This window comes from Microtus pennsylvanicus, chromosome 15 (genome assembly GCF_037038515.1).
Source record: "Microtus pennsylvanicus isolate mMicPen1 chromosome 15, mMicPen1.hap1, whole genome shotgun sequence".
Lineage (NCBI taxonomy): Eukaryota > Metazoa > Chordata > Mammalia > Rodentia > Cricetidae > Microtus > Microtus pennsylvanicus.
This window is the reverse complement of record NC_134593.1, coordinates 64,254,986-64,399,164: the sequence shown is the minus strand read 5'-3', so window position 1 is coordinate 64,399,164 and position 144,179 is coordinate 64,254,986.

The window sequence follows — 144,179 nt, the reverse complement described above, 5'->3', positions numbered from 1 at the left end:
TGAATTGTGGTCTATACTTATATTCTGAAAACTGAGGAGTCAGAGGTAAGTGAATTTCTGGTGTGATTGGGGATAGTCTGCCTACATAATGAATTTTGCCTGTTAGAGCTAGCTACACAGTGAGACTGGTTCAAAAACAAAAAAGAAGCAAAGATATATGTACGTGTGTGTTTGTGTTTGTGTGTGTGTGAGTGAGTGTGTGGAGACAAGTCATGCCTCCTTGACCTAAAAGTGCAAAATGTTTTATGACAAATAATCTTGTAAATGTAGGGAGATATCTGTTCTAAGAAAACAATGGTAGAATCACCACTAAGAACACAGATATAGGTTATATGATATGTTTATTATGTAACTGTTTATACATACATTTAGAAAAAAATTAAGGCTACATACAAGAGCATGTAGAAACAGAGCCCTCACAATTTCTGAGATAAGAGTAATTTGGTACTGTAATACTTGAAGAAAATGTGTTTGTAAGTATCAAATGGCACACTATTTGCCTTTGGATTTCATAGAATTAACATAATGCAATGTATTCTTTAATAATAAAACCTCAAATCTAAAATCGATAAGTAGATGGTATGTTAAAAAGCTACACAAAAAACAGCAAATATCAAGGACATTGAAGACAGTAGAAACTAGATACAGAGCAACTAGGAATCAGTGATTCTAAAGAAAAAGAAGGTTGAAGAATATAAACTTTTCAATCAGTGTGTACAGAATGACTGCAAGGTAACTTACCATCTCAACCTTTATGTGCAGAAAAAAATTTGGAAGTAGGCCAAATACAAGTCTTTTTTTAAATGTATATTTATTTGACGTGATTGGTGTTTTAGCTGCACGTCTGACTTATGAGGGTGTCAGATCCCCAGAAGTGGAGTTACAGAGAGCTGTGAGCTTCTGTATGGGTTCTGGGAACTGAACATGGGTCCTCTGGAAAAACAGCCAGTGCTCTTAACAGCTAAGACATCTCTCTAATCCCACTGCTCTTTTGAAATTAATGATGAGATTGCGTATTTTTGGTTTTTATCCAGTTTGTTTCACATAGTTGTTTATATAATTTTAAAATAAATAATCTAGGTAGCCAATAAAGTTTAAAAGTAGCCAATAAAATTTTGAAGCAGCCCTATTCCCTTTCGCTATGTCTTTGAATCATAGGCAAGGACATTTTGGAGTTTTGTAGTCAAAACTTCAGAGTATACAGCATGTAGGGTAACTGTGGAAACCAAGAAAGTATGAAGGGAACATGGCATAAAGGAGGGTTGGGACTTGATAGGTGAAGAGGAGGATACTGGTGATGGAAAAAAAAGTGTGGAAGATGCTTTAATAAATAGGGGAGAGGGAAGACAAATAATACCAAGACTAGGTGAAAACATCCTCAAGTACTCTTGTGATTTTATATTTAATTAGAATTATACATTATATATACACACATATCTATATGGGGGTCTGTGTGCATGCACATGCATGCATACATGTGAGCATGTATGTCTGTTTAGGAAATTATGCTCCTTGGGCTAACAATGATCACAACAGGAACCAAAAACCCACACCCCCAGTACCAGGAATGAAGAACCTATTTTTGAATACTTGATCAATGTAAGCCATGTGACCACCATAACAGTGTTAACCATTGCCGTGGTTCTTAATTGCCTCTCAGTTATAGATGATAAGTCCCTATTGCTGAATATATAGAATGCCGAGTGCTGAGTGTTGAGTTATAGAAGTTGGATCTAACCTGGAAGGCTCGTTTCTGCTCTCAGTTTGCATTATACCATGCTGTGCAAGCTGTCAAGGGAGGTAAGCAAGTAAACGTCCTGCCATAATGTGATACCTTTGAGTCACAGCAGTGACCAGCGTGGAAAGATATATGTGAAGATACAATAAGTAACACTCACACTTTGGAGGTCTAATTTGGCCTTAGAGCTTACTTAAAATTTGTAAAATCATGCCTGGCAATAGAAACAAAGCTTTGCAGGGAGAGTGGGGACATGGACATCATAAAATATTCCACTACTACCACTTTGTTAGACTTCATGGTTCCTAACTACATTCTGAATCATATCCTTATACATACAGATAAATATAGCTAAAAGAATTGCATGTGGTAATCTGCTGAGAAACCATCATTTTATCACCCCTGTTACTGAGAATCTCTTTACTATGAACCCACATTTAAAGCTTTCTCCTTCACAAATTTTCTGATTTTTTGCATTATAAAATGTGACTTTCTTAGTCTTCCTAATCCCCATGTATTTCCAAGATAAAAGTTTTAGAAAGAAAGAAGAGTAGACAGCTAAACATATTCAGAGTAAGCATCTGGAGGAATAGATATCCAAAGAAAATTTATTCTCATTTTTAGTCCTGTCCAGTGGTATATAAGTACGCAGTCTTTTTAATAATCAGAATCTGAAACCACAATTACATAGTATTTTATATCACAGTGAAAATGATAAAAACACTTCCTATAGTTGGAGAAGAAAACTCACTTGATTACAGAATACTTGGCTATTAGTTGTTTGCACAGTTAGAGGTGTTACCATGAGACAGTGTAAACAGAACTTGAAAGTCCCTTTGCTCTTGACATCTGTTACAGTCACTGTTATTAATATTGTAAGCATTTTAACAGCAGGAATGGGTCAGACTTTCATTTCATATTGCACCAAATAATTTAGGAAATGATTAATGAGATTTTTAATTATAGATTGAGTTTCCTCTTAAAACAATCTGTGCCATTGCAGCTGGAAAAGATCAAGCTTTAATATAGAGGGGAGTCTCTGCAGTAGAGCCAAGCATGTGCATTTCGGCAGCCTGGGTGTGTTCGGTGCCTGTCTCACCTTCACACATGGCTGCACATGGCTGTTTCTTAGAGCTCAGTCCTAATGAGGTTGTGCTCACACTTCCACTCTCCATATGTGACTGTTAGCTTCATTCTAGCAGACTGTTACATAATGGTTTGGGAAGCTCGGGCTCTCACCCCAAGGGTCTCTCCATTTATTTACCAAGGAGAGTTGGAAACACACACACACACACACACACACACACACACACACACCCACTACCACCACCACCACAACCACTACCACTACCACCACCACCACCACCACCACCACCACCACCACCACCACCACAAAGAACCACCACCACAACAAGGAAAATAAAAATTCATTATAAAATAAAAATAGCTGATGATTTCTTGAGAGTAGAGGAAGAGGATTTAATCTTTAAAATCAATTTGATCACATTCTTCAAAACTACACACTTATCCATTTGACTTGACTACTTTTCCTTTTTATAATGGTAGTTACTTCAGAAAGGTGACATGGAGGAAATAACTCTTAGGTAGAATTGTGAAACCTTAATTTTATCTCCTTCTCTTTCCCAAAGTAGATTATGACCTCAGCCTGGCATCTCATTCATCTACGTGAATTATCTTTATCAGGAAAGTTTTAGAGCTGCATTAGATAATTGCCCACAAGTCAAGATGCACATACCACTATTACTCTATATGCCTGATATCAGAGTACCACTTGAAGATGATGCTGCCAGCTGGGAATGAGACATGATGTATCTTAAAACCTTGAACTGTGTTTCAGGCAGATGGTTGTTAGTTGTCAGGATATCTTGTTGAGCAAAAAATGTACTCCCCTGGCCTAACAGGTGCTTCTGTTTGTCGCCACAGTTTTACAGTTTTGTTGCTCACAGGAAAGTACATATCATTGCCATCAAGCCAGAGGGAGAAACATGGGATGCTGGTGTTGATGAATTTGCTCACTAACTATATTTCTCCAGTTTATCTCTGCCGACTTCTGCCCTAGGCCTTCAATGAATACATTCATTCCTGTCAAGTTTTAAAAATTATTTCTCCTCATAGACAAGGACTCATTTTCAGTTTTATAACACAGAATAAAGGTTGAGAGTAAGAAGTAGTCCTACTTAAAATGACTTCTTTAATTTTACTCAATGAAATATTTTTTTGGGGGGGGTTTTCGAGACAGGGTTTCTTGTGGTTTTGGAGCCTGTCCTGGAACTAGCTCTTGTAGACCATGTTGGTCTCGAACTCACAGAGATCCACCTACCTCTGCCTCCCGAGTGCTGGGATTAAAGGCGTGCGCCACCACTGCCCGGCTCAATGAAATATTTTTGAATTGAAAGATTGGTATGAAACTTTCTGCTGATTCCACAAACACACATGCATACACACACACACACACACACACACACACACACACACACACCACACATGATTATGCACACATGATATGCACTTATATTTGTATATAGGCTATGTTCACAGAGAGACACACAGGCATATACACAGACTCATACATATATGCACACGCATGTATACACACACAAATGCACAGACATGGACACACATATAAGCATGATTGTGAACATACATCTGGGAAAGCTCCTATTGGCTAATTCAATGAAGAAAACTACAGTAAACTAAACTCCACAATAGGAAATGCAGTGTTTGTTTTAACAAATACCCCCAGAAAAGAACTGAGTTTTAAAAAAAGCTCTTCTTGAGGAATTAAATTATTATACTTCTCCAAGACAAACAGAAGTTACTTTACACTTTATTTCGACACAATAATTATCTTGAGAGAGACAGAGTAGAACGTTTTTATTTATAAATGAACAGACATCTGTTCCTTTTGTGAGAAATGCCCAAAATTAATGGTCCATAGACTAGTAGCATTTTATATTGACAAATATTTCAATTTATTGTATTGACATGCATGCATTTATATATCTGGACATGCACAGATACACTCAGTATTACTGGTCTTCTGTTATATTTCTTATTTATCCTCCATGTATTCTTCTTGCTGAAAATATGTGACTTATGATCATAAGTGGATTTATAATACTACTCTTTTGAGTTTTAAAAACTTCCAAAGACAAACATATAGTCATCCTCCTGGATATTAACCTTTATCAGGCAAGGAAAGGAGACAGAGACAGAGATCCACATTGGAGCACCGGACAGAAATCTCAAGGTCCAAATCAGGAACAGAAGGAGAGAGCACGAGCAAGGAACTCAGGACCGCGAGGGGTGCACCCACACACTGAGAGAATGGGGATGTTCTACTGGGAACTCACCAAGGCCAGCTGGCCTGGGTCTGAAAAAGCATGGGATAAAACCGGAATTGCTGAACATAGCGGACAATGAGGACTGCTGAGAAGTCAAGAACAATGGCACTGGTTTTTGATCCTACTGCCCACACTGGCTTTGTGGGAGCCTAGGCAGTTTGGATGTTCACCTTACTAGACCTGGAAGGAGGTGGGAGATCGTTGGACTTCCCACAGAGCAGGGAACCCAGTCTGCTCTTCAGGCTGGTGAGAGAGGGGGAGTTGATTGGCGGAGGGGGAGGGACATGGGAGGCAGGGGCGGGAAAGAGACAGAAATCTTTAATAAATAAATACATAAATTAAAAAAAATCTTTCTAATTAATATGTAATTAAAACTGATTCTGTTACAAAAAATATATTTATTTTAAGACTCATGGGGCTTTTAATTTACATATTGTGCACATTTAAGAAAAATTAAAAATGATGAATGCGACAACACCCAACTTGGTAAAAAAAAAAAAGTGTCCCCATTCAACTGGAGAAACATCCAGAACAGATTTCTGCTTCGGTCATCATGTATGTTGATGTTGAAATGTGCTATGGTTTCCATACGTTAGGAAGGAAATAACTTACAAAAGATAAAATGCCAAGTTTTCAGGACACAAAATCTCCAAAGAACAGTAAGGCCTTTGTCTTCACCTATTCTCCACACCAATTCTTCCACACAAACTGAGCAGGAAGGGATTCATGAGCTCTGTCTTAAACAGAAGCAAACATTAATACAAGAATGCTGAGATGACTCTTTCTAAATATAGGGAACAAATAAAAATAGCTGAAATTTCATGTTACTATCATTCTGTGGCTGGAGGGAAGCATGATAGAAAAATAAAAATAAATAAAAAGCGTAAATGGAAGAATGGTTTTATTGTTCTTAGTGTGTTTGAGTCTTTATACAGAAACTCTAAAATAATTGGTCATCTACTTTAGACATAACAATTAAGTAAGACTTAATCACAATCAAGAGTAAACTATAGTAAAATAATGTTCTAAAAGACAGTATATAACAGGTCTTTCTTTGGACCACCATCTCCTGAAAAATGACACAGAGACATTTTATTAACTATAAAAGTTTGGTCTTAGCTTAGGCTTTCTCCCAATTAGCACTAAGAATTAAATTAATCAGTTTATATTAGTCTATATTCTGCCACATGATTTGCTACCTCCCCCCAGTGCTGTCTATTTAAATTTCTCTGAGTCTTGCTCGCAAATTCTCCCCCTGAGATTTTTTTCCCTGAGTTCCTCTCTCTCCCTGGAAGTCTCTGCCTAGCTATTGACTATTCAGCTTTTTAATTAAACCATTCAGAAGGTGTCTGAGACAGGTGAGGTAAAACAGAGATATCTCCACTCTGTACACAGGATTACACAACAAAAATATTCATTCCAGCGAAGGAGGCACGGAGGGTAATGGCAGGTCTTTTACAGTTGTCTCTTCCTCAAAACCTGGTCCCCAGTCTCATGCGGAAGTTTCCACCAGACCACCGGTGGTAGCCTCTCTTTGTAGTCAGAGGCTGCTCATTTATTTCCCAGCTTCCAAGATCCAAATTAATCACACAGAAACGTAACTATATTATTTGCAATACTTTTCTCCAATAGCTTAAGCATATTTCTAGCTAATTCTGACATCTTAAATTAACCCATTTCTATTGTTTTATATTTTACCATGAGGCTGGTGGTTTACCAACAAGGTTCCAGCTGGCAGCTCATGTCTTTCTCCTTTGGTGGTTACATAATTTCTCCCTGACTCAGCCTACTTTTCTCCTCTATCTCTGTTTGGAATTCCTCCCTTGCTCTATTCTGCCCTGTAATAGACCCAAAGCAACTTCTATATTAACCAACGGTATTCACAGCATATATAGGGGAATCCCACATCATCCCTTTTCCCCCTCCTCTCTCTCCAGCTGATGACACAGACCTTCTGATCCAAATTTCCTGTGGTGGACTTCGAGAAGGATGCCTAAGCATTAACATCTGAAGAGTTGCTTTAGTTGCTGTCTACTGTTGTCATATCTGCTGCATAAGGAGAATAAGTTAACAAAATAAGGTTAACAAAATCACCCCACCAATTAGTGCATATATGTACATTTAGGAGGGATCCAATAGGCATTTTATATATGCCAAAATTTTTTTAAATGAGTAGTCAAAGGCCATAACCTCTGCCCTTAATGCATCAATTTATTAGGACAATGAGAGGAAGAAAGGGGAGTAATATACCATTACCCATTCTGGGTTATTCCCTTATTGGTGGAAGCAGACTGATCCATGGATAGACGTACATCTTTTACAGGGACCCATATTGGCATTGTGGCAGTCTGAGAAAAATCACAAGCATACCCTCTCCCACGGGTTACTAGGAAGGCTGCAGGTGACCTTTGGAGCAACATAGGTTTTCTTCATCTCTGCAGTGGCAAGGGGTGTGCTTCTTGGCAGGGATGCCCAGTACTTGTAAGCTGGGCTGAGCATCTTGTCATCAAAATTGAGGAAGTTCATATGGAAAAGGACCTCTGTTAAGGCCAGGTGAGGATCTCTTTTAGCGTCTGGCAAGATAGTCCTGACCAACAGCTCCTTAAGAACTCTGTTGATCCTCTCCACAGTGACTTGTCCCTGTGGATTGTAAGGTATGCCAGTGGTATGGGAAATCTTCCAAGAGCCCAGAAAGTCATTGTACATTTGAGAGGCATAGGCAGGGCCATTATCAGTCTTAAGTGCCCAAGGTACCCCAATAACTACCATGGCAGACTTAAAGGCCATGATAACATTGACAGTTTTCTCTCCAGAAAGAGTGAGGGTACGAAGAGTCAAAGAGTTCAAGTTCCTGTTTGGGTGCCACATATCGCTGTGTCCTAAAGTCTTCCTTGGGGAAGAGGGTGAAAAGTTGTTATGTCAATGGAGACAGAAGCCAAAAATCAGGTGGGAGGTTTTACAGCAGACACATTTATTTAACTGCAAGGAACAACTTATACACCCTCCCAGCACCCAGGCATTCTGATCCATGCTCGTCTCTCATTGGCTAGGAACGATCAGGACCTCTGACAGGGTCTGTTGCTACGCACTCAGGAAACACTGCTTAGTCACTCTTTATTGGCTAGGCACAGACTCGACCTTTGACAGCTCCATGCAGACAGACTCCAGGTTGGCTCCTTTTGGTCAATAGACAAGAGACTTATCATCATTTTTTTTTTTTTTGAGCCTGTCTTGGAACTAACTTTTGTAGACCAGGCTGGCCGTGAATTCAAAGAGATCTGCCTGCCTCTGCCTCCTGAGTGCTGGGTTTAAAGGCCTGTGCCAGCACCACCTGGCTGAGAATAATCTGACATGTTTTCAGACTGAGTGTGAGAACTAGAGGATCACAAATTGAATTGTGCTGTACATTAGAAGTGCATTGTAAGATTAGTGGCCATTTGACACCTCTCTGAAATCAAGGATGTCTTTGATATTTCAGTATATATATCATGAAATAGGGGTGCAGAGAAATCTGGGTCTAAACCATGTGAATAGGTTTCTGTGCTTATGTGAGTTGACAGCTTTTCCCACATCTTCTTATTTACAGTAAAGAGGATAAACCAATAGTCCTACAAGGGATTCACTGCCCCTTATTGTCTCCACAACAGTTAACCTCACTAAAACATAGAGAAATTACTCAAACTTGTTATTAAAAATCAGCATAAACAACACATTTCCTCCAGGGTAAAATGTGCCACAGTGAAACACTCTAAAAATTAATTCAATTAACCAGTGGTTTAATGGGTTTAAAACAAAAATTAGAGAAATGGAAGAAAGGGTAAGACTATTGGCAAAACACAGTAGGGAGTGTCATAGAGTGTAAAAACTGCCGTGGAACAGATTGCCATTATGATTAGCGACAGCATTTCACTCTCCTTTAAATATAACTCCCTGGAAACTGCTCTGAAAGAAGGGGAGCCACAGCTGTTGGGGCGTGCAGCTGGTGAGAATGACAGGGACCAGAACCAGTTATATGCAAACATTAAAAATTAAAGTTGCTAAGTCTGTAACACCTGGATTAAGCCACAAGCAAAAATTATTTTAAAGAAAATAAAATATAGAATGTTAAGAATATTTTCTAAAAATGACTACATTAGGCAAAATGGATTTAATATATCCATAAAATGATTTGCCCAGGCTTCAAAGTATGTTACAAAAAACTACAACTGCAAAAAGGGCTAATTTATTCATTAGTATTATGAGCTCCATAATTAGATTTATTTTCAATTATGGCATCAGTCTACATTATTTTACATTATATAGAACAAATGGCCTTGTGGTCTAAGAAAATACCATCACTTTTAAATACAGAGAAATGTTTGAAAGAAGCAAAAGTAAAGCTAAAAGCTTTTTTAATTTAAATTTTAATTTATCTTTTAACTCATGAGTATATGTATATCTGTGTGTGGGTTTATGCGTGTGGGTGGTGGGTGTTCATGGTTGCCACAAGGAAGTGTCAAGTCCTCTGTTGCCTAGAGATACAAGTAATTGTGAACTGTTGGTCATGTGTTCTGGGAAACAATTTTCAGACATCTACAAAGACAGCAACAATTCAAAACTACTGAGCCATCTCTTCCACTTTGCTTCAAAATTTAGTGACTTTCCTTTTCAGCCAGGGACTGGAATAGATGGATAGATGGAATGTAGAAATGATAGATAAGTTAGCATATTTGTTTCAGAGTATATCTTTCATTAAACCATATATTAAAGATCGTGTGATGAATAATGCTATTGTAGTTCTCACATGAAAATTTCTCTTTTCTGAACACTTGATAAAATGAGTTTCTTCAGTACTCAGAATTATATTAAATTGACATCTAGGAATAATGTTTACACACTCTATTCCTGACTTCTCAATATCAGGCTAAGCTCTTTGGGAATAATCTTATTCCAAACTGTTTTTTTTATTGTTATTTTTTTATTTTATTGATTTTTATCGAGCTCTACACTTTTCTCTGCTCCCCTCCCTGCCTCTTCCCTCCTCTTCAACCCTCACCCAAGATCCCTATGCTCCCAATTTACTCAGGAGATCTTGTCTTTTTCTACCTTGGTCCATAATGGTCAGTTATTAAGGAATAAGGAAGCCATAAACTTTTGCCTCAGAACTGCAACCAAAATCTCAGAAATACTTCATACTACCTTCTTTTTCTCTCATCTTTCCATGTTATCAAATATTAACATCTTCAAGAGAATATTCTTTCAGAGAAGGCAGAAAACAGATCTTCCAGTTTATTAGCTGCACAATTGAACAAGTGGAATCACCTTCTAGATAAATTTTCCTAGGGTGGCTGTTAGAATCTTTGTCAGAACAAATTACTAGTATGTCTGAGAGTTGGTTCAGTTCAGACTGAGGCTTAAGTGAGCTAACTAAATTGAGCCTGAGCATGACAGCTGCTTGCCATTGAATTTATAGTGAGTTGGCGAGGAAGAATTTGAAGGCTCTTTGACCTCATTCATTCCCATCATTTGTTCCCAACACAAGTCTGTGCTACTCATGAGGTCAGATGATGTCCTCTTTCTCTCAAGAATTGATCAGTCTTCTAAAATTTGATGGACTCCATCAGGAAAGGGATGCATTTAAAGAGAGTCAAATATCTGACAGGAATCCATATAGACAACCAAAATTTTTTAAAAATCACTTCCAGTTTACATCTTTCTCACAAATAGTCTGCTTTAATAACATGCCAATGAAAAAAAACCTTTATTAATTAATTGGAAAATTATATATTTTTATATACAAAATTTACATCAATTTGGTTTAATAAATATTTCTTAGTTGGTGGTTGATAAACTCTACAAAGTTAAGATTTGCCATATTTGAGATATAAATATTGGTTTTTCGAGACAGGGTTTCTCTGTAGCTTTGGTGCCCATCCCAGAACTAGCTCTTGTAGACCAGGCTGGCCTCGAATTCCCAGAGATCTGCCTGCCTCTGCCTCCCGAGTGCTGTGATTAAAGGCGTGTGCCACCACCGCCCGGCCAGTTGTTATATTTTTAATAGTTAATCCTTTATAAAACTTAACTGTTTCCAATAACCAATATACTGGCATCATTGTTTGGAAGAAAACAGTATACACAAATCAGATAAAGTTTTTTTGAGAAAATCGATTGTGAACAAAGTGTCAGAACTTTACATACCAGTAGGAAAGTTAACCTCTACCATGTCTGAAATCAGCTGGCTTTATACTATGTTGGAATATTTTACACATCTGACCAGACAAATTTTTAATTGATCTTCTATGAAGCTCCAGTGTTATATGATAATCTCTCATTATTTTACATAGTAATACATATTTTTCTATACTAGTAGTCATTTCATACCACAAAGATTTTCTCCTAAAGCAGAGATAATATCTTTCTTTTTCTCTGAAGAAGAAATTGGAAATTTTAAATGCAAAATATGTAATTTATTCATTACCCATTATTTACTCATTAATTCCTGATGTATGGAATTTCTGTGCTTGCAGAGTTTCCATTCATTCCACAAGAAAGTACAGACAGTAATGATGTGGAAATCAATTTCTCAGTATCCAAGGGTGAAATAGTAGATACAAAAGTAGAAGAGTTTGACCAAGATTTTGGGTGCTTTCACAAGCAGTGGGTGAGAAAACCTTCCCTGGGAGAATGCTGGAAGCAATAAGTTTGAAAACATGGGACACTGCCAGGAATTTCCCAGGAAAGTTAGGAACATATCTGACATCTGTAAGAAACAAAATTCCTATCAAATATTTGGCACATTTCTAGGTATGTTTGCATGTCGCTTCTGTTTCTGAAAGATCCTTTGCATATTTGCTTGCTTATTTATTTGCCTTAGAGTGACATGAATAGATTATCCATGAGCTATGTTTCACTGTTCTGATGACAAGAATCCAAATCCTTTTTTGACACCACATATCCCTTCTCCAACAGAGCACTCACTTGTTCCACCTGAAAAAAAAATGGAGAAAATAGAGTTTAGGTGTAATAGAGCTTAAAATCAACTTAACAAAATTGAATTTCTCTGAAATTGAGAAGACACCTCACTTTTTCTATAGCCTTCAGGTAAACACTTACAAAGAGCTATTTCAATAATCATTTAAGCACACAAGGACAGTTGTTCAGGTGGTCTCAGAAAGGATGAAAAATTGCCTATGTCATCTGCTGGAACAGATACTAAATTGCCTTGGCCAAAAGAAACTTCTTATATATCTAGAAGGCATTTATTTTCTCACTTGAGGTGTTGGGAAAACAATAGCCTAACCTTCCAGTGACAAGAAAATACATCAATGAAAACACAGCATTGCTTTAATCTTTTATTATATCCTCTGTTACTAGTGGCCTAAACTTTCTGTGACAGATGATACATCAATAGAGATGCAACCTCGCTTTGATATTCTCTTATATCCTCTGTCACTCTATCTCATGCTTATCATGAATGTCTGTCATGAATTTGATCACTTTATCTTTCTTTTTTTGTCTTTTATTCGTTTATCTATTTATTTTTCAGGGCTATCTTTTGTAGTCTAGGCTAGACTAGAAAAGTCTGTAGCTACAGACAATGACCTTGGATTTCTGATATTCTTGGCATTTTCCTGAATTTTATATGAGCAAACTTGTGTTCTCATACTTAGTATATGCAGCTCTGGAGTTGAAAATAGAGTTTGGTACTTGGTCAGCAAGTCTACTGCCAACTGAATTGTATTCCTAGCTTTTGTAATGTTTTTGAAGTTTATTTTTATCTATAAATATGTGTGTCTATAAGTATCAGTGATTATATGTTCTAGTTTATACAACCACATGTTTTGGCAAGGTGATAGTACCAGACATTGGGTTCATTTTATGCAACAGGAGCTGGCTTTGAATCCAATAAATATGTGGTTCAGACTTCCCTTATTCCTGTCAGTGTTGGAGCAATGAGTATATCTCACAAGGCCAACTTTTATTGTAAATCAAAACTTTGGCAATTGGATAAGACCTTTGCTGATCTATTCCCCTGAAGCCTATATAGAATCTTCTAGCACTATGAGTTAAAATGGATAAAGTTTCTATGTGAAATTTTGTTCATGTCTTGTAACTCCAGTATGTGGTATCTTCAGTAGTAAAGTCTTCATCATATTATGATGGCTTGTGGCCTGGTTATTCTTTGTTTTACTTCTAGTATCCACTTTTGAGAAAGTACACACTGTGTTTGTCTTTCTGTGTTTCACATGGTTCACCCTGGAAAGGGGAAATAGAGGAGATCTCTTGGGTTAACCAAGGGTTGGAGAGTAGTAAAGGTTAAGGGATGGAGCATGAGAACATGAGGGAACAGAATGGTTGTTGTGGAATGTCCTTCTGTATATTTGATGCTTTTATGGATTTATGAATAAAATTGTTTGGGTCAATGGCTTAGCAAAGTAAAGCCAGGCTAGAAATCAGAACAGAGATAGAGATAGAGAGTAGACAGAGTCAGAGAGATGCCATGTAGCTGCAGAAAGAGAAACAACGCTGCTGTTGGAAACATTCCAGTAGCCACAGCCTTGAATACCATAGAAATGGGTTACTTTAAGATTCAAGAGTTGGTTAATAAGAAGCCTGAGCATTAGTTCAAACAGTGCTGCAATTAATATAGTTTCTGTATGATTATTTGGATCTGGGCAGCCAGGAAATGAACAAGCAGTTTCCATAAAAGCAAGGAAGAGATATTTCTATAGAGGGAGACATTATGAGGTTAGGGAGAAACCTTGTTCTATGGAAATTCCCAGGAATCCACAAGGATGATTCTAGATAAGACTTCTAGCAATTGTAATGAGGTTGCCTAAACTGGCCTTCCCCTGTTATCAGATTGATGGCTACCCTAACTGTCATCATAAAACTTTCATCTAGTAACTGATGGAAGCAAAGGCATAGATCCACATCCAAGGAGCAGGCACAGTTCCAAGAGTGCAGTCGAAGAGAGGGAGGAGTTATTATATGAGCAAGCAGAGGTCAAGATCATGACCTCAGTCCTATCTCCATCCCCTAGCAATCACTGCTAGCACGCCTTACTAGATTTCTGAGTTCTATGGGCACTGCAAATTAAACATGCATATCTAGAGATTCTATGCTAGCAGGCACATATGACATAATGTGAAATCTTTCTTTCTGGGTCTGAATTATTTTGCTCAGAATGATTATCACCAATTCCATCTATTTTCCTGTGGATATAATAGTATTATTTTATACATTGTTTAATAAGATTCCATTGTTTGTATAAACCACAGTTTTATTATCTTTTTATAGACATCTAGCCTGTTTCTATTTCCTAACTCTTCATATCTATTCATAATAATGAATAGAAAAAGAATGAATGTACACAGACAAGTATCCCAAAAGTAAGATTAGAGTCCTTCTAAATATTCCCATAAATGGTAGAGTTGAATCATGTGTTATATCCATTAGTAGCATTTTTAGTACCTCTGTGCAAAATGAGAAAAAAGAATCTTCACAATTTTATATATCTGATAGAGGGTTAATGCCCATAATACATGAAGTGCTGAAAAAGTTAACATCAAGAAAATCAACAGCCCAAATACAAATTGTGGGCAAGGAACAAAACAGAGAGTTCTCAAAGTAATAACTACAAATTAATAAAAAAATTACTCAACATCATTCATTATAATGGGAATGAATATCAAAAATTCTTTACCATTTCATCTTGCATGTGTCAGAATAGCTAAGGTCAAAAAATAAATGACAGCAAGCAGTTATGTGGATGTGAGGAAAGGGGAACATATTTTTAAATGTGTGTTAGATGGAAAGTAAATTTTTAGTTTATATAAATATGTGTAATTAACGTAAGGGTTTGGCCTTAAAAATATATATGGAATACTATTCTTTTATAAATTATAAACACTTTTATAAACTATAAATTCATTTGATAATACTTATCACATTGTTATTAAAAGACATATAAATATATAATACCATATTTGCCTTCAAAAGATTATTATTATTAAAGCGTTTGGATATACAAATAAAATAGTGATAGAATTTATATTGTAAATATTTGGAGAGGGACGGGGAGTCTAGATGTCAAAAATTGATAGAATTGTGGAATTGCATGTGGTAGATATCTCTGTAAACATTCTTTTACAGAAAAAAAAATCACTTCTAATCATAAACACCTGGATTTTACTGAAAACAATGGGAAAAATTTCATCGTCTAGACCCGTGAAATTAATATTACTGTTTATATCACTTCTGTAGAGATATTTATTAGCATTAGTAGATAGGTCAATGGCAAATGTACTTGCAGAGGAGACATACATCCTAAACATTTAGTGTAGCACCTACATGGTGGAAGGAGAGAACCCATTTCTGTAGGTTGTCCTATGACTTCCACACATGTATTGCAGTATGCACATGCTTGCACATACACACACAAACACACAAACATATATGAAAATTTATATTTACTGGTATATGCTCTTTTTCTTTTTAAAAAATAAAACAGGATTTCTTTATATAGCCTGGTCCACCCCAAGGCCATGTACTGAAGCATAGAAAATCTATCATTTCCATATCATCAATAAGCTGCATAGTATGAGTTGGGGCATGAAGATTACATCATATCCAGATTGGCAATTCATTAGCACTTATCCCTATCCTCTGGCTTCTACATCCTTTCTGCCTCCTCTTCTGCCTTGTCACTAGTGGTAGCAGAGTTAATACAAATATTCTGTTTAGGGTCCAGTCTCAGTCCCTCATTCTCAGCACTTAAGTCTGCTATGCATGTTTTCTACTCACGACAGTCCACTGCCAAAGGAAGCCTCTCTGACTAATGTTGAGATTAGACTGGATCAATGGGTATGACATAAATATAAATAGAAGGCAATTTGACAGTATGGCCAGTAAGCAGAATAACAAGAGCAGGCTCTTCATTGTAGAGTATGACCTCAAGTCAATGGCTGTTTTACAGAATTATAGACCAGGCTTAAAATAGTTTCCTGTGGAGTAGGCTTCAAAATGAATCAGCAAACTGTTGGTCATCCGGTAACAGTCTCAGCACCATTGCACCAGTAAATGAAGCTTGCTTGGCAGGTTGGTACTGAAGCATGCAGGGTCTAGTATATTATAAGAACATTCAGTATTTTATTTCCCAGCTGCCTAAATAGTATCTTAAGGTACTGTGAATGCTAGCCATGAGGGAGGAGATACTTTTTGTTCTGAAGATAAAGCGTGTACTGTCTATAGTAATAGGGTCTTACCAGGTAGCTATGATGAAGGTAACATCCTGTGTTGTTACAAAGTCCTCTGCAGCCTCAATGGCCAATGCCCTGCATTGTACAGTGATTTTCGTTGAATAACCCATGTCTTCTGGAAGCAGCATGCCCACCTATGCAGGCAAATTACATTCCAATCCTTTTTAAAAGCTGTGTTGTGAAGATTACATACTAACTAGCAGGTTGCCATAAGGTTTACAAAAAAAATGGGGGGGGGGGGTTAAAAGGGGGAAAATAATTCCAAACTGCCAAAGCTGTCGCCCAGGATAGCAAGAGGAAGTCACAGGAAAAATATTTTCAAGGTTTGTAAATTTTAATTAGTGAAAACTTTTATGTTTTGTGGGCACTTAAGAAAAAATGTATACTCACACTTTGCTTCCCATGATCTTGCATCCCAATATAGGTTGTTTTTACCAGTTCCTTTTTTAGTCAAATAAGGATTAATTTCTGTTATGCAGGTAAGAGGGAGAATATGCAGTAGAGGGATCATGACTCTGTTATATCACAGGTGAGTTTTCACTTATTTTTATTTTCCATTATTATATTGTATCATTCTTGTGCTTACAAAAGTGGGTCCTGAACATGGAAGCATCAGGCTTGCATCCCAGTGAGGAAGGCAGAATAAAGGTTAAGGTTTATATTCAAATGGCACAAATTAGCTCTCACCAACATCTCAGCTTTAATAATCTATACACAAGACATAAATCATATATTAATAAATGAAAATACATAAATGCATATTTAATTTTTTCCATATAGAGTTTAGAAATAAGAGCTGAATGGATTATTGCCAAAATTTGGAAATTAATAAAACCTTATTAATCAGAATAAAAATTAATGGGAATAAATAAATTAGGAGGATAAAATAGTAAATGAAGTATTTTATAATATCTATAATGATAAATAGGCTTATAGAGTAGAAGCAAATTTTAAGGGTAATATTGTAAGTATTACTTATAATTAAGTTACTGAAAGTGAAACATCAAGACTCTTCATACTTTTAATAATTTCATCTTAAGAAAATAGCAGGAATTAAATTATATTCATTTTTCAGCATAATAAAATTTATTTTAAGTATTTTAAAATATATTCATTTACATTATGTGTTTTAAATGTTCATATGTGAGCAAAATTGGAGACTAAATATGGGTGATTCGCAGATTAGAAGGGAAAGTGGTAGAATTTCAAGGGAAATTCTGTGAAAAGTTATTTTCATCTTACTTGAGTATTTAAAATTACAAAATCGATAGCAGATAAGGCATGGCACTCTACACTATCCCACTGCTTCTAAAGACTAGGTTTGGATTTTTAAAGAGGCTTTAGTTTCCTCATAAAGCTGAGAAGAAAGCCCAGTGATTTCTCATTTTCTTTCTCCCTTCACTCACATAGCTTTTCCTCCAGCAACACTGCAAATCTAATCAGCATGTACGGTTACCACAGACAAACTCAGAGACTCACATCCCTGTCCACTGCTGACCTTGGACTTACTTTGCTTCCTGTACACATTTAAATAAGCAGGAACTTACGGTGAAGAAATTCTCCTCATGAATACAAAAAATGTAAATACTATATTATCCTCTCCAGTCTAATACCGCATAATCCCTCATCTTAATATGACAAAATTTTGCAAAACAAAAGAATGTTTATCTCAAAATTAATTAATTTGCAAGAACAAGCTTTCACAACATATTTAAGTGAATATACAAGAATGTTCTATATATACACATTTTTCACAGTAAGCACATAAAATAAGTTTAATTAGGAAAGAATGTAGTCATTTCCATAAACAATAAAATTCTTTGGACAAAGAATTACTTTTTAATCATCTAGCTAGACACTGACTTTTTCTGAATTACTCATTTTCAAATTTTGGGGCACTGAACCCTTTTGTAAAATATCTGTACAGATATCTCTACTATAGTAAAAGTTAGAGGACAGTCTGAATTGAAAAGGAAGTCTTCAGAACACTTTTACTTATCTCTCAGACCAATTCTTTTAAGGCTTCTCATACAAGCAATACTAAAAGAACTTATGAAAATAAAATAAATTAGTGCACTTCAAGTGTAACATGGGACGTGAAACACAAAAGGAAATGTTCTATATTGTTGATCGTCTGAGAATGATGGATTAAGAATAATAATGACATGCTATCAGAATTAGTCTTTTTAAAGTTCTCCACTGCAATGTATTTCAGAACACTCTAAGCTAGAGGGAATCAAACTGTGAAACTGAGCTGTTTGCTTGTGTCTCCATATCTTCAAACTTATTATATTGTACTGCCACTATATGTATTAATCTTTGGATTCAAATTTCATTCTTTGGTTTTTTAACAAGTTATTATTTGGTATTTAAATACACTGTGATTAATACACATATATAAAAGTGATATTTTTTACATTTCTGTCATTGAACAGTTCAGATGCAATAGGGCAGTTTAGAAGTCCTTACTACAATCTTTGTCAATTATGAATTTGTTTTTAATACTTCTGAAGTCTGTCTTAATAAATATTTAAAAGCCTTCACTTAAAATGAAATCTTTGTTTAAATATCATCATAGACAGAATTAATTTCTGAGAAGCTTATTTATTCCTTAAATTTTATGTGGCTTTCTTACACATTCACAGATATATTCATGCTACACACACATACACACACATTCATAAAATACATATATGTGCACATAGTATGTAAATATATATGAAAATATTTTATATCTCTTTTTACTGTTGAAAATAGATTTTTTCTCATATAATAATATTCCACAGTTTCTTCTCTTCCATGTCATTCCAGCTCTCCCCACACCTTTCTAATCCCCAAGATCCACCCCACTCCATTTCCTTTCAGAAAAGAATAGTCCTCCAAAGGGGAAAAAAAAAACATACGACAAAACAAGATGCAACAAAACAAGATGAGAGCCCTCATATTGATTCTGTACAGGGCGAGTCAACAGAAGGGAAAGAGTCCCAAGAGCAGGGAAAAGAGTCAGGGCTACGCCTGCTCCCGCTGTTAGGAGTTCCATAGGAAAACCAAGCTAACGGCTATGGTGTATACAAAGTGGACCTGATGAGGTCCCAAATAGCCCCTGTACTTGCTACTTTAGTCTATGTGAGCTCATTTAAGCCCTACTGAGTTGATTCAGTGGGTCATGTTCTCCTTGTGTCTTTCATTCTCTCTGACTCCTGGAATCTTTCCTCCCCAATTTAAGCAGGATTCCCCAGGCTCCGAAGGCAGGGAACTGGTAGAGATCTCCAATTTAGACTCTTTCAGAGGATGTTATGTATTTTGTTGCCTTTTTTTTTTTTTTCACGTTGCTTTCTTTTTTTTTATTGATAAAAGAAGAACAAAGAAAAAAAAAAACAAATTTCCACCTCCTCCCAGCCTCCCCCCCCTCCCCCTCCTCCCACTCTTCTCCCTCTCCTCCCACTCTTCTCCCCCTCCTCCCACCCCTCTCCCCCTCCCCCCACTCCTCTCCCCCTTTCTCTCCAGTCCAAAGAGCAGTCAGGGTTCCCTGCCCTGTGGTAAGTCCCAGGTCCTCCCCCCTCCGTCCATATCTAGGAAGGTGAACATCCAAACTGGCTAGGCTCCCACCAAGCCAGCAGATTGCGTAGGATCAAAACTGCGTGCCATTGTCCTTGGCGTCTCATCAGCCCTCATTGTTCGTCATGATCAGAGAGTTCAGTTTTATCCCATGCTTTTTTTGGTAATAGTCCAGCTGGCCTTGGTGAGCTCCCAGTAGATCAGCTCCACTGTCTCAGTGGGTGGGTGCACCCATCGTGGTCCCGACCTCCTTGCTCATGTTCTCCCTCCTTCTGCTCCTCATTGGGACCTCGGGAGCTCAGTCCAGTGCTCCAGCGTGGGTCCCTGTCTCCATCTCCATCCCTCGCCAGATGAAAGTTCTAAGATGATATGCAAGATATTCGTCAGTATTGCGCTAGGATGGGGTCATTTCAGGTTCCCTATCCTCAGCTGCCCAAGGAACTAACTGGGGACCTCAGCTTGGGCACCTGGGAGCCCCTCTAGGGTCAATTCTCCTGCCCACCCTAAAGTGGGTCCCTTAACTAAGGATTGTGGTTCCGTGCTCCCCTATCCAACCTTCCTTTATCCCGATCCTCCTATTTCCCCAAGTCCCCCCTCCTTCCCTTCTACCTTTTCTCTCCCCATCTCCCCTTACCCCCTTCCCACCCCACCCCCAAGATCCCACTTTTCTCCCCGGCAATTTTGTCTACTTCCCTTATCCAAGAGGAGTCGCCTGTTTGCTGCTGTGTTCATGGGGACTAGTAGTTGGTGTTGGAGGCTGGGGGAAGGGAGGTCATGGGGTTGGTTCATCTGTGAGACTGACAGGTAGCAATGTGGACAGTGAGGAGGGGAGGCCACAGCTGGTGTTTTGTTGCAGCATTAGCCATGATCCTGAGGCTTGGGTCTGGGATAACGGAATGGAGAAGGTCTTAAAAATGTTTTATTTCTAGACAAAACAGAAGAAAAAAAAAGAGTACAAAGAAAACTTCATTCACTTCCCTTTGCCTTTCTTAGTGTGTGTGTGATGCTATAAACACTGTAGCTTTCTTATGACTAAGAAAGGGCTGATTTGAGAATTCAGACACAAAGGCAGTAAGGGCTTGTGTTCTTTATATATTTCAAGGAAAAAACCTTGCAGACAGCATCCCCTATTACGCTGTCGTTTCTGGTTAATCCATTAATTATCTTAATATCAAGCGTCACTATCAGTTATATTTTGTTCCTGAGCAATCTGTACACTCACTGGTACTATGTTTTGACTAGATGTGCTATTTTTATTATAATACATATTTTGTCATATCTTAAAATACACAATTGTATTATAAGAAAATTAAAGGAATCTTATTTGTTATTGAGCCAGTCTCTCACTGTGTAGGTGTGGCTATCCTGGTACTCTGTGTGTAGATCAGGCTGGCCTTGAATTCACAGAGATCCTCCTGCCACTGCATCAGTAGTACTAAGACTAAAGGTGTGCACTGTCATACCTGGAAATATGAACACAAGTATTCTTTTCATCTCTGGATAAAATACTAGGATTTCAAGTCTATTTTATTTATACTACAGAGACTGTTTTGGCCTTGGAATAGATAAAAATGTACCTAAGACTCCTTTGTGGTGATAACCAAACACTTTATGAGGAAGAAAGAGGGAGGCTCAGGTGAACAATTGTATCCAACAAATTGGCCTGTGTCCATGTCTACGTAATATTTTTTTTTTATTTCTAATTGATGTAAAAGGGTTCTTCTGGGCAGTATCATCCATAGACAGGAAGGCATAGGTTACAGAGGAATTGTAGCTGAACCTGAGCCCGAAAGCAAGTGAATAATCATTTCTCTTCTGTTTCTCCTTCAAGCTCCTGCCTTCGCTTCCTCCTTGGCTTCCCTTGGTGATGAACTGTAACCAGTAAGCTGAATCGGTTCTTCATCAGGTGTTTCTGGTTCTGTTGTTTATCATAGCATCAGAAACACCATGTAGCTAGGGCTCTACTCTAAGCTAGTTGTTCCCCTAGAGATTCGGTACCAGTCATGAATAACTGTCCCACTTTATTAAGTCTCCATTTTCTTTAATGGTCACATACAATAAAAGTCAAAACTATTGTCATTAATTGCAATAATGATGTATACTTAGCTAAGCCTGCATAACTCTCTCCAATTGTCAAATTTACTCTAATTTTTCAAATGTGTTTTGAACAATGATCCACTCTACCCTCATTAGGACTTTGTACAACACAGCAGTAGCACAGTCTACTCAGAGTGCTATTTTATATCTGGTTTTTATTGCAGGTATTTCCAGCATCAAGAGGATGTTCATGTTGACTTGTAGACATGATTTTCCAGATCTCTTTTTAGTTTTTTTTGAGATTATAATGCAATTGCAACACCTACTCCTTATATTTCTTCACTGCAAACTCTCACACATATTCTTGTCTGCTCTTTTCAAATTCATAGCCTTTTTACATTAACTTTTATTAATGCATTATATGTGTACAAACACACACTATACACACACAAATATATATATATATATATATATAGATAGATAGATAGATAGATAGATAGATAGATAGATAGATAGATAGATAGATAGATAGATAGATATAGTGCTCAGTCTGTTTAATGTTACTTTTAGGTACATGTCTTCAGGAATGACCATTTATTTCTTATGGAGAAGACCGTTTCTCCTGGTCTCAATCTTCTTTTAATGCTTAGGTTTGAGGCCTTATGATCTTTTCTTTGTTCATAATAACATGTAGTTTGACGTCATTTAGTTTTCCATCTTTAGTAAATATCAACACTTATGAAATAGCTTATGTCAGTTTTCCCATCTGGAGGACCTCTACAGTTTCTCTCTTCTTGTTTTCTTCAAAACTATTTTAAGTACACTCTAGTTAAATCATATATTTTGCCTTTTTCGAAAATGGTGATAAACTGTATGTATATTTCAATTCACAGAGATATAAATGATTTTTGGAGTATCATTTAGAATCATCACAGATTCAAAGCAGAAAGGGTAAATACTTAGCACTAATATTGACAGTTATGTTTCAAAAATTTCCATGGCATTTATAATGATGTTTGATTACTTCTGGAAAATAATGATTTCTTTAACACTTTTCCCCATCAATATCATAATTGCATAGTTTCTGGGTGCTTTCTAGTGTAGCTGAGTATAATTGCATATAAATGATTTTAGGACACAGGACAAATATAGAAAAAAACTTGTGGAAGCATGGTATCATATCTTATATTTAGAAAACAGATATGGTGAACTTTTTATATCTATACTTTATCCACACATATTGTTTGTTGATGCAAATTTTATTATATATAAAAAGAAAGTTTGTATGAGTGTTTTCTCCTGTTTTGTATTGCAATTCAGAACATATTTTTTGCATAATTTTATTTTATTACTTCTCTATACTTTATTAAATTACTTTTGTCTTTAGTTCACCAACTCTTTTCTTACTTTAAGTGATCAACTTCAAGTTATTAACTATTTTTATTTTATTAATATAACTTTTACAACATTAAAATTTATTTAGAAGTGAATTCAGGTTAGACCATAAACTTTTTCCTTAGTTCTTCAATACTCGCCCTTCTGTATGCTCTCTCTTCATTTGTACTTCACTCTGCTGTGTGCTCTCTTCAAGCCATCATGACCTAGGCTAATATGGACCTCATTTATTGAGAAAAGTTCAGATCTAGTTACCATAATGAAGTACATATGGCGTTCTACATGAAAAGCAGCTATCTTCTAAAATGTCAAAAATAACTTCATTTCAAACACTGTGAGGCTGTTTCACAAGATCAGGAAGGGATTAAGATTCAGATTTCTAAACTTGGAATGCAAATGTTAGAAACTTTCTTAAAATCAATAGTATCAGGACAAGAAAGACAACTCAGGAGGCATTCTGTGTAAGTATGAGGACCTAAGTTTAGATTCCTAGTATTCATGTAAAAAGAACTTAGCAGTATGGTGTCAGAGATAGTCTCATCCCTAGAGTTTGTTGATGAGATGATTTAGCAAATCACTGAGCTATAGGCTCATTCCTGGAGCTTTTGGTTGGCTGTTCTAGCCAATAGGTGATCTATAGCTCATCCATGAAGATTGCTGAATGGCTAGTCTAGCCAGTTGGTGACCTATGGGCTCATCCCTGGAGCTTGTTGAATGGCTGGTCTGGCCAATTGGTGAGCTACAGGCACAATGAGGGACCATGTATCAAAAATTGAAGTTAAGTATTGCTCATTCCTAAAAAAAACTATTTCTGCCATACCACTTCAACACAATACCCAAAGGTCATCATGGAAGAGAAAGAGGAAAATTTTAAGAGAGCAAGGTAGTGGAAACTGATGTGAAAGAGCGTTTTCCAGACATCATGGGGCCTGTTTATAGAGAAACTCACATGCAAAAGATGAAAACAAATTATCAATATATGTATATGTATATAAACAGAAAGATTATGTATATATATATATATATATATATATATATATATATATATATATATATGGAGAGAGAGAGAGAGAGAGAGAGAGAGAGAGAGAGAGAGAGAGAGAGAGCAACAATAAATTAAAGAAAGAGGCCAAGAGTTTAAATTAGAGCAAGGCTGAGACACATGGAACGGAGGAAGGGGAAGGGTGGAGCTGAGGCAATTTCTTATAAGCTCAAAACAAAGTTAATATCAGAAAGCTGTTCAAATAATAAGAAATTGAACAACTTAGAAAATCAGAAGAGGAAAGTGTTGGTTAGAGCAGTGAAAATGGGTGTTACATTTGATCAAAACACTTTATGTGCAGGTATAAAATCCTTCAAAAATTCATTAAAAAACTAAAGTAGCAAATGTTTGAGGAAAACAGGCACATCAATCACTGGCCTTCATAAGCTTATACACCAACATATACATCTTCATATATCTACACAGATATATGAACATAAACAGAGACATAAATCACAGAAAGAACACCAATGATATAATCTTTTATTTTAGCTAAAATAAAATATAAAATCATATTAAATTGGTTATGGTGGCTTTACATGAGATATTTGTCTTAGAGAGTATAATTAATTTATTTAACCAATTACAAATTTTATAAACTTTTTGAAAATACATAGAATATTACTAATTGCTTATAATTAGTATTAACAAAAGTACTGATATCACTTTTCGATAGATTTTAGTTTTTCTTCTGTAGTAACTAAAATAGTACACTTCCATTAATAAATTTCTCCATTTTTCATAAATTCATAGTAGACATTACTATACAGATGCTACTTTCAGTTCTTTTGAAAGCAACCATGTTTCTCATTAATACTTAGCATGGAGGATAATCTCATTCCTTCAAATTAGGACGTACTATTATTATTTATATTTCTTTCTGTTGAATTGCAGCTGACAACTGCTTTAGTCATCCAAACCTTCTGTGGAAAAACTGTACCTCTTTTACTTTCTATACACCCTTTCTGGTCTCCAGTGATTTGTCATTCTGGCTTTTCAATTCCATACTGCTTTCTTTCACAAACTATTTCAAGTTTGTGATCCAATTCCATCTGGTTGGTTAAATCAAGTTGAACTTTCACCATCTGCTCTATCTGTCCATGCTCTGTTCAGTCCAAATGACAGAACGGGAATTTGATGAAGGCCCTTGACCTCTCGCTTCAGTATCTCCTGGAGACGCATTCCAAAGCCCAAACAGCATATTCCAGAAACATTCACAGAAGCCTCAATTTTAAGTCAGTGGTCTTACTGTAGGAACAACATTCTTTACCTTCAATCTTTATCTTGTATGTGAACTCAGGTGGCCCATTTCCATCCCCAGTGCCACAGCACGGTTACAGGTATGTACTAGATATAATTCAGGGGAACACTAATGCAGTATAAAACTTATAAATGGCAAATAGTACTCAGTAATTCTCACTCATCATTTATTATTATATCAATAATTTATATTAATTACTAATATAAGTATCATTATTGTGATAATGTTCCCTTATGCTAATGATTACTAGTGATATAAGAAAATAATACAATGAAAATATTGGTATAACTTGTATATGAGGAATTAAAACTTTTTAGTTATTAAATGAGTTACATCTTATTCCCATAAAATAAACATTTACAAAGACATATTTACATGCTAAAACAAGAAGAGTGGAAAAGCAGTGAAAGACTTGTTATTTTCTCAACTTTTGTTTAAAGATTTATTTTTAATTTTGTGTGTGTGTGTGTGTGTGTGTGTGTGTGTGTGTGCGTGTGTAACAACAGAGGCTAGAAACCTCATATAATCTGGGTCTGTAGTTGCAGGCTGGTTGTCAGCCTCCTCATGTGTAACTCAGAATTAATTTGGGGTCCTTTGAAAGAGAAATAGACACTTTTTACTGTTGAGCCATCTGTTTCTCTATATTTAACTTCTTATTAATAGCAAAAAGTAAATGTATAAATGGTGCTCACCAAAATCACCTTTAAAATAATGGATGTCAAATTTAACATTTGAACTGTGAATCTTTTAACTTTACACATTTTCCTCATTGATTTCAGCATTGTTATTATTGTTCTTTTTTTTTGTGTGTGTGTGTGTATGTGTGGTGTAAGCATGTGTGTGTCCAAATGCCCATACAGACCTTGGGTGTCACTTTCAGTGTTAATCTGTCTTAAGTTTTGAGGTGAATTCTATTACTGAGGCTTGAGCTCATAGATCTGGACAAATTAGCTGTCAGAGAGCTTTTGGAATATACCTATTTCTTCTCAGACACCAGCTATGGGGTTTCAGTGAAGTGCATGGCTCTGGGATTGTCCTGAATGAGATAACAGCAAATGAAGAAATGATAGAAACACATTCAGAAATTCTGGTAATGCTGTGCCCTCCAAGACAAGCCCACCAACAGCAGGCCAGCAACTCAGTGCATTTACTATACATAGCATGGATGAGTAGGAGGGTTCTTATGTCATCTGTGTGAGAACAGCCTCAGTCTGCAGCTCTCTGAGAGAAGGAAGTTGATATTGTCTGCATACACTGTCAGCATCTACACTTGAACCATGGGAGGCATTGCCATTCCTGTGGGTCAAGACATTGGGTTCCTTCACATATTCTAGGATCATGTGCATGGAACATATGCACTCAAAATTTCATCTGCTTCCTACATGGAATTACTGACACTCCCCATAGCAATATTTTATGTATGTACTGGGAATTCAGTCTGAGCTTTATTTACTTGCTCCACAAGTACTTACCCACCAAAACATCTCAGCAGTCACATTATTATTGCTTTAGCTTTCATTTAAAAACTACAATTTGCATTCTGGATTCACCATCAATAACTTATTTGTTTGAAAATGTTTTGTTAATATATATTTAAAGTAGATTTATTTTGCTCAATAGTATAAATATTTTATAAATAATGCTAATTTAACCTTCATATAACCCTATAACATAGGTGCTCCTATTAGTACCCTTTGTATAAAGGAAGATTTAACAAACAAAGACAGTTGTTGAAAATAGGGGCAGCAGGGCTGCATCCCCGGCACCCGGCCGCCCCCATGGCTAGCTTTACCCGAAATAATTACACGGAAACTGTATTCTTTTAAACACCGCTTGGCCCATTTCTATCTAGTCTCTTCTAGACTAACTCTCACACCTGGACTAGCCCATTTCTAATATTCTATGTAGCACAGCTAGGTGTGCTTACCAGGAAGATTCTAGCCTAAGTCCATCCTGGGTCGGAGCTTCATCGCATGCATCTTCCCTGGAGCGGGGAGCATGGCGTCTCTCTGAGGCGTCTACTCCCGAGAGGAGAGCTGTGGAGTCTGAGCTCACTTCTTCTTCCTCCCAGCGTTCTGTTCTGTTTACTCCTCCCACCTATCTTCTAACCAATGAGGGCCAAGCAGTTTCTTTTTATTTAACCAATGACCTTACTCCATCAGACAGTAGTTAGTGCCATGTGTTTGTAGACTGAAACTGTGCACACCTTAGTTTCCCAGTCATATTCTTTGAATATGCCTCAAGTGATTAAACTAACAAGTTCCTTGAGACTGGGTGGAGTGAGTAACATCAATGCTGCTTTCCTGAGTGTTTTCTTACAGTCTTTTAAATATGCTGTTTGGATATGTATGCATCAAATGACTCTTTGCTGTTCCACATCTCCTTTGTTGCTTGGTGACATATTTAGAGCAAACGCCATGCATTTCTAGTAATTGCACAAATGAATTCTGTAATTGGAGAGCTGCAGTGTATTAGAAAGTGCTATCGTGATTCCTCTGCTTTCTTGATGTAATGCTGTCCATAATAGTATCCAAGGAAGTATCTTAATCATTTCACTTCACTGTCGTGGTTTTAATTGTTTAAATTTCCTAATAGTAGAGATGAAGTATGACTCAGTACATTTCTCACTTAGGGTTTTGTTTCTTTTTCTTACATTTTTAGTATCCTTTCCTATTGATTTCCTTTTCAAGAAAATGTGTGCTTAGATTTTATAATATGTAAGAGATTAAGGTGGCTGATTACCCGATTCTAATTTTATCACAGGGCTTATGAAACATACATCTCTTTGTTATATGCATTCCAGCTATTGCTTCTGTGTAGAGTGCAAGTTTTAAACTTGCATTTCAAAAAGAGAATTGCAAGGCTTCTAAAGAGAAAAACAAGAAAAAAAATGCCTGTCTGGTTTTTGCCTTGAAAATAATACTCAAATTCCATGAAATCTGCAAGGTCAACTGGAGTTCTAATAATACTTTTATTATATAAACAATATATTTGCAAGGTATATATTTGCAGGCTGTTTTCTTCTTTTGTATTTGTGCTGATAATACAGACATTATTAAAATAGTTTAAAAAAGAATATTTGTTATAAATTTTAGAAATATATGAAAAAAGTATACCATTATTCTTTTTGTACACAGATCAGATTGGAGTAAATGAAGTATTAAGCCATTCAAATGAAAGAAGAAAATCACAATAGACCTTTTCCTTATGGAACTTGGCCATTTACATCTCTTTGTATCTTCAAATTGATGATATATGTTGGAATGTTATTTATGAATAAGAGAATTTTACTCACCTTAAGTATATAAAATTGACCTTTGTGAAATAATTTTTATTATCACAAAAATCTTAAAACCTTAAGGCATCATACTTGGCATCAGGAACACATATATAGATTTTTTTTTACCTTCTTTTGTTTACAGTGATGTAAGGCTACACACTACCTATTAGTCATTGTAAGTTTCCAGTACAGTGAAGAAATATCATATGTAAGAATGCAGCTACAGCCACCAAGAAAAGCTCAAAAAGGCTTTCAGGGAAATACTGAGCAAGCTGAGGAATGACCAACATATTTATATTTCTTAAATGGGTAGGAGACATTGATGTGTGCTATCAGTTTTGGGAATATAAAGCATTGTTTTTTAGTCATTTGTTGAATGGACATTTGATCTAATTATTTTGTTTTCAACAATAGAAAAGTTTATGAATAAACATGTGAGTCATTGATTGACAATTAATAAGCATGCCGGTGGAAGGATCATCTGTTCATCTCAGATAAGAGCACCGACAGACAGACTAAAGCGTGCATTCTGCTCAGTTCCCTCCTGGAAAGCCAATGAAGTTGATGAAAACTACTTACTGGAGCATCAGTGAAGTGTTTTTACAAGAACTTGGACAGGTTATGAGTGGCGGTATCATTTGAGAAAAATGTCTCTTTTTCCATCATTACTTATCTACGAATTCAGGGAGGTGTAAGTCTGTTTGAGCCTCTCTCACTTCCATGAGTCTTATTTATGCACAAAAGTCTTTGTAGGTACCCACAGGTTCTGAGAGTTTCAGAATGCAAACAACATGTAATAAATTCCAGAATATGTGGGTATAAGTTTTCACATGTTTGGGGTAACCGTATTTTAGCAAACCTGTTCAATCAGACTTTTTATGTTTAATTGGATTTTTGAACAGGAAAGCAATGTTTTATTTATCCTCATCCCCCTTCTACTCTTTTGTTTAGTCTCATCTACTTATTTTCTAAAACATTCATATGTTGTCAGTGTCATCATTCTTGTCATGGACATTAGCCTCCTCACCTCAGCAATATATGTAAGTTCTTCCTTACTGCTTGTGACATCTATGATTCATTTTTCTTACCTTTTGTTTCTTTTTCACATATCTCCAATAAGATGACAGGATTTGTGGGTTTGATTGAAGAACAGAACTCTGAACACAAAAGGAAGATTTTTTGGATGACTTCAGATTCTTTTCTTTCTTCTTCTCTTTTGTCATCCATATTCCATATTTCCTTGTTGTGGTCTACTACATATTCTCCCTTACCAAACTTAAAACTTAATCAAATCTGAAATATCCGAGACATTGTCTTCTAGCTCAGAGTTTTGTCTTAGAAACTTCTAAACAATTGCCAAACTTCTGTGGCTCACTATTCTTGTGTCATTATGTGGAGATTGCATAAGAAAACATCTTTGTTTTGGATTCTTGGGGTTACCATTACCTATGATTACTGTGCAATATTTCCAGTTTTTGTTTACTTATTAGGACACCAGTAAACTGAAGATGGTAATAGTAATTTACCATCCTATCTTTAGTGAGCAAGAGCTGCCCTTGTTCAGTATGCTTACAGAAGTTTGGTAGAGGTAGTCATTTCTCTCTGCTGTTCTGATGTCTATGCAGGGGTTGTATTGTACATTTCCTCTATGGTGTTCTAAGCTAGTCTATGGATAAACGGAGTTATTTCAATTTTTCCTAACCTGTTAATGTGTGTGTGCACATGCATAGGTGTGCACATGCAGTGTTTGTGTTCCAGTGTGTGGTCTACTTAAGAGAAGCTGTGTAGGTGGCTAAATAAAATGTATCCTCTTTGGTGTTTAGGTGAAATATTCTACAGATATTTGTTTTATCTCTGTGATGTAACATGTCATTTAATTCAGATTTTTCCTTGTTTCCTTTCTGTCCTAATGCAGAAAATGCGACATTGAAATCACGTTTCAAGTGGAGTGAATCTGTTATTTAAGACTATCAGACTTTTTATAGAATTGGGTGAGACAGAATAATATCCTGCTCTTTAGTTATTCCCTTACTTACGTTATAATAAAGTTTCCTTCATATTTGCTGCTGAACTTTAGCTTGAAGTCAATTTTAATAGATATTAGGATAGCAACCCCAGATGCCTTCCTCGTCCAATATCCATCCTATTGTCTTAGATGTTATGAGAAGATTTTATTAGACAACTGAAATAATTGTGAGCTTGACTTACCTTGATGAGAACTACCTGATCATAGGCCCTTAAAAGAAGGACTTTTTTAGTAATAATTAGAGACACTTATGACTGTTGATCACTTTTTGTGCATTGCTTTGGTTGGATCATGAATTTCCTGCATATTATTATTATTATTATTATTATTATTATTACTATTATTATTAATACTATTCCATTCAGTTTATAAAACTAAGAAGATATAGACTCTGTATTATACATCCCTAAACTCCATATCAATAATAATCTTTTGTATACATTATTTACCAGACTTATATTTCCAAACTATATCAATTTTTTCTTTTTATAATAACTGTGAATTTATATGTTTAATACATTAGAAATATATATATTTTCTTTTACCCCTTAATGCAGTGCTAATTTTTATTTAAAGAATATTGATTGCTAATTTATTTTTAGAACATTTATAGCTGACAAAAACAAGGAAAGAAACTTGACTTGCCTTAAGTAAAAACAAGTAAACAGCTGAGCTGAAGAGCCTCCCTGGGCCATATGAATTCAGCCTCAGCTTTTTAGTAATCACCTAGCCAGACAGAATATATCTATATATTTTAAAAACACATCATGAATCCTCTTTACTTTATCTTCACTTCCTTTTTATTGTTTGTGAATCTTTGAGTCAGAATAATTTAATATTTATAGCACTATATTGCATACTTACATATCATTATAAAATGAATTAAATGCATAACTGAGAAGATTATTGACATTTAAATAAGAAAATTAATTCAAATTTAATATTAAAAAGCAAAGCTATTTATGATTTAGCTTAAAAGTAATTAATTAAGTCTTATTATACCTTATGGAGTGGTCAGTTGAATGTTAGAAAGGTTTAGAGAGATGCTAGGAAATTTGCCAATCAAACATAACATTGTCATTTTAATAAAATACAAAGCCCTAAAGTGTTGTAGAGAAATACTCTATTATAGAAAATCAGATGATCCCGATTGATTGGAATGAAAATCTATTGACGGAAAAATGTTTTGGGAGTGAACAGCTGCTGAAGTCGGCTGTCACTATAAATAAAGCCAGCCATACCACAAGAGCAGAATATTTGAAATTTTGAAACTTCATTATGCCATCTGGAAATAGAGTAATCAGAGAATAGAGATTTGGAGAAAAGAAAACCATAAATAATTCACAAAACAATAAGACAAATGTGTTATCTGTGTCTTAAATCTCACTATTCATTGTCCACAGGAATATTGTGCTGGGTCTATTTCTATTTCCCATGTCTCCTTTAGTCTTGATCTCCTATTAAGCTCATGTAGTTGGTGATCTGTTAATGTGTAATTTTCATGAACACTCTAGATTCTATTTTATAATTCAGGTTCAACGTCTACAAATCAAGTCACTGAAACAAAGCACGAACAGAAATTTTCTATATGGACATAATCATGGTATTTTGGGTGCGAGTGGTTTTGCCATCACAAGGGGATGTGCAGAAGGGACAGGAGTACCAGAGAGTGGGAAACAGAGACAAAGGCAGAAAGAGGGAGGATGCTGATGCAAACTCTTTGTACTCATTTTATAAAAACTCTCCTTCATATCTAAACTCGATAGTGCTACAACGGAACATGCCAGAAAATGAAGAAAAAAGTAACTGCCATATTTAATCACATGAATTAAACAAAAATGAAACTATGCCTTTAATGTGTTACTATCTCAGCATATATATATATATATATATATATATATATATATATATATATATATATATATATATATATATATATATACAGTTACTTCCCTAGGACTGACTGTATCACCTAAAGGAATTATGCTACAGTGCACAAACTCTCCAACAACCATTGTACTCTTTGATTGTCCTGAAGTAAATATTTGAGACCTATGCCTCAAGTGTGAGCTCACCCCTGACCACCTGGAGTATTAGTACCCAGGGGCTGGATGCCCAGAAACCTAGTATAGGCCTTGTGAAAGAAAAAGTCACTATAATTATGGCTAACAGTATTCTGCTATACTGATAGATTGATGCTTAGCCCGGTAGTCGTCAGAGAGGATTCAACCTGTAAATGATGAAAACAGATGGATTGGCCCATGGTCAAACATTAGGCCAAGCACAAGGGATCCTGCTTAAGAGAGTGAGGAAGAATTTTAGGATCCAGAGGCTCAAGGACAACACTAAAAAACAGACAGAATCAACCAACCTGATCTCACAGGAGCTGACAGTGTTTGGATCAACAGCCAGGGAGCCTGCTTAAGACTGACGTTGGCCCTCTACATATACGTAAAATTTGGGTTGCTTGGAGTAATGATGGGATTCCTAGTACTGGTAGAAGGGTCTGTCCCTAAGGCTATGGCAGACTTTTGGGAATCTATTCATCATACTGTGCCCTTTTCTGAATAGAAAAAGAGGAGGAGTAGGTGGGGCAGGGAGGAGAGGAGGGAGGAGAAACTGATTGGGATATAAAATAAATAAATAAATGTAATTAAAAACAAAGAAAAATAAAACAGATGGATAGTTTTACTGCATATATAACAGGGCACACTTTCATCAGTAGCACAAGACAATAGTCAAGGAGAACCCTGCCATAATCTCCTTCAATGCATATGTGATATTGTTCCAAACATCTAGAATATGTAACATCTACATAGTTCTTTCCTGTACATGGATGACTCACAGGCTTATTTAGATGAGATCAGTGGTAGACATTGTAAGCTTTGTGCTTTCTATCAGAAAGCCTCCTGTTAGACAGTCATGTTATCTTTAAAGCTTCCAAGAGCCAACCTTAAGCAATCATTTTCAATGGCCACTTAAGAATTCCAGAATGTCATGTATCCTAGGACAAGAATACTTACTTTAGTCCAATTTTAGAGACCGATAATTAAAATCTACTATTCTAGCTTTTTGTTTTATAGGTTGGTGACTGTGGGAAGTGGCATGTACTAGCCGAAACATGCTTCAAACCTTTCAATCTGTGATGTCATCTAACGCAGCAGTAATAAGCATCCAAGCAATGTTTCAGGGAACATTATTTTCTTGTATGGTATGACAGTTACCTTAACTTGCTCACAAGAAGGTTTTGAGGGAAGAAAATAGTTACCAGCTACTTTCTGTATAGTGGGTACTTGAGATTGTAAACTGATTCAAGAAAAATTCGTATAAAATAATTTATCTAAAAATGGATGCCCCAAGAAAAATACAGTTCACGGAACACCACAAAGACCGCAAGGAAATCTAACAGTGTCACAGCTGCATTTTGAAGAGTATGCATTCAATATTGTTAGTTTACAATAAATAAAAGTGATTTTAACTTAGAATGCTTTAGACAAACCTTACAATCAGAAACCTAAGCCATTTGTTACCTATAAGATAGAATTTAAACTCAAGATTTAATTCACCATCTTTTTATTTGCTCTTTAGTTGGTATATATAATATTATGCATTATTTTATACATTTAGGAATATAACGGATGAAACTTATTTCAGAAAGCAATTCTGTAATAAATTTAAGCTTATTAATAACACGCATGCTTGTGTAAACTTTGTTGCTTGCAATCTCCACATAGCCAAAGCAAGAATAAAATGCATGCATTTTGGAGAATACATTTTTTCCAAAGAACTTTCAAAACAGTATGATTGTAAAGCATGAAATTATGCGTTGTTTTCCAAATAGAAACACTGAGGTTATCTGGCTCAGAATCTTTTGACATTTTAATTTTGAAGGTATATGTACTCAATGTTTTATTACAGATGGAAATACTCTACCAGTCATCCAGCTGCTATAGCAATATTTTCAGGTAGCTGATTTCTCTGACTTTTGTAGCACTTAATTTAAAAAGCTTATTTCAACAGATATCAATGTGAATGCTGCAAGTTTCTGATTGTGAGTGTGTTTTCACTTGACAGGTTGTTACATGCATTAGCACAATCTTACAGTAAACTGTTTCAAAAATGCAAAGTCCAGACATGTGTTTAAAAATGACCACTCATTTTGACATCTTACGATTCTTTTAGCAGTATTGACTAAATGATTCACTGTTAATATTGTTGAACACATCCATTTTACTGGCATTGTGATTATGGTAAATATACAATGAAAGTAAAAGTGACAGTATGCATATTTATATTTATATTTCACAAAGGATTCTGGTGCTTTTGGTTGAACATGTAGGAGTTGAGAGAGTATGTTATAATGGTTATATATGCACACATTTTTTTGTAAATAAAATATAGAGAATTTTATAGAATATATGAAGCAAAGAGAGAAACACAGAGTAAATGGGGATTTCCTCTTCAAAAGATGAGAAAAGAAAAGGTGAGCTTTGCTTTCTTACATGAGCTTCTGAAATGCCTGCCATTCTAAATATCACATTTGTGGAGAACAGACGAAGGCTGAGGGATAGTGTGTTGTTGGCATGAACAAGGCCATGTCAAAGATCCCAGTGCAAGAGAGTCACAGTGGGACCTGCACTGGGTCAGGGATAAGAGAATTGCCAAGGACTTCTCTTGTTTCTTCCTGTTCCATTAGGTATATACATATAAAAGGTTTGGAGGCTGGTGCTGTTCCATCACTATCAGAGAACATGGCCCACCTGATCCCAATATTTTTGTATGTGTATCTGTTTTTTTTCCCTGTTGCCACAGTAGGGTAAATCCCGAAGCTGTGCAGGTCATGAAAACTATTGATGAGTTTAAGAGGTGCCGTCACTTTTATATACCATATGAGACGCATGCTTCTTATGACTCTCTATAGTCCAAAAGTGTTTCTTATTTAGAATTCCTTACAGAGAGGTAGCAACCATGCCACAGGCTCTTAATAAACTCACCAGAAATTCCTCATCATAAAACAAACCCATGAAGCACTTCACGGTGGCAGCAACGGCCCATCCTGAAAACTTGTAGCTGCCTGAAGGCAGAGTGCAATCCAGAGTTATAAATGCAATTCATATTCTCTAATTTAAAGTTTGAGACTTTTACATGATCCAGTATATGGGGAAGCATAGAATCCCAGAAAAATCTTCAAAAAATCTGGACGGGCAAGGCTAGCAATGGAGCCAGAGAGTGTACTCTCAAGCGTACATAGCGCTGAACTGTTTTTGCATGCCAGAGTTCTCTTAACATTCAGCAATTCCTATTTCACAGAGTTTTTTTGTATTGATGAGGGAGCTATTAATAGTTTGGAGTGTCAGCTTACTATGATCCAGATAGTTCCTCAAAAAAAATGATACAATGATAAGAAAATATTCTGTAGAAAATGAAATATGCATAGAATTCAGTTTAAGCAGTAAAGAATGAAGGGGGCCTGTGAGGTGGGTGGCTCAAAGAGCCAAGGAACATGATGCCAAGCCTGAGCACCTGGGGTTTGATCCTGGTGCTACATGTTAGAGGATGAGAACTGACTTCTGAAGATGTCCACATTAGAGCCATAAAAGACACATACACATATGTACACCCACAGACAATTAATAAATAGGCAAACACTTAATGAGATACAAAAAAGATTTTTAAATGGTGTATTAAAGCTAGTGCTGCTGCTGAATATTAACGATTTGGTTCACCCTAGCCGTGTGCCTCCATCCTCAGAATTAATTATTTTCCCCAAAAGCATAATATTAATTTTCACTCAGTCAAATATATCCTGCTTCTGTCATTGATGTAAAAAAAATCTTCTGTCCAAAATGAGTTAATTGTCACTTTCATCCTGTGATAGAACCTTAAATACATACATATGTTTATACATGTCACCATTACATACACATGGATCCCATGTTGTGAATATATTCCAACATTTGCCTTCAAGTATTGATTAGTAAACAGGCTAGGCTCTCAGCTGTGCTGCTGAAGGAAACTATTTTACCTTGGTTTGTCTAATATCCCTTTATTTTCAATGTAAATAAACCTGTGAATAAATCAATACAAGAACTACTTAGTCTACAGCATCTACACCATATCAGTAATATATAACCAAATCTTTAAAATATTTTTAAAGCATTTATTTTTAACTTTTTTCTCTTGTTATTTGAAAATTTATTTTTAAAGCTGGTTGTCTAACTACATATATAAAGAAACAGAAAATAGAGGGGGGAAGATAAAGACTAAGACAGAGTATTAACTTATCCTGCATCAACCCTCTGGCCTTGTTACCCTATTTCAAATTTAGTCTTTCTCTAATGTTATTCAATTAAAATGTACAAGGACCTTCTTCTTAAAGGGCCCTCTTTAAATTACGTAGACTAAGAAAATGAAAATATTTCATTGACTTCTTGAAAAAATGAATAATAAGTCATCATTGCCTTCGAATATGTTTCCTGCTTATTTAGATCGGTAGCTGTTTGGAAATCACACACACACAAATACACACACACACAAATACACACACACACACACACACACACACACACACACACACACTAGTCACTCCCACAAAAAATAAACAGACACATGTTCTTTAGTATTATTTTAAAATCAATTCCCCTTTTGTATTTTAATTAATCCTGTATCCCTATATAACATGATATCAAAACTCAGTAATTTAAAACAGCAATGTTTAATATTAAAACATAATTATGTCACTTCTTTCTTACCTTCCTTAAAGCCCTCCCATGTCCTCCTCACTCTCTCTCAAACAGATGACCACCCTACACGGGCCCTTTATATACATTTGATTTTCTGGTTGCTCCATGCTGTGTACTCATTCTGAATGTTTAGAGCTAGGAATTCCAGACAAGAGAGACATTGAGGGTTTAACTTTTGGGGGTATGGATTACTTCATTAAATACACTCTTTCCTAGTACCATATATTTACCTTCAAATTTATTATTCCATTTTTCTTTGCAGATAAATAATGTTATATTGTGTATTTATTCCACATCTTTATCATCCAGTTCATTTGTTGGAGGATGCTCAGCGTGTTCCCATTTCACAGCTGTAGAAGACAGAGCAGTGGTTCACGCAGCAGCAGTTCACTCTCTCTCATAGTCTCTCTCGAGCTTCAGCCTTTACACAAGCTTTTTGTTCAATGTGGAGGTCTCCTCATGGCTCACAGGGGAAAGATTCGCCTTCTAAGTTCATCGTTTGCTACCTGTCTTGCGTGTTTCTCTGTAAGCTTACTATCGATCACAGACCTTCATAGTATGGCAGCAGAATGTTGCCAGATCAGAAAGTGGGGGAAAGACAAAAAAGAGTCACCCCACTGCTGATTTTATAAATAGGTGTCTACTGGGTCCTAAAATCAAACAACATTCAACTCATACTCAAGAGGTAAGGAATCAATTTCCAGCTCTCAAAGAATGAGATTCTAAGAGTAGTGGACATATTTATACTAGTACAATGCATTTCCAGAAGAATTTATATAGTTCCTATTCTAGCTATTTATTAAAAAATTACAATGTATATTCACTATTATAAGAGCCTACAAAAATAAGAATCTTGCTATCATATATACTAGTGCTAGCTACTCAGCTAACTTAAATTGAACGATGTAGTGATTATTTGATGAATGTGTGTTGATTCATTCATTCATCCAATGCCCTTCTGTATTAATATCTTAGATATTATGTCTGTCCTCTTCACATATGCAATACACTCAAACATGCCAGATTTACTTCCTTTTTCCCGTTTCACTTATGAAAATATTATTGCTTAAAGTAAAGCATCATTTTATTTCCTATACTTTTGGGGTACCAACATTTTCACTACTTACTTGTTTAATAACATAGCTTATTTAATGTCTATGCCCACCATAAGTACTGGTGATGGGCTAAATTGAAAATTAAAATGTAAGTCTACCTTCTCCAAGAAGAATGTTATTCCAGAATCCAGTCGATCTTTGAAATGACAGAATACTGAAATCTATTTAATACTATGTTTTATCATACACAATATGCTGTAAGTAGTATATATAGGAAGAGATTACCATTATCTAAAAATAAAATAAAACTGCCAATATACCGATGCTGTTGGGACTAATGAGTCCAGGCCTTCAGCTGCTCTTCCCTCCTAGAACCTTCTAATTAAGCTTACTAGAAGCTGTGTCTAGCTTAGAGGATCAGAGGATGGGATTTTCACCTGTTGGCCATTGACTGCAGTGTATTTAAGCCTACATGGTGCTAATAAAGAGGGACTTTTGGTATCAGTGTTGGAAGGTCTGTGTGTCGGTCTGTCTCTGCCTGTGTTTTCTCAACCCCCAGCCCCTTGCCAGAAGCTTGCGAACTGGGGTCTAGCATAGAGCGTAGACAGGGGCCACTGGTGCCCAGCATGATGCCGTGATAGTTGATCTAACAAAGTAGATAATACTAGATGTGAATGACAGAGATCAGTGTGCAACAGGATGGTGAGAGATTTCATAGTAGTTTTGAGAAGTGCACATCTTAAAACATACCAAGTGTTTATTTTTTGGAATTTCCCACTTAACATTTTTGGCCTGTATCTCATCTTGGGAAAGGAAGGTAGACGTTTCAGAGAAGGCAATACAGATAAGTGAGTGCTAGAATTCGGAAGCCAAGAGCACTACTTACTATTTGCTCCTTCTCATATGGATTATTCGTGAATAATTGGCATTTAATATTCATTTGCGCTAAAGGCAGCCTGTGATACACTTTTTTCTATAATTTGTTTTTCTTTATTCCATGTGAACCTACTTGATGTTTACAATTTATACACACAAACACACACACACACACACACACACACACACACACACAAAGCCAAAGTTTTAATAAGCAGGCATTTGTTCAGTCTGTAACATCTTAGACTGCTGTTAGTAACTATACTGGTTTTGACACCAAAGCCTGCCTAATGCTCTTTTTAATGGTTGAGTAAGGCTACAAGTATTCACATCAATTTCCCTTTGCCACAAAATGATCTAGGTCATGACAAACCACAAGGCAAGTTACTAGACCATTACTAAACTACCATCACATAAGGATAAGTTAGTAAGTTTGACCTTTTAAACCAAACTGTGAAATGTTCTTTTGATTAAAGTCTACAGCAGTCCCCAGAGATCGCCAGTGCTGAATGCTAGGGATTTAACACAACACTGAGATCCTGGCAGATAAATGTACCTTTTACTCATAAGCTTTCCAACTCACACACAGTTTTAAATTCTGTTCTCTATAGAATCACCATTCTGGGCTTAGTTTTATTTCGAAGGCAGTTGCATTCTTTCCAAGGTGAAGACTCATGCCCAGGGAAGCCAATTTAATCAAAGGAAGTAAAGGATTTATTCTTTCTTAGAAAATTAGCTCTTTAAGGATAAATACTACAATTTATCCTTTCAAGCTAGATTTCTGGCCAGATTTGAACAGTTTTCTATTTTCTCTGTATAGTGTTGCTCTTGACTCTCTATTTTACATCATATTTCATAGTTCAATTGGGTTTTCAGAAATCTAATTATTCTGGTTGACCTAACATTTAATTCTAATCCTGCACATGTCTATCCACATACACACATACTGACACATTTATGCTTTCTGCCTTAGCGAAAACATTAGAGATACAGAGAACAAGCTTCGTAGTGTTTTAAACATTTTATCTTGTGCAAAGACATACAAAAAGCACATGAACGTGGCTCACTTTTCTAACTTTGGAAACTGTGTACCTCCATTTCCTTTCAGTCTTTAATATCTTCAGCTATTCAAAAGTTACAAAATATTTTGGGAGCATTCATTGACATGTTGGTTATATTATATGCTATTTGTTTATGTATAGGCTGTTTTCATTTCTCAAGTTATAAAAGACAGTTGATTTGGGGACCTGGAGAGATGGCTTAGCAATTAGGATTACGAGTTACTCTTCAAATAACAGCTCCTCCTGAGGACCAAGGTTCAATTCCCAGCATCTACATGGCAGGTTTTAACTGTCTATATCTCCATTGCTAGGGGATCCAGAACCCTCACACAGACATACCTGCAAGCAAAACACCACTCACATCAAATTTGAAAGAAAAATCTGTTGAAAATGGAAATGAGATCCATTAAGATGTTTAAAAAGCAAAAACAAAGACAGAAACAAAAAATATTTTTAAAAAATTGTTTAATTAAAGAAAATATTTAAATAGAAGATGATTTTATTAAGATATTTTATAAAACATATAGAAATTGATTATGTCAATTAGGAAATACAAATAGAAAATCTCAGACTTTGCCCATAAATTTGTTAGAATAGCTTTGATTATTCATTCTTTTTTTTTTAATCTTTTTTTATTGAGAAAATGAGAAAAAAAAAACAAATTTCCACCTCCTTCCAGCCTCCCATTTCCCTCCCCCTCCTCCCACCCTTCTCCCCCTCCCCCCACTCCTTTCCCCCTCCCTCTCCAGTCCAAAGAGCAGTCAGGGTTCCCTGCCCTGTAGTAAGTCCTAGGTCCTCCCCCCTCCTTCCATATCTAGCAAGGTGAACATCCAAACTGGCTAGGCTCCCACAAAGCCAGCACATTATGTAGGATCAAAACCCCTTGCCATTGTCCTTGGCGTCTCATCAGCTCTCATTGTTCGCCATGTTCAGAGAGTCCAGTTTTATCCCATGCTTTTTCAGTCACAGTCCAGCTGGCCTTGGTGATCTCCCAATAGATCAGCTCCACTGTCTCAGTGGGTGGGTGCACCCCTCGTGGTCCCGACTTCTTTGCTCATGTTCTCCCTCCTTCTGCTCCTCATTGGGACCTTGGGAGCTCAGTCCAGTGCTCCAGTATGGGTCTCTGTCTCTATCTCCATCCTTCACCAGATGAAGGTTCTATGATGATACGCAAGATATTCGTCAGTATTGCTCTAGGATAGGGTCATTTCAGGTTCCCTATCCCCAGCTGTCCAAGGAACTAACTGGGGACCTTGGCTTGGGCACCTGGGAGCCACTCTAGGTTCAAGTCTCTTGCCAACCCTAAGGTGGCTCCCTTAACTAAGAATTGTGTTTCCGTGCTCCCCTATCCAACCTTCCTTTATCCCAATCCTCCTTTTTCCCCAAGTTCCCCCTTCCTCCTCTTCTCCCTTCTCTCTCTCCATCTCCCCTTACCCCCAATCCCACCCCACCCCCAAGATCCCACTTTTCTCCCCGGCAATTTTGTCTACTTCCCTTATCCAAGAGGATAACTATATGTTTTTCCTTGGGTTCACCTTCTTACTTAGCTTCTTTAGGATCACCAATTGTAGGCTCCGTATCCCTTATTTATGGCTAGAAACCAATTATGAGTGAGTACATCCCATATTCATCTTTTTGGGTCTGGGTTACCTCACTCAGGATAGTGTTTTCTATTTCCATCCATTTGCATGCAAAATTCGAGAAGTCATTGTTTTTTACCGCAGCGTAGTACTCTAATGTGTAGATATTCCACACTTTCTTCATCCATTCTTCCATTGAAGGGCATCTAGGTTGTTTCCAGGTTCTGGCTATTACAAATAATACTGCTACACAAAGACTCAACCAAGAAAGAGAATTATAGACCAATCTCACTCATGAACATCGATGCAAAAATCCTCAACAAAATACTGGCAAACCGAATCCAAGAACACATTAGAAAAATTATCCATTATGATCAAGTAGGCTTCATCCCAGGGATGCAGGGCTGGTTCAACATACGAAAATCTATCAATGCAATCCATCATATAAATAAACTGAAAGAAAAAAAACATATGATCATCTCATTAGATGCTGAAAAAGCATTTGACAAAGTTCAACATCCCTTTACGATAAAAGTATTGGAGAGATTAGGGATACAAGGGTCATACCTAAATATAATAAAAGCTATATACAGCAAGCCGACAGCTAACATCAAATTAAACGGAGAGAAACTCAAAGCCATCCCGCTTAACTCAGGAACACGACAAGGCTGTCCACACTCACCATACCTCTTCAATATAGTGCTTGAAGTTCTAGCAATAGCAATAAGACAACATAAGAGGATCAAGGGGATTCGAATTGGAAAGGAAGAAGTGAAACTTTTGTTATTTGCAGATGATATGATAGTGTACATAAGCGACCCCCAAAACTCCACCAAAGAACTTTTACAGCTGATAAACAGCTTTAGTAATGTGGCAGGATACAAGATCAACTCCAAAAAATCAGTCGCCCTCTTATACACAAAGGATATGGAAGCAGAGAGGGAAATCAGAGAAGCCTCACCTTTCACGATAGCCACAAACAGCATAAAATATCTTGGGGTAACTCTAACCAAGGAAGTGAAAGATCTATTTGACAAGAACTTTAAGGCATTGAAGAAAGAAGCTGAGGAGTATACCAGAAAATGGAAGGACCTCCCTTGCTCTTGGATTGGGAGGATCAACATAGTAAAAATGGCAATTCTACCAAAGGCAATTTATAGATTCAATGCAATCCCCATCAAGGTCCCATCAAAATTCTTCACAGATCTTGAGAGGACAATAATCAACTTTATATGGAAAAACAAAAAACCCAGGATAGCCAAAACAATCCTATACAATAAAGGATTGTCTGGAGGCATTACCATCTCTGACTTCAAACTCTATTACAGAGCTACAGTGATGAAAACAGTGTGGTACTGGCATAAAAACAGAGAAGTCGACCAATGGAATCGTATAGAAGACGTGAATTTTAACCCACAAACCTATGAACACCTCATTTTTGATAAAGGAGCCAAAAGTATAAAATGGAAAAAAGAAAGCATCTTCAACAAATGGTGCTGGCATAACTGGATGTCAACCTGTAGAAGAATGAAAATAGACCCATATCTATTACCATGCACAAAACTCAAGTCCAAATGGATTAAAGACCTCAATATCAGTCAGAACACATTGAACCTGATAGAAGAGAAAGTGGGAAGTACCCTACATCAGATGGGCACAGGATGTCGCTTCCTATGTGTAACCCCAACAGCTCAGACATTAAGGGCAACATTGAATAAATGGGACCTACTAAAACTGAGAAGCTTCTGTAAAGCAAAGGACACTGTCACCAAGACAAAAAGGCAACCTACTGACTGGGAGAAGATCTTCACCAACCCCACAACAGACAAAGGTCTGATCTCCAAAATATATAGAGAACTCAGGAAACTAGACTTCAAAATGCTAATTAACCCAATTAAAAAATGGGGCACTGAACTGAACAGAGAATTCTCAGCAGAGGAAGTTCAAATGGCCAAAAGACACTCAACCTCCTTAGCGATCAGGGAAATGCAAATCAAAACAACTTTGAGATATCATCTTACACCTGTCAGAATGGCTAAAATAAAAAACTCCAATGATAGCCTTTGCTGGAGAGGCTGTGGAGGAAGGGGTACCCTCATCCATTGCTGGTGGGAATGCAATCTTGTGCAACCAATTTGGAAATCAGTGTTTCGGTTTCTCAGGAAATTCGGGATCAACCTACCCCTGGACCCAGCAATACCACTCCAGGGAATATACCCAAGAGATGCCCTATCATATGACAAGAGCATTTGTTTGATTATTCATTATTTCAATATTATAGAATGGAGTATTTCTAACTCTGTGACATTGGTGATTACTTTTATCCTCCAGTAGTAAAGTACGTCCAGCAGTATGAATTCTAATCAGTAGGACATATGATTCTATTTGGACACTAGATTAATTTAATTTCAAGTTCAGTTTCTTTAGTAAGGTATGTTTTCAGCAATAGAGCCTTCCATTGGTTTATGGAAATGAACCGATAGCCTTGTCATATCTGTCCCACCTCCATCTCCACCATCCCATTCCCTCAAGTTCTCTTTAACCCTCCCCTTCCTCCTTTATCTTCCCTCTCTCTTTCTCCCTCTACCCCCCTCACTCCCATTCTCCCAATCCTGTCAGGCCACACTGTCTGTCTCCCACCGCCAGATGGATCCATACATGTTTTTCTTAAGGTTCACCTTGTTACTTAGGTTCTCTAGGATCATGAACTATAGAATCAATGTTCTTTGTTTATAGCTAGTTCCACTTATGAGTTAGTACATACCATATTCATCTATTGGGGTCTGGATTACCTCACTTATGATGTTTTTTTTCTAGTTCCATCCATTCGCATGCAAAATTCAAGATGTCATTGTTTTTTTGTTTTTTTTTTTTTTACAGCTGTTTAGTATTCTAATGTGTAAATGTGCCACACTTTCTTTATCCATTTTTCCATTGAGGGGCATCTAGGTTGTTTCCAGGTTCTGGCTATTACAAATAATGCTGCTATGATCATAGTTGAATAAATGCTTTTGTAGTATGATTGAGCATCTTTTGGGTATATTCCCAAGAGGGTATTGCTGGATCCTGAGGTATGTTAATTCCTAATTTTCTAAGAAAGTGCCATATTGATTTCCAAAGTTGTACAAGTTTTCATTTCCACCAGCAATGGATGAGTGTTCCCCTTGCTCCACATCCTCTCTGGCATAAGCTATCATTGGTGTTTTTGATCTTAGACATTCTCACAGGTATAAGATGGTATTTCAGAGTTGTTTTGATTTACATTTCCCTGATAGCTAATGAAGTTGAACATTTCCTTAAGTATCTCTTGGACATTTTAAATTCTTCTGTTGATAATAATCTGCTTAGTTCAGTACCCCATTTGTTAATTGAGTTATTTAGAATTTTATTGTCTAATTTTCTGAGTTCTTTACATATTTTGAAGATCAGTCCTTTGTCAGATGCAGGGTTAGTGAAGATCTTTTCCTATTCACTAGGCTGCCTTTTTGTCTTATTGTTTGTTTCCTTTTCTTTACAGAAGCTTCTCAGTTTCAGGAGGTCCCATTTATTTATTATTGTTCTTAGTGTGTGCGAGGTCCCATTTATTTATTATTGTTTTTAGTGTGTGCTACTGGGGTTGTATTTAGGAAGTGGTCTCCTGTGCCTATGCATTAAAGACTACTTCCCACTTCCTCTTCTATCAGGTTCAGTGTGATTGGATTTATATTGAGGTCTTTAATTCATTTGAATTTGAGTTTCATGCATAGTGATAGATATGGATCTATCTTCATTCTTCTACATGTTGACATCCAGTATTGCCAGCAGCATTTGTTGAAGATGCTTTCTTTTTTTCCATTGTATGATTTAGCTTCTTTGTAAAAAATCAGGTGTTCATAGGTGTGTGGATTAATATCCTGGTATTCAATTCGATTCCATTGGTCAACATCGAAGTTTTTATGCCAATACCAAGATGATGTCATTACTATATCTTTGTAATAGAGCTTGAGAGTTCCTTGGGCACTTCCTTTATTATACAGGATTTTGGCTATCCTGGGTTTGTTGTTTTTCCATATGAAGTTGATACATAAAAATTGTAGTAACCTCCTGTGTCTTATCAGATCACCAAGTATTAAAGTTAGAATTTAACAACAATACTACTCTCAGAAAGTCTACAAACTAATGGAAATTAAACAGTCAACTACTTAACCACCCCTGGGGTCAAGGAAGAAATAATAAAAGAAATTAAAGTCTTCCTTGAATTCAACAAAAATGAAGGTACAACATACCTAAAACTATGGGACACTATGAAAGCAGTGCTGAGAAGAAAGTTCGTAGCACTAAGTGCACACACAAAGAAAATGGAGAAAGCACACATTAGTGACTTAACAGCACACCTGAAAGCTCTAGAACCAAAACAAGCAGACTCACCCAGGAAGAGTACAGGAAAGGGAATAATTAAATTGAGGGCTGAAATCACCAAAATAGAAACAAAGAAAACAATACAAAAATCAATGAAACAAAGAGCTGGTTCTTTGAGAAAATCAACAAGAGTGAGAAATCCCTATCTAAACTAATCAAAAAGCTGAGAGATAGAACATCCGAATTAACAAACTGAGAAAAAGAAAAGGGGGACATAACAGCAGACACTGAGGAAATTGAGAATTTCATTAGATCTTACTACAAAAACCTACTCCACAAAATTGGAAAATGTAAAAGAAATGGACAATTTTTTTAACATAAATACCCTATACTAAAATTAAATCAAGAGCAGGAAAGCAATTTAAATAGACCTATGAGCTGTGAGGAAATATAAGCTTGCATCAAAAACCTCCCAACAACAACAACAAACAAAACCAACCAAGTTGGATGGTTTTAGTGCAGAGTTCTACCAGAACTTCCAACAAGAGTTAATGCCTATACTCCTCAAAGTTTTCCACATAATAGAAATAGAAGGAACATTAGCAGACTTGTTTTATGAGGCTACAGTTACCCTGATACAAAATCCACACAAAGACTCAACCAAGAAAGAGAATTACAGACCGATCTCACTCATGAACATGGTTGCAAAAATTTGCAATAAAATACTGGTAAACCGAATCCAAGAACACATCAAAAAAATCATCCATCATGATTAAGTAGGCTTTATCCCATAGATGCAAGGCAAATTCAACATACTAAATGTATCATGTAATCCATCATATAAACAAACTGAAAAAAAAATATGATCATTTCATTAGATGCTGAAAAAATATTTGACAAAATCCAACACCTCTTCATGATAAAGATCTTGGAGAGATCTGGGATACAAGGATCATATCTAAATATAATAAAAGCAATATACAGCAAGCTGACAGATTATTAAATTAATAAATTAATAATACATTAAATTAAATGGAGAGAAACTCAAAGTGATTCACTAAAATTAGGAACAAGACAAGGCTGTCCACTCCCTCCATATCTCTTTAACATAGTTATTGAAGTTTTAGCAATAGCAATAAGACAACAAAGCATGATCAAAAGGATTCAAAATTGACTTCTTTTACTTAAGGCATATTTGAAGTTTCCATTTTCTTGTTATTAATTAATTTAACCATGACCCCCGATCTGTTCTAAGATATCAGCAGAATATGAGAAATCGTCAAGAGTTTCTTTTCATTTTTTTAAAATCATTCAAAGTACAAACAGGTGAAAAAGTAACATACATTTGGCTGTTTTCATTTCTTGAAAATGTTTGTCAGTAGCTTCCAACAATATCATGCTAACAAGGTAAAGTCTTACCTCAGGTATAGCAAAAGCAAATGAAAGAATAAAGTTGAACAATTGATACTTAACATGCTATGTGTAATACCTAATAGAGTACTACTACCGATTAAGAAAATTAACAACTTTCCTCACTCATAAACTAATGACTTTAGTTTTTTTCATTGTTCTTATTATTAAAGTGAAACTTATTTCATGCAATGAAGAGTGGAATGTATGAACCAAAGCAGATTAATTTTCTTCATTTAAGAATAACTGACTCAGGAAAAGTGTATAACAAGAGGATAGACTACAAGCCAGACAATTGTACAAACTATAATCCCAGAACTGAAGATGTATGAAGGACGATTGCCATAAGTTTGTGGCTTGCATGGTCTATGTTGTGATTACAAAGCCAGCTATGATTGCTTATTAAAAATAGGGCTATGGAGGAAATACACAAAATCTTCCCCACCTTTGAGAGAACATAAAAATGCATGCCACTGAAGAAATTGAAGATGTTCAAAGGGTGAATTTGGAAAGACTATATTTGATATGTAATGAGGATGTTTTCTATGATGCACAAATATTAAAGGGATCAGAAAATTAAGGATCTAGTTTTCAGATGAGAAGAGGTAGCAGATTGCACAGTTCTTGCTTGATATTCCTGTGATCAGCAAAGCAGTAATCAAGGTACTCAGCTTGAACAAAACGTAGCTGGAATTTTGAGCTCAGGAGAAAGGTCAAAACTTTCTGTGTGCAAAGTAATCTATTAAATCAATAGGACAAAAGCACAAAGGTTGCAAAAGATGAGTGGAGAGATAGATGGAGTCCGCCAGGAGCCACTTGTCATGGGTCAGGTCCAAAAGGTTTAGTAATCTTCACTGGTAATCTAAAACATGGTGTGGAGTCGGCATGGCTGGCCCTGTGCATTTGCGGTGTGGAAGGGTTAAGAAAGGTGGTTTGTATTTGAAGACAGAGAAGAGTTTTGTTAATAGCCAGATGTAGCATTGGGTTATATTTTTATCTTTAACAATAAGGAAGAACAAGGTTTTCTCTTTGGGTCCTTCAAGTTAAAAACATGGGCAAAAAAATAGCAAATTTGAAAATCTATCAGAGAATGATGGAAAAAATACAAAGGGTTTCTCTAATCATATATTTTGCTGTCCTCCACAGTATTCCCATTGATGGTATCATCATGATTACCCATTTTAAGGGCATATCTATTTTCATTTATTTCAGGTCTCATGAATTACAATTTTTATAATGCTGACCAATTTTATTATATATTTTTTATTTTATTCAGAACATAAAATTTTCAGCACTTTAGCTTTCTATGATTCAAAAGTAGAAATACAAACTTTATATATTTAATCATCATAAAAGTAGGTAGCTATAGCAGACTAAGTGGTATTTTTATGAATTTTCTGACTTTAATAAAACTGAGGTTTTCAGAGGAGTCTTTGTCCATAAAACATTTTATAGAGCTACCAAAAGCAAATCCTATAGTTATAATAATAATTAAAAAATATAAATGACATTTATAAGTCTGAATCTCTTTGGGGATGAAAACTGTATGCCAAGTCCATTTTTTTTTTTTTTTGCTGTTTTCTAACACTGGGGGCTAAAACCAGGGACTAAGTCTGCTAGGAAAAAAAAAAAAACACTACAACTGATCCAAAATTTTAATATTTTCTTATCAGTTTCACTTGTTCTTTGACAATTTCATGTATGTATGTAATGCATTCTGATTAAGCTCCCCTTCAACTATATTTTATCTTACTCCCTGGTGTGTTACTCTGCCTGCCATGTGAAACATTTCTTGTATCTATGTCTTTTAGTTTTGATTGTGACTGACCTGAGCTTATCATTGTCTTCTTTCTGACCATGGTTTTAAGCTACTGGGTACATTACTGATGACTATGACTCCTCCCTTCTCACCACCTCAACTCCAAATGTTTTAAGAATTATGCTGTTGGGAGGTGGTGGGGAACAAGAGAAGAGGAGGGAGGGAAAACTGTGGTTGGTATGTATGGAAAATTAATAAAAATTTAAAAAAAAAGAAAGAGAGATTGTTCTTAAGATAGTCATGGCTTAAAAAGAAAAATAAAAACCACATTGGTTGCCAAGGTTAGCCTACAGCTGCATCTTGCAAAACTCTTGCTAATGAACTAGACCTGCAATGTGTTTGTTTTAGTTTGGCCCCCATACATTTATGTGTGTAACATTTTGCTATTATTAGTTTATTTCTTTTAAGACTAAGCATTTCTAGAATTTTCTTGCAAAAATTCCCAATGGTTTCCAAAATGCAAAAGAAAAAAAAGCAAACTAAATTTGTCTTTAAAGGTTTGTCTTCTTGTCAAAATCCCCTAACTTCTGGCATCACTAGTGTGTGCCACCATGCCCAGCTTATTAAATAATACATTCCAAACAGTCACATCAATTAAGACCTGCATTTTTTTAACATTTTGAGCTATTTAAATTTATTTTAGAATGCCATATGTGTTGGCACCCACCTGTCCTCTCAGCATCCAGAATCGCAGGCAGGAAGATGGCTGCACATTTAACTCAGTCACATATTTTATCATGATGCATCCTGACTAACAAATCCAAGACCACATCCATATGTTTTCTCCGTGCATCTGTTTATTAGCACCTCTGCCTACACCAGACCCTCTTCTCCTGTGCTCATTTCACGGGATGAATTGTAATGCTTTGGGGATGTATATTCTGGGGCCATCACACACTCCATTTGTGGTTTTCGTTTAAGTAAGGGGACCTGAATTGTGATGAAAACTAACTGTATTCAAGTCATTCGCCTTACGTAATTCTAAATTGCCTCTTCCCTATTTCTTTAATGAGAGAGCTATGCTGCAGTGAAACAGGGGCATTAATCAGAGGAGCACAGTCAAAGCTCGGGCCATTTCCCAGAGAACTTATTTAGGTCATATTCACTCATCTCTCAGATCATTAGAAATACTGATTTTGCTTGTGATAACTAATAGGGCATTTTTCTTGCACTGTATTTTAAGCATTGGCCCAGTTTTGCCCTATTCTTAGCAAGCCACACTGCGAAATGCTTGCTTCCAGCCTGAACGCAAATTCTCTTGCTAATGAACTAAACCTGCAATGTGTTTGTTTTAGTTTGGCCCCCATACATTTAGGTGTGTAACATTTTGCCATTATTAGTTTATTTCCTTTCGGACTAAGCATTTCTAGAATTTTCTTGCAAAAATTCCCAGTGGTTTCCAAAATGCAAAAGAAAGAATAGCAAAATAAATTTGTCTTTAAAAGGTTGTCTTCAGGTGAGCGATCAGTTCACTCTGTAGACGCACTGAAGCTCTGCCTCATATAGTACCATTAAATGAGCATCACTGAAGCCTAACAGCGAAAGATCATCTTCTAAAGCAAACAAGTCTGAGTCATAATCCCAAATGAGCCTTTACCGCTGGAAATAACATCTCAAAAATCAGTAAACCTGCAGGTAAACTGCCTCCCAGTCCTGCACCATCCGAGTTTCTATGCAGCAGCCTTGGGGGTGGGGGTGGGAATTTTTTTCCCACTCTATCAGACCACATAGACTGCTAGAAATCCCCGTGGGCTTCCCTCCGGCCAAACTCCTTGATTCTCCCAATCTCTCAGCATACATCAGTCTTTTCGGAGTTCCATACCCTCCTAGCTGCCAATCTCCCGCCCTGAAATGGAGCAGAGACTTCCTGCTCTACAAAAGAACATAGAGGCTATAGAAGTCCAGTCTCCACCTACCCTATTCCTAAACCGGCATCATCCTAGGTGCCCTGACCCAGCCTCAAACTGGGGCAGAGACTCCCTACTTCACTAGATATCATGAGGACTGATATAAATCTTGGTGTGCTTTCCTTCCATCAAACTATCCCAGTCATCTACTTCCTTCTTATCTGCCCACCCTTTCCCCAGTTCCGGCCTTCTTAGCCACCATATCACAGTCCATAACTGGGGCAAAACATTCTGACTGCCAGAAGTCCAGGCCCCAACTTGAGCAAAGACCCCCCTCTTCACCTGCAGACCACAAAAACAAGAAGACGAAAAGAAAAAGAAATCAAAAACAAAATACCCATCCAACAAAAACAAACTAGAAAATCAGCACCTAGACCTATAATCACCCTAAACTCAAATGCCTAGAGACTAACATAAGAACAGAAAACAATCACCAACAGCCAAGATAATATGTCAGAACCAAATTACCCTATTATAATAAGCACTGAATATTTCAACACAGCAGAAGCACAAGAAAAGTACTTTAGTCTCAACCTTGTGAAGATGATTCAGGTCCTTAAAGAAGACATTAATAAATTCCTTAAAGAAATCAAGGGAAATAGAAAGAAACAATTGGAGAAGTGTAATACATCCTTTAATAAAAGTCGAGAAAAATCCTCCTGTTTCCCCAAGGCCCCCCCTCCTTCCCTTCTAACTTGGGATAAAGGAAGGTTGGACAGGGGAGCACGGAACCACAATTCTTAGTTAAGGGAGCCACTTTAGTGTTGGCAAGAGACCTGACCCTAGAGGGGCTCCCAGGTGTCCAAGCCGAGGTCCCCAGTCAGTTCCTTGGGCAGCTGAGGATAGGGAACCTGAAATGACCCTATCCTAGAGCAATACTGACGAATATCTTGCGTATCATCATAGAACCTTCATCTGGTGATGGATGGAGATAGAGACAGAGACCCACACTGGAGCACTGGACTGAGCTCCCAAGGTCCCAATGAGGAGCAGGAGGGAGAACATGACCAAAGAAGTTGGGACCAAGAGGGGTGCACCCACCCACTGAGACAGTGGGGCTGATCTATTGGCAGCTCACCTGAAAAAGCATGGGATAAAACTGGACTCTGAACATGGCGAACAATGAGGGCTGATGAGAAGCCAAGGACAATGGCACGGGGTTTTGATCCTACATAATGTGCTGGCTTTGTGGGAGCCTAGCCAGTTTGGATGTTCACCTTGCTAGATATGGACGGAGGGGGGAGGACCTAGGACTTACCACAGGGCAGAAAACCCTGACTGCTCTTTGGACTGGAGAGGGAGGGGGAAAGGAGTGGGGGGAGGGGGAGAAGGGTGGGAGGAGGGGGAGAAGGGTGGGAGGAGGGGGAGGGAAATGGGAGGCTGGGAGGAGGTGGAAACTTTTTTTTTTCTCCTTTTCTCAATAAAAAACAGCTGAGAAAAAGAAAGACAAACAGTTGAAGAAAATTAATAAAACTGTTCAAGACGCAGAAATGGAAATAAAAACAGTAAAAAATCACAAACTGAGTGAAGTCTGAATTTGAAAAATTCTATTTAAGCAAACAGCAACTATATGCACAAGCATCAACCACAGAGTACAAGAGATGGAAGAGAAAGTCTCCGGTTGTGAAGATAAAGTAGAAGAAGTAGATACATCAGACAAATAAAATGTTAAATCTAAAAAAAAATTCCTGTCACAAAATGTACAGCAAATCTCAGTCACTAGAAAAAGATCAAACCTAAGTATAATAGGAAGAGAAAAAGCAGAAAATTCATAGTTTAGAAACCTAGATCATATTTTTAACAAAATCAAAAAATAATATTTTTCTAACCTAAAGAAGGACATGGCTATAAATATACAGAAGCTTATGGTACACAAAAAAGATTGGACCAGAAAATAAAGTCCATTCACAACATGATAATCAAAACACTAAATATATAGAATCAAAAAGAATATTAAAACCTGCAATGAAAAATGAATACATAACAGAAAAGGGAAGACTATTAGAATTACATACAACTCAATGGAGAGTCTAAAAGTCAGAAGAACCTTGGACAGATGTACTGCAGACTTTAAGATCATGGATGTGAGTACAGAAATTTCAATCACTCAAAATGGTGAAACATTATATTCCATAATACAATCAAATTTAAGTAGTATCTATCTACAAATCCAGCCCTACAGGAGGTGCTAGAAGAAAAACACCAACCCAGGTAGGTTAATCACACCCATGAAAGCACAGAGCTCTAGTTTCACTGCTTCCGTGATATGGGTGCTTGATATTTTGGTGAAACATTATTTTTGATTTTGTATGGAGGAAGTACCTTGAATGTCCACAGAATGTAATATCTGTACAATAAATAGTATTTAGAGCTCTATGTTTAGCTAGCATATTCTTCATTAATTTTTGTGCTGCACAACAACTACCTCAACTTAAAGATTTTGATTAAAGCTTTCATGTTGACATGGGATTTCTTCAGGTGAAGGGTCTGTCCATGGCATAATTTTAGTATTACTCAAGATCTCAGAAATTCAACCTGGTGATGGTGACTCACACCTTTAATACCAGCACTTGGGAGGCAGAGACAGGTAAATCTCTGTGAGTTTGAGGCTAGTCTGTTCTAAAGAGTGAGTACCAGGACAGCTAGGACTGTTACATAGAGGAACCCTGCCTTGCAAATCAAAAAACAAACAAACATGAAAAAATTCCCAGAAATGCAATCCACAAGCTGACTGTACCATGGGGCCATCTCAATACTTCACTGAAGACATATGTGATTTGAAGTTCTTTGGAGTTTTCACAGAGTTCATAACCATGTTGTTATAGACAATAGGGCAGCTGATTTCCTGTGCTCTCTTCAGGAAAGAGAGAGCTCCTGTCATTGCAAAGAACTGGACTTTTTTAAAAGAATGGATCTCCTGGTTAGTTATGTCCCACCAAGGCAATCTTTTTAGTAATTAAATAAAATGGAGTTTTAATTACATCTGAAAATTGCTTCATTTTAGCTATCTTATATTAGAAATTATGTCATAATATCTGTCTGTATTCAAGTAGAGGGACTAAGACAATGCTGCAATTTATTATCATTTATGCTGATAATACCATTCAATAATGTTTCTATCTATCCTTGTATCCTTTTCTCCTGTTCTCTAGTAGCTATCTTTACCTCTAATCATGTTTATACCAATATATGTTCCTCTGCCTATCTAGAGCTCTCTCTCTCTTTATACTCTCCCTTTCTATCTATCTATCTATATCTATCTATCTATCTATCTATCTATCTATCTATCTATCTATCTATCTATCTATTTATCTATCTATCTATCTACCATATGTATATATAAATATATATATGGTTTTATGCGTGTGTGTATAAATAGTACATATATATTGGAATCAAAGTGCAGACCAGGAAATGTAAAGAATGAAGGAAAATAAGAAATTGGAGTTCTTTTCAAATTCTTCTCTTTCCTAAACTTCAATACTTTACACAAACACCTACAGACTGAAATGGAAAAGAGAGCATAGAGGCCATGTTAAAGGGCTAAGAAATATTGTCTCAAGTCAACTTTTGACAGTCAGAGGTTAGGCATTTAAAGGAACCATTATGTTTTGTGTGGCAAATGCTTTAAAGACATTTTGGAGGCAGGCACAGTATTCTGGAATGGTTGTTATACCCAGACTGATTCTGTTGTAAACAGAGACTGAGGCAGCAAGCACAGGACCTGCTTGGTTGTCCTTCAGGTCCTCTGAGCTTATATTGTAGCTTCCAGTTTAGTGTTTTTATGATATTTTTGAGCATATGAAAAACTGGGTCTCTGACTCTTGTATCTTATTTTGTGCTCTTTTCCTTTTGTTGGTTTGTCCTGTCAAATTTTGAAGTGATAATTTTTGATTTATCTTAAATTTTATTTTGCTAATTTTTTAAAAAAGAAGAATGAGTGAAAACCTAGTGACTAGAAGAAAAGTTAAGAACTCAGCTTTCATTTTTATATTACAGAGAGGAAAATCTAACTTCTTTCTATTCATGAAAAAAATATTGAAAAATAATGCCACTGTCCTTTGGCAAAGTTTGGTCTTGTATGTCTTCAGATTACGTCAGTCTATAACAGTCATTGATGTCTTTCTCTAATTATTTTTATTCACACACAAATACATGCATTGTTTGTGGTGAGATTCTCTGCATGTGGTACACATCGATTGTCATTAGATACATAGTTAAATTTCTAAAAGTTATTTCATTTTTCTGGATATTATTAGGTATTTTTAACATAAAAAGTTTTTTTTTAATATTACGTACAGGTAGAAAAAATTTGGTAGAAATGAGTTTATAACAGTAAGAAAGTATCATTATGTATAAAGCAGACATTTTTCATAATTCACACTTTCTTATGCTAGAGATGTTTCATATACTAATTGCTTTTTACTGTAGACAGCTGAATCACAAATGAATTTATGTATTTTGAGGTTTGATTTGAACTATTTTTCAGATTTGAAATTATGACAGAGAAAGCATCACTACCTGATAAAATATCCATTTGAATATCTTATTATTCTGTTTTTGCTAGATCAGCAGTTTTAAATATATACTAAATATATGTCATTTTTACTAAAGAGCCACTCTTTTCAAAAATACATTTTCACTAGAGGCATTTCTTTATTATTCATATGTTTCCCTCACAGACAAGATGTTTCCAAGTGTTCTGAACCTTCCTTCCTCACTGTTTACTTCTCAAAGCCTGCTGCGTGCCATAGCAATGTATTATTCAACTTGGGGGTTTTCTTCTAAGTACCACTCATTTGTATTCTTGGAGTTCCCTTAATTCTCCCCAGTTTTGTTAATCTTGTCATCAGAATATGAAAAACCAATGTAACATCCAAACAACTTTCTTTTGAGAAAATAAAACTTGCAACTTAAATTCACTGAAATTTTTATTATTCAAAGTGTGAAAATTGAGAATATCCTTTGTATTCTTAGCAAATCAATTCCTCTGTAGGTAGAATAAGGTAGTTCTTTCTCTGTGATTTTCTATCTCTGTCTTTTTTAAGTTTTAAAATGTTTTTGTTTCTAAGCGTTAATATTATTGCTTGGTAATTGTCCATTAAGAGATATTTCTTTAGTTTAATATTTTGATAAGTCCAATAATCCTTTGAAAATTGAGATGTTTCTTTTATGTATTGATTAATAATGTGGCATGAAATGTGTATCATTTGATGTGTATTTTTTTCTGTTTCTTTCTCTGAAAGTTTTCTATGTAGTGTCTAAAATTTAGAGCTGGAGACCAAAAAAGGGGGCCAAAGAAATTCTATACTGTAACAGAGCTAGAAAAATTGAGGAGTGGGTGGTTCTACAACTAGTAGTTTTTCTTCAAGGCAGAATTTCAAGATCTCACCAGCAATGGATGAGGGTACCCCTTTCTCCACAACCTCTCCAACAAAGGCTATCATTGGTGTTTTTTATTTTAGCCATTCTGACAGGTGTAAGATGGTATCTTAAAGTTGTCTTGATTTGCATTTCCCTGATGACAAAGGAATTTGAGCATGACCTTAAGTGTCTTTTGGCCATTTGAAGTTCTTCTGTTGAGAATTCTCTGTTCTACTCAGTGCCCCATTTTATAATTGGGTTGATTAGCCTTTTGCGGTCTAGTTTCTTGAGCTCTTTATATATTTTGGAGATCAGATCTTTGTCAGTTGCGGGGTTGGTGAAGATCTTCTCCCAGTCAGTGGGTTGCCTTTTTGTCTTATTGACAGTTGATCTTAGAGAAGCTAAATAAGAAGGTGAATCCAAAGACAAGCATATAGGCATCCTCCTGAATATTAACCTTCATCAGGCGATGAAAGGAGACAGAGACAGAGACCCACATTGGAGCACCGGACTGAAATCTCAAGGTCCAAATCAGGAGCAGAAGGAGAGGGAGCACGAGCAAGGAACTCAGGACCGCGAGGGGTGCACCCATATACTGAGACAATGGGGATGTTCTATCGGGAATTCACCAAGGCCAGTTGGCCTGGATCTGAAAAAGCATGGGATAAAACCGGACTTGCTGAACATAGCGGACAATGAGGTCTACTGAGAACTCAAGAACTATAGCAATGGGTTTTTGATCCTACTGCACGCACTGGCTTTGGGGGAGCCTAGGCAGTTTGGATGCTCACCTTACTAAACCTGGATGGAGGTGGGCAGTCCTTGGACTTCCCACAGGTCAGGGAACCCTGATTGCTCTTTGAGCTGATGAGGGAGAGGGACTTGATCGGGGGAGGGGGAGGGAAATGGGAGGCAGTGGCGGGGAGGAGGCAGAAATCCTTAATAAATAAATAAATTAAAAAAAAGAAAATTCTGAGGGATTAATAGCTGTACAATGCAAGAATATTGTCAAAAAATTAGAGTGGCAGAATGATGACAGAAATTCTAAGGGTAAATTTTAAAAAATAAAATAGATGGGACTCTGAAAAAAAAAAGAATTTCAAGATCTCATCAAGACACCTGAGGTGGTAAACAATGAAGACACTTTACTATTCATCTGAGATTTTAATGAGTCTCCTTTACAAAAATACTGTGGGAAAGGTATGGGTTCAAGATATAGAATCAAAGAAAAAGTAAAGAGAAATAAATTTACTCTGGACAAAGATATCAAATATAGAAAAATATAAAAATATTAAGAACAGCATACTTACTACCCATGGCAATTTTAATTGAAGCTGATTCGAATAAATAAGAGAAAACATCAACAACAAAGCCAGATAGGAAATTGCAGTGGCTAAAGAAATCTTCTGAATAAATTAGAAAACTCTCTTTTGAGTAACATAGCAAGACTGTCCTATGCAGCGTGACCCACCATCTATGTGAGTTATATGAGAGAGTAGGCAGAGTCAGGAAGACATCATGTAGCTGCTGAAGTAGAAGGATATGCCAGAAGTTTACCCAGTAAGCCACAGACTCGTGACAGTACACAAAATAATAGAAATGGGTAATTCAAAATGTAAGAGCTAGCTAGAAATATGTCTGAATTATTGGCCAAAGAGTATTCTAATTATCATAGTTTCTGTGTGATTATTCAGGTCGGAGCAGTCAAGAAACAAATGAGCAGTCTCCTACTACAAAACAGGAAATTATGAAGGAGCTTAAGTTATTTGAGATTGCTAGAGCAAATATAAAATTGTGTCCCATATGTAGTATTGCAGGCTGTGGGTACTCTTATAAGAGTTGATCCTGAAAATGTCTATGGTAGCACCTCTCTTGATTTTCCTTTATTTCGTTAGCTTTTATCAGTTTTAAAATCTTATGAATCCCTTCTTTCATAATTGAATTCTAGATATTGTAGTAATACAGATCATGGGTTTCAACTTTCCTCATTCATTTTTTATACTTCAAATTACCATAAATATCTTTCAAGCTTACTACTGTCTCATATTCATAAATATATTCATAAATTTTAGCTCCAAATTTCAATACCCAGTCTTGTCCTTAACATTTTCACTTGAAAATCTCACAGGATGATGTAGTTTGAATGTGAAATGTCCCCAATGTTTGTTTGTGTGAACAGCTTGCCCTTAGCAAGTGGTGCTGTTCTGGAAGATTAGGGAATCCTAATCATGGTCCTTCGATCCTCAATGAGTCACTAGGTTGATGTTGTATAACTAGGCCCTACTTCATAATTACATTCTGGCTCCTCACTGTATATAATGTGACAGCAGCTTCATTATCTTGCTGGCACACCTTACCCACCATGATTAAGTAAAACTCTTCACACAGTAGTAAAAATAAACCCTTTCTCTGTTATATTGCTCATTGTTGGACCGGAAGACTTATTCTATATATTTCAAGACTCACATATTTAAAAATATACTGTTCTAAATCTCCACCTAATACTAACTTTTGAATGTCTACTCCATAAACTAGTTTCACATCTTCATACATTTCAGGAGCACTGTCCTTGAGGTTACTTAACTAAGGAACCCACCTTGAATCTTCAGCCTGCTTCTTCGTGTACCATATCCAACCTACTAACATGGTACTTTTGTCATTCTTCCATATACCCGAAATATCTACTTACAACCATCAGTTCTTGCTGGGAAGATTTCTGTAGTCTTTCTTCAACAACTTTTTCAGATGCCCTTACCTTTTTATGGTTCAACAAATTTCTCCACAAAGTTACAGAAACATGATCGATAGCAACACTCCTCTCCATAGATAATTTGCTATAATGTCATTGTATTTAACACATCATAAACATCTTGTTGTGATTGCATGAATAGTTACTATTTTGGTTAATGAGAATGCCTACCATGTTCATCAATCTTCCATGGCTATAACACAATAAAATAAAGGGAAGATTCCTTTACTCTGGCTGATCATCTATGGTTTCAGTCTGCAGTGACAAGATGTCTTGTTTCTGAACCACTAGTGTAACAGTACATCCCAGTAAATGTGTGTGGAGCAGAAAGTTTCACCATAGGATGACTGGGAAGCAGACAGATGGATGTATTCAAAGTGAATAAAGAGGAGAAAGGCAATGCAACTATAATAGGTCTTCTCTTATATCTACTAATGATAATGTGAGATGAAGAAGACAACATAGATTTGTATACACAGAACTCAGATGCAAGAACCTTATTTCAAGTCATCTTCCCTATAACCTTAGCAAAAATTTAAGACTGATTGAAACAGGAATTCAGAATGTCATAAAAAGATATTCTAAAAAAACATAAAAGCAGAATTGGATGAGATGAAATAGGATTCTGTAAAAATGAGAAACCTTACAGAAAATGAGAAAATGTGCTGCATATGCATAAGAATAAGAATAAAGTGGGAAAAAAACCACAGTCATAAATGAGACAGATAATCTTGAAATTCATTTCTAGTATGCAAAAGAGACTTGACATGACAGCATATGGAACCCTGGGATTTTAATTTCAGAACACCAGCAAAACTTTAAGAAATCCTACCCAAAGGAGCTACTTAAGAAATACCTGAAACAAGGTGAGAAGGAAGTAATAAAATGAAAGTGAGGAGAAGGTTATAAAGACACCATATTATCACTATATTATTTTTATTTGCAATTAAAAAGAAGAACAATTTCTCTGAAAGTTCAGATTTTTCCATTACATTTACAGTCATGAAGTTTATTATTCATAAAAATGTAAATAGACATTTGAGATCTCAAAAATGTAACTAAAGTTTGAGTTTTGTTAATTATTCAAACTGTTTTTACTCATTTGATAAGTCTCAAATAAAATTAAAAAGTCAAGAGTGCCCAGATAGGCCAGTGGTCCTGCATGTAAGTCACTGTAATGATATCAATTTATATCAAATATGGTTTCATCTCAAGACAAACTTAACTCTCATTGGAATAAATTACACTTAATTTGTGTTTTTAACATCCCATGTTCTTTCACAGCAGCAAGCTTTTACATCCATTTGCTCGTTATAGGAAACCATTTTTAATGATTTGTTTTAGACTTTTGATCTTCCAGGATATTTAAATGAGTGTTTTAAGTTCCTTGGTTTGTACTTGTGTCTGTGTTGTGATAATTTAAGTAAATACTGAAATACAAATCAAATGTCAATTTGGCTAAAGGAAATTGCAATTTAATGTGGAAGTCATTAATATAAATAGATGACCAGAATTAAATTGTTAACTTTTGTTAAGGGTTTAAAATTAGAGTCTTGTTTGAGAGCGTTGTAGAGTTGTGATCATTAGTTTCAGATTACTCAATCCGTTTGTCTGTAGATTTCTTTAGTGCATTCTATGTAGGGAACTCCCTTGGATCATTTTACTTGGTTGCTTTGAAATAAATTTTCTGATTTATTATCTGTAAAAAATAATTACATTATTTTATATTTTGAATTTAGTAATTTACACATAGTCAGCATGTGAATACTGTTATTTATTTAATCAAACAAATAAATAAAGATTGGAGTTTAATTGGTGCTTTTATCTTGATTTCATACGAACAATCATTATTTTATAAGGAAACCCCTAAAATTGAGTTTATTTATTTATTTATTGTTTAATAATAACAACAATAATAAATGCATTTATTAGTCACTTTTCTGGCCATGCTGCACAAACAATTGTTAAAGTGAAACATATGGGAGAAATAATTTGTTTTCACTCACAGTTTGAGTAGGTAATGGTCACCACTACAGAAAAAAAATTATTCAATTAATCATTTCCAAAGTACTCCAGAGCAGCAGGAAGCAGAAAGAGGGGGGACTTTACATAGAATTGACCATTTTGTACTTCATTCAAGGAACTAGACCATAGGGTAGTACCACTTATATTCAGAGGATATTGTCCCTCTTCAGTTAAATGTCCTTAAATTAATCCTTCAGACACTACAAAGGAGTGTTTTCTACATGATTCTAAAATCAATTAAGTGACAATGAAGACTAAAATTACATTATATAACAATATACCATCATAGAACTAAAAAGAGGAAACTAACATTTCAACCTATAAAAAAGATGTGACTACATTACTAGGAGAAAAGCACTCACAGCAAACCCCCTGACCCTCTAGTTGTTAAAAGATTTCTGCACAGTCCTCTGCAACGTCTTTCTCCAAAGCCCTAAATGCAGTTGTTTTGTAGATGCATCCAGTAGGACTGGGTTCCATAACTCTTTAGGTTGATTGGTTGTCTACAAGAAACTTTAGGTTGTCTCAATCCTAAATAAAGGGCTACTGTGAACTAATCAAAGCTAAGGCTACTAGAAATACTCTTCCCTTAAGCACATCAATTGGTTACCCAATGAAGTGACCAAACCTAACATATATATGGTAAAAATAGCAGATTATATCTAGGGATGAATGTGTATATAAATTGTGTGTGTGTGTAATAACAATTAATGAAAACAGAGGATATGAATTTGAGAGTATGTACAGTATATGGAAGAAAGGGAAGTATTGTTGGGGTTTCTCTCCTGCCCAATTCCCACAATCATTAAGTCCCAAAGAAATCACATAGAGGTCTATATTAACTATAAACTGATTGGTCCATTAGCTCAGGCTTCTTATTAACTCATAACTTATATTAGCCCATTATTCTTATCTGTGTTAGCCCCATGGCTCAGTACCCTTTTCAGCGAGGCAGTCACATCTTGCTTCTTCTGGGGTGGATTGACAACTGCATAGAGATGGGCTTCCTTCTTCCCAGAATTCTCTTGTTCTCCTTGCCTCACCTCTACTTCCTTTCTGGTTGTCCTGCCTATATTCCTGCTTCTCTACTAGCCAATCAGTTTTTATTTAAATATAATTGACAGAGTATAGATGATTGTCCCACAACAGGGAAAAGAAAATTTATAATTATATTATAAAATCTCAAAGATAGATTAAATAATGAAAATACAAAATAGATTTATGGAGATAGGAGTTTTTGATTCATGGGTATTTTTGTGGGTTTTTTCCAGTCATAATGATTTAATCTGACATTTTGCAAGTGCTGTACAACTGAACAACACCCCAAGATTTATGAATTAAAAATTGTTTTAATGAATTTATTCACTTATTTCTATTGAGGCAATGTCTTCCTCTAGACCTTAGGCTTTTATCCAGTTGCTAATCTGTGCACCTCATCTTCTCTAGTGATAATATTAGAGGCATACCTGGATTTTTAGAATTACCTTACAAACCTAAAGTGATGTTATTTTTATATAAAATTTTTAGTAATGCTGTTGCTGATTTTTTAAAAAAATTGTAGCCTCAAAACTCATTATGTAATGATTGATAAATCAGATGCTGAACCTCTGCAGTTGTTATTTAAAAAAGGAATGATTGAGGTTAGAAACATCGATATCCTTAATGACTTGGTTAATAATGCATTAAACATGAATAAGTGAAACACTGGTATAATTTGCTTATAAAGGCAGGATCTTTGGTTATAGACTTTCTTCACCTTAGGCAAAATTTAGAATAGCGGCACAGATACTTATCTAAACAATTAAATGTAAGAACGATGAAACAAACATTTTAAACTCAAAATCTTGTAAAGTCAAGCAGGATGGGGCAGGGTTAAATCACAGACAATAAATAACCTGCCGCAGTACACTGCAAAGTGTTGTACATTCAGAAAGTGTATTATGCAAAGTTTGCAACTTGTACAGTTTATTCCTGTTTCTTTAAGAATGGTTTGCCTAAATTTGTTTGTGGGAAAAAAAAACACTCATTTTGCACAATGAATATACTAGGAGATTAGAGACTGTCATTTTTTGTTCAATTCACAAGTCAAGGTTTTAATAAAGAAAGCAGTTGTCTCCTTTGGTGGAGACATTCCAATTAAGTTCTTAATTGCATGGTTGTATGCAGAAAATTATTCACCTCTGCAAGCCTTTCAAAAGTTATTAAAGAAAAACATAACAAATGTCTAATTCAGCTGAAAAATAAATTTCAATCTACTAAGAAAATGCTTATAAACCGCATAACTTTCATCTTTTCTAATATGATACCATTTCTGACGCTATAATTTAATTGTGAAGTTTTTTGTCAACCCTAATTTCTGAGTTGTGACCCATGCAGCTTTAATAATTAAACCCTTCAGATCTGATGACTGTTGCTGACACTCTGAAAATGAACGTACAAGATTATTCCTTATGAACCAAAATGCTGGGAAAGGATTTTCAGGGAGGTTTATGATTTCCTGGACTTGAAATTTGAGTTTTATCTTGATATATACTTTAATGATTGAACAGAAAAAACTGTTTGGGAATAAAATATCTTTCATTCTACCTTAATGAAATTAAGGTTTTTCTCCCCTTATCACTATCCAGAGAATACTGCCCTTGATCCTTGCAAAACTCAACTTGCCTTTAGCATAAAATATCCCATATAGGAAAGTAGTATGAAATTTCCCATTCCATATGAACTGTTGCTACTGGGGATGGAAGGCCAACAATGGGAAATTTTATTATTTGAATAGTGCTTTAAATCATTATTCTCTTTTGTTACAAGACACCATTTTTATGGGAATTTGGTTCATTTTGGCTAAATGAAACTCCTTAATAAATTATATATGAGACAGCTTATGTTCTCTCTTCAAATAACGACCAAGACAACTCAAATAGGAAGAATTTAACTGGGCCCTGTCTTATAGTTTCATGGTGTTAGTCTGTTACCATCATGGCAGTAAGCATGGAGGCATATAGGCAGGCCTAGAACTATAAAAGTAGCTTAGGCAACAGGCAGAGACAGATAGAGAGAGAAAGAAGGAAGGAGGGAAGGAAGGAGGGATAAAAGAAGGGAGGGAGGGAGAGAGGGAAGGAGGGGGAGAGACAGAGAGAGAGAGAGAGAGAGAGAGAGAGAGAGAGAGAGAGAGATTGGATTTACTAAGCATCCAAATATGAGGGTCAATCTCTTTCAAAGCACCCTAAAGAATGTTATGAAAAGAGCTGAAAGCTTTTGAAATTTTAGGGTGATGTTTTCCTCATAACTAGTATAACTGTTTTTGAATTATTAAGGCTATGGAGCATCGCAGGGTAGTCTGTATTCTGAACACCATATTAGGCACTTTAGATTCAGAAGGCTGAGTAAAATTCTTTAATAATTAAAGAAATGGTTGTCAATAACTGTTTTGTTTCAAGCACTATACCAGAAGTGTTAGATAATTTTGTTCATCAAAATGACAGTGTCCCAATAATAACCAGAGATTAGCATGTACTGTTCAACTATTACACAGTAACTATGAAAATAAAAAAAGCTTTTCTTTTGATTATGCATGTCCTTTTACTGATTGATTAGTCCATAATTCTGACTATATTTTGCACTAGCTCATTGGTATTTTTAAACTCTTAATGTCTCCTACTATATATGAACCCCCAAAACACCATATACTGTTCATAGTCTAGCTTAATAGTTGCCTCTAGCTCACCAGGACTTTTATACATATATATACATACATATATACATATATTGACTCCATAGCAGAAAAAAAATCTAAAATCTGTATGACTAATATTGTAGCCCTCTAAGATGAACAAGAGGGAAGAGGTAGACATTTTAAATTCAAATGAAAACTGTTACACAGTAAGTATAACTATAGCCATTGAGAAAATTGATAAATGAGATTTGTGTGTAGTTAAAAAACTTTTTTTTAGTTGCTGAAACAATTTTTCCAAGAAAGAGAAGGCACCTTATCTCAAAATAATCGGCATACCTGAAACTCAATGTATTGTCTATCACATAGATAAACTGTTAGGTGTTGTATGAATTCACTGACAACCTACTTTGAAAGCAGTGTTATGTCTGCTTATGTTAGAGAAAATGTTTATCTCAGAGTACTTTTACAGTACTATCTATCTATCTATCTATCTATCTATCTATCTATCTATCTATCTATCATCTATCTATCTTTTTATTTGTATCTATCATCTGTCATCTATTTTTCTCTATTTATCTATCTATATCATTTTTCTCTATTTATCTCTCTATCTCTATCTCTTTATGTAACATCTGCCATCTATCTATCACCTATCTACCATCTATCTATCTATCTATCAATCATCTATCTATTTATCAATCAATAAATCTTTCTATATATACATAAATGGACATATATATGATGGGGAGGGAAGATAATTTCAAAATAGTCCAAAAGTAAGTATATCTTGCCCCTTAAAACAGCAAGAAGGAGGTACCCATTCCCAACAGATGTTACTATTTCTGCAAAGAATAAAATGTAGTAAAGAGAAACTGAGAGTTCAGGATGAGGACTCTCATCTCTGGTAAGAAAACCTAGTGGTGAATTCTAGCTGACTGCCTCAATGGGTCTTCCCAGACCGGTTTATGCTGAAAGTTTTGAGCACCTGTCTTGGTGATATTCTGCTATCAATCTCTGTTTGTTTATTATCTATCTATCTATCTATCTATCTATCTATCTATCTATCTATCTATCTATCTATCTATCTATCATCTATCTGTCTATGTATCATCATCATAATCATTATCTATTTATCTATCATCATATATCATCTATCTTTCTATATATTATCTATCTACAGTTCATCTCTCAATCATTATTTTTATCTGATCTTTTACTTTGTCTAATTATGTACTTAATAAACTCATCATTTAAAACTGAAAATACGGCAAGCACAGATTATGTTTACTCTGAAAGCACTTAAACGATTTCAGGAGCAAACAGCTTCTTTCTCTTCTAGTAGCTGAGGTTTTGATAAAACAACGAGACAGTGCTGAGACAGCTGGGAGAAACAGGTCTGATTTGTATGCAGAGAATGCATTAGTTCACATCTTTTTATTGGAATAAAATATGAGAGATCATTTTTCTCCATGAAATATTAAGTATGTGGATCCATAAGCACTTATATTGCAGTCTAGAATGATTCATCCCTCACTATCTTTACCAGCTATAAATAAATCAGTAGAGAAAATTAAGGTCTGTTCATATGCAACAAAGAAGTGAGTAAGGATAATAAGCAAAATCATTGAGAGTGGAGGAAAGAAAGCTACCTTCCTTCCTGGATCTGGATGGCCAGAACCATCTCTTCACTGGTGCTGCTTTCTCACTTGATAAAACTAGGGTAATTTGGCTTAATTACAAAAGTCACAGGGGCAATACTTGTAAACTTAGCGTATTTGAGTGTCTTTAAGGAAGTTTAATTCTAATGAAAAGATCTTAAGGATATCTTATTTGTGGCCTGGATTCACAAAGGGCTTTGCCAGTGATTAGGGTGAAAATTATTCCAACAGTTTATTAATGAGACTTAAAATTTTCTTAACATGAAAGACAGATTCACTTTTGTTGAATAAAGGTCATTAGTTAAACATCCTTTGCCACACTTTCCATTGGACAGCAATGTCTGTTTCTACCTTCTGTGGACTCAAGTTTGTCGTCCCATTTGTGTGTTTGGATTTTAGGCTATATGCCATGAAATATCATCAATTTACTTTTGTAGCAACACATTATTGTCAATAATGAGAAGAAATTCAGGCACCTACAAAGAGAACCCTTTTCAACAGTCACGTATATTCCTCTGTTACGGTTAGGATCCTGAAGTTCCCTTGGAGGTACAGGTAGTAAATCCTTGTCCTATTGCCAGGTAGGGACACCTGTAAGAATTAGTGCCAAGTGTGAAGAAGTGAAGTCATTGGAACATGACCCATTCTTTCTCTCTCTGCCTTTTCTCTTCATGTGTGAAATTAGTTTATTTCTGATCACAAAGGTTCAAGTGGAAATTGATTCCATTTATTTGTATACAGTAAAACACGTCTTGAAGAAAGTACTTAAGCTTCCCATAGAACTGGGTAGAAAACTTCACCTACTCAGTACTTACTTGTATGAAATATCAAATTGTTTTTATATCCATTGTTTACAACCTTTCTATTGATTTTATTGAGCTGTACATGTTTGTTTGCTCCCCCTGCTTCCTCTCCCCTCTCTTCAACCCTCTCCAATTGTTCTCAGGCTTCCAATTTATTCAGGAGATCTTGTCTTATTCTACTTCCCGTGTAGATTAGATCAATGTATGTCTCTCTTAGGGTCCTTATTGTTGTCTAGGTTCTCTGGCATTGTGAATTGCAAGCTGGTTTTCTTTGCTTTATGTCTAAAAGCCACTTATGAGTGAGTACATATGATATTTGTATTTCTGGCTCTGGTTTACCACTCAGTATGATGTTTTCTAGATCCATTCATTTGTCTGCATTATTTTTTTGCTGTGTAGTCTCCATTGTGTAAATGTACCATATTTTTTTTTATCCATTCTTCAGTTTATGTTTTTTTTTTTTTAATCTGGCCAACATACTCTAAGAAATTTTGGCCTATGGTAAATTCTAAAATCTAAAATGCTGCTTATGTAAAAAACAAACGATTAAAATGATGTCAATCATGGAGCCACTGACTCTTTTAAGAAATGAAACATACCACACTTGTTTCAAGGCTTCCAAGTTGCCTTCCTTCCCAGGAATTCTATCCTGCTACACCCTTCCCTTTACCCAAGCAAGCCACTTTCCTTTCTATCCTTTAGCAGGTTCACATCTGCTTTCGTGACAATAAAAATACAAAATTTAGAACCCACAGACCATTTTGAGTCAAAATATTTGATATTTTGATTTTTTGCCTTAATTTTTTCATGCATTATCTTTTGATTTAATTCTTTCCCCTGTTCAGAGGTCTACCACATACTCTATACTCTCTACTCATTCAGCTGCATATTCTGTCTCTCACAAACAAAATCAAAAACCAAAATAAGCAAACAAAAAAATACCAAAACAAAACAATACAGAAACCCCAAAGCACACAAAAAGACATGCAATTCATTTTGTGTTGTCCAACACAACTACTACTTATAATGGAGCCTGCCTTGTAGTGTGGTTGATATACACAGGATGTTCATGGATAATCTTATTTTTCCTCTCACATGTCCAATAAATTACAAATAGCTTTTTGATTAGGAGTTGGATTTTTCTGTTTATTTCCCAGAGCTGGGAAATAAACAGTTTTTATTTTCAGTTCTGGGATTTTGTCTGTTTTGAGCCTGTTCAGGTCTTACATGTGGTACTGAAGTCTCTGTGAGTTATTGTCTGCATCAGTTCTGTTGTATCTGGAACATTCTTTTTCCTTGGTGTCATTCATCATCTGTGGCACTTGTAATATTTCCGCCTCTTCTTTTGAATAGAACCGAGAATCTTAAGTGGAGGACAATAAACAGCAGCATTAATATTAAGTTGTGATAAACATGAATGAGCAAGTAGTAAGGTATAGAATCTTTGGGGTTTAGACCCAAGAATAATACTACACCGCGATATAGTGTCCAATCAATTTTCTGCTTTTGGTGAAAACATCACACTTATTTCCATAGTGCCAATACCAACAATAGGTAGGTGCTCTTCTTTCCCAGGATCCTCACCAACATCTGCTTCAATTGTTTCATTAATCTTCGCCATTGTGACTGGCTGGGGTAAGGTATAATTGCAAAGGAGATATTTATATTTGTCTTTCTCTATCTTAACCAATTTGAATAATCTCAAAATAATTACCAGTTTCACCCATTTTTCAACAAAAAACAGTTTATTCTTCCGATCAGCTGAATAGAATTTCATTGTATGTATGTGGCACATTTTATTTCTCTTTTGATAAATATGTTCATAAATTAACTATAGTTAATAATGTTATAATAAAAATGTGTCAGTACATTGAATTCAATTCAGATCAATAGCCAGAAGTAATATGACAGGGACATATTTTAGTTTTATTTCAAGTTTTTGTGAAACTTCCATATTGATTTCTGTAAGGGTTGCACTTATATACATTCTCATAAGAAGTGTAGAGGAGTTTCTTTCCCCTGTATATTGATAAACAATCTATCTTGAACTTGTTTACTTGACAGTTGTCATTTTCACTGTGGTGAAATTATGTTCTTTACAGCAATAAAGTTGTTAGCTCTTCACCAAAAACTTGGATCACCTTTGTTAGCACATCCCTGTGCTTTTCCAATGAGCTCCTAAAGTTCCTACAGGTGGGTTTCACAAGCTCATTTAAATGGAAAGTGACCTTCTACGAGTTTTTATAGCATTCTTACGTTTCTTCTGTCTTCTAGACTAATTCGAAGAAATGGCTGACTCACAGTATGTAATAGATGTTCTAAGACGTACTACACCACATCATCGTATCATATAGTTTACCATACTGGAGGTGGTGGGACCTAAGAGAACGAAGCAGACAAACGAGAGAGGCTAAAGTCTCATGCAATTGCCAACATTATTCAGAGCATCAAACAATTTATACTCTGAAGTTTAAGAGGAGTTACATGAGTAAAGTGTATAAACACGAGGACAACCCAAACATGTTAGACAAGCTGCACATGGCAAAAGTATGTTTTCCATAGGGGCATATAAACAACAATAACCAGTCATATTGAATAATGTGCAGTAAAATCACTTCTACCTATTATACCTGGGAGTATCATGAAAGCATAATCCAAGAATAATTTTGTGTTTTTGAAGAAAGTATGATTACAAGACTCTTTTCTTGGTGTCTTGGAGGAGTTTTTTCATAAGCACTCTGTATTCTCCACACAAGACTTCATCCTTGGACCCTGTTTGACAGCATCTACATTAGGAGAGTTAAGAATTTATTCCCAATATTGCTTTTGAAAGTTAGAAACATCCACATGGGAGTTCTAATGTAGCAACTCTGCTCAGAAGTGAGTGTCTCCCCAGCAAACTCCACAGCTCTAAACATGACAGTCTAAGCACACACCAGGGTACACAGAAATGGCACTTCAAATCAAAGATTCAAAGAAAGAAGTTCCCCTTACTCTGTTCACCATAGCTGTGGTAAATCTAGGTTATCAATGACATTCTTTTTTAAAAAGAAATGAGCTATGAAAAATGAATCAACATGGGGAGCATTGAAATACATAACACTAAGTGAATGGAACTAGCATGTAAAGCTCTTTACTGTGTCAGTTTGAACAATATGACAAGCTGAAAATCAAATAACTGTAACAAAAGGAAAGCATTAAGTGTTTCTTAAGACTTGAGAGGGTCGGGGAAAAGACAAGATTAAGCACAGCAAAGACTATTTCTATGGAAGTAAAACGCTTGTTAAATACTGCAATGTCAACTTTAGAGATATATAGTCATTAGTCCAATTCCATAGAACTATAGTTTCAAGACAGAGTTGTAACATAGGTCAGAGGATCTAATCAATAGAGATTCATTGGGATAAAGCAGCCACCCACTCTGGCACCAGAGGTTGACAAGGGAAATTCTGCTCTGTCACATGACAAATGACAGATGGAACTCAATATATTTTTGGATCAGCTTTGCTTTAGAACTAAACTGATCCAAAAATTACATGTTTAAAAAATTACTTTGAAATTCTACTTAGAATGCTTGTTAAATCTAAGGTAATAAGTAATTGGAGTAAGACCAAGAAAATGTCTATAAAAATGAAATAGCAATGAAATAATTTCCTAAGATTGTTTGAAAGTTTATCTTACAATACCCTATCTCCTTCACCTCTGCACATTATCTTCTCATTCTTTACCTGCTCCCTTCAAAGTATTATATTATATCTATGTATTATATTTCCTTTTCCTAATGAGATCTTGTGTTCCTCTAGGTCCTTACTGTATACCTACCCTATATGGTTCAATGGGTTGTAGCTTGGTTGTCATTGACTTACCAGCTAATATCCATGAATAAGCAAAAATTACCCTACTTGTTTTTCTGGGTCTGGGATACTTCACTCAGGATGATTTTTATCTAATTTCATACATTTTCCTGCAAATTTCATGGTGCTTTTTATTTTAATGCCTGAGTGATAATTCCATTGTGTAAATGCACCTCACTTTCTTTATCCATTTTTCTGTTGTAGGACATCTAGATCAAAAGCTAAAAGAGTAGTGTTAGAAAGGTAGCATAAAAACTCAATAAACTGAAACTTCATAAACTATATATATATATGAAGGTGATTTAAATTAAATCTCCAAATAATGGGGAAACAGGGTCCCAACTGACCTTTTATTGTCAGCAAAAGGAAGGTTGCAGTGCTAGAATTGTACTACATTCAGATCCCCACAAAATTCATGTTATTGCTAAGACTATAGGTTTCTCTCTACAAACTGACAGCAAGGTCCCATTGCTAAAGATAACACCTACATATTGCATTGAACTGGGACATACATAAGCATTCATCCCTAGATCGCTGTATGTACATTGTGCCATCTTTTAACACAGGAGAAAATACCTTCCTGATAATTTTGGTTTAAGGCAATGAGTAAATGAATATAAACTTATGAGGTGTGTGATTATATGTGTGCATCTGTACACACATTGTGTATTCTCCCCATGATGACTTACAGCTCATATTACAGAAAATAACCTCAGCTAATGGTATAATATACAAGTGTTGGAGATAATTGAAGCAAGTGACATATGACTTCCCAGAGATAAACTTTCTCTTCTCTTATGTCCTTTCTCTATTACGTCTATAAAAATTAATTATATTATTTCCTTTCCTCCAAATCTCAGCTCTCAAAATTTCCTAAGTAGGTTAGGAAATTTTCATTAACTTGATTTAAGAATGGACATACTTGAGAAGAGGGAATCTCAACTGAGAAATTGTACCATATTAGCCAGTGGCTATGTCTATGAGGTACTTTCTTCCTTCTAATTGACATAAAAGGACACCACCAACTGAAGACAATGCTAATGCTAGGCAGGTGGACTTCCTGCATAAGGAAGTTAGCTGAACTTGCCATGTGGAACAAGACAATACTCAGTATTTCGCCATAAATTTTGCATCACGTTCCTTCCCTGAAACTGTGGCATGACTTCCCACAAATAATGGACTATAACAAGTACATTGAAAAAAACCCCTTTCCTCTCTCTAACCTGCTCTGATCATGGTTTTAATGCCTGCAACAGAAATCACACCCGAATACCAAAAACAGCAGCTCCTGTTGTATGATACTTACTGAAAAAGTAATACATTAAAAGATTTTGCATGTGTTTAGACTTTTATTACATAGTATAATACATTTTGTGATTTTTGCTTTTATTCAGTTTTGTGTCTGTGAGATTAATATGCACATTAGGATAACTATATTTTATTAGCATGAAATCAGTAATGATGATATGCATGAGTCAGTGGTTCTTCATCTGATCTGGAAGAATGCTGCCAAATGTTCTGTTTCAATAATGCTGAGAAGATTGCTATAGAGCACGCCTCCTGTTTCTCACATGGGACACATGAGTGCCATTGCAGGGAGTTAGGCTTGCTGTTTGATTTATGCACATTTTTAATGAATTAATAGTTCCAAATCTTTTCTAAAATGCTTTCTCCCATTTACATCCCAAACACAACAGTGAGTAGCTATATGTGTGAGTATATTATTACTAAACAGAGATACAACTGAATTACAGAGTTTATCTGTAAAATATATCTTACAACTATGAGTCAGTGGTGGATATATAGCATTTTATTTTAATCAAGACAAATAAATATTGTGTCATGTGCTGTTCAGACACTAAACTAAAAAATGATTTGAAGTATTAAACATCAAGTGCAACTGGACATTAAGCTGTGATTACCATGTAGAGAAATGATTCTCAAAAGTTATCATTTGATAAGTTCTATATTTGAGATATAGAAGTGTAGAGTAATTAAATGCACTTTTTAAAAAATCATCACATCAGGGTTCTTATTACCATGTTATTAATACAATGTGCTGTGCTACTTTTTCCTTTATATTTCTGGATATTGAATGTGTAGCTTCATACTTTCTAGGCATACTCTTACATTCAGCTGATTTCCAATCACTTTCATTTTTCTTCTTGCAATAAGGTCTAAGTATATTACCCAGACAAGCCTTGAATTTATAGTATCCATGCCTTGCCTCTGAAGTATCTTAAATTACATGCCTACTGCACTAAGCTCAACCTTTCTGCTTTTCAATACTATTATGTCTTTCAAATGTTAAATCTTATAAAAATGGTACATAGAAATGTTCAATTAGTGAATACTGGACATGAGTATGAAGACCTGAGTTTGGTCCCCTGGACCCAGTTTAGTAAGTTAGGCATGGGAATGCTTGTTTGCTATCCCAGTGCTGGGCAAGCAAAGAGGTTAGGTTCTTGGCTTATTGGCAGGTAGTTTACCTGCTATGGTGCTTGCTGAGTGCTAGTGTAGTGAGATAATCTGTGTATTAAAACGGGGTGTTTAGTGCCTGAGGGAAAGCATCCTGGTTGATCCCTTGCTGTTGGATGTACACACACACATGCACGTGGACCTACACACAATGAGAGAAGGGGTGGTAAGAGAGAGACAAAGAGACAGATAGAGACCGAGACAGTAATAGAAAATTTTTATAATAGTCTTTCCTGGTTTTACCCTTACCTTTTCCTCTTTGTGAAGAGTTTTCCCCCATCTTACTTGCTACCATAGATGACATGGAGAGGTGCTAAGAGTTCCCTGATGTATATATCCCTGTCTCCCATTTTCACATTCTTTCCTTCTCTGTTGGACACTCAAGTATCTTCTTACCTGAGCTATCATGAACAGTACTAAAAAAAATACGATGGCACAGATTCAACTTTTTGATTCCAATTAAGTTGTTTATAGATACAGAAGTTGATTTATGAAATTTATGATAATAATTCTTGCTGAGTTTGGAAATACAGCATCACAATATGGCTATACTAACTCACCTATAGAGTTCCCACCTACAGTGTACAACAAGTACATGGTGAATCCCTATCCTGACTTATGAAGGAGGTTTTTTTTTTATTTATGAAAATGTGAATATAAGGGAAATACATGGTTATAAATGAAGTATGCTAGGCACAAAAATCCAAAAGTAAATGACCTGTCGTATTCGGGCTCTTAATTCAGAGAATCTAAAAGTGGATCTTATGCCAGTGGCTTGGAGACAGAGCTGTTGTAGCAGAAGGGGAGAGGTTGATAAAGGAAAGAGGCTCATAAGAAGATAAATATCAGACTTCAAGAATAAGGTTTAGCTAGGTATTATACTGCAGGTGACCACAGTAAATAATAGTGCATCATGTAATTCAAAAGTGGTAGAAGAGGTGCACATTCTGACCACAAAAGACAATAAATTAGAAAGGTAATACATATGTTAATCAGATCGATCTAATATTTCTAACACCTTCACACATATACACACACATGTGTGTGTGTTTGTGTGTATGTATGTATGTATATGTGGTTATAGGGAGGTCACTTGTTTGTGCCAGCCACACAGAACTGAAATAATCACACAGAAACCATATTAATTAAATCACTGCTTGGCATATTAGCTCTAGCTTCTTATTGGCTGACTCTTACAAATTAATTTAACCCATCTTATTAATCTGTGTATTGCTACATGGCTGTGGCTTACCTGCTAAAGTTCCACCTGGCTCCAGCAGAACTACATGGCCTTTCCCTGACTCTGCCCTTCTTCTCCCAGCATTCAATTTAGTTTTTCCTGCCTAGCTAAGTTCTGCCTTGCTATAGGTCCAAAGCAGTTTCTTTATTGATTAGTGGTAATCACAGCATACAGAGGGAAATCCCACATCATTATGTAAATTGAAAAAATGATAGGACACCTTGGAAAAAAGAAACAGAAAGAAAAATCTGTGAAAATCTTCAAAGTGGCCTTCTTTTTATTGAAAAGAATGAAACATGAATAAAAAATTGTTGACATCCTAGATGAAAGAACAGGATTTCAACATTTATACACATAATCGTTATTTTAGCACAGAAAAATAAAATAATTAATTCAGTTAGAAAAGTAAAGAAGCTAGAATGGTGAGACTTTTCTAATATTTAATTAAAATAAAATTATATCATTTCCCCTTCCTTTTCTGCCTCTTACCTCTCACGTGTTTACTGACCCCCAAATTCCAAATCCACTTCCCTTTTTATGTGATTATTAATCATATATATGTGTGTGTTTCTGTGTGTGTCTGTATCTCTGTGTGTTTACCTCTAAATGAATAAACATATAAATTCTGAGCCTGTTCAGTATTGTGTGTATGAATATGTTTCCAAACATTCCACACAGTATCAGATAATCAATTGGATGGCTCATCCCTGGGAAATAACAAATTCTTTCTCTTTCTCTTTCACTTAGCAGTTGTTAATTGATAACTCTTATAACTCTTCACCTAGGCAAGTGCCTTATAAGATTTCCTCCATAGATGTTGGGCTATTTGGATAACAATCAATCTTGCAATTTTTTCAGGTATTTTTTAAAGCAGTTATAGTTATGAGATTTCAAGGCATAGCTTGTTTTTAATGACTAGAAGAAATATGTTTGTAAAGTGGTAACCCAAGTATGGGAAAATGGTTCCATTAGTAAACTGCTTACTGTGTTGATGTGGGGTTTTACTCTGTATGCTATAAATATCATTGATTAATACAGGAACTGCTTTGGGCCTATAGCACAGCTATAGGGGAACAGAGGTAGACATGAAAAAATAAACTGAATGCTGGGAGAAAGGAGGTAGAATTGGAGAGAAGTCATGTAGCCCCACGGGAGACAGATGCTGGAGCATTAGCTGATAAGCCACAACCATGTGGTGATACCCAGACTAATAGAAGTGTGTTAAATTAATATGTAAGAGTTAGAGAATAAGAAACTAGAGCTAATGGGCCAAACATTGATTTAATTAAAACAGCTCTATGTGATTATTTTCAGGCTAAGTGGCCTGGAACCAACAAGTGGCCCTTGCAACACAATGTTTAGCATAAGGAACTGAGTTCATATTTCTAGCACCCACATACAATGGCAAGTATGGTGCCATATTCCCAAAGATGGATATGTAAACACGGGCAAATACTGGGTTATAATTAACTAATCAGTCTATATAAATTATGAATTTCTTGTTCTAAAAGAAAATCCTGTCTCAAAACTTAGGTAGAAAAAGTGGAAATCACATGAAGTCTATCTCTTGCCATCACATACACACACATGCACATACACTGTAACAAACGTGTACACCTGCATAAATATATGAATATATACACACCTGCATAAATACATAAAATAATAAAGAAAGAAGGAAAGTTAGGAAAGAAGGCAAGAAAAAAAGGAAGGAAGGAAGGAAGGAAGGAAGGAAGGAAGGAAGGAAGGAAGGAAGGAAGGAAGGAAGGAAGGAAGAACAACTTTGGATGACCATTCTCTAGGTTTCTCTCCTGTGGATTATCTACTGCTTCTCGATGGTAGAGTATGTGTAGGCATCTGTTCTTACAGTTGGCTAATGTTTAATTTAAGCTCATTTTCAATAGTAGAGATAATCATGAACCTACTGATTTCTAAATACAGCTTGCTGATGTAGGCTGTCCCCTTTAGGTAACTAAGGTAACAGCTGTTGTGACCACTCTCCCACATCTTTTCTCTCTGGGAGTCCAATGACTCAGAGAAGAAGCAAAGCCAAGCATTATGATGCTTCTGTGAAAATGAGTTTACACTTTCCCATATATGCTGAGAGACTTACTGACAACTTTGCATTCCATAGTATACATTGTCCATAGGGCTTCTACACACTCGAAACCAATAATGAGCTGTGAAATACAAATCAAAAGCCAGGACACACATGAAGGGCCCAAGGAAGGAAAATAGTTAAGATCTCCTGAGTAAACTGGGGGTGAAGGGTAGAGGAGAGGTGTTGGTTGATAAGAACATGAGGGATGAAGCAGAGCAAGTTGAGGAAGAGTCTGAGGAGGGAGCATCAAAAGAGAAATCTTGATAGAGGGAGCCATTATGAAGTTAGGGAGAAATGTGGTATTGGAGAAATTCTCAGGAATCCAGAAGGATGGCACAACTAAGATTCTTAGCAATAGCATAGAGAGGTTCTGAAAGGTCCTTCCCCTTTAATCAGATTAATGACTATCCTAATTGTCATCATATAACCTACATCCAGTAACTGATGGAAGCAAATGTAGTGACCCACAGCCAAGTACTTGGCTGAGCTTCTGGAGTTCAGTTGAAGAGAGGGAAGATGGATAGTCAGGAGGATGTTGGAGAAATCCACAAAGCCAGCTAACCTGAGCTTAGTGGGAGCTCATGGATGATGAACTGACAGATTGGGAACATGTGTGGGACCCAAACTAGACCTTCTAAATGTGGGTGACAGTTATTTGGCTTGATCTGTTTTCGATGACCTGGCATTCACACCAGGACTTATCCCAGAAGCATGAACTGCCGTTTTAAAGTCAATTTCCTATGGAGTGATACCTTGCTCAATCTTGATGGGCTGGGGGATTGGTCAGTCTCAAGTTGGTATGCCAGACTTTGTTGACTTCTCATTAAGGCCTTACTCTCTCTGAAGAGTGAATGGAGGATGGGAAATGGGAGTGGTGGGAGGGAGAAGGGGGGGAGGCAGAACTGGAGTTGACATATAAAGTGAAAAGTAGTTTTTAAAATAGAAAACATAACTCAGACCAGGATGGATTTCATCTTGAATAGGCATTATTCCGATGCCTGTTGCTGACCTGGAGTTAGCTAATTCCCTCAGCAGATGGCACACTTGTTTTTCCACCACAGTCCACGTATTCTACCCGGCATCTGCCTCATTGCCAGAATTCTCATATTATCTACATTATGCCATTTGAACTGGAAGACATCCTTAACACATTTTCTTTCATGTCTTATTTATTTGTTAGTCTATCTAGTGATTAATTTTTGTCTAATGAACAGGAGGGCACACCTGGTGCAGACCATTATGACATCTGAGAATGTCGATGAAGGATGACATTCTTGACTTTATTAATTGATGTGAGTGAACCCATTTCCTGGGTTTAAGGAAGATCTTCCATGTGGAGATCCATGTAGAGATCGATAGGGAGAATCATTGGGGAGATTAGTGGGGAAATCACTGTATGATGTGGTGTCTTGATGATAAATATCATGTTACCTGTTATTTCCAAATGTATTCTTTTTGTGAATTCATATGTAACAGTTTGGAAAATTGTTTTCCTCACTATGTGACATAGGCATCTTTTATAGATTGAGCAATCAGCAATAAAATATGTTTTTCTTCTAATATCTATCGCTGTTAATCTCACCTTCATTCCCTCTGTACTCATAGTACTTAAGGAATTTGTGCAATATTTAGTTTACATGTGGCAAGATTCCTGGTCATTTGTCTCACCAAAATGATCACATTTTTATGATCTTTACTATTGATTTCTGAACGGTAGTTTATTCTATTTTTTTAAAAAAGGGATAACCTTCCTAAATTAAGAAATGCCCTCTTAAAAAATAATTTTAAAAAATATTTACATGTATGTGTGTATGCCTTTATCACTTTATGCTGAATACTCAGCCTCAGTTACATTTTCCTCATTACTATAAAATTATAATTATAAAATATTATAAAATACAGATATATATTCATAGTTTGCCCATGTCTAACTTAAATAGTTTGATTGATAAGATTTGTCTGGTTACAGTTTTATTATTCAATATAAAATGGTAGAATTATGCCCCTATCTATTGGTCGAAGGTGCAGCAGAATGACCATAGCAATTCAGGCACAAGAACATCATTCATTTCTTCAAAAATTCATAGCAGTCATAGAGGGATACATTTGATCTTTACTCTCAACTTCCAAATGCCCCAAGACACTATCTGACTGGCAGGTGTGATTTCATATCTGGAATTATGGGTATGGTGGGAAATATGTTTTAATATCTTCTAGTCCAAAGTATCTGTGGCAGATATTTATGTTCTTATGGTTTTTAGTTATAAATCATATAGCACTGCTCGTTGTAAAATTTTATGAGGTCATACACATCGATTTTGTGTGTGACTTATATAAAATTTTCCTGAATTTACACACTTTTCTTTTCAGAAAAAAATAATGCAGTGGTTTTCTTTAATTTGGAATAGATTAAACACTAATATTAAATATGTGTAGGGTATTTAGGGTATTGTGTAAATGTGTTTAGTTAATAGAATGTACGACAAAAATTTAAAACTATTAGATCAAATTTTACATTAACTGCACTATCATGTTTTCTTTTCTTCTTCTCCCCTTTTGCGCTCTCTCTCTCTCTCTCGTGTGTGGTGTGTGTGTGTGTGTATAAGTGTATGTTGTGTGTTGCATCCTTGTAATGGAGGTTAGGGCCCAATGTTGGTTGTTCTTGATGGCTGTCTTCCCTATTGTCTTGAGATAGGGAATTTCAATGAAATTTCACTCATTGTTTCTAAATGGCTGTCCTTCAGGCTTTTGTGAGTGATTGTCCTGTCTATATGCCTTCAAAGCTAGGTTATGGGCACACTGGACCTTGCTCAACTGTGGGTCCATGGGTGCTTGAGATTCAAATTCAAGTCCTCATGCTTGTAGAGTATTTGTTTTTATGCATGGAGAAATTCCTTCAGATTCATGCTATGGTTTTCTAGTGAATTCAGCAGAGCAGAAGATATTTATTTCCCATTGTTGGGGGACATGTGAATATTAAAATTTCAAACATGACAATCAATGTAGTAGATTTTGCTAGACTGATATTCTTAATGCCAGCAGATAAGCTAATATTCAAGATGTCATTGATTTACAAAATGGAAGTTTTTTCAATGCCTCATTTAAGAGTTATTTGCAGAACTATTACAGTAATTATCTGGAAAAAAGGAGGAAAATAACTTATGAGCTTAGGACTTACACTGCTTTAAAATTATACTGCCAGAGAACTTTAAATTCATTGGACAAAATGACTAGCATTTTAGTCTTTGCAGAGTCACAGCTGAAGCAAGTGATCAAAAGTATTTCTAAGCATGTTTTATTCATTTTGATGAAAAGCTTATTGCTTAAAATGCTAAGTCTGCCCGTTTTTCATAAAATAAACAAATTGTCTAATTTGGATTTAATTACATATTGCTTTCATACATATTACCTCATTTCTTGTCCCACTATGATTGGTACATTTATATATACTTCACTACAATTATAACTAATGCATAAATTTAAACATTGAGAAAAAAGAAAAATAGATGCTAGTAACTACAGATTTGCACAAGTGATTGAGGAATTAATGATTCACAATGACTTGGCAAATTCATAAGAACTAATTTAATCAAGAATTTACTGCTTGCATAGTTGTGTATTTCTTTCAGCCTCATTTTTCAACAATGTTCTTGAAGCTGGGGGTAATTTTGCAAGTACATAGCCAGAGTCAACATATGCTTAAAAATATCAACATGCTAAAAATGGCAGAAGCAAATGACAAAGAGAACTTAGGTTTCTCAAATATTTTCTGACATGTTACATTAGCCCTGAAATATTTAACTCCGGGGTTCTTGTTAGATGACAAAAGCATACTGACATGTTTTGAGCTCTACGTTTTTAGTTTTGTTTTTTTGTTGCTGTTATTGTGTCTTTTTTCTTCTTTAGTGTCATTTGAAACTAAGCCATTACTGTTGGATTCAATTATTCTCCAGCAGAGTATCACAAAATGCCAAGCGGTCAGGATGAACTAAAAGAATATGTTGATAATTAGATTTTAAATGGTAATTGTCTCATATTTCTTAATAATGTTCTTCTCTTCTTCTGCTTCTGTCTCTTACTCCTGTAAACATATGTTCTGGTTTACTATTATGCTGTAAAGTTATGATTCTTAAATCAGAGTGTAATTGCTCTTCTGAATTTTCACAGCTATCCCAAACTTATACACACATAATCACATTCTAGGATAGAGTAAGGAGAGCGAAATACATACAGATTATGGAAGTCTTGCACAATCGTTTTGGGTTCTCAAGTGTGGAGGCCCAAATTTGTGAGCCTGTTTCCATCTTGTCTGATGATCAAAGAGTTTGGGGATTGCTCAAAATTGATAAAAATAACCAGGGATACATATCCTGATTCAGGATGTGGTTACTTGGTTCTTTTGACAATAAGATGTCTCATACAGGTAGATACGCTCTATCCTGACAGATGGCCAGGCTCTGCAAGCATACTCCTGCTCCTTCTTTGGTAAGAGTAGGTTACCTAGGGAGTGGCTACTTTCAGGATACTTGGTCTAGGGTGGATTCATTGCCTAAACAACTGAACGTTAATGACTTGATGGCTCAAAATGTTGAAGCAATGAACTGCTTGAGTTGTCCTTTGTATCATGTTTACTATGTCCTTTGTTGTCTTCTCCCTATTGTATTGGGGTATGAAAAGTGTATGGAAAATTAAATTGGGGTGATTTTCAGTATTCACTAGAACTCACTCCTGATGCTATCCTATGTTTTCTGTTTATTATTTTATTCACGTCTTCATCCACTTTACTATTTTTCTGATCCCCACCCCCCTATCCTGACAAGAGGTATTTTTGTCCCTGACAGTCAAGTATGACATAAGCAGGTCAGGCTATAACATTGAGAATGTTAACATGTATAAAGTTGTAGCCATGAGATGGGAAGTCGCTGCAGAACAGAATTTCTTCCTTTTTCCTCTTTACAGGAATTTGGGCTTTTCATTTAAGCTTTTCAATTGATCATATAATGATCCCTATATTATGAAGGATATTATATTTTTCTCAAACTCTACTGGGTTTGATTATATCTTACATACAATAAGCATTAATAGTAATATTTTTGGTTAGTTTTTGCCTAAGCTCCTAGGTATTATTGTTTAGCTAAATATTCAAAATATATCATGTACTGAAATACAACATGTGATTGTGAATATAATGTATGTAAATATGAGTATGTATGTGACTATATGCATTATTGTGTAACTGTAGTTTCTCTGTGTGTGTTTATATTTTTGAGTCTATTTTGTTTTCTGATTTCATAACATTAATGAAATATCTCAAATTTTTATAAATAAGATTGATTCTGTTCTTTACATAATATTTTATTTCTTTCATATTGAAACAATAAGCAGATAATAAATGGATATTTAGCAAAATCTATTTATGATATCTGACATTGTTTTATCTTATTTGGACAATATATATGATCAAATACCATTTTGAATGTTCCTGTGAGACTGTTTTTTATAACATTGATATTTATATTGGGAGAGATGTCATCCTTCAGACATGAGTGTGACTTTTATCAAATCAGAAAATCTGAATAGAACGAAAGAATCAGCCCTCCCATGGAGTAAGGAATTTTGTGATAGACTTCTAATGTCAACAAGAGAAGTAATACTTTCTTGTTGCCTATTTTCTGGCCCTCAGAGCACATTACCAACATCCATGCTCTCAGAACTTGAAATTCTGTTTATAAACATAATTTTGACCTTACTTCTTTAGAAAACACTAGTAGTTTGGTAGTTTTTATCATTATTTTCAGTTGTGGATCATTAATATCTGATATGTGATGAACAAGTTATTTTGGTACATTAATATGCAAGACATTTGCTTTATCAATATACTGTCAGATTCACATATCATTTCCATGGATGTGAAACATAATTACCCCTGAATTTCAAAGAGAATGTTTACTTTACTGTAGAAAATTTCTTGTCTAATTAAACTATAGTGGTGTCACATTTGTCTGCCAAGATTTTCCAGCTTGTTTTAGTTTGTTCAACTGAGTTTCTTCTTTAGTTCAGATTATTTTTATTTGAACATTGCAAATATTTACTTACCCTCTGTGAGGAACCACTTTTATTTTTCAAGTTTTTCATTATTCTTTCTCAAATTAAATGTGTCCTTTAAATTTATGAAAAAAATAGTGTCTATTTCACAGACACTATCTCTGAGCCTGTGTTAGTAACAGGAACACTCGAGAAAGTAACAAAAACTAACATGAAAATTTTGTAAGTTTGTGTGGTAAAAATCCAATAGAATATCACAGAGTATGACACTACATAAAAGTTTTGCCCATGATGAACAATGAAGAATATTCTGAATCTGCCGCCAAACAAGTCACTGTCACTTTCAAATGTGTTTGTTATTATTAGACCAGTCATTTACACACACATACACACCTTTTCATAATACAATGGTGCCTAATGTTGCATATAATATTTAGATTAGAGAATTTTATTGACATACACAAAATTAAAAGCTTATAAAAGAAATAACTTTTAGATATTAGAGGGGATATGAGAAACAAGTTAGAAACATTAAAATGTCCAATATTTCTTTCTACAAAACTCTTTTGAGGTTTTCCTAGAGGCCTTGCATTATGCTAGGTGAAGAAAGATGAAAACTTGTTTATGATGTGTAAATTAGTCACCAAGCATAGAAAATGAATGTACTTATAAAATATACATCATTGATATAAAACTATATAGGATGAATAAAGAAAAACTGAAACAACAACAACAAAAACACAGATTTCTCCTTGTTCAGAAGAAAAAGTCAGAAGAGAAGAAAAGCTATATTCTAGTTACTGTCAGGTACTTGGGAAATTATTCATCTGTTGCATATACAATTTTTAGTAAATTGCTAGTATTAATTGAGATTCAATGGTATTCATTTCATATTATTGCTATAACCATTCGGTAAGCTGATGAAATAAACAGCATAAGCTTACAGCTTTATAGTTCTGTTATAGGAAATCCTGAGGAGATCTTACGATGGTGTTTTTTTGTCTTGAAAGTCAGACATTTGTACATGCAGCATTGAAGGAACACTGCCTCTCCTGTGCCCACACATCTATAAACCTATGTGATTAAATGAGACTCATCTTTATAATAAAGGACAATATCCTTATTTTCAGATTAGGTAATTGAAAATCTCATTTCTATAATCCACTTTAAATTTCTTCTTCCATATCAATACCCCAAAAAAGTCAAAATTCAGGGTAAGAAGTGAATATGGCTGGAAGGATGTTACTCATTTTGGAAAGCTACCCTGTGTATAGGTAACTGTAGTGATATTTCATTTGTATTTATTAAATAAAGCTTGCAGGGAGATTGGAGAAGCAAAGCCGACAAGCCACTAGAGCTCTTACTTCTCTAAAACATTCACACTGAAAGAGAGTGTGTTTCTGTCTCATCCGGCATTATATTCCTCTCTAGTGCTGGGATTAAAGATGTGCACCACCACTGCCCAGACTCTATGGTTAACTAGTGTGGCTGCTGAGTTTAAAGGTGTGTGCCACTTCTGATTGGCCTTTATGACTGACTAGTGTGACTGTTTTGCATTTTGATCTACAGGCAAGCTTTATTTATTAAAATACAAATAAAATACCACTGCAGGTAACAAAAAAGTCTCACATTGGATATGAGAGAAGTTATGAAATAAAACAACAATGTGGAAGGAAATGTGGGCTGAAAGGGAAAAGTGCTGCTGACTCAGAACTCTCTAATGAACGTCATTCCTCACACATGTATGGAGAATATGTGTCTTGGAGACTCTCAGCGACAAGCATGTTTAATGATTTCTTTATAATTGAAACCTAAATATTTAAAAAGGTATGAAAATCAGTGAAGCTTAAGAATATTGTACGACAATATCACTAATATAACTAAAAGTAATAGTAACTTGCAATTTAATAATGTGATTCACTATAAATTTACTTGATGTGTAAAATTCCTGCAGGGTTCTTGAGTAGTGATTTAAAAGTATTAGTAGGCACAATGTCTTAGTTTTCAATGGCAAACACTTTTCATGCTTAACAGAATAGATCAAAAGCGGGGTCTATATGCAGTGATGACTACTGATTTATTGACTACTTATTTAATTCCTCAGTTCATATGAACCATAATTTTAAGTTCTAAGGAAGAAAGTCCTGGAGCAGGAAGTGCCTATGCTCACTTTTTGTACTATATACTTTGGTGGCATCATTTAAGCTCTAATTATGCATGAAATTACATTGGGTTTCTTGCTAAATGCAAAGGAAGGCATGTTTTCAGGATGCATTCTTTCTATAGCAAACATTTCTAAAACTGTACTGCTGATACAGCTCATCAAAGAAACCATATGAGATGAAATATATTTGAGGAAAACACTAATTAGGGGGAGTTCCTTTCCAAAATACACATGTGCAAGTCCCATTAATGTCAATCACAAGAAGATATTTTCTGCAGAATGCCTCTAGGTAAAAATTCAAAGCTGCCTTTTCATTTCCAATTAGAGACACAATATATTTTTTCTTCAAATCATTAACAAGTTGGACTACTGCGTTTTCTAAATGAAAATCAAACTGTATTGTTCATAAAAAACATATTGGTTAAGTTACTCTGATGATATTTGTATATCAGAATGTGATCTTGAAAAGGATAATGTGTATTTTTGTGTGTGTATGTGTGGTGTGTACATGTGCACAGGAGTGTTTACCTATATGGAGGCCAGAGGTTGATGTTGATTGTCTTTCTCAATTCTGTCTCACTTTATTATTGAGGTATTATCTCTCTCATTTGAACCCAGAACATTCTGATTAGGGTAGACTAGTTAGTTTGCTTGTTGTAGGAATTCCCTCTTTACCCCATTCAAGTGCAAGAATATATTGGGGTGTTAACCCCAACTCTAGACCTTGTTTTGCATGTCAGGTAACTTACATAGTAAACCATCACCAAGCCCAAGGGATATTTATAACAACTGATTTTTCAAACAAAGTTTAACCAAGATTTACTAATCGTTTCATGTATGTTGCTTATTTGATTTCTTTATATGCAATATGTAAATCATTATTTTAAAACTTATTGGTACAATATAGACTATATAGATTTTCTCAATGATTTGTCAGGCTTGCAAAACACTAACTGAATTTATGATTTACTAAGTATTTAGAGATTTCACCATGCTGTGGCAAAATTTGAAAATACATGTAATTCAGCTAAGTTTAACTACTAATCTTTAAAACATTTATAAATGTAAAAATCATACCAACGAAGGATGCATTTCCTTTGGAAATAGTAAAAACTGCATGAGGTTATTTTTTTGGAGTGTTATATGTGTGTGCATGTCTATGTGTATTATATCATATTCTAGAATATTGTAGATTCTAAAATACCACAGCAAATACTTCAGTCATGGCATTGTTTATGATTTTGACCAATTATATTATTGATGTCATGATAAATTGTAGAGAAGACTTAATCAACATAGGAGACAAGGTCAGCATTTACCTTATTGTCTTAGTATTTACTGTCTACATATTCCAAGCATAGATAATGTTATACTAGTTTGACTGGTTTTGACAAACCATTTGACATAACTCAAAAATTATACCATTATTTTGTCTTTTTTCTTCACAGTTCACCAATAGGTTCTTAAATTTTTGTTTATCCTTCATGGTAGACTTTTTTAACACTGACAACATTGTGAAAAATGATTGGGTAGATATTTGATACTAGCTATAACTTATGAAAAGTTGACCTTAAAACAAAGTAGAAACCTCAAAACTAAAGGTCAGTGTGGAGTTTTTCTCAAAAAACGGTAAGTGAATTTGTATTATAAACCACCACAGTTTCCCTCACATCCATTTGTGTGTGAGGTTGTTTTTCTGCCTCTTTTTCGGTCTTTTCTGTAGTTTTGGGGTAGTTATAGTTCCATATAAGTAAGGCACTCTACATATGAGCGATATTCTTGACATCCATTTTATTTTACCTTTTAAAATGCCATATTGAAAAAAAATCTTACTTGCATTTTATACCTTTAATATCATTACTGTTTTTTTCTCACCAAAAACAAAAAAACAAAAAAAACCAACAGTCTCAAACAAAATCATTGAGTAAGTATTTTGAAAAGACAGTTTATTCTTCATCAGTTCTTCTTGCACAGTTTGTGTAAACAGTGAATGAAAGTGAAATATCAGAATACTCATGTGGTTTCTCTAAATAGCAAAATATGGAAACAAGTATCTATTAATAGGTGATTGCGTACACTGGGTTCACAGACTTTCAAAACTATTTTCCAAACCTTTGTACTAATATTGACTAGTCAAAAAGAGATATAGTTAAATAACAATGGAGTTTTACTATATTTTCACTTGTGTAAAGTATGAGTTATAACTCAGTCCTTTCAATGGATGATACTAGATTTCACTGCAATTTTTTTTTTAAAGAAGACATTTGGGATAGACAATCTAGTGTGAGCCTTAACATTTTCTTAGAAAAGCCAAAGAATCTATTCCTACTCACGAAGAAAACAATTTCGTCTTCTTCCATGTAATGCTGTTTCTTCCATCTGAATGAACTTGTGTTTGAATTTTCTTGTTCTATTTAGCAATACTAAGATAGCTGCCTGATTTACACCCAGCTCTTACTTTATAGCCCAGACAAAGCAATCCACCTGCCTCAGATTCTTGAGTATCTGTGATTACACAAATTCCAGAAGGCTTGGCAGACGTTCAGTCTCTCTTGAATCAAGGACAGGAAAAGGAAAAATGTCATAACCAGCATTTCCTTCTTTAAAACTAAATCTACCAATATTGTAAACTTTACAAGCTCATAAAAGACACATCTGACAAATTTTTTGGAGAAAGGAACCCGTGTTGTAAAGAAGAAATCGTTAGATATGCAGCCGTAGTGGTTTCTCTGTGTTTGATCTTTCCCCTGAAAATCCCTGCAGGATCTTGTCATTCAGAGCCAACAGAGATTCATTAGGAGAAGTGTGGATAGGAGTCAACCTTCAGCAAAGAATCTTGTCAACTGGAGAGAGGAATGAGTATGCCACGGCTTGTGGTAGAAATCAATCTTACAAGACTCAGGAAGATACTGAAAATTACAAGGTTCAGAAACCTGCACACACAAGTTTTATAGACAGTAACAATTGTTGGGAAAAAAGAGACTCTCTGATTAATCCATTGATATTTAGTGTCTGTAGACATACAGATTTAATGTTATCATCCATGCTTGTGTAGGAATTTTGGTAATATATTTGCTTTGAATTGCTCATACCTCTATAGGAAAAAAATTATCACACTACAGACCCATAGTCTAGGAGTAAGACTTTGCTAAATGCGTTCTATTTTAATGCCATATAAACCTCTTGTCATATCCAAGATAGGGCTAGCCGCACAAGATAAAAACTTATAAAAGGTCCATGTTAGAGGCACAGGGTAAGGAGAAATACTGCTGTTAGTTGATACAGGGCAGAAAGCTTCTCTGTCATACTTCAAAGAGCAGAGAGCCTTTACAATAAGAGTTAATTGTTGCTTAAGAGCTACAAAATAGGCACTCTTTCTGCGCAAATCTTTGGGAAATCCAGCATGAAAGGGGGGTATAGAACTTTTAAGACATTAGAACAAAAATGCAGCATGTATTAAACAAAAATAATTCCCTATCAGATTAACACCAAATATCAGAAAGGGATGTATATTAACTTCAAATAACATTATTCAAATTAATATTATTACCTTATACCAAAAGTATAATTGGGGCCAAAATGAAAAAAAATGAACAAATGAATAAACCAGTTAGCATTCATTAATTGTTGATCAAGTATAATGTCACAGAGGGTGGGATATCAGACTTTCAATAACAATAATTAACATTAAAAGTTCATTGATGGAAGGAATAGGACATATTCCTATTCATATGGAATATGTACTGGGAGAAACCATACAACTATTCTAGGTCAGAATCAAAAGTAGAAGAGAAAAATCATTGTTTGTCATTGATCGTTACATTGGTTGGATCCAAAGTTGAAGAAAGAATCAATGAGCATTAAGAAAGGCTGAAAATATATTAAAGTATATCAAAACACTAAGTGGGGTAGAAGTAGGCAAAAAATAATCCTTACAAGAAAAAGGCAAGAAAAATACCCAAGGAACCCCATAATTTGTAGAAAACTAAAATGGAAGAGAAAATTATAAGGAAGTCAGTTGGTGGCAGAAGCCAGAAGAAAACAGACTTATGAAATGAAAAGTCTGAAAGTTACAGTATATCCTCTGGCAAATATATTCAAGTAAGAAATATGATGAAATATCTAAAATATAAAGTAAAAAGTGCACTTTTACGTACATTCAAAAGAAACTTATAATATGATAGCCTCTAAGCTTTTACAAAGATTTATAGCGTCATTACCCTTTAGGGATACAAATCTCACAACAACAGTAGCATTAAATATTCTACAAAGTACAAAAAGAAAAAACTTTTCTGGTTTAATGTCATGAGATAAACATTGCCTGGATGTCAAGAGGAAATGGATATATTACAAATCTGCATAACTCTAGAGTAAACTGTTTCGTAAACATATACTAGATCTTCCACAAAACACCAGTAAAATGAATCAAAATATATAAACTTGTGCTTTACAAAAATCAAGAGAGATATTTTAGGTATGCAAGGTCAGTTACTCTTTGGAAAATTGCACAGTAAAAGGAAGACCAGAAAATAACCAGAATTTAATAACATATAGAAAATAATAATTTACCAAAGTCAAACCCCCGGGTATGATACTATACAGACAGAGATGAGAATGGGTATACTTTCCTAGCATGAGCAGCTCAAGGATGTTGATTATTACTACCCTTATTCAATATTCTTCTGGCCAATTAATGAGGTCTTTAAAGTTTCAGCCTTTAAGACTCCCTTTCCGTGCCACGCACCGCGCCCCCGTGTCTGCGCTCTGTGCGCTGGCACCCAGCTCTCGAGCTTCTGGCAAGGGGCTGGAGGTTAAAATACACAGACACACACACAGAGACAGCGACACGGGTCATCCTTGAATTCCCCAAGAATGCCCCTTTATTGTGTTCAGGGGCAGATTATATAGAGATAGCCACACCCCAACTAAACCCACAATAAACCACTCTCCTGCCATCAGGAACTCCTGAAGGTCTCGTGCTCAGAGCAGCTGTAGGCACTCAGATCAGGAGATTACAAGAAATTCAGGATCTGGGGTCTCACTGCTCCCAAAATTTTGGGGTTCAATTAAAGGTGCCAGGATGAGCCAAAAGGGCACTAAAAATACGGTAAAGAAGTCTACTCACAACAGGTTCTATCTCTTTGTAATTCTTTATTCTGTTCTCTTTGTTCCATCATTTCACGTTGTTCCTTTTTGTTCTCTCTCGTTCTACATTGTTCTTAGTTCTATATCGTCCTACTTGTTACAAACGCTCCCAGTCATATACCCCAGCACTAGCAGGTGCCAGGGCTGGAATCCGTTTGCCTCATAGAAAAGCAGATAAAGATTTTCACACACACACACACACACACACACACACACACACACACACACACACACACAGAGAGAGAGAGAGAGAGAGAGAGAGAGAAAGAGAGAGAGGGGGGGGATCCATGGGAGTGTCTAGTACACATCTGGTGAATTTCTTTATGGAGAAAGTTAGTTTAAAAAGGAATTAAACTATCAGGGAATGCTAGAGGAGAAGGTTAGTGTACTACACCTCATTTTTAGGTGGTTAAACGGGTTTTTTTTTTCAGTAAAATTATGAATGGAGCAAGGATTGTTTAAATCAGTGCACCATTTCTTTTCTTCTAGTATGCATGAAGGCTACCAGCTAATCAGTCAACCAATGTAAGCAGTCAGAGGGAAGATGATGGTTCTTGATCAGATAGCACACACATCAGATGCTGCAGCTTTTACGAGTCTAGGTCTGGAGTTAGACTTACCATTCTAAGTGAAAAAGAGACCCAGGCCTCTAAATTATCTGTTCCATCCTATGCTATTATTAGTCATTCTGATTATGGATGTTGTGGGGTAAAACCAGAGCAGAAACTTGAGCAAATAGTAATTGTGCGTCCGTGGAGATCTGTGAATATTTAAAATGGGATGGATGCTCTTGCCTACATACTGACCAGATGCATGCTGATAATGAAAATTGCAGAATGGGAGTTCTCTGCACTTACCTAGGAGAGAGGAACAAGGCCTGGCAGTGGGAAACTGTTTTCATGAAACAGTTTTGAATTGTGGGAATTAATCCCCAAATGTGTTACAGAAAGGGAGTTAGCCCTAGTGAAAAATCTACAGCAAAGGACAACCACTTTATTCACAAAGCAATAATGCCCAAAAGCCGTGCCTTTTGGTTTAGCCTTTACCGGATCCCTTGGTTCTGATAAGATGCTTGTGAAAAGATGGCTGAGCAGTTACTATACAATATTGAGGCTTGTAGCAACCAATGAAGCAAGAAAATGAAATAAATTTTCTAAGAGCATCCAGAAATTTCTAAAGTGGAGGAGAAGGAGGGAGGAAATGAAAGGGAGAGAGAGAGTTTTACAAGGAATTGGGTGAATAGTAAGCTGGGAAGGATCTGCTGGGAGTTGGAGAAGGAAAAGCATGATCAAAACACACTATATAAAAATTGATAAAAATACAAAAGAGATTCAGGACTGAAGAACTCTTACAGAGGATATCAGGTTGTATGATACGATTTACACTCAAGTATGCCACATCGTAAATCTGAGATTAATGCATTAATGATAGAGAACAGCACAGAGGTATTAATGCGTGTGTTTAGTGTGTGAAATGTTAAGAGATATTTTATGGATAATTGGTAAGATTAGGAAATGTTAATTGATAAATTGTATTAAGGTTAAGAAGTGTTTTATGGATAATTAATAAGTCGAATGGAGGTGAGGAGCTGGTTTTATGTATTAGGATTATTAGGATTAGTAATTGTGATATTGAATTATTTGTGTATTTTCTATTACATGCATACTAAGAGTGTGAACCCCCCTTAATGCATTGCATATAGAGGCTACCAATAAAGAATCATTATAAAGACAAAATTTACAAAAAAGAAAAAAACTGTATCTATTTTTTGATCATTTTGCATTATTTCCAGCCTAGTTAATCTGACAGACTAAATGGTTTTCACAAATCTTGGAAGTAACATAGAGCATTTCCCCCTTTCAGTCCCTCTATTTCTAGTTCCTCCTTCCACCATCCCTCCGCCCACTCCATCCATGCCTCCTTCGCCTTTTCCATGCAGAAAGTAACCTCCTATAGATATCAACAAAACAGAGCATATCAGGTTGCAGTAAGCCTAGGTACCTTCTCTCATATTGAGACTCCACAGGGCAACACAGTATGAGGAATGGTGTCCCTTAGAGACGATGGATTTATATTGACAATGGTCTGACGGGTTAAAGTCTGTTATGGCAGGGAAGCAAGGCAGTGGATGCACAAGTCATGGGGCGGCTGGTTACACTGGGTGTACAGTCACAAGCGGATTATGCACAGTAAGTCAATATGGGCTACAGACATACACAGGAGTGAGGCTGTACATACTGTCTACAACCTTCCATCACAATGCCACCAACTGGGGAACCAAGTATTCAAACACAGGAGAGCATTCAGATTCAAACTGCAATGCTGTGTTGGTCTCACAAACAACTAATTATTCTTTCTCTCATTTTAACAGCAAATCCAAATATCTCAAAGATGTTTATTATATTTAGTTCTATATACCTCAATTCTCTTAACTGAAATTATTCTTTTTCCCCTTCTATTAACAAAATAGCAACTTTCAAGGTCAGAAGTGATGTCAAAGCTGATAACTTTTAAGGTGTAATCCCATTCATTTCTTTTGTGGAGCAGTAGTTGGCAGACTTGCTCACCTGATTTTGAAGAACTTTGCTTATTTCTAGGAACACATTCCTGTGGTTCTTGCTTGAAGTTATATGACCTTACATTTAGATTCCTCTCATGGTTCTTCACAATGTTCTTCCCTGAACACTTGAGAGCCTTGGGCTCTATCTTAGATGTGTTTTATACAAATTTCTTTCCATGAGTGAACATCCAATTTCATGAATGAGGAAACTTTGATAATAAAAAGTCACTAACTTAAATCTCCAACCAGGACCTTTCTTTAGAATTTTTATTGTCATGATTAATTATTTTACAAAAGTCCATGATTTTATTCATCTGATTGATAAGAATATGTATAATTTTTCTTCAATTTGTAGCAATCCCCATAAATACCATTCTTATTATCATCTGATTTTCTGATAGCACTACTCAAAATAGCAAATGAAACATTAAATGAATGTCAAAGTCGAGACAGCTGGTATTGTCGTATACCTGATTTAAAAGGGAAAATTTTCAGATGTTCTCAATTAAAAATAATGAACTTTCTTATGTTTATAATAGAAAACTGTTGACTTTGACAAGAATAAAAATAACATGCAGTTGAAGTATTATAAAAAGGACTAGGTGTTAGGTGTAACGAATAAAGTTATAAGTGAATTGTTGGGATCTAATAGAAGGAAGAACTAAGCAGGGTTCCTGATGAAAATGTGTGGTGTGAAATGGAGAACAGAAGTCAAATAAAACTTCTAACACTTTAATATCTGGTTCTTTAGTTATTTTCCTTCTGAAATGTAAAGAAAAAAGCAAGACATTGTGCTTTTTGGATAATCTAGAGGTGATTTAAAACACACAGAAGGTTGTGTGCAGAATATATGCAAATTTGATGCTGTTTTATAAAAGATCTAAGCAATCCAGATGTTGATATCCACAGGGTGTCTCAAGAACAAGCTACAACCCAAGGATGTCTGACCTAATCTTTGTTTTTTCCCAAGGTGAATGTCAGGTTGTGTTGAGGAGACATATGAGCAAGTATATGGGGAGCTATAGGGAACCTGGACATCTCTCAGTAGGGAAGTGTGAGAAAATAACTTTTGTCTAAACAGGACCTGCTGGCAATGCTCAACATCCACCTGACTTACTACTGGGCCTAATTTCCTTTGTTTTTCCTCATTTTTGGGTTGCCAAAGTCTTTTCCTTATTTATCATCCTCCAATACTGGAGACATATGCTAGTATGCAGGAGACTCAGATTCTTACCCATCTTCTTGCTGGTAGAGAACTACAGAATGTTACATCTTGGAACTGAATTTTGGGTATATCAGTAGACTATATATAGTAGCTTTATTCCTAGTAATAGAGAACTCATTAGGAATCTGTCATCTGGCTACTCATTAGTGACATCTGTGGGTTACCAGAAAATGGAACCACAATGATACTGCTTCTCTTTTGCATGTGTGTGTGTGTGCATACATATATACATATATGTATGTAATGGTATCAACATATTTGACCTATTGTGCCCCTTCATAAATGAAAAAAGAAGTGTGGTAAAAAAAAATAAAGTTATCAAACACATGCTGTAGTACTTGCATGATAGAATGCTTGATTTTTTAAGAGGTGGCAGCCAGGCTAAATAAAGCTTGTCAATATTTACAATAAAATATCATACAAGAGTTAGAAGTAATGTGTTAACCAAGTACAAAACAGCCTCTGTGAATCTTAAAGTAAATAGTTAATGATGGAAGTAAGCCATAATGTGAATAAACTGTGTGCAGGAATAAATACACATAAATGACAGGAGCAAGATGATAAGGATACTCAGCAATGATTAAATGACAGGAGTAGAAAGGTAAAGTCACACCAGTTTCTCATGAAATGTACTTTGGTCTTGAGTTGATTTAACCCTGTTCTGTCTTTGAGAGTTAAAAACAAGTGAATAGCACTTGCTATAATTAAGATTCAGTGGCTGTTCTCTATGGGCGGAGCCTAAAGGGTAAAAGAAATGATACTGATTGCCTGCTTTTTTTGTTTTAGAGCTCGCTTTAGGGGAACCAAATAAATTTTAAGAATTATACTGAGCAACCAGTTTTTCATGTTCCATTTATTTACAAGTCAACGTGTTAAAGTTCTTACACATTAGATATTTATATTTCTAAGTCCAATGGCCCCTATGGCAGCAGTCTCATGGTACTATGAAGTCTACTTTTGAGACCTTTAAACAAGCTTGCTATTCTTCCTGTTACACCAGACAGCTATTTACCTAAATATCCAAGAAGATCATCAGAGAGATTACACTCTGATCACCCTTTCTAAAGAAGCTCTCTTTAGATAAGTTCAGACAGAATTTCTCTCCTGGACCATAAAGCATATTTGCTTTAATGAAAAGCTATAAGATGTTTAAGAAATATAAATTCAACTTTTTTCAATATAACCCATTGGTTAGCATAACCAGCAATATACTCAAGGGTCTAAAAAAAATTGATTCAAGGTTTTTTTTTTTTCTGGAGAAAACCTAATCTCAATGCTTTTAAGGGACTAAATTGAAGCTCAGAAAGTTTCATTTTTAATTTGGTTGAATTGGTTTGAAATTGAAGAAGCATACCTAACTTATTAGTTTTTTTTTTTATCTTCAGCTTTAAAAAAGATACAGTAAGAGGGGATGAGAGAAGTTGAAAGAAGGGAAGGAGGGAACAATGATGGATTGTAGTTAAAGTAAAAATGTATTTGTAAACAGACAAAGCCTGGCCAGGAGGACATTTTTGATTCATAAATTAGTAATGTGTGTAGAAGATTTGGGTTTTGTAAGTCGGAATAATGACTACATATAAAACTTATATTTATGTTTATAAATAGTTATTAACTTCATCCAAAATACATGTATTAGTGTTGGTACCTAAAATTTACAGTTAAACAAAATCACTTTGAAAAGCAGCACATATATTTAAAAAACAAATTTGATGTATAGCTAATTAATGAAAGCTAAATAATACTCAAGACAGGAAGTATTTCTATTTCAATTTAGAAAATAAGTATGGGTTAAAAAGCAGGAATTATAGGTCTTATGCATTTTATATTTTGCCTGTGACTTTTGTGTGTCTTGCAGATTTAAGTTTTATATAATTTCCTGTAACATGTCAAAGGACGAGGAATAAATAACATAAAGTTGCATGGTTTCCTTCTGAAAAAAACTCAATGGTGGTATCTTAAAGGAAGGTTTGTAAGCATTGACCTGCACTGTGCTATAAAATTAGTATTTATTTCTGTCATCACTTTGTTAATGAGAATCCCCCATGTTAATGGCATGTGATCCCTCGGCATGTGTGTAATGGAAATAAAAGTCCCTTAAGCCTTGCCTAGTAACATAGAGTATAGATATATCTTTTTCCTTCATTTTCATTGCGTCTATCTATTTTTCTCTTACATAGATTTATAAAACAAACAATAGATTCCTACAAGAAATTGTTGTCTTTTCAATATATCTACTAAAGACTACATTATTTAAAATATTAAGTTATTAAAGATGGCCAGAATGTCCTTAAAGTATATGGCACACACTTGTATGTATGTATATACCTGGACTAAGCATTTACAACATGTACTGCTCTTTCTGACCATTGTATGAACTACTGGAAAAATCCCAAGCCTGTTTATCAGCTCAGAAATGCTGAATATGTGTGTGGGCACAAGCTTCTGCAAAGAGAAACAGTTTATTGCGAGGAGGAGCTGGATCCCCAATGAGAATAACAAGTTTCTTAGAAAAAGCTATATGAAGCCATGGGGAGAGAAATGGTTTTAAAGTACAATGAATAAAAAAGAATGCCTCGGCATCTGAGGGAACATAGAGCAGAAATTTCAACACAGACTAAGAAAAACAAAAGTATGCTTATTCACACAGGGTTTGAGCTATGTGTTTTTGTTGTTGTTTAAAATTTGCTTTCTCTTAATTCTCCTGTTGCTACCTTACATTTTTGAAGCATACTTAAATGCTGAATAAATCTACCATTTACTTAAAGACTAATTTCTATTAATATCAATATTCCAGTTCTAGAAAACTATGATAAATTAATAAAGGAAATCGTGTATGTTTACTTTGTCATTTTGGGATGATTCTTATTACCTGTGGACCAAGGATTTAGAGACAGAAGTTGATGAATTGTTGCTTTTGAATTACTTCCAATGACTGAGTCAAAATCAGTCTGCTCAGGAGAAGTCATATTTATAAATAAGAAAAGCTCTCACTTCCCCGTGGGAACTCTCTGTTCTTGTATTCTAAATAACCAAGTCTCAACTATGCTATGCTGCTTTGATGATAAAACACGTATAAGCATAGGTTTTGCTTAAAAGAATAATCATTTATTCTTTGAGCAATACTTCATAAGATGAGGTCATTATAGTCTAACATTTCATTGTATTGTACTGTGACTAATCATGCTGTGAACTTGACTACATCTAATCAACTGAAGCTTAAGCTTGTGACCACTGTGTAGGATATTCATCCTATTGTTTGAAGTAAGATGTCCTACCCTAAATATGGGTGTCAAGTTCATCCATGCTGTTGCTGGAGTATTCCTTTACTGATATTAAAACCTACTTTTTTAGTATTTTAACTCAGACCAGAAGCTCTTCAAGGATTTTTCAGGCCATTGGCACCATGTTTAAAAGCTGCTGAGACATCTACATTCATCGACTTAGCAACTACTTGATTCTTTCTAGTGTAGAATAGTCATTGTTGGAATACCTAGACTGTATCCTATAAGCCAATCTAATAAATCCCCTTTTAGTCTCTCTCTCTCTCTCTCTCTCTCTCTCTCTCTCTCTCTCTCTCTCTCTGTATCATTTTCTCTCTCTTGCTCTTTCTCTCTGTCTCTCATTCACTCTCTGTGTGTTTCCATGCTATTTTATGTTTGTTATATCAGTTCTGTTCCTTTCAAGATACCTCAATTATTTCACTGTATGTTGGAAAATATGTCTTATCTACATTTTCCATTGCTGACCCAAAAAAGGAAAGCCTTATTTTAGTTTTTGTACTTATAAAAGTTATATGCAAAGACATTTATTACAGCAAACCCAATTCTGTTCTTTCTCCAAAATATAATTTTTCTAACATTTGTGTGGTAAGCAGTAAAAGAACAAAACAATATATAACCCATCGAAAGTTAGAAACTGCACATTTGAGTTCCAATTCACTGCAATACCCTGTGTAAGAGTAGTCTTTGTTTAATTTTCTGCCAGGTCAGATGGAAAATTCAATTTTTTTATCTGTGAGTTCTTACTTCCAGACCAAATTCTTTCCATACACTTGAGCTAAATGTTAATGCCTGCTTTCTATTCCTGTAATTCAAGACCACAGTAGCACTTAACAACAAACGTGCTTCCCTGAAACTCCAATTTACTGGAAGCCTCCTTGTTTGGTTTCTTTTACTGACCATTTCCAATATTGACCTTATTTATTGCCAGACTATTCCCTTCAATTCACCAAACCATATAATTAACTTAAAATACTGTCCTGTGCACACATGGAGGTTCCCAGAAAGGAAAGTAATTAAGATCTCCTGGGTAAACTGGGAGGGAGATAAAAGGTAGAAGTTGGGGATGGGAAATTGAGGGATCAAGAAGACTGACTTGGGGGAGGTATGAATTAGGAGAGCAATGAAAGAAGTATCTTAACAGACGGAGTCATTGTGGTGTTAGGGAGAAAAATGATATTAAAGAAATTCTCAGGAATACACAAGGACAACCCCAGCTAAGACTCCAAGCAATAGCGGAGATGGTATCTGTAAGAACCTTCCCCTTTAAATAGGGTGGTCATTAATCTGTCCTTCCTCCATCTTAACTAACCCATTCCCTCAGGTTATCAGAGGGAAGAAGAGGAGGGTTGTGGCCAGATTTTTTTGAATCCCCAAGGAAGGCCTTATACCCTTGGAGAACTGGATGGTAAGTAGAAAGGGAAAGGGGGAGGGGCAGGAGAAGGGGAAGAGAGAAGGAACTGAAGTTAGTGTGAAAAATAAAATGTAAATTTTTCTGCTAAAATAAATGCTGTTCTATGTCTAGCCCCCGTTTCCCGTTTCTTATCTTCCATCACATACTCATGAGTATAACGTCATAGTGCTTCACTGTGGCCTTTAGTGCAATATGTCCTGAGAGAGTCATAGCAAAGAAAATCACTCTGAATTCTACTCTCTTTCTGCCTTGTGACTTCCTGTGATATTTCCTCCAGTGTCCTTGTGTGGCATGCTATAAGTTTAACAAAGACCTAGGAGTATAATAATGCTATAGCCTGTTTATCCCTCAATATCTATACCTCATCCTATCTCATGCAAAACCATGTGCTTCAATTGCTTTACTGCCTTTGGGATTAAATGATTTGGAAATATGCCTTTGGTTATCTACATTCACAGTGAAATTTTTAAAAAAATAAGTTAAACTACATTGTTTTTTGAAAATATGAGAAAAGCTATTTGTCTATCCTTTGGAATGAATTACAAAAATTAAGTCATTGATATGGGATGCCTTTCTATATATGCATCACTTTTATTGCTTAATGAATAAAGCTGTTTATGTCTTAGCTGAGTTAAGCCAGGAAGGAAATTCCAACAGAAATATATAGAGTAGGCAGTATCTGGGAGACATCATACAGCTGTCAAAGGAGACAGACACCAAAACCTTACCTGGTAAGTCACAGTCTCATGGTGATACACAGAAAAATAGACATGGATTAATTTAAGATGTAAGAGCTAGCTAAGAATATGCCTAAGTTATTGGCCAAACAACGTTATAATTAATAAAGTTTCTGTGTGATTATTCAGGTCTGGGCAGCCAGGAACAAATGAGAAATCTCCATTTAAAAATGATGCCAGCGTGAGACAACTACATCCACATAAAAATTGAGAGAGCTTGGGAAGGAATTCTAGTCACAAAAGAACAGAGTTAAGCACAGCTTCTTGGTACCTGTATTTTTTCAGATAAGCTCTGTTTGCTGGCTGTGAGCAAAGATGCAGCTCCTCTAAAAGAAGGCATCCTTACTCAGAATTAGCAACACAACCTACTCAGCTGCTTTAAAAAATGGTGGCTTCCTGGTTTGGGCTGGTAGCACCAACTCTCACTCTTTCAGGATGTCCTGCATTTAAATGGGTTTAGTGAGCAGCATGTTACAACTTCCTGAATGGCAACATACCCACTGTGTCCCTGGAGTTGGGGCAATAAGCATGGCTTACAGAGGCAGTAAATGTATCTCCACCATATTAAAAGATCAGGAGAGGCAGAGCCAGTATTGCAACCACACTGCTTACCCTTTTAAAATGCTACTTGTCAGATACACAATAGGGCAGATTCAGACATAAAAGACCTCTAAATGAGACACAGTGTGTTTAAAAAATGTACATAGCCATGGGAGAGAGAAGAATAAAAATTATAAATAAAACCAAATCTTTAAAGAGACAGTAAAAATAATATAAAAGAGTACAATCGTAGATTAAAGGAGTAAAGAAAAATAAACCACGTAAGATGAAATATATCCAGAGAATCTAAATTATGCATATAATTGTTTTTTTTTTTCTTTGAATTTTTTTGACTACGGAGAGACATTTGATTCTGGAGGCTGCTAAGTTAAACCAACATAAATGTATCTTGAATTCAAAATTTGTGTCTAAAGATATGCTGCTTTGAAGAAGTTCTGCTTTTGTTTCCACAGAAGATGAGAACCTATGGATTTCTTTCTAGGCAATGTAGTTTAATGGGAAAAAAAATGTTCTCCATGAACCCTAAAAATATTTCACCTAACAAAAAACAGAAAGTGGTTTAAAGAAAACTATGCCCATATTCCCAAAATAATTATTTTCATTTAAAGAACATTGATTATGAGTGATTAATGGGAACAGTCAATTTTTTTAAAAAATAAAAAAGTAATGGGGATATGATATGGAGATGAATATTTTCAATTGTTCTGGATCTTGATCTATTGATACAAATCTAAGGTTCATTTTATTATACCATATATATATATATATATATATATATATATATATATATATATTTCTCCTCTTGCTTAAGGTATTACATTTGTGTAGCTCATTTAAACATATAATGTATATTTTAATATTACACATTAACGATAGTTACTTATAATAGTCAAACTTAAAGTCATGTCAGTTAGATTTTCTAGATATACATAGATATATTTCAGCTAGAGAGATAATCTTCAACAAGCCAAGAAGCTATAGACTATAGCATTTAGAATGCATTAAATTTAGAGTTTTCACAAAAGTTAGATATATCTGCTTCTGGCATCTCCAATTACTTCAGAGGGAAATGATGTGGGTGTCTTTTTGTATGTGTGTTGCTTTTATAGGTTAACGAATAAAGCTATTTTGGCTAATGGATTAGCACAGTAAAGCTAGGTGGGAAATCTGAACAGAGAGAATAGGCAGAGTCTGGGAGATGTCATGTAGTTGCTAAAAGAGACAGATACCAAAACCTTATCTAGTAAGTCACAGCCTTGTGGCAAGAAACAGAGTAATAGAAATGGGTTAATTTAGGATATAAGAGCTAGTTAAAATTATTAGCCAAATAGTGCTATAATTAATAAAGGTACTGATATTAGGCCTTGTTGGCACAGCTTACTCTGAAATATGTGAAGAATAGTAAATGTCAACATAAAAATACTTTACAGTACTTTTTGGGATCTATGTCTTCATCATCTGTACATTTGGAATTGATGACACTAGCAGAGTTAAAAAGAAAACAATATTTAAACATAAAGAATATATTTAAAAAGTCATAGGAGTATCCTTTGCAGGAAGGTAACACCATTAATCTTAGCAAATTGACTGCTTGGATTATGCTGACTTCTTTGCTGTTATGTGCTTCCTTTTCACTTTTAATACAACTCCTCTTGTTGTGGTGACCAGCAATCATAAGATTGTTTCATTGCCTCTTCATAACTGTAATTTTGCTACTGTACTGAACTGTCAATGTCAAGAGATATCTTGATTGTGGGAGCCATTGTGGGGCAAGTAAGAAACTTGGCACGAGAGAAATTACCAGGAATCCACAAGGATGACCATAGCTAAGAGCCTAAACCACAGTGGAGAGGGGGCCTGAACTGGAGTAGTCAGATTGATGACTATCTTAAATGTCACCATTGAAACTTCATCCAGGAACTAATGGAGACAAGAGCAGAGATCCACAGCAGAACACTGGACTGAACTTCCAAAGTCAAGTCGAAGAGTGCAAAGAGTGAGAATACAAGCAAACAGGTCGAGTCCATGATGGGGATACCCACTGAAACAGTTTATCTGAATTAATGGGAGCCCACCAACTCTGGCCTGACAGTGAAGGAACCAGCATAGGACCAAGCTAGGACCTCTGAATGTGGTTTACAATTGTATGATTGGGGCAGATTGTAGGGTCACTGTCAGTGGGTCCATGATTTACCTTTACTGATTGTACTGACTTTTGGGAACCCATTCTCTTTGGAGGGATAGCTTGCTAGGGTACCTAGATATAGTAGAGAGGACCTTGGTCCTGCCTCAAAGCAATGTGCCTTATCTTCTCTAAGGAGTGGATGGGGAGTGAGGCAGTGAGAAAGTGGTAAAGGGAATGGGAGGAAGGGAAGGAGTGGGAACTGGGGAACTGGGATTGATATGTAAAATGAAAAAAGGTAGATTTAAAAAAAAATAAAATACAAAACAAAAATAAATAAAAGCAAACCAAGCAAAACAAAACAAATCAGCAACAGCAACAACAAAAATCAAGCTACTGCTGTTGTTCCCAGAAGGACAGGATATGATTGTCAAATCACCTTCCAAATAACTATGTGTATGGACATAGAAAGAATCCTTCTGCTACCTGGTTTTGTCATGTAAATGTCTTTAACATTGAACAAAAATTTATGAAGACTCAAAAGTACTCAGAATAGAAATACATAATTGTCAAATGCCTAACCACACCTAGGGACATCTGTGTCATCTGCTCCATTTAAAAGGTCATTAAAGAAGGGGAAAACATTTTCTTACATGGTCTGGTAAAGTATATATACTGTAATAACTGGACTTTTATCCATACTCCTACAATCAATAGAAATGAAACTCACTGGGTCATAGACAATAAAACATAAATCTAAAAGATGTGTTTGACAGATAGACAAAGGGAATTAATGAATATATGTGTGGAGGGCAAGAGAGGGTAACAGGTAACTGAAAGAAATACATTTTGGACATATATAAAATCCATTATTATGTGAAGTTAATTTATGCTAATTATTAAGTCTAATGCAATCATGAGTATCCCAAAAAAGTTGAAGGTTGTAGAACAATTGATAGTGGTTGCTGAAAAAGGGACTGAAACTTAAGTCACATTTATTAAAGCATAGTATTTGTCATTTGAATCCAATATCTACTTATTTATTTAAGAGTAAAGAAAGGAGAAAATTGACAATGTAAAAATCTACAAAGACTGTGTTTTAAAAGCTGTCATGAAAGGCATTGGAAGCTGGTGTATTCATGACCATAATCTCTGTTGTTATTTGTCAGTGATTATCCCAAGAACAATGATTCTGTCTTCTTAATATAAGTACTTATCTCTAAACTTTCTATTCAAATGTAAGAAAGAAAAACAATTTAAAACTGTGTAGGTTTAAACTAGAATGAGAAGGAGGGTACTCAGAAGTATAAATGATAGTTGTGCTGAATTTTAGTGACTGGAGAGGTTGCAGCATAGGACAGAAAAGGTACCCAATGGAAATATAAATGTCATTCACTACTTCAGAAGCCCAGGGTGGTCAAAAAGTCACAGAGATCACAGAAGACTGTGCTGGCAGCTAGTTACACTCACCCGGCTGTGCGCAGCGAGACCTGAGGACAAAGTGAAAGAACCAAGAGGAAACTAGGTTAATGGACTTTTCTAGATGCTCTTCAATGACACAGAAAGTTAGAGCACAAGGGAGGAGACCAGACATAACCACGCTTTGCTCCTGCGATGGAACTGAGGTCAAACACAAAGCAAGAAATAGAGTGCTCCCCCGGTGCTCAGGTACTTCACCAAACAAAGAATCAGAAAGCTATCAAACAGTTTATGTAGCTACACAGAATACATTTCTCTTCCAAACTAAATTTTACCTCAACAATGGCAAAAATAAATGATTCTAGGAATATAGAAGTTTTAAGAAATGAAAGACTTCAAAAAAAAATCCTTCTCTGTCTCTTAAATTTTTACTCTAGGAATAAACAAACTGCATTTTTTCTTTTTGCTAAAAACACACAGAAAAGTAAGTAATAACTGAAGTCTATGGCTATTTTGATTTAGTTACAGATCATAAATTTCAACATATATTTGAAATCAGATTTACAGATTGTCTTAACATATGAAACCTATACATAGAAAGAAGAGGAATAATAAAATAAATTCAAGGATGATCACAGGAAGAAACACAGAGCTCCTACTGTAATCACTCTCAGCTGTCCACTGACAGTCACTTGGGAAGAGGGAACCTCACCCGAAAAGTTCAGACAGTCTTGTGCCCATGTCTATGGGACATTTTCATAACCCCTAATGAATACAGGAGCATCCAATCCAATATGAGCAGTGCTATCTCCAAGCAAGTGGGCCAGGGTTGTATAACTTTTGGAATTCAGAGTGCCAGTCAGGAGAATTCTTAATTGAATTCTGCTTTAAGACCCTTCCTTGGGCTCCCTCCTTGGCTTCCCTTGATGATGGACTTTAACTTCAAAGCTATAATAAACCCTTTGCTATTGGACATGGTGTTTATCACAGCAACACCAAGCAAACTAGCAAAGTTAATATGAACTTGTAAAAAGCAATGACTGAGAATGAAAAGAGTAATGAAATATAGATCAGCACTTGTCTGCCTTGCAAGCAACATAAGAGTGTGCCAAGATATGCATGTGCACTTGGAAGTAAATAAGTGAAATAATATTGGCATTTTCAGTTAGCTTTCTTTGTCAATGTGGCAGGTTTCAGCAGGAAAATTTAGTTGTCATGACATTTTTCTGATCCAAGATTTTAGCGTCAATGCAGGCAAATAATAATTTTCAGAATGGAGCAAATAAAAGAAAGAAAGCATATAATCATAGATTTCAGTGTGTCAGGATAAGGCTGCAACACGTCAAGGAGTTAAAATTAATTATATAATGTAAATGGAATTATTCACACCTATTATCAAATTATAATAGGTAACTATTTTGAGATATTCTGATGTGCTGAAGTTTTAAAACAGAAAGAAAATCTGCTGTATTGTTACAGATTATCTTATAATTTCATTGTTATTTTTTTTAAAAAATAAGAAGTTCCCTTCCTTTTGAACTGTGCTTGACTAAATTATGTTTTGGACAAAAGCATCCATAACTAGAAAACGTATATAAATACGCACGCACACACACACACACACACACACACACACACACACACACAGCTGTAGAATGTTCAAGGTTCATAGGTAAATAATGGAAAACGATAATGTGTGTGAGGCTGCATCAAGTGTATTCATGTGCCATCCATGTGGACCCATGAGTGTATGTATCTGTGTTTATATGTGTATTGTGTGTATATGGGTTTGTGTGTTTGTGTGTGCATGCACATGTGTGCCTGTGGTGTATGTGCATGTGTACCAATGTGGAGAGAGTGGAGGCCCCAGAAGGATTTCCAGTGTCTACTATATATTCTTTAAATGGAATCTTCTACTGTACATGGCTGAAAGTTAGCAAGCTCAGGTGTCTCTCCTATCTCTGTTCACACAGCACTGAGGTTGCAGGTATGTATCACCATTCTCTAGGTTCTTTCATAGGTACAAGATATCTAAATTCTGATCCATATGTTTGTGTATGAAGTTCTATTTCTCCTTGTTTGAGTTACTTTCTTAGTCCAAGAAAAATGTCCTATAAGAAATATTTGTTATAGAGAAAGAAAGGGTGTGCATTTGGGTGGGCAGGAAAGTGAGGAGGATCAGGGAAGAATTCGAGGAAAGAAAAATCATAATAATATTATATTAATATGCTTAATATATAATATTATATATATATATATAAAATGAAGTATTTTTTGGGTCTGGCTTACCTCACTCAGGATAGTGTTTTCTATTTCCATCCATTTGCATGCAAAATTCAAGAAGTCCTTGTTTTTTATTGCTGAGTAGTACTCTAATATGTATATATTCCATACTTTCTTCATCCATTCTTCCACTGAAGGGCATCTAGGTTGTTTCCAGGTTCTGGCTATCACAAACAATGCTGCTATGAACATCGTAGAGCATATACTTTTGTTGTATGATAGGGCCTCTCTTGGGTATATTCCCAAGAGTGGTATTGCTGGATCCAGGGGTAGGTTGATCCCGAATTTCCTGAGAAACCGAAACACTGCTTTCCAAAGTGGTTGCACAAGTTTGCATTCCCACCAGCAATGGATGAGTGTACCCCTTTCTCCACAACCTCTCCAGCAAAGGCTATCATTGGTGTTTTTGATTTTAGCCATTCTGACAGGTGTAAGATGGTATCTTAAAGTTGTCTTGATTTGCATTTCCCTGATCGCTAAGGAAGTTGAGCATGACCTTAAGTGTCTTTTGGCCATTTGAAGTTCTTCTGTTGAGAATTCTCTGTTCAGCTCAATGCCCCATTTTATAATTGGGTTGGTTAGCCTTTTGCGGTCTAGTTTCCTGAGATCTTTATATATTTTGGAGATCAGACCTTTGTCAGTTGCGGGGTTGGTGAAGATCTTCTCCCAGTTAATGGTTTGCCTTTGTGTCTTAGTGACAGTGTCCTTTGCTTTACAGAAGCTTCTCAGTCTCAGGAGGTCCCATTTATTCAATGAGGTCCTTAAAAAGAGCAACATGGGATGTACTCACTCATATTTGGTTTCTAGCCATAAATAAAGGACATTGAGCCTATAATTAGTGATCCTAGAGAAGCTAAATAAGGAGAACCCAAAGAAAAACATATAGGCATCCTCCTGAATATTAACCTTCAGCAGGTGATGAAAGGAGACAGAGACAGAGACCCACATTGGAGCACCAGACTGAAATCTCAAGGTCCAAATCAGGAGCAGAAGGAGAGAGAGCATGAGCAAGGAACTCAGGACCGCAAGGGGTGCACCCACACACTGAGACAATGGGGATGTTCTACTGGGAATTCACCAAGACCAGCTGGCCTGGGTCTGGAAAAGCCTGGGATAAAACCAGACTCTCTGAACATAGCGGAAAATGAGGACTACTGAGAACTCAAGAACAATGGCAATGGGTTTCTGATCCTACTGCATGCACTGGCATTGTGGGAGCCTAGGCAGTTTGGATGCTCAACTTACTAGACCTGGATGGAGGTGGGGGTTCCTTGGACTTCCCACAGGACAGGGAACCCTGATTGCTTTTCAGGCTGGGGGGAGACTTAATTGGGGGAGGGGGAGGGACATGGGAGGCAGGGGCGGGGAAGAGACAGAAATCTTTAATAAATAAATAAATTAAAAAAAATAAAAATAAAATAAAGTATTTGATCTTAAGTGAATTTTTTATGTGTTAGTGATCATCCCATTGTCAATGGTGGTGACATGAGGAAGACAATGTGGCTAATTAGAAGAAAGAAAGTCACCCGCTCCAGATTTTCCACATTCATAACAAAAGAGACACAGCAGAACCTCTTAGTGAAGGAATGACTGAGTGTAATATGAAGGTCAAAACTGGATGAGAAGGAATGAAGAGAAGAGATTGCCAGAAGGAGTGGATTGTTCTCAGTTGTAGAGTAAGGGCAACAGATGTAATTGCTTCTTGTAGGTAGGCTGTTCATTTATTTATTTATTTTTCTTTTGTCCCTTTCTCATCAAAGATGTAATGGAACACTTAAAAACTGTAATTGGAAATATATTCTGTTTTACAGCCAACCTCACACCCATGAGCATAGCACTGAAAAAATCCTAATAGCTAAGAAGGCACTTATTACAAAGGAAGAGATGCCCAGCAAATCATATCCTCAGATACTAACACAGAGGGACAAAACCATGAAATGTCAAAACACGAGTCATGAGGTTACTCTGTGCATAGATAATTCTCTTGGAAATGACTCCAAAGATATTGAGCTGCATAAAATTCTGAACAAATATGTCAGAAGATGCAGTTTTGAAAAAGTAAATGAAATTAAGAAAACATAACTAAAATAATATAGGAAGCTAAGGGTAAACCCATTTATAGAAACAAATTTCATTTACATACATATAATAGATTTTTATAAAGAGTTACTCTAATGCTCTGTTCTGTCTCTAGAGACAAGCAAGCCTACTCCCTCTCCTGTCCACTGAGGCAGGCATATCTTCCTTCCTGCTTATAGCCTGAGCCTCTTCCTTTTCCATCTCCCTCTCAAAGTGGCAGCTTCTGTCTCTTCCTTCTCTCTCTCTCTTTCTCTCTCTCTCTCTCTCTCTCTCTCTCTCTCTCTCTCTGCTTCTCTGCTTTCCTCCCCTTATCCCTTCCTCCTGCATAACCCACTAAGTAAATATCCAACCTCACTCTGCATGGCATGCCTATCTGTGTCTCTGTCTCTCACCCACTGCCTGGGACCAGCTGCCTTCAGAGACCTGTGGCATGGTCTCATGGGCCATTCCTGTCTGGGACTGGCTGCTCTGGGGACTGATGCCTGTCCCCTATTCAGAGACCTGCAACATGGTCTCATGGCCATGTGCCTGCTGCAACCACTAGGGAACAAGCAGCTTTTTTTTTAATTAATCCATCCATTACAATTACTAAAGGACAGATAAAAGAATGAGCTACTTCATAGCCCAAATTAAAATAACTGTTATACTTATGATAACTAGTTTTAATAGCCAAGTTTCAGAAATAATCTAAGTGTAAAGAAACAGATGGATAGAAAAAAATCAAAATTTACATATGCCATAGACTAGCTTTTCTTTGGTTTCTTTGTTTCTTGTCAATTTAACACATTCTAGGGTGATTCAGAGGGATTAAACTGGTGTTTAAAAAGTGCTATCTTCAGATTGGCCTTTTAAAAAAGCCTCTAAAGTATTTTCTTGGTTGATGACTGATTTGCTGTAGCTTATTAGAGATGGTGATGCCACCACAGATTTTCTGGTTCTGGATTCCATTAGAAAGCAAAGTTTAGTAAGACATAGGGAGCAAGCCAGTAAGAATCCTTCCTCTATGATTTCTACTTTAGTTCTTTTCCTCCAGGTTCCTGCCTTGAGTTCCTCCACATATTTCCTTTGATGATGAACTGTAACATGGAAAAGGAAAGTGAAATAAAGTCTTTTTTTCCCAAGTTGCTTTTGGTTATGATGGTTTATCACAACAATAAAAGCTCTAAGGCATACTCCCAACGTTAGCATTAAGAAACACCTGACCAGCCCCTTGGAGCCTGGCAGAGTACATCACCCCTGCATCCATGTCCAGTACTCAGGCAGTACCCTGGCCTGTTGAGTGGTCTCTGTGAACTAGCTGAGCCCCTTCCTTTAAAAGGCAGAATCATTTCTTCTTGTTCTCTCTTCTTCCTCTTTCTCTTCTTTTCTCTCTTCCCCTCTCTCTAGCACCTACCCATATCTCTCTCTGCCTTTCTGTTTCTCTGCATCTCTGTATCTCTCTCTTCTCATGAGGTCATTCTGTGCTCCCATTCTCTCTCCCTGCCTCCCCAGTCCTATAAAAAAAAATTCTGAATGCTGTCTGCATGGTGTGTTGGTCTCTTACCCGCTGTTCTTTCTCACACCATTTTACATCACCAAAAGCAAAATATTATCCTTAACAAAGATAGAAATTGTGCAGCTTGCAACAACACAAATGCCCCCTAGAAGACCTTATATGAGGTGAGACAAATAAAACACAACATGTTAAATCCTGCATGATTTCACTCACTTTTGTAATTTACAAAGGTTGACCTTATAAACACAGGAGATTGGAAGGTGATTGGCAGAGAGTGGTCATTGAAAAAATGGAGAAAAATGCTTCAAATATTTTTAATTTTCACTCAAAAGAGGAATGAGTTCTAAAGATCTCAATAGTTTAGTGATCATGGTCAAGTGAAGTTAATCTTGTTTTTATCTCAGTACACATGTCTAAACGCTAGATAGATGTCTATATGTGGTGCTACGTGTTATGCCGAGATTTTATGCCCAAATCTGCGAAGTCCCCCAAAAATTCAACAAGGAGACAGAGTCCCATATGTAAAAGGAAAGAGCCTTTACTTTATGCAAGTTTGCAAACTCAGTCTCTCTGCATGTCCACAGTATTGGAATAAATGGAGGGCTCCGAGCTCAGTTAGAGTAGTGTTTTTATAATAGTAAAGGTGGGGTGAGGGGTTTTTGAGGTTCAGGACACCAGATTGGCTGACATTTGTCTAGGGGTGTACTGATGAATGTTTGCTGGCAGGTGGGCCTATCTACAGCAGTTGGAATGTCAGGAATTTCATTTGGTTGGTCTGTTCTTGGGTGGTGCCTGGGTAATTTCAGTTTGTGTTCCTTCCTGCTACCAGGTATTGCCTCAGGGTAAACTACAGAACTCAGGCCTCTATTAAGCTTAACAGGCTAGGTCCTTCACTGGCAGGTGATAATGGTTGGAAGTTAAGAATGTCCTTTGGGTGATCTGTTCCTATTAAGCTTATCATGGTTGAATCCTATAATACAGATTAGTATGATCATGTTAAACATGATATGATGATGATGTGTGTGTGTATCTCCAAAATATCAAAATATGCACAATACATGTGATTTTATTGTTTGTTATGCTTTTGTTATTATGGGAAAAAATGGAAGAAACTTGATAGAAGACTTGGTGGATAGTGTGCCTACTGCCATCTCCTGAGTTCCCATGGTGAAAGCATGGCAGACAGCAGAGAAAGGATTCATCTCAAGAATGAAACTGGGGCGAGCAGTGCTTTATCCAGTGCTGGGTCAGAAACTCCTAGAGTCTGACCCAGCTCTTTATTTTTATTTCTTTTTATACACGTAAACACAGTAAAATGTTGGAGGAAAGTTTCCAAGAGACAATTATCACAACAAAGCTTTAGACATGGCTGCATAGAAACTCCCTTGCAAAGTACATCTCTATAGCAAAACACCTGTGACCTTTGCCATGAAAATGGGTTCAACTCTCAGAGAAACAGTGCGCAAGATAAGAACCTAAGGAGTGAGCGTGGTTTGTAATAAGCATAAGGATGGGTTCTATTGACTGAAAGAATTGCTCAGGATATTCGGAGATTCAATGAAGGCTGGTTCCATAGAATAACAAAAGATTACCAGGTGGTTAGACAAGCATCCACTTCAGACTTCCTATTGAACAGGTATTATTTTCCTTCTTTGAATAAAAAAAATGTCTGCATCTTTAACAACTATGGTTTATCTATTGCTTTCTGTAAATCGTGTCCTCTACAGCTCCTGAGATCCTGTGATCCATGCCTGAAGCACCCTTGATGGAAGAAAAGAACAGATGCTAGTAGGTTGTCTTCTGAGTTCTATATACACAGTGTGGCACTTGGGCATACACGCACACACACTCACATACACATAACACATGCCCGTAAATAGAATAAATAAAAACAAAAAAATTAACAGTGGTCTAAGATCTATGAGAAAAACAGAACAGAAACATTTATTTCTGTTCCTACCAATGTCTTACAAAGACTCGATAATTATTTACTATCAACAATAACACATTATTGTGTAGCAGACTATAAAAATTGAGAGACTTTGAAATGAGAAGGCTGATATTATGGTGCACAAGAATGGACCACAACATAGAAAATGAAACCCACTTTAAAAGTTTGGTTAATAAAAAGAAGGGAGAGGGATAAAAGGGGGTACACAGGCCTGTCTGAAATCAGTGTGGTGAAAGAGAGTGGAGCACGTGTGACCTTTTTAAAGACCTTACAGTGAATGTGCATAGGGACATTTGTAGCCACAACACACATAGATTATGTGACCAAAGTTACATAGGGCATAAGGCCCTAGGATGACTAGGCAGTTTGCATAATTGGCTGTTGGTGCATGCAAAGCTATAGGACCCGGAAATGCTAAAGCCTGGGGTGACTAAGAATTCTGCCTGAGCGTTGATGGCCGTGGGACCCCGGATGTGATGGAAATAACAGCATCTCACTCTTCTGTTTATTATAAAAATTGGAGTGGAGTTGGGTTGCAGATGGGTGGGAATGCGGGCATTAGGTCTCTCAAAACTGCTTCAAGGTGACTTAGTGTCCATAAGTCATCTCTGGGGGCTTGTCCTGAGGTGGCTATGTCTTTTCCATTGTCTGAGCTCAGGGTAATCGTCTGGTTGACAGCTTAGACCTGACAAGATGCTGGTGAGGCAGAAGATTAAATTTAGAATTTTTTTCTTAGATCCTGGTAATTGAGGGAGTAGGTTCTCAAGATAAAGGGGAGGGGGGTTTCCCAGGGGTCCCAAGATGAGGAAAAGGGGTACAGAGACCAGGAAAAAGTTGAATACTACTTATCTTAAGAGAATCTGATCTATTATGTGGGTCCAATTCGGTTCCCTGGAGTCTATAAGAATTTTTAAGTTTATAAAAGGGATAAGTTCTTAGATACATTAAGAAGCAACCAAAGGAAATTTAAAATCCTGAATGTGTGGTTATGATGATAGAATGGTGTAGTGCAGTGTTTAGTACTCTGCTGGAGCTGGGTTAATAGCTTATCAGAATGTTTTGTTTACTGTTAATATTATGGAAAGTCACACACACACACACAGAGAGAGAGAGAGAGAGAGAGAGAGAGAGAGAGAGAGAGAGAGAGATTACCAATTAAACTTTTTAATTCTCACCTAAAACAAATCTTGAGGCACCTGTTCCTTTTCCATCACCATGGTATCACCTTGATATCCAGGAGACACGGGCAGCTGGTTGACAATATGTCACCTCTATTTAGAGCGCACTTGGTATTAGCATGCTTACCTCTAAGATGGAATGGACTATCTGGGAGGAAATCCCTAATACAATAACACTCAGACACAAATTAAGAAGAGTTAAAATTAATTAGTGAAATCAAAGATATAAATAGTAAACTATTCCTATAATAGAATTATCAGATACAATAGAAAAACTCCTTTTGGAAAAGCATCAAAGCCTGAAAATCAAAAAAAAAAAAAAAAAAAAAAAACAATCGTTTCAAATAAAAAAAAATACTTGATGCTAAAACCAATTTCTTGCAATAATTCTAACCACATTCTAGATAGCTGAATGTTATTGTCTGAGACCTTGTCTCTTTCTACTACTTTAAAGCAAATGGAATAATTAAACCATTTCAATTTGCTTAATTTCCAAGTTGAGTATTCTTGACTAAGAAAAAGATGTAAAAAAGATACATATATTTGCAAATTTACATAATTTCTAAGAATATCTATTGATTTACCTGGTTATATTCCACTTTATAGCATTTAAACAGCAAATGCCAGTTCCAATTAGAGAACAATGTGCACTGATAGAAACATCAAAGCATCAGTAGGAAGCTTGGAAGTACATTGACTTGCTAATGAAGCAGTCAGTTTCCAACTGCCTGGATAGATAATGCAGCATTATTTAAGAGAGCAGCAGCTCTGGCGCATCTTGCAACACGCCTCACTAAGATTCCTGTGATTATGAAGCTGTGCTCATAAAGAAATGAGTATTGCATATATTTGCAGGTCCTGGAATCAGCTTCATTAACTGTCAGTCAACACCTGTTTACACGATTTCTCAAACACGACTTGTCAGCATCTGGAGAGAGATGCCATGCAGTAACATGGAAGCAGAGGCTGTCATTGGAGTTTCTTACTGTAAGACAGATTCTGACTGCCGGGAGATAATATGCCTCTTCTCTAGCTGATTGCCACAACCTACTTATCACTATTCTCTATAAGGAAGTCACCATGTTTTCAAGGAACATTGCTTAAGGAAATTCTCTGTATCTAAAGAAAGCAATCAAGATCTCCATGGGCTTAAAGGCATTTATGAGTTCCCCTTTGGGGGCACTGCAGCTTTTTAGGAGAATGAAGGGAAGGGAAGCAATTGAGAGTGTGAAAATTGCATACTAATGTTAGACAGTCAAAAAATACTTTTCTAACATCAATCTTTGAAAATTAAAGTTGAGAAATAAATGGCATGGTGACAATGGTGTCATTGATTGGTTTCCTGTCAGTGCTGACTGGCGTTGTTCTCCCATCCTTATGATGGGAAAATCTCAACAAGTTGAGAAGAAGTCCTCAGTATTGTATTAGTCCAATTTTCACACAGACAGGGATAGTGTTTCTTTTGAAGTTTATATTTCCAGCAAATGGTTGTCAGTCTTTCAGAAAGACAACTCCTGAGTTTAATCTCTCCCATGAGGTAAGGGAAGTGTTCAGATGTTTCAAAAGGGCAGAGAAAGAATTTGAAAGTACAAGCTTTCAAAAATAAATGCTCTAAGAACAGAGAGTTCAGGAACCTGTTTTTTAGAGGGCACCTTTCCCCCTCTAAAGTTCAGTCAATCTCAGCTGACCAATAAGGAACTCTCACTTCAATGCATATGGATATATTATTCATAGACACTTTAAAGAGAGTCAATTCTCCAAACTAGTACTATGTCTTTTTTTCTGTCCTCATATTCCTATCAAATAAATTAAAACTGCTCTTCTGGGCTCTAATAAAAGCTCTGTTTTTCTTAGATCTTCTTACAAGTTTTATGATCATACTTCATGATGTCAGTGGGATTCCATGCTAAATTTATTTAAATTGGAGCTCATTTATGATTACGATATCACTATGTAACATAAAGACCTCCAACTCACAAGTGATCTAGGAAGGAAATATTGCAGAGCTCTGGGAAACTAAATAAATCTCTGCAACATAACAATGACATAGAATGATACTTTTATATAGTCGAAAGTAATGGAAATCTGTGCTGCTTTAATCTGCAAATGATTGTATCAACTTGCTATACTGTCAATTTTATAACACAGTAGAGATATTATCTACCATATATGCTTTCTACCATATATGTGTACACAAACATACATACACACATGCCCACACCCAAACCATTATTCCGTGTTCCTTCTGCTGTGCTGCTTTATTGTGCCATCTACTTTTCTTACTATATGAAATATTAGCTCAAATGTATTCTTCCTTTCGTATGAGATGATGTACCAGTACATTGACTCCACTATATATAAATTTTAAGTAATCTTAGCATGGTTTAAAACATGTAGAATTATGTAGGTAGATAGATATATGAAACTAGAAAATGATGGGGCTATATTACTCACATAGGTAGAAGAAATGAAAGTCAAAACAAACATATATGTGTAACTTTGGGTTTGTAACAAAGTCACACCTCTGAAAAACACATTATTACCAAATAAAATTATTCCAGCAACTTAGATTTTTTAACATTCTTTCTATTTGTGTTTTGTGTCTTTCACATCATGTATCTCTAGCCCATCCATTTCTCCATCGCTTTTTATCTACCCGCTGCTCTTGCAACCCTCTCAAATAAAATAAAATAAAAATTAAGAGGAAAAAATGAAAAACAAGGAAAAAAAACAGTCCCTCCATTGACACTGTAGTGTGACATAGTGAATCATGCAATAAATACTTCTATCCATATATCTTTACTTGCAAGTGTTCATTGCAAAGAGTCCTTGGTCTGGTTTAAGGCCTCTGGTTTCTTCCACACTCTCTATTCTGGGTACCCACTGGGACTGCTCTTGTATCTCCTATTGTGTAGTGGTTTGAAAGAAAATTTCCCCCAAAATGAGTGGCACTGTTAGGTGGTGAGAGGCCTTGCTAAAGTGCGTCACTGTGGGTACGAGTTTTGAGGTTTCATAGACTCACCACCCAGTCACTTGATTTCCTGTTGTCTGCAAGATGTAGCACGCTTCAGCTCCAAAACCATGTCTGCCTGCACACTGCCATGCTAGCCACCATGATAATGGACCTCTGAAACTGTAAGTGAGCCGCCCCAATTAATGTTCTCTTTAGAAGAGTTGTTGTGGCCATGGTGTCTCTTCACAGCAATAAAAACCCTAACTAAGACACCCTGTGTCTTGCCGATTCTGCAGGACCATCTCCTCTACATGCTCCAGCAGATCCTAGATAGGGTGGATGTTGGGTGGGCCAATTCATGACCCTGTTTCTGGGCTTGGGGAGTTGCAGGGATGATCAGCCTGCCAGCTCTCCTTTGTCCTCACCACCAGGGTGAGCTCTTCTGCATTTCTCTGGCTACTTTACCCCTTGTAGCTATGAGCAAGTCACCACTACAAGCGCCAGTTCTCCTGTTTTCCCTCCCTCAGGGTCAGTTTCCTACAGGGCCAGCTCTATTGCATTGGCCAGGCGGGCTTCAGGGGCCACTCTCTTCAGTGCTGCAGCTGCAGAGGGAGGTCAACCTTCCAGCTTTTACCACCACCTGGACAGCTCTTCCAGCTGCCACAGTCTGTGAGGGGTTTGGGGAGGAGGGCATCTCTTTCCTGCACACACCACCATATGGCAGAGGAGGGATAGAGTCAGATCTTCCAAGCTCGTGTTCTTGGCTGGTTCAAATGTACTCTAGTCAGTAGGGTCAGCTCTGCTGTGCTTCCCATGTGAGGTGCTGGGCCCTCTTTCCTGAGTGCTAGAGCTGGTAAGGGAAGGATCAGCTCCCTTCCCAGCTGGAGGTGGTAGGGGCAAGGGAGGCATCCTTCCCTCACCCCGACTACTACAACAAAGATGTGGAAGTTGGTATCACTTACATACACCCTTATGTCAGGTTCCCTTATGTCCTTATTTACAAGGTCAACTCTACTGGTTTGGCCAAGTGAGGCACAGGGCCCATTCTTCTGAGTGTTGCAGCTTGAGAAAGGTTGAGTCAGGTCCTCACCTGTTACAGGTGGTGAGGGGTAAGAGGAGGTATCTTCACCTCAGGCAGCTGTGCTCTGTTTTCCCATTCTTACGCCCTGAGGGCTAGCTCATTCTTGCCTTTGAGAACAGGGCCAGCTCTATTTTGCTGCCCAGGTGAAGTATAGGATCCTCTGTCTACCTCAGACATTTTTCCCCAGACATCTTCCCAGGAAATCCTTGTTTTCCAGTAAAAGAAAACCTATTACAAATTGCCATCATCATGAATCATTTTAGCTTGTTTCAAAACTGCACAGAAATCAAATCAGACAAATTGCACACTTGTGTATCTGGCTTTTTACTCCCACGGTAATGTGTTGAAATGTATCATCATCATGCTAATTATCAGTGGTGTGTAGGATTGTGAGCTGTCTTTTCATCCCACTGTGTCTGAATGCTATCTATGCCTTTTAGCTATTCTGAAAGAAGCTAATGTTGAAATGATCGCAAAAGTTTGTGGCTCAGAGTCATCATTTGTTTTGAGTCCGTATACATGAATATAAATTCTGAGTTGTGGAATATGTACAAATTTACCTTTATTAAAATTTCAACTAAGTTTGCATTCATATACATACCATTGCATATATCTGTCGACAATATGTGACACATTCTATTGCTCTATAAATTTACCAATATAGATGTGTCCACTATTTTTAAGCTTAGTTATCTTTAAGTATCGTATTATCGTTGTATTTTGATTTATCTTTTTATAATAATTAAAAATATTAAAATTTTTGTGATTATTTTGCACCTTTTTGTGTTTATTTCTTTTATGATTGACTTTTTGCCTTGTAATTTCCTCTGCTAATGTAAGCTAATGTCTGTAAGTCATCCTCTAGGGACTCATCTTTTTGGGTCTCTTTGAAATGTAAACACTAAATTAGCTGTATTGTATTATATAATTTTAATAGTTTTCCTTAAATGGATATGATTTTATTTTGTATAAATTTGCAAAAATATTATTTTATGAAAGTATAATACTTGTCGTATCAAAGCAGTGACAAGTTGATAAGTTGATTAGAGTAGACACCAGAAAGAGAGTTTTGTAAACAAAAATCAGAGTATCTCTCAATTATTATCCAGATCAGTTAGAGATATGGTAGTTTGTAATGACATGTTAGGAAATTGGTCATGTAGAGAGAACTAGCACCAGAATGAAAGTAAGAAGGGCTGGAAGGAAGAGAAAAGATGAAAAGAAGGATGGATGAGGAAAGAAGAGATCACTGAAGGAAGGAAACTGAATCCTCATATTGTCTGAGATCTAAAAGTCAATTTGGCTTTGATTGTAGACTAGCATGTTGATTTCATATAAAGCTACATGAGATAGATATGAGAGAAAAATGTTTGTGATCTTAACTAAACCAAAGGTGTCTTAAAGAGCAATCATAATGAAAAAGTCATGAAAGTAAAACATAAATTTTACTTCGTGAAACTAGAAGATTCTACTAATTATTATTCCCAAATTAAAGCTTTCCAACTATAGCCATTAGCTTCTATTCTAACCACATTACCAGGCCATAATTTATTTCAGTTCATTCTGTCTGGAGAGAACACTGCTGTCAGTTTTGACTCAGGCCCTGTACACGGTAGGGAGGATCCCTAGTGGACATATTGGATTGACTATAGAGTTTTAGCCATTTGGCTTTTCCATGGAAAGCATTACGTCCGAATATTCAGAACTAAAGTCCTGACTTCATTCATATTCTTCTGTTCTAAAATCGTGTGTGATAGGAGGCTGCAAGACACATAACTCATCACCAAGCTCAAGATGTTATCATTTATTTAGTCTTCACAGTGCTCTGAGGTTTTATGTCAGTCTAAGAAAAGAGATCATGAAAGAGTAGTTATGTGAAAAGTTAGTGACAGAAAAGCACCAGTGTCAGGTTAATTCCAAAGTCTACAAAACCCCAGTTCCTGTGAAGTTGGTATTAGGTAACCTATTAAGTGTAGTTAGGACTTATTTTCTATTTTTCAAAGATTCTTCCAAATGCAAATGTGTTTATGTCCAGATTCAGCATGCAGCTGGCTCCTTGAAGTGTACCTCTTATCATGCATTTTATGATTTCTACAGCCTTTAAAAACATTTCTACTGCGCGTACTGGCTTTGGGGGAGCCTAGGCAGTTTGGATGCTCACCTTACTAGACCTGGATAGAGGTGGGCAGTCCTTGGGCTTCCCACAGGTCAGGGAACCCTGATTGCTCTTAGAGCAGATGAGGGAGGGGGACTTGATTGGGGGAGGGGGAGGGAAATGGGAGGCGGTGGCAGGGAGGAGGCAGAAATCCTTAAATAAATTAATAAAATAAAATAAAATAAAATCAGACCCCCCCAAAAAAAAACCATTTCCTTTTCCCAAGCACTAAGCAAGGATTCCCAATAAACAAGGTTTTGTGTCATGTTTACTAGCTTATGTGCCTGGTCACGCTGTGGGATTATCCCTTAATTATGAGTTTAGCCTTGGCAGGCCAGATGAATAGGAAATCATGTAAAATCTCCAATCCGCCCTGTCTCTTGTTCTTCTGCCAGTCAGGGTGGTTCTAATAGGAAAATAAATTTAAAATGCGGTCATGCAGATACTTTGCTGGAATAACTACTATAAATGCAAAATTTACAGCAAAGATAAGTGAGAACAACTAACAAAAAAAGAACTATGCATTTCATGCTACAGGATATCAGAATGATGTGTGTGTATGTGTGTGTGTGTGTGATTGTGTGTTTGAATCACTCATTATACATTGATCAAAGCAGTATACAGATGGCAAAATTAATTTGATGAATACTAATATGTTGAAAACTGAACAATAACAATAGCACATATGATGGTGCATGCAATATAAACTACTTTATAAGTACATATATAATTTTGATGATTTTTCTCTATGTAATTTTTAATACAAAAATATCTGATAGGCATAATTCATAAATTTTCAGTGAAATTCTGTATGTCTTGCTCACTCTTTACCATGAAAAATTAAGTGCATCTCAGCATAGCACCAAAGATGTTGATCCTATCGGCACTAGTCATTAAATGGCTCTCTTGATCAGTTGAAATTTAATTTGCTTATAATAAGCCGGAAAGTATGAAATAGAAGGACTAATGTGATGTTATACATAATTCTATTATTGGAATTGCAAAGTGACTTTACACATAATCTTATAATCAAAATATTTACTTCCTCATTGACCTTGTGTGGCTGTTCTTAAAGTGTTCGCATTTTAAAATTAGATACTGACCTAGTTATTTCCAGTTGTTTACAAATGTGCTATCAATTATGAGCCACCAGATGAAGCAGAACCAGTAAACTGACGAAAAGAAGATGAAGATGATGCTACACACATCCCAAATTCAGCAGAGAGGGAAATGTTGCCCAACGGTGACATTTTTGAGGGACTGAGAAAGTGTCTATGAGTGTACATTTGTTTATGAAAATGTTTAATCATGAAATTTTAAATATAGTTCCCAATGCCTGTTTAATACCCATAAAAAGTGAAGTCATCGCATGAAAAGCTTTATCCACTTTTTATCTAGAGCCTTCATTTTCTGTTACATTTGTATTAGTGGAAACTCTCCTGCTCATAGTCTTATTAAAGCTTGGCATGACAAGAAGCTGACCTAAATTAAAGGTACTATGGCTGGTTGTGAGAGCAAACCTCCTTCTTCTTGACAAGAACTCTCTGTGGTCTCTTCTGAAGTCCTGCTACAGAACCTGTTAGAATAGCCTGGAGCACAATGGTGATTTAATAATTTCATAAGCAATTTCCTACGGACTACCAGTCTCTTTTTGATTTGTCCACATGGTCAGAAAAATACCTCTCACCCAACTCCAGAGAGGACCAAGGAACTTCCACTAACTGCTTTAATATCCAGCAAACTGAGTTTCCTGTTGTGGAATATTTGTTTACACTGTGTCAAGATGTACGGTGGAGACTGGTTTAATAAGGAGCTGAAGGAGAGAATAAGTGTGACTTCCCGGCAAAGCAAGGAACTCAGGACGAACCTAGGTGAGCAGGAGATATCAGCTAGATACTGAGAAGTCAGACATATGGTACAGAGCACAAATAACTTAACGTAGTGGCAGGACATAGATTTAAAAAGACTGGGTCATTTACATTATAAATGCTAGTTGGAAAAAACAGCCTAAGGTCCTTACCTTACAAGCTTTCATAATTAATAGTGAGTTTCTATGTCGTCATTCACAAGCTGCCAGCCGCAATGAGAGCATGACTATAATTTCCAATTTCAGCTAAGTCGGAGGGTGAGTGTTGTGTTGTGACAGGCGGCATAATTATAACCTGGTTATCAATCCCAGGACAGAGAACCAAAATATTTTCATTGCTCCCCTCTATGCCTCTCCCCCCGCCACTTCAACCCTCCACCAATGTCCCAATGCTCCCAATTTACTCAGATCATGTCTTTTTCTACTTCCCATGTAGATTAGATCTATGTAAATCTCTCTTAGTGTCTTTTATTGTGGTCTAAGTTCTCTGGGATTGTGGTTTGTAGGCAGATTTTCTTTGCTTTATGTCTAAAAACCACCTATGAGTAAGTAGATGTGATAATTGTCTCTCTGTGTCTGGGTTACCTCAGTCAAAATAATGATTTCTAGCTCCATCCATTTTCCTGCAAAATTCAAGATCTTGTTATTTTTTTCTGCTGTGTAGTACTCCATTGTGTAAATGTACTACATTTTCCTTATCCATTCTTCCATCAAAGGGCATTTAGGTTGTTTTCAAGTTCTGATTATGACAAAAAATGCTGCTATGAACATAGCTGAGCACATGCCCTTGTGGCATGATTGAGCATCCTTTGGATATAAACCCAAAAGTGGTATTACTGGGTCTTGAGGAAGGTTGTTTCCTAATTTTCCGAGAAATTACCATGCTAACATCCAAAAAGGCTGTACCAGCTTGCATTCACACCAGCAAAGGCATGAGATATTTTATTAGCAGTAATACATTTATAGTGGAAGATAATATGATAACTCTCTATCTTGAAATAATACACTATTAAAATCAAAACTTCCAAGTTTTTTGTTTTAAACTATTGTTATTTTGGTTAACTTTTCTTATTTATATTTTGAACAAAATTGATGGAGTATGAGTTGTTGAGAAGTTCTTGTTTGATGTGAAAAATTCTGTGCAGAACTCGAAGGTCCCAAAATTAAGTCCCCAATACCTTTTAGGTTTCCTAATATCTCTTCTCTTAGCCTTTTTTAATATATACAGCATCTTTCTTAAGTGCTCTCATGAAAACTTCTCTACCCTAGTATATAGTGATTATTTTCTAATATAGGCTTACATTTTACCAGTGTTTCATCTAGTTGTCTGTGTTATTGTACAACTCCACTATACAAAATATTTCATTGATTCATCTAAGTTTAACTGAATTACTTTTCTGCGATTACTGGTGATGGTCTCCTTATTCTGTTTTAACCTTGCATCATCAATGTAAGAAAACAAAATTAGGCCATTCTTTCTGGAAGTAGCATAGACAAAACTGAAAGCTTAGCACTGAGAACCGAATAGTTTTCTAAATATTTTCCTTCTAGCGCAGAGGAGACTGGATCATCACCAGATTTGTTCATAGCCTTCTGAGCCTGTGGATTTTTATCCTCAGATGAAGTGCTATAGCCATCAAATCATCGCTGTGGTCCTGATACTCTTGTGGAAGGTCTCATCTGATGTGGGATTCCCTTCTGCATGCTGTGAATGCCATTGGTTAATAAAGAAACTGTCTTAGGACTGTGGTAGAGTAGAGCTAGGCAGGGAAGACTAAACTGAATACTGGAAGAAAGGACGCAGTCAGAGAGAAGCCATGAAGCCACGGCCAGAGACAGATATGATGAAACCTTGCCGGTAGGCCACAAGTCTCACGATAAAATATAAAATAATGGAGATTGGCTAATTCTAGATGTAAGAGCTAGCTAGCTCTTGAGTAATTGACCAAATAGTTAATTAATACAGTTTCTGTGTGGTTATTTTGGGGCTGAACAGGTGCGAACCAACAAGAGGCCTCCTTACTTCCCTCTTCACTCAGAATCTTCTTTCTCTGGGAATTCTCTTACAGTGATTTCCTGATATTTGGTTATATATCTATCTTGTTTTTAAAAGTTAATAATGTAGAATTTGTGTACAATTCAAGCATGTATTTTTACATATTTTCATTTTATATTAGTTGTATGATAAAAAGCAAGAAAACTCTCACAACCTGACTTTATATTATTCAAAAGCTAACTAAGCAAACTCAGCTTCAGACTGAATTCCACACCTAAACATAAGGAATGAATCTGTAAGATATCTGTAACAGTAGCAAAACCAATCTTCATGATCTTAGAATGACCAGATAGTTCACAGATATGACACCACCTTTATTATTTTAATATTTATTGATAAAATGTACCAAAATTCTTACTTTTTAATAATTATTATTTGATTATAATTATCAATCTTGGAAAAGCCAGGCAGTGGTGGTGCACACTTTTAATCCCAGCACTCGGGAGGCAGAGGCAGGAGGATCTCTGTGAGTTTGAGGCCAGCCTGGTCTACAAGAGCTAGTTCTGGGACAGGCACACAAACTATAGAGAAGCCTTGTCTCAAAAAACCAAAATAAATAAATAGATAGATAGATAGATAGATAGATAGATAGATAGATAGATAGATAGATAGATAAACTATAAATAAATAAATCTTGGAAAGGAAGTATTTTGTCATCAGTTTGCACAGGATCACAGTGAGTCAGAACTTCAGGAACTTGTGTAATATTGGGTAAAGAGTTCTGGAATTTTAAGTAGTTTTGAGAATTGGGGTTCTCATCATACCTTTAGCTCTCAGAGATATTATTGCTTTTCATTATAAGATAAAATAATTGAAAGACATTAAAACAGTAGCATGCAATTACAACTCACATAAAATATCATTGCAGAAGCAGATTAGTGTGATTCTGATAAAATTTTAATAAAACTTTAACAAAAAATTCAATATGATGATGACAAGAAAATAGCAAAAATTATATGGTTGTATAGTGATTGAGTAAAATGATCATAATTTTAATAGAAGTTAAAGTCAAAATGTCTATTATGGAGAGATTTTTCTTTTAAAATTTGCTAAATCATGAAAAACCTTCCAAATGAGTTTAGTAATTATAAATGGAACATATTTAGAAACATTAATGTTTATATATTTTCAGACAGCTTCAAATATTGAATTATAGCAGATAATATTAAAAGAAATTTTATGAGATGGTGCCAATGCTGATAAACAAGCACATTGCATATACTATAATTTTCAAAAATGATTTTACAATCAGATAAACTAATATAAACATCAGTTCTCCAAGATTATTTTCAGACTGCATGAGAACAAAGTCTAATCATATTTATACTCATTTATTTAAGCGGATAAATTTATAAGCAGAAGAAAAATCAACATTTATATGACACACAAACTATTTTTTATATGAAGCTAATGTTTGCAAATCTTTTTCTGTATCTCAAACATGCCATTGAATAACTGGAAATCAAGACCTTACTGTGTATTTTAAATTAATCTATTAGATCTTAAGTCATTATGTATTTTAAAATTCTTATGGTTGACAAAAGAGTTCAGAGAATAAATGAGGGATATTTTTATACACATATTTATTTTAGCTTAAAAATGACACTTCATATTGTTTTCAATCTATAATTTTAAAAATTTAGAAATATATGCTAATAAAACAGAATGAATAGGGGGTGAGAGATGCGTACCCTGCCTGTTTTCTATTTTAATAACTATTTATTTCATATTTTATAATATTTGAACTTAAATTTGTTCTCATTTTGTTTTACTGATGATCAAAGTTTTAGTGAAGCAAAATCTTTTATGTATCCAATTTTTTAAACTTTTTGTCAGCTCAGGCCATTGTAATATTACATTGGAAAAGTCTCAAGTGATCTTTGAAGCCTCATTAGATTCAATTTTATTATAATCATTTACAAATGGTCCTACTAATATTAATATATTGGTTTCAATGTCATAACTTATTTCAGCTAATACATCTTTCATACTATTCAAGACATTTATGGATAAATATCATATTTTTATATAAAATTATCTTTTGTGAATGTTGATTCCTGTACATTTCCAAAACTGAAATTATATGGGTTTGCAATATATTGATTTGTCATCATATTTCATTATCATTGAAATGGAAATACATTATATTGTCTCATTTAGTTATTTTATAAGTTGATGATTCTGAAATATTCTATTCTTAACTGAAATCCCAATTTTATTACTTGAAAAGGAAAAAATACTTTCAGTTTAAATAGCTCTCTCTCCCAATAAAACCTTTTATGTACATTTTTATTTTGTTTTATGTGATGAATAGTTTTCCCACATGTGTGTATGTGCACCACATGAGAAAATTGCCTAAGAATGCCAGAAGAGGTCTTCAATATGAAATTGGCATTACAGATGGTTTTGAGCCACCCTGAGGGTAATGGGAAATGGACCAGGGTCCTCTAGAAGAGCAAGTTGTCCTCTTAAATGCTGAGCCACCTTTTTAGACCCAAACCTTCCATTGTTTTTCTTTTCTTCTTTACAGTCTTGCCATGCTGCCCAACTTCTCTTTCTTAATATGCACACTTCTAAAGGCATAGAAGAATAGGAAGATATGTTCCAACTTTCAAGCTAAAATTTTAAAGTTTTTTTTGTATGTTTTAAAAGCACAATTTTTCAAAGGTTATTTTTTACTCATGCCTATAGATTTGGAATGTTAATTTGTATGGACATTATGTTTACATTGCTTTCACAAAAATGATTTATTATGTCTCAGAAGATGAGTAAGAAAAAGTTAGACATGGATCTCACTATGTTAAAACCATGTTGGATTTTAAGGTTTTGTGTAAGTGTGTGGTCATAAACTTGGCTTATTACATTAAGCATAATCTCTACTGTGTCCCTCATATTATAGAAGATGATAACATTTTTCTATTGGAGGTTGAATAATCTTACTTCATGGACATATGTACACAAATGTTGATTTTTATATCTTAAGAAGTGAGGATAATGCTATAATAAACATGGGGCCCAGATATCTCATATATATATCGACTTCAATTTTTCTGTATATGTTATCGTAAGTGGAATTACTAGGAACATATCAAATTTAACTTGTGAAAATAGATAAAATTTTGAAAGAAAAGATATGCTAATATAGGACACAAAATCCCAGTTACATTAATCTATGAGAAAACATTTTATGCTATGACAAACATATTGTTAAAGATTTTAAATGTTTTACCACTGAATCATAATTATGTAATGATAGCACCTTATCAAATGATTTAATGACTCTAATAATCTATTTTATCAAAATAATTAAAACTTGATAAAACACTGATGTATAGGCAAGTTAAGGCCTCTATATCTCTTGTTTTGTTTCTTATTTCACTTTCAAAGTCAACAAAATTGGTTTTCTTTATGATTGACACACTTCTTTGACATTTCCCTTGCTAATGTATTTTATTGACTCAGGATTATAGTTGGCCTGTATAGATAATCTAAAATTGTCTACTATACTTTAATGATCCATAATCATAGTTTCTCCTTGCAATTTTTGATATGTTTGTAGTTTGAAGTACTAAGATGCTTATATCATTAGATGTTAATTATTCTGCATATTAATATATATTACTATTATATACATAATATATCAATATATGCATAATAATGGATACAAATATTACATTTATGTGCATATAGAATAAGTAGCAGAGTAACTACTTGAACTCTTGAATGTTGTTTTCTAAAGGCAATACTCAGATTCCAAAAGCAGTTACTTTCAAATAAATAAAAAAATTGTTATCCTCTGATGACTGATCAGTTTTACTTTTAAATTTAATTTTATTAATGCAAATGTATCAACCTATTATTTATAACAGAGTGTGTTGCTATATAACCTCGACTTGCTTGGCACATATTGTATGACTAAAATTAAAGAGAGTCTCCTGTTACAGCCTCCTTACTATTGAAATTACAGGCATGCACAACCAAAACTTTCACCTGCTCTATACCAGTAACAAAAAGATCCTAGAGTTTAGGGAAAGTTTTTTTCAAATGTGTCTTTTTCCCCTTTATTGTTGGTAGAGTTTATGGCATTATATAGTTATGGAGTCTTTCTTTTTACATATGTAGACCAGGATATTTACTTGCTTTACAATAGTTAGAGTACTTTTAAGTTGAACATCATGATTATGTCCAAAATCTTCTAAAGAGTCTATTGTCTCTATTTCCCATCTCAAAGGTGCACTGGAATTACAGATTATTGATGCCAAGTTCAAGTTCATCTGGATTCTTAGGACTCAAACTAAGGTCCTCATTCTTGTGCAACAAGTGCTTCAGTCACTGAACAGTCTTCTTCCCAAATGTACTTCTTAAAATGTCACACATTTTACACTTTTTTTACTTAATAGTTATCAGCCTACCATCTTTCTTGAATATCTTATAAACAGCAGTTTTTCTTGAGCCACATATGGTATATTCAAAACTCGCAATGAGGGCTCAAAATCAAAAGGCATTGAACTCTCTAAACTATATATGTTCCCCATTCATATGCAATCATGAGAAAGTTAGATATATAGATATATAAGTTTTCTTTATTAAGAAAAATATAATGATAAAATATAACATTGAAAACAATATACTGCAATATAACAGCTAACACCCTGTTCTTGTGTTATGGAACTAGTAGTTTTTAGAGTATGTGTTCACTTAAATGTGATAACAGACTAGTCAACCTGATAACATAGACTGAATGATGCCAAATGTCAATATCATCAATATTACTCTGTATTATTATACCACACATGTACACACGCACTCAAAATTATGCATTCAATGACCAATGATATGTTTTCCATGATACTCATTTAAGTTATTTGAAATTGTGTATAGTGACTCCAGTAAAAGTCAAAATGTTGTAAAGATTTAAAGTTTATTTATTTATTTGCTTTTGGAATTCACCAAGAAAATGGGATGAAAAGAAGGAAATTGCAACTTTTCACTGAGTGTGGCAGAACACACTTATAATCTAGGCCATTTCATAGGCTGAGGTAGGATTTTCAGTTTCATACAGGCCAGCCTCAGCAATTTAGGAAGATCCTATAATAAAATAACACATGAAGAGAAACTCATAAAAGTGTCATTTTCATGTTACTTTAAAATTCATAACATAAATGGGGACATGATCAAAATGTACTTCAAAGAATATCTGGAAAAAGACCAGACTGGTGCATATGAACTCTTTGATGGTGTTAAATAGTACAAAGGATTTTATTTACATTTGGAAATGCGTTTATTCAGGAAACAAAGAGGAATAAGCACATTAGCATCTCCATACTGCCCCATGCATCTACATCTAAAGTATTGTGTTGCTTGTAAAAGTTAGATTTCTTACACAAGTCAGTGAGTTAACCAAACAAACTGTTGCATTCTACTTTCTATTTACTATTACTTTGATTAGTAATGTCCAGTAAAGTTCTCTTCTTGTGCAAACTCACTAATTGAATCTGTACTGGTCATGCTTAAAACAGTCTCTTTACAGCATGCCTTTCACCAAAACACTTCTTCACCTTCAATTCTCCCGTGTATAGTATTTTTTTCATTGGTGATTCCAATAATCCCTAATGATGGACTGTGTATATTCTTCAGGATTTTCATATTGACTTTCTACCTTTGAAGCTTATTACTTCAGAGAACCAATATGCTTGATCAATTTTCTTCCTCCCACTCCCTTACCAGTCCTAGGAGAAGTCAGGGTGTCCTGCCCTGTGGGAAGTCCAAGGCCCTCCCCTCTGCATCCAGGTCTAGGAAGGTGAGCATCCAAACAGACTAGGCTCCCAAAAAGCCAGTACATGCAGTAGGATCAAAAACCTGTGTCATTATCTTTGGCTTCTCAGTCAGCCCTCATTGTAAGCCACATTCAGAGAGTCCAGTCTGATCACATGCTCATTCAGTTTAGTCCAGCTGGCCTTGGTGAGCTCCCATTATATCAGTCACACTGTCTCAGTGGGTGGATGCACACCTTGCAGTCCTGATTTCCTTGCTCATGTCCTCCCTCCTTCTGCTCTTCATCCGGTCCTTAGCAGCTCAGCCCAGTGCTCCAATGTGGGTCTTTGTCTCTATCTACATCCATTGCCAGATGAAGGTTCTATGGTGATATGCAAGATATTCATCAGTGTGACTATGGGAGAAGGCAAGTTCAGGCACCCTCTCCTCTGCTGCCCAAGGACCTAACTGGGGACATCTCCTTGGACACCTGGGAACCCCTCTAAAGCCAAGTCTCTTGCCAACCCTAAAATGGCTCCCTTAATTAAGATATCTTCTTCCCTGATCCCATATCCACCCTTCCTCCATCTCAACATTCCCATTCCCCAAGCTCTCCCCAATCCACTCCTTCTCCCTTCTCTCTCCCCATCTTTCCTTCCCCCCAAACCCCCCACCTTCGTGCTCCCAACTTTTGCCCAGCGATCTTGTCTACTTACAATATCCAGGAGGAAAAAATATATGTTTTTCTTTGGGTTCACCTTCTTATTTAGCTTCTCTAGGATCACAAATTATAGGCTCAATGTCCTTTGTTTATGGCTAGAATCCACTTATGAGTGAGTACATACCATATTCATCTTTCTAGGTCTGGGTTATCTCACTCAGTAAAGTGTTTTCTATTTTCATCCATTTGCATGCAAAATTCAAGATGTCATTGTTTTTTTACCGCTGAATAGAACTCTAATGTGTATATGTGTCACACCTTCTTTATCCATTCTTCTATTGAGCGGTACCTAGGTTGTTTCCATGTGAACATAGTTGAACAAGTGCTTTTGTAGTATGATTGGGCACCTCTTGGGTATAATTCCAAGAATGGTATTGCTGGATCCTGAGGTAGGTTGACTCCCAGTTTCCTGAGAAACTGCCACACTGATTTCCAAAGTGGTTGCACAAGTTTGCATTCCCACCAGCAATGGATATGAGTGTTCCCCTTACTACACGTCCTCTCCAGCATAAGCTATCATTAGTGTTTTTGATTTTAGCCATTCTGACAGGTGTAAGATGGTATCTCAAAGTTGTTTTGATTTGCATTTCCCAGATCGCTAAGGAGGTTGAGCACGACCTTAAGTGTCTTTTGGCCATTTGAACTTCTTCTGTTGAGAATTCTCTGTTCAGTTCAGTACCCCATTTTTTAATTGGGTTAATTAGAGTTTTAATGTCTAGTTTCTTGAGTTCTTTATATATTTTGGAGATCAGACCTTTGTCTGATGCAGGGTTGGTGAAGATCTTCTGCAATTCAGTAGGTTGCCTTTTTGTCTTAATGACAGTGTCCTTTGCATTACAGAAGCTTCTCAGTTTCAGGAGGTCCTATTTATTCATTGTTGCTCTTATTGTCTGTGGTACTGGGGTTCTACGTAGGAAGTAGTCTCCTGTGCCTATGTGTTGCAGACTACTTCCCACTTTCTCTTCTATCTGGTTCAGTGTGGTCAGATTTATATTGAGGAAATTAAACCATTTGGACTTGAGTTTTGTGCATGGTGATTGATATGGGTCAATTTTCATTCTTCTACAGGTTGACATCCACTTATGCCAGCACCATTTGTTAAAGATGCTTTCTTTCTTCCATTGTATAATTTTTAGCTCCTTTATCGAAAATCAGGTGTTCATAGGTTTGTGGATTAATATCCAGGTCTTTGATTCAATTCCATTGGTCAACATCTCTGTTGTTATGCCAATACCAAGCTGTTTTCATTACTGTAGTGTAGATTATTTTGTACTTTTGTTTACCATGTAAACAGTAACTGACAGCTAGGATAGTTTCTGAATTCCACCAAGATCCTATGCAAGATCTAAATTAACTCCAACCTGAATATGATATAGGAAGAAAATAAGATAATTTCCCTCAGTCAAATAAAGGAGATATTTATAAAAAGCATCTAAATACAAGAATCACCCAGATCAAGTCTAGAAGTCAAGAGGTATTAACTACATTTAGTGAGTACCCTAGGTATTACTAGGTTCAATTTCTTTCATTACAACTGTACTACCACAACTCAAAATAGATTGAACATTTACATTTCCTACAAATATGAACTACAAATAGAATATTTTCTATGTATTTTATCATTGCTCCAATAATCAATCAACAGGAATACATTATACAGACTCAAAGTAAGGGTACACAGTGAGTTAAACCTAATGAGATACAGTTTTAGAATATAGATTGCAGGAAGCCAAGAAGTAATGTGATGTGCTCTTCATCACTGGTGGTTTTCTTGACAGTTACTTTAAATTCTAGGTCTTTTGCTGCATCTGTAAAAGTCTGCCAGTAGGGCTCTCTCTCGCATTATAATTTAGAAACAAATGATCCAAACTATTTTTTGTTTCCTTGGAACAAAATTTAACTCTGTAATCCCTAAACAAACTAATTACACTGTATTGTAGCAGCAAATGTTTAATACCTCTGATATTCTTGCTTATCCAGTTTCATCATTATCAATTCATTAAGAATGTATGGATTTTAAAGATAAATATTCATATGATGTAGTAAAGAGGGCTATAATTTTGTCAGTCTAGAGATTAAAATTAGACTGTTAATTAAGAAAATTTTTAAGTTTGCTGAGCATTGAAAAGAATTCTTACCTGATATGTTATGTATTTTCTAATTTCTATTATGATGTTAATACCTGTGCTCTAAGTTACTTTCTTTTCTCTTTAGTTCAAGTGATACTCTCAAATATTTTTTTTTCATGACAAAAAGGTTCTTTTTAGCTTAGAGTATTCTTTGATATCTAACTACCCACAGTGGAGAACTGAGATGAGCTCGCAAATCCAGTTGAACAGTGGGAGGAGTGAGAATATTATCAAAGAGGTCAAGACCATGACAGGAATACCCATTGAAACAGTTTACTTGAGCTAATGGGAGTTCACCAACTCCAACCAGACAAGGAAGGAACCAACATAGATTCAAACTTGTCCCTCTGAATGTGAGTGACAGTTGTATGGCTTGGGCAGACTGCAGGGCCACTGACAGTGGGACCAGAACTTATTCCGGCTGCTTCTACTGGCTTTTAGGTAACTTACTCTCTTTGGATGGATACCTTGCTCAGCCTAGCTATAGTAGGGAAGGCACTGGAGTTTCCTCAAAGCAATGTGCCTTACTCTCTCTGAAGAAAGGATGGGGGTAGGGAAATAGGTAGAAGGAATGAGAGTTGGAGAGGGAGGAAGAACTAGGATCAGTATGTAAAATGAATAAAGATAGTTTTCTTTTTAAAAATTATAAAATAAATTAAATAAAAGAGTATTACTACAACAATAAACAGTAAAATTATGTTGAAAATGCTGAGTAGGTTAAATGAACATCCACTCAGAGATTTAGACCATTTTCTTCAAGATGAACAGTCATATAAGAAGGATTAAGTAATTAAATATAACAGAAGGAAAGCATGTATATCACCAAGGAAGTTGAGTATATTTCTAAATTACAGATTTTTAGCATCAGATAACATTAAGTTTTCCATCTGCTGTAAGTATCTATTTGGTGTTGGTGTAAGCATTTGTATGCAGTGGTATCCTGTGGTTGACTCCATATATGTACTTCTGATCATAAAAGGAGGAGATACAGAACACATAGTTCTTATTATTGGAATAATTGAGAATGCTTGAATGGTATGTTCAGACTCTCTTACCCTGTCTACAAGTATGGTCATTTCTCTATACTATCTATTATTCAAATGGACTACTTTATATGATGTTGATACTTAATGAAGTATATCTTATTTTCAATTAACATGAAATACCTGGGTCTTGATGTTTTTGTTGTTAAGATATCTGGAGCAATCTTTTGTACATTTCTAAATGTAAATTCTACATTCAATTTTAATGGATCAGCTGGGGCGAGAATTTACATTTAGAGAATTTTAAAGTCATTCTCTTTGGTCTGTGATAAAAAAAGAAGATCAAATTCAAGAGGACTTTGTAAACTTGGCCCAAGAAAGAGAATTTTTGAGCATTTGCTTTTCATATTATGAAAGCAAATGTGTGGAGGAAAATGGAAAGTGAACATAAAATGCAGAAATATGAAATGAATATATGAACACATACAATTCATAGTATGCTGGCATAATTCTCTCAAATTAGTAGCATTCAATACAGGATTCAGAATAAAATTAAGCAACCAATAAGTTGATTCACTTAATTATAGTGCTGATTACATTAGTGTAACATATTTTGTTTTGATTATCACCTATTATTAATTGAGTTATTATATATTTCAATTAAAATGTAATAAGCAAAGCTATATTAACCAGCCAATGATGTAAAATGCAAGTATAGTTAGAGTTTAATATTAATAAGCAATTTTAAATATTTTCTATATTCTTTAAGAATGTCTTACATGTATATCATTGTATTTTGATAATATAACACTTCTGAAACTCTTCTAGGACATATTCCTTCACTAAGTCACTCTCCCAACTATATTTCCTCTTTCTCTCCTAACACTCTGAGTTAAATGAGTACTTCCTGTATGAGCATGCGTGTAGGGGCATCTACTGAAACCTGGGCAACTTACCAACAACCACACTTATGTAGAAAAGTAACTCTCACTACCCCAGCTGCCACAAATTGACTCAGATCTGGGTTGGGCCTTGGAAGCATCTTCCCTATTCATGCAGGAAAATAGACTTGTTTTCTCTTCTGTAACTTTTGTGCAGCCAACCACAGCTGCTGTGAGTTATATGCGCACCAACCCTATGAGACAGATAACTTGCTGTAGGTACAGATAAACAAAGACAACCCATGCTGAAGATTTTCAACCCTCCATTTTAATCAGGATTCAGCAAAAAGAATTTGTGTTTAGGTTATTCTCCCAAAACAGAGAAATAGTATCATGGACAATGAAAAAGGGGGTATTTTTATCAAACAAAATAGAACACATGATTGTAACAAGTTGTGACTAGCTGGGTGGTGGCGGCTTACACCTTTAATCCCAGTACCCAGCACTCTGGAGGCAGCATGAGGATATCTGTGAGTTCCAGGCCAGCCTAGTCTACAGAGTGTGTTCTAGGACAGTCAAAGCTGTTACCCAGAGAAACACAGTCTTAAAAAAAAATCCAAATTAAACCAAAACTAAGAGATGACTATGCAAATTAGATTATATTGAAGGATTTTTAATGGGAGAAAATATGTTTTGAGAAAGTATTTTTCATTTCTTAGGCTAGTATCTGCAGAATAATAGTCAAATAACCAAAATTATCTTTGGAGGATCTGATTTTTAGTACTCAGAATAATCTAATAAGTTATTGATTATCATTACTTTTTTAATATTTCAAATTGTAATTGAATATAGACAAATCCTATCAGTGGAAAATTTATATAAGGATATAAAGGATATAAACATTGACTTTGTAAGGAAGACATCTGGTAAGTTTTTGGTGATCTTGTAGAATTTTATACTTCTATAAAGCTCATGTATTCACTTAGTGTAACTATATGAGAATTAAATAACAATACAAAAACTCTGCTGTAGTTGCTCATCAGAGAGAAGTGTAATGCAAGCCTGGCAGACTGCTTTTAGTGACTGTCACCGCCCTCTACTTCTTTAACTTTGGCGGAAATTGGCTAAGCACATCTGTACAGTAATGTCTGTGATGGTAGGTTTCATAATGATGGAGGGAGACACGCTAGTTTCAGGCTCTGCACGTTAATAGATAAAATGTTAAAGATATCCAATGAAATATATATGAGAATGCTAATTTATCAGAGTTAATGGAGTTGACATATATTAAATACTTTTTTCAGGTGTTGAATTCTAATTCATACTTATTCAGATTCTTGGATATTGTGTTATAATGTATTCATTATATTCTGTTCTGGATTCGGTTATTAATATTTTATGTGTGAAATGTTCATTTGTCTTGTGTATTAAGTATTTTCCAAATTTAATTCTTAAAATATATATTGATTTGTTATGTTGATACAAGCCATGGGAATATTTATATTTTGTACCATTATAAATTTACAAGTTAATTGAAATTTTTTTAGTGAGAGTTCAGAAATTTTTATTCTTTTGGTTTAGTATTGTTTAAAATGATGTATCTATTAGCAAATTTATTTTGTTCAGTGTTACTTGTTAATTTATGTTTTCTGATCTTTTAGGAGCACCTTTCTATCTTTTTTAAAATATTAACTTCCTCTGGATTTTGAAAGAATTAAAAGAGCCATGATTCACTTGATTTGAACTTTAATTCACCATCGTTTGAATTTATTTTCTATAGTTTATGCCCTTGCTAGTTATATATTTGTTCAAAGTGCTTTTATAGTATATCATTTAATGATCTTTACCAAAACTGAGTTATTTTTTCTTTGTTTCTGTTGCACCATTTATTTTGCTAACTTTTCAATATAAAATTCCCATAATATACTTTCCTTTGAATACTTCTTTTTATTATTTCAAAGATTTTATTGTTATTGGAATTGTTGTACTGTTTAATTAGCTTTTAGCTAGTTTTGAAGTTTTTTTTCCACTGAAGTAAAATACAAAATAAATGTTACATATTTAAGAACTTTAATGAGAGATCCAAGCACCCATAACAAAGGTTAACTAACATTCAAATAATAAATACATCCACCTCCTCCTGCAGTTATGTTTCGTGGAGGCATAGAGCAAGTTAGGGACACTTCATTTCTTTTCACTCAGCAAGTTTCAATTATTTAATACATCATTACCAGCTGTAGTTAGCACAGTACCCACTAAGCTTCTAGAAACATTAATGATAAAGTTTATTTTTAAGTTCCAATATGTTGTCTACTTCCCCTTAAAACTATAATTATGCTTGCTTTATTATTACTGACTCAAACAATTATAAATATTTATGATTTTAGGACTTTTATCTTTTTATACTTGTTTGGGAACTCAAACTCCTAGCCTTCTAAGCAGGCTTTCTATCACTGAAGTCCAGCCCCAGCCCTTTATTTGAATCTTTATTTTGAAAAATTTTTATCACTACCATCACTTCTCAGGAATATCTTTGCCTTATAAAATGATTTTTATTGATGGTATTTTTGTCTCACATTATCATTTCAGTCTTTCTCGGTGTTCAAGGGTTCTTCCAAGAAATCTTTTAACAGCCTTAAGAATTTTCTTGTATTTCAGAATTGGCTCTTCCAATTCTTTGACTTTTGATTTTGTATTCTTTTAAGACTCAAAATAATTTGGTTCTTTTTGTGATAAATATTTTAATTTAGATACCTTTTAGATATTTCTGTGCCTGATATATCTGTATATTGACTCAGAGGTAGGATGCATTCTACCATCTTGCCTTAAATGTACTTTTTGTACCTTTATTTCCCATTGACTCATTCATAATATGAAAAATGCTGTTTTCTTATAATGAAGGCATTTCTCATAACCAGCCTTCATTCTTAGAAGTTCTTACTTTGGATTTATGTATATGCTGTTGATAATTGGTATCATATTTTTGCTTTCATTTATTTTTCTTATTATTAATTTTAATGATCTAGTTCTTTATTGAATTTCATGTCATTTATACTTAGTTCATACAGTTTATCATCTGTAATCTCCGTGTAGCTCAACATGTCACTGAAATGTTTGACCAGTAGAGAAAATAAAGATTGCATATATGAGAGTAGAATGCTAGACCTCCTCAAAATAACACTTTACAATTCAATTCAAATTCAAAACTGAGTATAAATTAGAAGATTTCACATTAAGAGGAAGTAGAAAAGAAGTTCCAGCAGATCTTAGAGAAAGCAAGGGATAGAAATGGAAAGATCCCCCAAATCATCCTTAGGTCATTCATTTTAAGACTGTCCTTGAACGCAAGGGTCTCACTTTCAGGAATAACTAGTGGCATGCATTTTATTAATATCCCTGAAGGATCACATTACACATTAGTTTAGGAGACATCATCTCCTCCACGTCTCATTGATGGCTTTGCTGACTGCTGCTCTGGAGCCTCCTTTTTCTTTTCTTTTTCTTTTCTTTTTCTTTTCCTGAGGAGGCTACCTAAACTTGAATATCTTTCTAGAGATTACCATGCTGAGATCATCTTGTTTGCTTTTTCTAGAACAGTTTATTGAATTTCCATTTCTGTGTGCATGTCCCTGATCCCAGTGAGCAGAGTTATCTGTCTGTGAAAGATTCTTACATTTATCTTCAACTGTGGTGCTCTCAGATGGTTGGGGGAGATAGAAGTCATGCATAGGAACCATGAAGTTGAATTGTCTAGGAGCCATCTGAAAAGCGCTTCCATAGGTAAATCATTTCAAGGCCAACAGGTGCCCTTCTAGAAGACTATGAGACAGTAAATTAAGTCTAAAATCCATTTTCCCACCTCTCAGTCTTTTCAAAGCAGAGTTATGTAGATCACATCAGTATTGTACTTGGCAAAGAAAATGTTTGCCTTTCATGCTGTCTTCCACATGACTGTGGGAATAAGGCCCTTGCTACAATCTCACTTTCTCCATGCCAACAAAGATCCCGTGCTTTGGCACTAAATTGCACTAATGGTCTTGCATCTAGGGTTGACGAAGATAAAATGAAAAGTACTTTTGTTACCATCTTTAATACATTGTTTTTTGTACCACTGTTGTACTAAAAATCTTCACTACACTAATAATAGTACTCTTGCCTGTTTATATTTATTGTTATCAAGGCATCTAATGCAGAGACAATAATATAAAACTTTTTATTAGCTAGCATATATAATTATTAGGTGTTGTTAAAGTTTTCGCTTTGCCCTTATGAGAAGCGTTAGTAATTTTAGAGGATTTTGAAGCAAGATTACTTCTATTAATAATGTGGACATTTAAAAGAGGTGATACTTCTTTTTTCTCTGACATACACTTCTTTACTTTTACAAATTGTTTCCTTTCCTAAACAATATATATATATATATATATATATATATATATATATATTATATATATATATATGCCTATATATAGGCATATGTGACCTTTCATCAATTCATGTTTTAAATTTCATCCATCCAGTTATGAAAGAAATGAAGTATCCCATTAAAAATGCTTTTATTAAATATATTTTAGTTCATATTTTTTAATTACATGTGTCCAATATGTTATATTGATAAAATTTATGAAATGATTTTTATTCAATTATATTATGTAACTTCGACCGAGATCAGCCCTTATAGTTTCTTTCTCTCAACCCTTGCTGATTTCTTGTGTTTCCAATATATTGTAATTATACTTTATCAGTCTATTAATACAAATATTTTATTTGTCTCTATGAAATATAGAACCCACATGTGAAAGAAAACAAGGGATATATTTCTTTCTAAGTGAAATTTTTCTAAAAGTTTGATGATCTCTAGTTATACTGTTCTTCTAAAAGATACATTTCTTTATTATTAATTCTTAGATAAAATTGTGTTTGTGTGTGTGTGCATGTGTGTGTGTTTGTGTGCGTGTGCATGTGTGTGTGTTTGTATAGCATTTTCTTTTTTGTTCATTTGGCACATAGGTTTCAGATAGCCAAGTATTACCTTAAGGTCTGTGATCTAATTTGAACTGATTTTTTCTATAAGTTGAATGACAAGGGGGAAATGGTCTAATTCTATTTTTCTACTTGAGGATATTCAACTTTTTTAGTACTAATTGCTAAACACACTGTCATTTCTTTAATTCACAATTTTAACAATTTGTTATTTTTTTTCAGGTATTTGCCTAGGTAGTTGGTAGTTATTTTTTTTTTTTTGTGCTTTTTGGAAATTACTTGATTGCACTTCCTGTTTACTCAGGTAATTTATTTCCCTTCTCAGTTATTTGATGCGGTTGAAGACTAGATAGTCATAGTTACTATCCTCTCAACACTTAGCCAAGCCTTTTTTAAAATATAAGACTTAGACTCCTTTGGATAGGACAAGTATTGAAACACTTAGTATATGTTTCTTGTTTGATGTTCATGATGGTTGAAATTCAGATTTTAATGTATGATTTGCCTCTTCTTTTCCAAGGACAATACTTGATATTTGTTCTTATTGTATATAGTTTTGTATTAGGCTTAGAACTCTTTTATTTAGACAAGAAAGCGAATAATTCCTTCACCTAGTAGCCTTTAAGATACTAGCCAACTTTGGGTATGGTCTTATGTACTACAAATGAAGACAAAAAGCATGCACGGCCCTCTTGGGTGTTGGATTTGGTTCCAGTTCCCAGCACACACAGAGAACTGCAGATCACTACCTTTACTGTGAGCTCATCCCCAAATAAATGAATGTTTGTTTTACTCCATTCCGGACTATTGTGAAAATCTTTTGTATGCCAGCATTTCTGAAATTGGTAATCAAATACTATTTATGATTCTAACAATTTTCTTTTAAAAAATTTTTTCTAAATAATAAATGCTGATTATATGTTCTATATATGTATATATATATATATATTTCTCAGATTAAAGACATGCTAATAAGAGTGTTATTTGTAAATTAAGGTCATTACCATCACATGGAGAGTTTGTAAAAGACAACAATGAGAAAGAAAGTCACAAGCATTATTGAATTTTGTATTAAGTTGTACAAAATCAGTCTATTTTTAATTTTATCAACTTTATAAGCTTTACACATTCTTTCAAAATAACTGAAAGTTTGCATTCTCTACTACTCATAAGATCATACTCAGTTCAGAATGCTGTCACAGTCATACCAGCTTTAGCTTTGTAAACTGTCTAGGATTTATTATTTTTAGTTAGTAAAGTTAAGCTTGTTTATTTTGTTCTGAATATTTGGCAACATGTCCATTAATATCCCCCTTTAATATTATATTTCTGTATTACCTCTACATTCAAATTAAAAGCTTTAAAATTTTCAAGCTCTTATTTGAAATTTAATGCTAGAAAAGAATGAAAGTTTTGATCCAACAGATTCTAAAGATGCAAAACAAAAATTCTTCAAAGTTTTATTAATGTGTTTCCTTATGTCCAGAACAGTATTATAACCAGAAATGCTGGACTGTCTTAGAAAGGAAAATGAATTAAGAAGAACTGCGAAATACATATTTTAAAAAATGATAGTTTCAGGGGACAATTACATATTTACATGTAGTCAAATATGTCCAAATTCTAGCACATTTGTTTAAAAGTTATAGCAATTGCAGTGACAGACTTGACATGTCATAGTTAAATATTAATTCATGAGAGCTTCTAAACAGTAAACAGGTGCAACAAATGTAGGCAATTAGATAACTGGGCTTCAAAATACGAAGCTGCTTTAGTTTTGACATCTAGGTGCTCTTGCATCTAGTAAGTCAGAATAAAAATTTTTCTTTTGTAGCAGGTGTGAATATAATTTACTTTTTTTGAGAGGAGTATGCATGGTAACACACCCTTCATTTTCATTCTTTGGGCATTCACATAAGTCTCACACTTTGCACATCAGCATCCTTTATGCCAGATCCAGATTTCATACCTAGGATGGTGTAAGAACGGAAGCAGTTCCAGGATGCTGCTGCCTGCTGCCTGATGATCTATTTTGGCAATGCCACCAACTTTGAATATCAATACATCTGTTATTTTTTTAAATGCCTTATTTCTTTTCTTTTCTAATACTTTCATAAAATAAATCTAAAATAAAAGCAGGTATGAAATCATTATATTAGTTAAATTTTATGATTTATCTTTGATGAAAGTAGCTATAAAATTGAATATTATTAAACACAGGTAGAATTATTAGTCTCAATGAGAATTTTTGGACCCAGCATCCTCAGATAATGATTCAATTGTGAGAAGAAATAATGAAATTAAATAAACAGTTTTTTCAATAAAATAACATTAAGCACTTTCTAAAACACCTGTTTTATTGATGAAATTTATTGTCTTTCTGTGTTTTAAACTATGAGAAATGGAGGAGCATTTAAACTTTCACTATGGAATCTGATTTATAAGAGAATTCTGTGATTTATTGTGAAACAAATCAGAGAACATGGGATATCCTGTCATTGTGGTAGATCATTTCTGCTGTGATCTCATGAGTTCCTGGCCATTAGTCACTTTCCTCACGCCAACATTGACAGAGCGCCTCTGCAGCCACGATAGTTTACTGGTGCTTCAAGTGTTCTGTCAAGTTAAACCTCCAGGCATTATTTCAGCTCATCTAGAACTTTGCATGTGAAGAAGTCATGGCCATTTCTTTGTATACAAACTCCAGCATGGCTATCTTTACTATTATTTTCAGCATAAGAATGGAAGCGACAAGATTACTGTGTTCCAAAAATTCCAAAAACAATAATTCCAAGGCCAAATGATGCTAATCTGCAGAGTTTGTGTGTCTGTGTTTTTTTTTTAAACTACTGGTATATTTTATCATCTTGGTATATTCAAGACAGAAAAATAAGTATATTGTATATTTATGAATATATGTGTTGTATAAATGAAAATGAAAATAAACATCATGGAAGTAACTGATCAATTTGATTTCACTCAGAATAATGCACATTGCAAATTCTTTCTAGAATATAAATATGTTCTTTCATTTATATAACTAAAATTTTTTTAGTTCTTTGATAATCTCATATATGTACTCAATAAATATGTATGGACTATGTTCAACTTGCATTCTCATTATTTTTCATTATTCTGTAGCTAAAAATATTAGTGTATAACCTATATTTTCATTCTTTATCTTTTATATTTATTTTGATTTGAACCCACAATTTTTTTAAAACTTCCACTGCTCAGGCTAGAGAGATGACTCAGCAGTTAAGAGCACTGGCTGCTCTTCCAGTGGCCCTGAGTTCAATTCCCAACACCCACATTGTCACTCACAACTGTCTATAATAGGATCTGATACCGTCTTCTGGCATATCGGTTTTTAGGCAGATGACCCATACATAAAATACTAAATTGAACAAGTTATAGAAAAGGAAATTAAACTACTAAGGATGATGAGGCATTATGATCATAATTTGGGGCCAGCTTAGGCTACATAGAAAAATCTCACGCAAAAATATCTAACAACTCAAATTAGCCCACTTAATTTGGGAAGAAGAAGGAGGAGGAGGAGGAGGAGAAGAAGAAGAAACAATGGACTGGATTATTGAAAAATTTCAAAGATAATACTTTACTGTTATTAATTGCCCAAAATGGATCCCCCCCAACCTTTTTTTAAACCATGTCTTACTTCATGGATTTTTAAGATATCCGTTATTTTGCAACCTAAACAGAGCAAGAAGTGTGGAGCTCAACTTGTCTTTGTATGACTGCATGTTTGGTTTTATTATTACTCTTAGCATTGAATTTGAAAAAAAACCTCAATTTTTGCTGAATTATTTTTAAATTGGCTGAGCATCCATAGAGTCAAAATTTTCATGATATCAGGCAGACCAATTACAACTCTCTTCTCATAAGCATCTTAGTCATCTGAATATTCTACTAAGGTTAAACCAATAATGTTCTAATAGTGCCAAACTCTGGGGCTAGAGAAAGAGTTCTGTGGTTGGTTAAGGGCACTTCAAGGTCTCGCAGCAGATCAGCATTCCAACCCTTAGATAGTCATTCACAACCAGGTATAACTTCAGTTTCTGGTGCTCTAATACCCTCTTCTCACTTCTGTAAGAAAGGAATATGGAGTACTTAACCTACATGGCAAAAGTTTCATATATCACACTCACATATGAAATACACATTTATTTTTCTATTATTATATCTCATATATGTCTATATAGATTAAAAATCTTTGAACATATTGCAAGCTTCCTAGCAGTAAGAGTTTATGTTCTTTTTTTATTCATAAAATGACTGCAAATGTTTGAATAACTGCACAAAATAACCAGCATTGAATATCCCAGAGATGTGATGTGTGTGCTATTGAACATCTGCACTGTGAATGTTTAAATCCACCTAACATCCTCCTTCATTACAGCAGACCAAATGTATGATGGTTTAGAGAAACATCTAGATTCAAAGGCAAGGGAATTCCACTGAAATATATGAGATGTGCTGAAGATTTCCCAAGTTCCAAGCTGTGAATTTTCATCTTCTGGATAGAGTAGCATGTTTGCTCTTGCTAGAGATTCAGTGGAAAGATAATGTTTAAAACAAATGAAAAGTAACTAATATGCTATGTAGCTGGAGGTTTCTCTCCCACCTGCCAGTTCGCAAACAACCACTCTGAGGCTTAATATTAATTACAAACTGTTTAGCTGATAGCTCAAGCTTCTTACTGGCTAGCTCTACATACAAAATGGATTCATTTTGAATAATCTGTGCATTGCCATTTGCCTCATGGCTTACTGTAATGCTTTAGCATCTTCCTCCTGGGGTCACTGCTGGTGTCTCTCTCTACTCCACTTTCTTTCTTCCTGTATTCAGTTTAGCTTTGCCACCTAGCTATATCCTTCCCTGCCATACGCCAAAGGACCTTTATTCATCATCCACTAAAAGCAAGACATATTCACAGCATACAGAATGGCATCCCACATCAATGCTATATACTGTGTGATTACTCTATATTAAGTACTTTTGTATTAGCCAAGTCTTTTTTACCTCTTTTACTTTTTTCCATTGAATCATATTTATGTTCTATATCATGCTCATAAATTAAGGAGTAAACTGATAGCAAATAAGGAGTTTTGTGTGCTAACTTGAAAAAACATAATTATTTCCCATTTTTAAAATAGTTAATATAAATCCAACCACACTAAACCTGATACAGGAAAAAGTGGGAAGAAGCCTTCAATGAATGGGCACAGGAGACCACTTCCTAAATATAACCCCAGTAGCACAA